Here is a 107,723-nt window from a genome sequence, read left to right on the forward strand (position 1 = left end):
AATCCCAAGGTATTTGAGATTCCTGACGGACTCAATGTGTTCTGAGCCCACCAGTATCGATGCCTTCTGCACTTCCTTATGGCTGCTGATGAGTATGAACTCTGTTTTCGCGTGCGCAATTTCTAAGCAGGCTGCTTTCATCCATTCATCGATTCTACCGACAGCATCCGTGGCTAACATCTCAACCTCCTCGATGGATTCGCCGGTGACTGTTAACGCAATGTCGTCTGCAAAGCCGGTGAGCTCAGTTTTTGGAGGAAGAGCGAGGGTTAGTACTCCGTTATACATGACGTTCCACAGGGTGGGACCAAGAACTGATCCCTGTGGAACTCCGGCTGTAATGGTGGACGTTTTAACCCCCTCGCCTGTTTCGTACTGCAAAACGCGGCCGTGGAGGTAGCTCCTCAGCACCCTGCACAAATACGGGGGAACCCTCATGTTCTCCAACGCAACTGCTATCGCCTCCCAACTAGCGCTGTTGAATGCGTTTTTGACGTCTATAGTGACGACTGCACAGTAGCGAGCACCACACCTGTTCCGACGAAACGCTGCGTTGCCTTTCTCGAGCACCGCCAGTACTGCGTCAACCGTTGAGCGCTTCTTCCGAAAACCGAACTGGCGCTCAGAAAGTCCGTGTTCGCCTTCCGTGTATTGAACCAAACGATCCAGAAGCGTCATCTCCTGAACCTTAGCCATGGTGTCGATGAGACCCAACGGCCTGAAGGCTGACGGGTCACCCGGTGGCTTGCCCGGCTTTGGTATTAGAACCAGCTTTTGCTTCTTCCACAACGACGGGAACTGCCCAGACAGGAGAGTGGTCTGCAGCACGGTTTGGAACACTGCCGGATACGCTTTCATGGCCACCATGACTGCCTCGTTGGGAAGTCCATCCGGCCCGGGTGCTTTCCCTGGTTTGAGGCGGTCAGCGATCCTGAGGATCTCGTCGACTGTAATCGGCTCAGGTTCGGACTCCGGGACTGTGAACGCTGGGTTTAGTACCGGAGGGTTGTGCGTCGGGAACAATCTTTCGATGATGCTTTTAAGCACAACAGGGCAACGCTCGACGGGTTCATGTGTTCTGCCTTTCCCCATCAGCTCCTTGAAAGCAGAACCCCATGGCTTCCGAGCGACTGCTGCGCATAGTTGAAGAAAGTAACGCCGTTTGCTCGACTTAATCTCTCTCTTTAAGACCGACCTAGCCGTAACGTAGGCGTCTCTCAGCTGCAGTTTTCGTTTCGGACACCTCTCACGTTGCATTTTTCTGCGGGCTGCCAAGCAATCAGACCGGAACTTCGCGATGGTAGAGTCCCACCAGTAGGCAGGAGTACGGGAATGACGGGGTGGCTTTCTACGGGGCATCGTGGCATCACACGCCGTGGACAGAGCAGCTACAAGATCTGGAGCATTTCGAACTATTCCAAAATCGCCGAAGTTAAGCGCTTCCAAGAAAAGTTCTTTGTTGAACATCCGGGTTTTCCAGCCTCGCATTTCGTTTGACGGAACCTGCAGTGTTATGCGCTTTTTCCCGATGCTATACCGGACAATTCGATGATCGCTCAGGGTGTACGCATCGCTCACTCGCCAGTTTAGGTGTTGCGCCAGGACGGGACTACAGAACGTAATGTCGATAATCGACGTCCTGTCGTTCCTGCTGAATGTAGGAGTGGAGCCAACGTTTCCCAGGACAACGTTCAGCCGGGCGAAACTCTCCAGTATCGCTTCTCCCCTGTTGTTCGTGCGAATGCTCCCCCATTCAACGGCCCATGCGTTAAAGTCGCCGGCGATGTCTTGGCTAATGTGTCTCGGTTAATGTGTCTTGGCTAATGTGTCTTGGCTAAAGTGTCTTGGCTAATGTGTATCGGCTAATGTGTCTTGGCTAATGCGTCTTGGCTAATGTGTCTTGTCTAATGTGTCTTGGCTAATGTGTCTTGGCTGATGTGTCGTGGCTTAAGTGTCTCGGCTAATGTGTCTTGGCTAAGGTGTCTTGGCTAAAGTGTCTTGGCTAATGTAACTTGGCTGATGTGTCTTGGCTAATGTGTCTTGGCTGATGTGTCGTGGCTAAAGTGTCTCGGCTAATGTGTCTTGGCTAATGTGTCTTGGCTAAAGTGTATTGGCTAATGTGTCTTGGCTAATGTGTCTTGGCTAATGTGTCTCGGCTAAAATGTCTTGGCTAATGTGTCTTGGCTAATGTGTCTTGGCTAAAGTGTCTTGGCTAATGTGTCTTGGCTAATGTGTCTCGGCTATTTTGTCTTGGCTAATGTGTCTTGGTTAATGTGTTTTGGTTAATGTGTCTTGGCTAATGTGTCTTGGCTAATGTGTCTTGGCTAATGTGTCTTGGCTAATGTGTCTCGGCTAATGTGTCTTAGCTAAGGTGTCTTGGCTAAGGTGTCTTGGCTAATGTGTCTTGGCAAAGGTGTCTTGGCTAATGTGTCTCGGCTAAGGTGTCTTGGCTAAGGTGTATTGGCTAAGGTGTCTTGGCTAATGTGTCTCGGCTAATGTGTCTTGGCTAATGTGTCTTGGCTAAGGTGTCTTGGCTAAGGTGTCTTGGCTAAGGTGTCTTGGCTAATGTGTCTTGGCTGAGGTGTCTTGGCTAATGTGTCTCGGCTAATGTGTCTTGGCTAATGTGTCTTGGCTAAGGTGTCTTGGCTAATGTGTCTTGGCTAAGGTGTCTTGGCTAAGGTGTCTTGGCTAATGTGTCTCGGCTAAGGTGTCTTGGCTAATGTGTCTTGGCTAATGTGTCTTGGCTAATGTGTCTTGGCTAAGGTGTCTTGGCTAATGTGTCTCGGCTAATGTGTCTTTGCTAATGTGTCTTGGCTAATGTGTCTTGGCTAATGTGTCTTGGCTAAGGTGTCTTGGCTAAGGTGTCTTGGGTAATGTGTCTCGGCGAAAGTGTCTTGGCTAATGTGTCTTGGCTAAGGTGTCTTGGCTAATGTGTCTTGGCTAAGGTGTCTTGGCTAATGTGTCTCGGCTAATGTGTCTTGGCTAAGGTGTCTTGGCTAAGGTGTCTTGGCTAATGTGTCTTGGCTAAGGTGTCTTGGCTAATGTGTCTTGGCTAAGGTGTCTTGGGTAATGTGTCTCGGCTAAGGTGTCTTGGCTAATGTGTCTTAGCTAATGTGTCTTGGCTAATGTGTCTTGGCTAAGGTGTCTTGGCTAATGTGTCTCGGCTAATGTGTCTTTGCTAATGTGTCTTGGCTAATGTGTCTTGGCTAATGTGTCTTGGCTAAGGTGTCTTGGCTAAGGTGTCTTGGCTAATGTGTCTCGGCTAATGTGTCTTGGCTAATGTGTCTTGGCTAAGGTGTCTTGGCTAAGGTGTCTTGGCTAAGGTGTCTTGGCTAATGTGTCTTGGCTAAGGTGTCTTGGCTAAGGTGTCTTGGCTAATGTGTCTTGGCTAAGGTGTCTTGGCTAAGGTGTCTTGGCTAATGTGTCTTGGCTAAGGTGTCTTGGCTAAGGTGTCTTGGCTAATGTGTCTCGGCTAAGGTGTCTTGGCTAATGTGTCTTGGCTAAGGTGTCTTGGGTAATGTGTCTCGGCTAAGGTGTCTTGGCTAATGTGTCTTAGCTAATGTGTCTTGGCTTAAGTGTCTTTTTTAAAATGATGATGATAAGTCCCACCTCATACCCCAACATAGGTTTGAGAAAGACGAAATTATCTTTAAGATATTTAAACTCTAATACATGTTTTTAATATCCATGTTCAAAAACAAAAGTGGTCGATAAGTGATGGCATCAAGGAACACTTTCAGGTACCCTACGAATCACCCACACTTCCAGCAGTGAAACTTCTCCGGCCCAGTTCCCTAGTATCCGTTAAATTGGTCTCCCAGCTACCATTGTTAGGGTAACGGTTTACCAGCTTTCGGGACGCACTGTTCCTTGCATATGGCCAGTACTTCAGACACCGACATGGTGTAAGGTACTACCTTCCGGAACAGGAGAAGCTGATTGGGAGAGAAGATTGGCCGCTTACAACATCCATGAATGAATATCGTAGTGACCTTGCTAAAATGCAAGGAAATCTATAGACTCCTTAGGTATCCCTAGATTGTCCACTTCTACGCGCGCGTGTCTCAAACTATGTAGTCTCAGACTTTTATTTTTTTTAAATATTGCTTATAGAAAAATTATATACTTATCATCATCAACGAGATCGTGATGACAACTGCAGTTACACATAATTCAGTCACATGGGACAACTAAATACATAAATTACATTGAGCTCACATTACACAGTTTGCTTGACATAATCGGCACAACTACGTTTGAATTGGTATAAGCTGCTCGCATCTTTGATTTCTCTTGGCATCCTGTTGTACATCTGGATTCCCTTAAAGAATAGAGAGTTTCTAGCTCTCTGGGAAATCAAGTGCGGAATTCTTGGTGCATCTGCCCTACGTGTGCAGTACCGATGAACGTCAGAACCACGCACTATTCTCTCCCGCAAATACCCTGGCAACATTCCTTTTAATAGCTTGTGTATAAAGGTCATAGTTTGGTACACTATCCTTTGTTCAACCGACATCCACTGAAGGATATCTAGCATCACATTAGACGATGTACGTCGACCACAACCTAGCACAAGCCTCATTATACGATTTTGTAATCTTTGTAGCCTTTTCATTTGTCCTATATTGCCAAGAAACAAGATTGTCGAGCAGAAATCAAAGTGTGGTGATATTATTGATTTGTAGAGCTGAACTTTCCCAACCAAGTTGAGATCATTCGCTAGTCTACTCATCACTCCACACTTTTTTCAATTTTGGCGATGACCCAATCTATATGAGCGTCGAATTTCAATTTATCGTCAAGTAAGACCCCCAGGTATTTCACCTGGTGGACTCTATCGATTCGTTCCGTGTTAATGGTGATAGAAGGAAGGCTGTACAATCCACTCACAGACATTACCATGTAGCAGGTTTTTCTAATGTTCAATGCAAGCTTTTTGTATTTCAACCATCCATCTAACGCTTCCAGATCGATATTTAATAGAGACTCAGCTTGTTTGATATCTTTATGCGAGATAAACATTACAGTATCATCGGCAAATAGATTGATCTCACAAGACTTCAAAACCTGTTTCATGTCATTTATATACATTATAAACAAAATTGGTCCAAGAACACTTCCTTGCGGAACTCCAAGGGTGTTTTCTAAAGGCTCTGATACAGATGTTCCAAATAACGTTATCTGAGTTCTGTCTTTTAAATAATTTTCGAACCAATTGAGCTCCTTCCCCACAATACCAAACCGCTTAAGAGTTTTCAACATTAAGGGTCTGGAAATTGTCTCAAATGCTCTTTTCAAATCCAAAAAAACAGCAATTATAGAACTTTTCTGCTCCATTAGCACTTTCCACTTCGCTAGTACAAGATTCAGGGCTGTTTCACACGAGTGACCCTCCCTGTATCCCGACTGTTCTCGAATCAGCAGCTCATTGTTGTTAAGGAACTGTACTAGTTGTTCCTTTACAACAATCTCTAACACTTTTTCGAGGACGTGAAGCATGTTAATGGGTCGAAAGTCTTCCGCATTGATAGCTCCAGCCACCTTAGGAATAGGTATAATCAATGATTCCTTCCATGTTTTCGGAAAAATACCTGTTTCTAATGATTCATTTATCACTGAAAGAAGGTTCTTCCCTATTACATGAAAACAATCCTGAATTGTTTTAGCATTTACATTTCCTAGGCCTGCCTTTTTGGTCAGGTTAAAACAAATTGTTTTTAGTTGTTCAATAGTAATCCTTCGAAATTTGAAACTATATCTTGGAGTCTGAGTATCGATCAACTCTTCGGACGCACATACAGTTGATATATTTTCATGGATTTCTTTGACACTGTTCACAAAAAATGAATTAAATTTGCTTGCTATTGATGATTATTCTGTTTCCACCGTACCCCCAAATTTCACTACTGAAACATTCTTATCATCCGGCTTCAACATATTTTTGAGAATTTTCCATAACTCTTTGCTGTTCCCTTTGTGTTTTGTAATCTCGTTACAAAAATAGTTTTTACGAGTTACTTTCAGAGCTCTACAATACTCATTCCTAAGTGTTGTATACTCAGACCAATAGATACTAGAATTTGTTCTGATAAATTTGTTGTATACTCTATCTCTTCTCCGTTTTAAACGTGCCAAATCAAGGGTATACCATTTATTAGAGTTTCTAGTATCTACCGTCTTTTCGAAAACCAATTTTTCCATTGCACTTTTTAATGTTCTCCATAATGCATCAGCAGCTTCATCAAAGCTTGACACATCATTTGGCAATTCTTGGGCAACATAATAGCAAAGAGCTTCTTTAGAATACCTATTCCAGCATTTAAATTTTCGTTGAATCGTTTCATAACGTTCATCGTTAATATGTAAAACAAGTGTTTCATGATCAGATATTTTCAATAACGGATCTGTAGCGGCTTTGACTAAGTCCGTGCTACTGTAAACATGGTCAATCAATGTTCTGCTTTGCCTTGAGATTCGTGTAACTTCATCAACTTTTTGTCTCATATTTACCGAATCCATCAAACGTTTCAGTTTGGCGGACTTTTCAATATTCAACCAGTCGATATTGAAATCACCGACGATGATGTTGTTTTTTTTTTTTAAATCTAGGAACCTATCCAACCATTCTTCCAAGATATCAATAAATCTTGAATCACTTGTGCTCGGAGAATGGTACAGCACACCGTAATTTCCCAACGCCATCCCTCGAGAAACTACTATCCCAAGAAACCAGTTACCTTCCAATGAATCATTCAAGATCACGCGAAGAGCAACTTCGCTCCTGGCATACACGGCAACTCCTCCTGTATGACGTGAATGGGACAAACACGACACAACCCTGTAGCCTTTTATATAAAACTGTTCAAAAGCTTCAACTTCCGTTACATGAGTTTCAGAGATAAAGACCAACATTGGTTGAACTCTATCTACTGTCTCCCGTAACATAGCATAGCTAGAAGATAGGCCGGCAACATTGAAATACAGGATTTCTTTGAACCGCCCTAGTTCTGTCCCCCCTGCTATTGGGAAAATTGTGCTCTTTTCTCTATTTGTTTTCTAAACAGTGGACAATTATTACTATTGGCCGCGTGTTTTACATCAAGCTTAAGGCCTCTTGTCGTATTTGCCAAATCACAGTTCACACACTTGAGTGTAGCTGATGTGCATTCAGTTGTTCTGTGTTCTGCACTGCACTTCGAGCAAGCTTCTTTATTCTTGCAGTCGGTGCTCTTGTGTCCAAATTGTCCACAACGATAACACCTTAAAACATGAATGGCCCTAGATATTCTACATCTGTCAAAGCCCACATTAATTTTGTCTACTTTTTCCAGAAATTTGTAACACTCATTTTCAATCTCCAAAACAGCGTTATATTTATGGTATTTTAAAACCTTATTTTCGAATATTCCAAGGACCTTAACCTGTTTCCAGGGAATTCCCTCGTTCTGGGTTTTCAAAAAATCGATGAGTTGGCTGTCCGTGTATTTTTCACTCATTCCCATAATTTTTATTCTTCCTAAAGGTAAAGAAGTGGAATAGTTTTCTCCCAACATACATTCCACCTCTTTCCTTATTTCATCTAAATTTCCAGAAGCAGGACATTGAACGTACACTTGACCGGCTCTACCATTGTGGAAGTCCGAGATTTGCTGTTTCCTTGGATCTAATTTCGCTCGTAAATCAGATCTTGTCATTTCACAAGATTGATCTACCTTTGGAACAATAACCAGTGTTTTAGTGCTTTTAATTTTTTCCGATATATTTTTATTGGCCTCAATAATTTTGAGGCCATGGTTGCCTCACGCATGGTTGCCTCAGCCACATGAGGGGCTTTTTTTGCTCTCACTGTCTCACGCAAAGTTGTCTCTAATTTGCGATCAACTAGTGTGCAAAGCTCCGTTTTGAGAGTCTCTATTCCCTTTTCCAAAGCATTTGAAATCCATACGTTCACATTCTCTTCTAATTCCTTAAGTGATTGTGAGAACAAATCATTCGACTTACTCTCTTCAACGTCTAAGTCTCCCAAGCCCGTTTTTTTCTCCAAACAAAGATCACACATGTAAAGCACATTCTTACTTTCGCTAATTAGCTTTGCCATGGGCTTTGAGAGTGTAGGAGTAATGCACCGGCGGTGAAAATTACTACCACAGTTCCCAGCACAAACGATCGGATCATCGCCGATTAACACAACGGCGGAGCATTTTATACACTCCATGCCGTAAAAAACAATTCCGAGCGAGCTTTCACAAAATTTGTAAGTTTTGTATTTTTAATCTTATACACAATTCACGAAGAAGCCGAGCTGCCAAACAAACACAAACACACTGTTCGATTTAATACACCATTGATGACGCGATCACACATTCATGGATTATTCATAACAGGAACCGCACGAACACTTATGAATGTAAAAAGGATTATATGCGATCATTAGCGTCCTATGACGCTAACGACTTCACTAAATTCTCTCTTTATATCCACAATGCAATGCTATCCTTTAAGTAAACCCCAAATATGCTTGACCACACGTTCAACAGTGTTTCTAAACAAAATTGTTTACAAACAACACAGGTTTACACAGATAAATCACAGCACAAACGGGAGCTAAACAATTACACAACTGCACTTGTCAACACTCACAAGTGTGGTCTTGGCTAAGGTGTCTTGGCTAATGTGTCTCGGCTAAGGTGTCTTGACTAATGTGTCTCGGCTAATGTGTCTTGGGTAATGTGTCTTGGCTAATGTGTCTCGGCTAAGGTGTCTTGGCTAATGTGTCTTGGCTAATGTGTCTTGGCTAAGGTGTCTTGGCTTATGTGTCTCGGCTAATGTGTCTTGGCTAAGGTGTCTTGGCTAATGTGTCCTGGCTAAGGTGTCTTGGCTAATGTGTCTTGGCTAAGGTGTCTTGGCTAATGTGTCTTGGCTAAGGTGTCTTGGCTAATGTGTCTTGGCTAAGGTGTCTCGGCTAATGTGTCTCGGCTAATGTGTCTTGGCTAAGGTGTCTTGGCTAAGGTGTCTTGGCTAATGTGTCTTGGCTAAGGTGTCTTGGCTAAGGTGTCTCGGCTAATGTGTCTTGGCTAAGGTGTCTTGGGTAAGGTGTCTTGGCTAATGTGTCTCGGCTAATGTGTCTTGGCTAATGTGTCTTTGCTAATGTGTCTTGGCTAAGGTGTCTTGGCAAAGGTGTCTAGGCTAATGTGTCTTGGCTAAGGTGTCTTGGCTAATGTGTCGTGGCTAAGGTGTCTTGGCTAATGTGTCTTGGCTAATGTGTCTTGGCTAAGGTGTCTTGGCTAATGTGTCTCGGCTTATGTGTCTTGGCTAATGTGTCTTGGCTAAGGTGTCTTGGCTAATGTGTCTTGGCTAAGGTGTCTTGGCTAATGTGTCTCGGCTAATGTGTCTTGGCTAAGGTGTCTTGGCTAATGTGTCTTGGCTAAGGTGTCTTGGCTAATGTGTCTCGGCTAATGTGTCTTGGCTAAGGTGTCTTGGCTAATGTGTCTTGGCTAATGTGTCTTGGCTAAGGTGTCTTGGCTAATGTGTCTTGGCTAATGTGTCTTGGCTAAGGTGTCTTGGCTAAGGTGTCTTGGCTAATGTGTCTTGGCTAAGGTGTCTTGGCTAATGTGTCTTGGCTAAGGTGTCTTGGCTAATGTGTCTCGGCTAATGTGTCTTGGCTAAGGTGTCTTGGCTAAGGTGTCTTGGCTAATGTGGCTCGGCTAATGTGTCTTGGCCAAGGTGTCTTGGGTAAGGTGTCTTGGCTAATGTGTCTCGGCTAATGTGTCTTGGCTAATGTGTCTTTGCTAATGTGTCTTGGCTAAGGTGTCTTGGCTAAGGTGTCTAGGCTAATGTGTCTTGGCTAAGGTGTCTTGGCTAATGTGTCTTGGCTAAGGTGTCTTGGCTAATGTGTCTTGGCTAATGTGTCTTGGCTAAGGTGTCTTGGCTAATGTGTCTCGGCTCATGTGTCTTGGCTAATGTGTCTTGGCTAAGGTGTCTTGGCTAATGTGTCTTGGCTAAGGTGTCTTGGCTAATGTGTCTTGGCTAATGTGTCTTGGCTAAGGTGTCTTGGCTAAGGTGTCTTGGCTAAGGTGTCTTGGCTAATGTGTCTTGGCTAAGGTGTCTTGGCTAAGGTGTCTCGGCTAATGTGTCTTGGCTAAGGTGTCTTGGGTAAGGTGTCTTGGCTAATGTGTCTCGGCTAATGTGTCTTGGCTAATGTGTCTTTGCTAATGTGTCTTGGCTAAGGTGTCTTGGCTAAGGTGTCTAGGCTAATGTGTCTTGGCTAAGGTGTCTTGGCTAATGTGTCTTGGCTAAGGTGTCTTGGCTAATGTGTCTTGGCTAATGTGTCTTGGCTAAGGTGTCTTGGCTAATGTGTCTCGGCTTATGTGTCTTGGCTAATGTGTCTTGGCTAAGGTGTCTTGGCTAATGTGTCTTGGCTAAGGTGTCTTGGCTAATGTGTCTCGGCTAATGTGTCTTGGCTAAGGTGTCTTGGCTAATGTGTCTTGGCTAAGGTGTCTTGGCTAATGTGTCTCGGCTAATGTGTCTTGGCTAAGGTGTCTTGGCTAATGTGTCTTGGCTAATGTGTCTTGGCTAAGGTGTCTTGGCTAATGTGTCTTGGCTAATGTGTCTTGGCTAAGGTGTCTTGGCTAATGTGTCTTGGCTAAGGTGTCTTGGCTAATGTGTCTTGGCTAAGGTGTCTTGGCTAATGTGTCTCGGCTAATGTGTCTTGGCTAAGGTGTCTTGGCCAAGGTGTCTTGGCTAATGTGGCTCGGCTAATGTGTCTTGGCCAAGGTGTCTTGGCTAAGGTGTCTTGGCTAATGTGTCTTGGCTAATGTGTCTTGGCTAAGGTGTCTCGGCTAATGTGTCTTGGCGAATGTGTCTTGGCTAATGTGTCTTGGCTAAGGTGTCTTGGCTAATGTGTCTTGGCTAAGGTGTCTTGGCTAAGGTGTCTTGGCTAATGTGTCTTGGCTAAGGTGTCTTGGCTAAAGTGTCTCGGCTAATATGTCTTGGCTAAGGTGTCTTGGCTAAAGTGTCTTGGCTAATGTGTCTTGGCTAAGGTGTCTTGGCTAATGTGTCTTGGCTAAGGTGTCTTGGCTAATGTGTCTTGGCTAAGGTGTCTTGGCTAATGTGTCTCGGCTAAGGTGTCTCGGCTAAGGTGTCTTGGCTAAGGTGTCTCGGCTAATGTGTCTTGGCTAATGTGTCTTGGCTAATGTGTCTTGGCTAAGGTGTCTTGTCTAATGTGGCTCGGCTGATGTGTCTTGGCTAAGGTGTCTAGGCTAATGTGTCTTGGCTAAGGTGTCTTGGCTAATGTGTCTCGGCTAATGTGTCTTGGCTAATGTGTCTTGGCTAAGGTGTCTTGGCTAATGTGTCTTGGCTAAGGTGTCTTGGCTAATGTGTCTCGGCTAATGTGTCTTGGCTAAGGTGTCTTGGCTTAGGTGTCTTGGCTAATGTGGCTCGGCTAATGTGTCTTGGCCAAGGTGTCTTGGCTAATGTGTCTCGGCTAATGTGTCTTGGCTAATGTGTCTTGGCTAAGGTGTCTCGGCTAATGTGTCTTGGCGAATGTGTCTTGGCTAATGTGTCTTGGCTAAGGTGTCTTGGCTAATGTGTCTTGGCTAAGGTGTCTTGGCCAAGGTGTCTTGGCTAATGTGTCTTGGCTAAGGTGTCTTGGCTAAGGTGTCTCGGCTAATATGTCTTGGCTAAGGTGTCTTGGCTAAAGTGTCTTGGCTAATGTGTCTTGGCTAAGGTGTCTTGGCTAATGTGTCTTGGCTAAGGTGTCTTGGCTAATGTGTCTTGGCTAAGGTGTCTTGGCTAATGTGTCTCGGCTAAGGTGTCTCGGCTAAGGTGTCTTGGCTAAGGTGTCTCGGCTAATGTGTCTTGGCTAATGTGTCTTGGCTAATGTGTCTTGGCTAAGGTGTCTTGTCTAATGTGGCTCGGCTGATGTGTCTTGGCTAAGGTGTCTAGGCTAATGTGTCTTGGCTAAGGTGTCTTGGCTAATGTGTCTTGGCTAATGTGTCTTGGGTAATGTGTCTTGGCTAAGGGGTCTCGGCTAATGTGTCTTGGCTAAGGTGTCTTGGCTAATGTGTCTTGGCTAAGGTGTCTTGGCTAAGGTGTCTTGGGTAATGTGTCTTGGCTAAGGTGTCTTGGCTAATGTGTCTCGGCTAATGTGTCTTGGCTAATGTGTCTTGGCTAAGGTGTCTTGGCTAATGTGTCTCGTATAAGGTGTCTTGGCTAAGGTGTCTTGGCTAAGGTGTCTTGGCTAATGTGTCTTGGCTAAGGTGTCTTGGCTAATGTGTCTTGGCTAAGGTGTCTTGGCTAATGTGTCTTGGCTAAGGTGTCTTGGCTAATGTGTCTTGGCTAATGTGTCTTGGCTAAGGTGTCTTGGCTAAAGTGTCTCGGCTAGTGTGTCTTGGCTAAGGTGTCTTGGCTAATGTGTCTTGGCTAAGGTGTCTTGGCTAATGTGTCTCGGCTAATGTGTCTTGGCTAAGGTGTCTTGGCTAATGTTTTTTTTTTCTTGGTTTTTTTTTTGACAAGGAGTTTAAAATCTTCTTAGACACCCAGCGGGCGACATGGGATTTTTACCCATGTAAAAAAATCTCCTTGGCCACGCAGGGTTGTTGCCACCACCCACGGGATCACCTCGCGGTATTACTTCATGAGTGGGGCTCTGCAATGGTCTTAGTCAACACACACGCACACGAGACAATTACGCATTACAAAGTTAACATGCAACACATTACACGAACACGGCACTATTCACGAAGCACATATACACTTATGAGGGACCAACACGTTGGTCTTCCTTCCACCGTCGTTGGAGTCTCGTCCCGATCTGCCGCATCATGGTTGCCGCAGCTTCCCACAGGTCAGCGCTTTGCAGCATCGTCTCCACCAGATTTGCACTGGAAACTTCTCTGCCACACTTGCTGTTCAGCTGCTGTCGCTCTACCAGGAACCTCGGACACTTCAACAGCACATGTCCAGCTGTCTCATCCTCGTCAACACACCACGGGCAACAAGGCGATGAAGCGTGTCGAAACCGGTGGAGGTAGGCTCGAAAGCAGCCGTGGCCGGAGAGAAACTGCGTTACATAGAAGTCAACCTCTCCGTGCTTCCTCCCTACCCAGGCTGCCACGCTAGGGATCAGGCGGTGCGTCCACCGTCCCTTCTCGGAGCTGTCCCACTCAGCTTGCCACTTCCTCATAGAGTTCCTTTTCGCGGCGTTCCTTGCGTTACTGGCGTTAGGTTCCCCCGTTCGTGCAATCCAGAAGCTCTCCAGATCTTCTGCCAATGTGATGCAGATAGGCACCATGCCGGCGATCACACACACTGCTTCATAGGAGATCGTCCTATATGCGCTGGTGACGCGCTTTGCCAATATCCTATGTACTGTGTTGGCAGCAGCTTGGTGCTGTTTCTGCACCAGGATGTGTGCCCACGCTGGGGCTCCGTATCTCAGCACAGAGGTGGCTACGCTGGCGTGTAGTCGTTTTGCGCTACTACTAGGTCCACCGATGTTGGGCATAAATGAAGCGAGCGTGTTTGCCGTCCTTGACGCCTTAACGCAGACCTGCTTCAGATGCTCGTCGAACTTCAAGCGATCGTCAATGGTGACCCCTAAGTACTTGAGGTGTCTTACGGACTCAATGCACTCGGTGCCAACCATGATCGATGCATTCTGGATCCGTTTATGGCTGCTGATGACAATAAACTCAGTCTTCGCATGCGCTATCTGCAGTTTCACCGTCCTCATCCAATCGTCGATACGCCCAACGGCGTCGGTCGCTAACATCTCGATCTCCGCGACGGATTCGCCGGTGATTGTGAGGGCGATGTCATCCGCGAAGCCGATTACTTCCGCTCCTGGAGGTAACGCAAGGGTTAAGACGTCGTCATACATTGCGTTCCACAGGGTGGGACCAAGTACTGATCCCTGCGGTACGCCAGCCGTGATGCTAGCGGTCTTGACTCCCTCCGCTGTGTCGTATTGCAGCATGCGTCCATCGAGATAGCTCCTCAGCAGCCTGCACAGGTACGGGGGAACCTTCATTCGCTCCACTGCTGCCGCAATTGCCTCCCAGCTGGCACTGTTGAAGGCGTTTTTCACGTCTATCGTGATGACTGCGCAAAAGCGCGCTCCGCTCCTTTTCCGCTGAAAAGCAGCATTTCCCTTTTCAAGCACTGCCAGTATCGCGTCGACTGTTGATCGCCTCCTCCGGAACCCGAACTGTCGTGCTGAGAGGCCGTATTGCCCTTCAGCATGGACAGTCAGGCGATCCAAGATTGGTATTTCCTGAACTTTGGCCAGGCCGTCTATAAGACCCAAGGGTCTTAGGGCCGACGGGTCACCCGGAGGTTTACCTGGCTTGGGTATCAGTACCAGCTTCTGTATCTTCCATATCGACGGGAACTGGCTAGAAGCCAGAGTGCTCTGCAGTATGGCCTGGAACACTTGCGGGTACGCCTTCATCGCTGCCTTGACTGCCTCGTTGGAGATCCCATCTGGTCCGGGGGCTTTCCCTGATTTGAGACGCTCGGCTATTTTCAGGACCTCTTCTATGGTTACCGGTTCCGGTACGGTCTCAGGGGTACTGAAAGCAGAGCTCAGCTGCGGCGGCTCGTGATCCGGGAATAATTGCGCGATGATTCCCTTCAGCTTCTCGGGGCATCGCTCAACGGGCTCCTTGCGAGTTTTGGCTTTTCGCATCACCGTCTTGTATGCGAATCCCCAGGGCTTCCGAGCGATTTCAGCGCAAAGCTCGAGGAAGCATCGTCTCTTGCTGGCCTTAATTTGTCTCTTTAATTCTGACCACGCCGCAATGTAGGTTGCCTTCAGCTGTTCTCTGCTCGCCAAGCACCTGCCCCGCTGTAGTCGCCTTCGAGCTGCCATGCACTCGGTCCGGAGCCTCGCAATAGCAGCGGTCCACCAGTATACAGGTGGCCGCATGTTTTTGGGGGACTTCCTCCTGGGCATCGTAGCATCGCATGCTCTGGAGAGTGCATCCCTCAACTCTAACGCACTCACAACGTTCTGGAACCCACCAGTGCGTAACGCGTTCACGAACATCTCCTCGTCGAAGCATTGCGTTCTCCAGCCGCGAACTGATGCCCGAAGTGTCTGCAGTGGAGTATGATCTCTGCCGATGGTGTACCGTAGCATGCGATGGTCGCTGAGAGTGTAAGCCTCGCTCACTCGCCAATTCAGGTGTCGTGACAGGACTGGGCTACAGAACGTGATGTCTATGACGGATGTCCTGTCATTTCTGCTGAACGTGGGAGTGTTACCAACGTTGCCCAGCACCACATTGAGTTGGGAGAGACTATCGAGTACCGCCTCTCCTCGGCTGTTGGTTCTCCGGCTACCCCACTCAACCGCCCAAGCGTTGAAGTCCCCGGCAACGACGACTGGGTTGCAACCTGCAAGAGCATCAACTAGGTTATCCAGCATTGTGCCGAATCTCTCCAGTTCCCAGCTGGGTGGGGCGTAACAGCTGCAGAAATAGACACCGTTCACAATGGCGATGGTGAAACCCTCCAAGTCCTGCGAGATTACTTTCTGTATGGGGAATCTGCCCACCGTCCAGATAGCAGCCAGGCCCGTCCGATCTGTTACGCAGCAGCTGTTATCTCTCGGGGTACGATACGGCTCGGAGATTAACGCAACGTCTTCCTGCTCTTCTGCTATCGCCTGCCACAGTAGGTCCTGCGCTGGCTCGCAGTGATTTATGTTGGCCTGCACTATCTCCATGGTTTCGCTTTCGTCACCGCCGGGCAAAGGGGGCCACTGGTTTGGTGTGCATTGACGCCAGGGGCACAAAGTACGCACTTCGGAGCCTTGTGACAGCTGCGCGCCTGATGCCCTTTCTCTCCACAACGGAGACAGAGATCGGTTCGATCAGGTCCCTCGCAATCGCGGGAAATGTGGTCTGTTGCCCAACAGCGGAAACATCTCCTATTAGGCGGTAGGATCCGTACCGGGCAGCTGGACCACTCTACCTTCACCGTACCAGTACGAACCACCTTCGCTGCTAAATCCACGGGCATTTTTATATATGCCGTCTGCGTGCCGTTGTATGATGGCCTTAGCTTCGCCTCCAGGAGGGTGCTCCCACAGTCGAATTGTTGCCTGAAGGCCGTCACCACCTGCTCTGCCTTGGTCTCCAGGTCAATATCGCGGCACTCTACCGTTTCCGACCGGTTCAGCAGCCTCACTTGTCCGGTTGCGCCAACAGACTCCACTATAAGGCTCTGAAAGTCGGAAGCCTTCACTCCATCCTTTAGCTCGAAGATCAGATCATCTAGCCGAGTACGACGGATTCTTGCCACCTTCTCTCCAAAAGCCTTGAGCTTCGGGTCTTGTTTCATTCTTCGTAGCGTCTCCTCTTTTTCATCCTTAGACGAAACGACGATGGCTTCGGGCAACTCCCGTCTCATGGGTGGTTTCGGCTGCTTTTGGCGCTCGACAGTTTCGTTCCCCGCTATTTGGGGTCGTTTCGGGCTCGTCTGTCTCTTCCTGCTTGCCACTACTCTCCACTCATCTTGGCTAAGGTGTCTTGGCTAATGTGTCTTGGCTAAGGTGTCTTGGCTAATGTGTCTCGGCTAAGGTGTCTTGGCTAATGTGTCTTGGCTAAGGTGTCTTGGCTAATGTGTCTCGGCTTATGTGTCTTGGCTAAGGTGTCTTTGGTAATGTGTCTTGGCTAAGGTGTCTTGGCTAAGGTGTCTTGGCTAAGGTGTCTTGGCTAATGTGTCTTGGCTAAGGTATCTTTGCTAAGGTGTCTTGCCTAATGTGTCTCGGCTAAGGTGTCTTGGGTAAGGTGTCTTGGCTAATGTGTCTCGGCTAATGTGTCTTGGCTAATGTGTCTTTGCTAATGTGTCTTGGCTAAGGTGTCTTGGCTAATGTGTCTTGGCTAATGTGTCTTGGCTAAGGTGTCTTGGCTAAGGTGTCTTGGATAATGTGTCTTGGCTTAGGTGTCTTGGCTAATGTGTCTTGGCTAAGGTGTCTTGGCTAATGTGTCTCGGCTAAGGTGTCTTGGCTAATGTGTCTCGGCTAAGGTGTCTTGGCTAATGTGTCTCGGCTAATGTGTCTTGGCTAATGTGTCTTGGCTAAGGTGTCTTGGGTAATGTGTCTTGGCTAAGGTGTCTTGGCTAAAGTTTCTCGGCTAATGTGTCTTGGCTAATGTGTCTTGGCTAAGGTGTCTTGGCTAATGTGTCTTGGCTAAGGTGTCTTGGCTAATGTGTCTTGGCTAAGGTGTCTTGGCTAATGTGTCTCGGCTAATGTGTCTTGGCTTAGGTGTCTTGGCTAATGTGTCTAGGCTAATGTGTCTTGGCTAAGGTGTCTTGGCTAATGTGTCTCGGCTAATGTGTCTTGGCTAATGTGTCTTGGCTAAGGTGTCTTGGCTAAGGTGTTTTGGCTAAGGTGTCTTGGCTAAGGTGTCTTGGCTAATATGTCTCGGCTAATGTGTCTTGGCTAATGTGTCTTTGCTAATGTGTCTTGGCTAAGGTGTCTTGGCTAAGGTGTCTTGGCTAATGTGTCTTGGCTAATGTGTCTTGGCTAAGGTGTCTTGGCTAAGGTGTCTTGGCTAATGTGTCTTGGCTAAGGTGTCTTGGCTAATGTGTCTTGGCTAATGTGTCTTGGCTAAGGTGTCTTGGCTAATGTGTCTTGGCAAAGGTGTCTTGGCTAATGTGTCTCGGCTAATGTGTCTTAGCTAAGGTGTCTTGGCTAAGGTGTCTTGGCTAATGTGTCTCGGCTAATGTGTCTTGGCTAATGTGTCTTGGCTAATGTGTCTTGGCTAAGGTGTCTTGGCTAATGTGTCTTGGCTAAGGTGTCTTGGCTAATGTGTCTCGGCTAATGTGTCTTGGCTAATGTGTCTTGGCTAAGGTGTCTCGGCTAATGTGTCTTGGCTAAGGTGTCTTGGCTAATGTGTCTTGGCTAATGTGTCTTGGCTAATGTGTCTCGGCTAATGTGTCTTGGCTAAGGTGTCTTGGCTAAGGTGTCTTGGCTAATGTGTCTTGGCTAAGGTGTCTTGGCTAATGTGTCTTGGCTAAGGTGTCTCGGCTAATGTGTCTCGGCTAATGTGTCTTGGCTAAGGTGTCTTGGCTAATGTGTCTTGGCTAATGTGTCTTGGCTAAGGTGTCTTGGCCTAGGTGTCTCGGCTAATGTGTCTTGGCTAAGGTGTCTTGGGTAAGGTGTCTTGGCTAATGTGTCTCGGCTTATGTGTCTTGGCTAATGTGTCTTTGCTAATGTGTCTTGGCTAAGGTGTCTTGGCTAAGGTGTCTAGGCTTATGTGTCTTGGCTAAGGTGTCTTGGCTAATGTGTCTTGGCTAAGGTGTCTTGGCTAATGTGTCTTGGCTAATGTGTCTTGGCTAATGTGTCTTGGCTAATGTGTCTTGGCTAAGGTGTCTTGGCTAATGTGTCTTGGCTAATGTGTCTTGGCTAAGGTGTCTTGGCTAATGTGTCTTGGCTAATGTGTCTCGGCTAATGCGTCTCGGCTAATGTGTCTTAGCTAAGGTGTCTTGGCTAAGGTGTCTTGGCTAATGTGTCTTGGCTAAGGTGTCTTGGCTAATGTGTCTCGGCTAATGTGTCTTGGCTAATGTGTGTTGGCTAGGGTGTCTTGGCTAATGTGTCTTGGCTAAGGTGTCTTGGCTAATGTGTCTCGGCTTATGTGTCTTGGCTAAGGTGTCTTTGGTAATGTGTTTTGGCTAAGGTGTCTTGGCTAAGGTGTCTTGGCTAAGGTGTCTTGGCTAATGTGTCTTGGCTAATGTGGCTTGGCTAAGGTATCTTGGCTAAGGTGTCTTGCCTAATGTGTCTCGGCTAAGGTGTCTTGGGTAAGGTGTCTTGGCTAATGTGTCTCGGCTAATGTGTCTTGGCTAATGTCTCTTGGCTAAGGTGTCTTGGCTAAGGTTTCTTGGGTTATGTGTCTTGGCTAATGTGTCTTGGCTAAGGTGTCTTGGCTAATGTGTCTCTGCTAATGTGTCTTGGCTAAGGTGTCTTGGCTGATGTGTCTTGGCTAATGTGTCTTGGCTAATGTGTCTCGGCTAAGGTGTCTCGGCTAAGGTGTCTTGGCTAAGGTTGCTTGGCTAAGGTGTCTTGGCTAATGTGTCTTGGCTAAGGTGTCTTGGGTAATGTGTCTTGGCTAAGGTGTCTTGGCTAATGTGTCTTGGCTAAGGTGTCTCGGCTAATGTGTCTCGGCTAATGTGTCTTGGCTAAGGTGTCTTGGCTAATGTGTCTTGGCTAATGTGTCTTGGCTAAGGTGTCTTGGCTAATGTGTCTCGGCTAATGTGTCTTGGCTAAGGTGTCTTGGCTAATGTGTCCTGGCTAAGGTGTCTTGGCTAATGTGTCTTGGCTAAGGTGTCTTGGCTAATGTGTCTCGGCTAAGGTGTCTTGGCTAATGTGTCTTGGCTAAGGTGTCTCGGCTAATGTGTCTCGGCTAATGTGTCTTGGCTAAGGTGTCTTGGCTAATGTGTCTTGGCTAATGTGTCTTGGCTAAGGTGTCTTGGCTAAGGTGTCTCGGCTAATGTGTCTTGGCTGAGGTGTCTTGGGTAAGGTGTCTTGGCTAATGTGTCTCGGCTAATGTGTCTTGGCTAATGTGTCTTTGCTAATGTGTCTTGGCTAAGGTGTCTTGGCTAAGGTGTCTAGGCTAATGTGTCTTGGCTAAGGTGTCTTGGCTAATGTGTCTTGGCTAAGGTGTCTTGGCTAATGTGTCTTGGCTAATGTGTCTTGGCTAAGGTGTCTTGGCTAATGTGTCTCGGCTTATGTGTCTTGGCTAATGTGTCCCGGCTAAGGTGTCTTGGCTAAGGTGTCTTGGCTAAGGTGTCTTGGCTAATGTGTCTCGGCTAATGTGTCTTGGCTAAGGTGTCTTGGCTAATGTGTCTTGGCTAAGGTGTCTTGGCTAATGTGTCTCGGCTAATGTGTCTTGGCTAAGGTGTCTTGGCTAATGTGTCTTGGCTAATGTGTCTTGGCTAATGTGTCTTGGCTAATGTGTCTTGGCTAATGTGTCTTGGCTAAGGTGTCTTGGCCAAGGTGTCTTGGCTAATGTGTCTTGGCTAAGGTGTCTTGGCTAAGGTGTCTTGGCTAATGTGTCTCGGCTAATGTGTCTTGGCTAAGGTGTCTTGGCTAAGGTGTCTTGGCTAATGTGGCTCGGCTAATGTGTCTTGGCTAAGGTGTCTTGGCTAATGTGTCTTGGCTAAGGTGTCTTGGCTAATGTGTCTCGGCTAATGTGTCTTGGCTAATGTGTCTTGGCTAAGGTGTCTCGGCTAATGTGTCTTGGCGAATGTGTCTTGGCTAATGTGTCTTGGCTAAGGTGTCTTGGCTAATGTGTCTCGGCTAATGTGTCTTGGCTAAGGTGTCTTGGCTAATGTGTCTTGGCTAAGGTGTCTTGGCTAAAGTGTCTCGGCTAATATGTCTTGGCTAAGGTGTCTTGGCTAAAGTGTCTTGGCTAATGTGTCTTGGCTAAGGTGTCTTGGCTAAGGTGTCTTGGCTAAGGTGTCTTGGCTAATGTGTCTTGGCTAAGGTGTCTTGGCTAATGTGTCTCGGCTAAGGTGTCTCGGCTAAGGTGTCTTGGCTAAGGTGTCTCGGCTAATGTGTCTTGGCTAATGTGTCTTGGCTAATGTGTCTTGGCTAAGGTGTCTTGTCTAATGTGGCTCGGCTGATGTGTCTTGGCTAAGGTGTCTAGGCTAATGTGTCTTGGCTAATGTGTCTTGGCTAAGGTGTCTTGGCTAATGTGTCTTGGCTAATGTGTCTTGGCTAAGGTGTCTTGGCTAATGTGTCTTGGCTAATGTGTCTCGGCTAATGCGTCTCGGCTAATGTGTCTTAGCTAAGGTGTCTTGGCTAAGGTGTCTTGGCTAATGTGTCTTGGCTAAGGTGTCTTGGCTAATGTGTCTCGGCTAATGTGTCTTGGCTAATGTGTCTTGGCTAAGGTGTCTTGGCTAATGTGTCTTGGCTAAGGTGTCTTGGCTAATGTGTCTCGGCTTATGTGTCTTGGCTAAGGTGTCTTTGGTAATGTGTCTTGGCTAAGGTGTCTTGGCTAAGGTGTCTTGGCTAAGGTGTCTTGGCTAATGTGTCTCGGCTAAGGTGTCTTGGCTAAGGTGTCTTGGCTAATGTGTCCTGCCTAAGGTGTCTTGGCTAATGTGTCTTGGCTAAGGTGTCTTGGGTAATGTGTCTTGGCTAAGGTGTCTTGGCTAATGTGTCTTGGCTAAGGTGTCTCGGCTAATGTGTCTCGGCTAATGTGTCTTGGCTAAGGTGTCTTGGCTAATGTGTCTTGGCTAAGGTGTCTTGGCTAATGTGTCTCGGCTAATGTGTCTTGGCTAAGGTGTCTTGGCTAATGTGTCCTGGCTAAGGTGTCTTGGCTAATGTGTCTTGGCTAAGGTGTCTTGGCTAATGTGTCTCGGCTAAGGTGTCTTGGCTAATGTGTCTTGGCTAAGGTGTCTCGGCTAATGTGTCTCGGCTAATGTGTCTTGGCTAAGGTGTCTTGGCTAATGTGTCTTGGCTAATGTGTCTTGGCTAAGGTGTCTTGGCTAAGGTGTCTCGGCTAATGTGTCTTGGCTGAGGTGTCTTGGGTAAGGTGTCTTGGCTAATGTGTCTCGGCTAATGTGTCTTGGCTAAGGTGTCTTTGGTAATGTGTCTTGGCTAAGGTGTCTTGGCTAAGGTGTCTTGGCTAATGTGTCTTGGCTAAGGTGTCTTGGCTAATGTGTCTTGGCTAATGTGTCTTGGCTAAGGTGTCTTGGCTAATGTGTCTCGGCTTATGTGTCTTGGCTAATGTGTCTTGGCTAAGGTGTCTTGGCTAAGGTGTCTTGGCTAAGGTGTCTTGGCTAATGTGTCTCGGCTAATGTGTCTTGGCTAAGGTGTCTTGGCTAATGTGTCTTGGCTAAGGTGTCTTGGCTAATGTGTCTTGGCTAAGGTGTCTTGGCTAAGGTGTCTTGGCTAAGGTGTCTTGGCTAATGTGTCTCGGCTAATGTGTCTTGGCTAAGGTGTCTTGGCTAATGTGTCTTGGCTAAGGTGTCTTGGCTAATGTGTCTCGGCTAATGTGTCTTGGCTAAGGTGTCTTGGCTAATGTGTCTTGGCTAATGTGTCTTGGCTAAGGTGTCTTGGCTAAGGTGTCTTGGCTAATGTGTCTTGGCTAAGGTGTCTTGGCTAATGTGTCTTGGCTAAGGTGTCTCGGCTAAGGTGTCTTGGCTAATGTGTCTTGGCAAAGGTGTCTTGGCTAATGTGTCTCGGCTAATGTGTCTTAGCTAAGGTGTCTTGGCTAAGGTGTCTTGGCTAATGTGTCTCGGCTAATGTGTCTTGGCTAATGTGTCTTGGCTAATGTGTCTTGGCTAAGGTGTCTTGGCTAATGTGTCTTGGCTAAAGTGTCTTGGCTAATGTGTCTCGGCTTATGTGTCTTGGCTAATGTGTCTTGGCTAAGGTGTCTCGGCTAATGTGTCTTGGCTAAGGTGTCTTGGCTAATGTGTCTTGGCTAAGGTGTCTTGGCTAATGTGTCTCGGCTAATGTGTCTTGGCTAAGGTGTCTTGGCTAATGTGTCTTGGCTAATGTGTCTTGGCTAAGGTGTCTTGGCTTAGGTGTCTCGGCTAATGTGTCTTGGCTAAGGTGTCTTGGGTAAGGTGTCTTGGCTAATGTGTCTCGGCTTATGTGTCTTGGCTAATGTGTCTTTGCTAATGTGTCTTGGCTAAGGTGTCTTGGCTAAGGTGTCTAGGCTTATGTGTCTTGGCTAAGGTGTCTTGGCTAATGTGTCTTGGCTAAGGTGTCTTGGCTAATGTGTCTTGGCTAAGGTGTCTTGGCTAAGGTGTCTTGGCTAATGTGTCTTGGCTAATGTGTCTTGGCTAAGGTGTCTTGGCTAATGTGTCTTGGCTAAGGTGTCTTGGCTAATGTGTCTCGGCTTATGTGTCTTGGCTAAGGTGTCTTTGCTAATGTGTCTTGGCTAAGGTGTCTTGGCTAAGGTGTCTAGGCTAATGTGTCTTGGCTAAGGTGTCTTGGCTAATGTGTCTCGGCTTATGTGTCTTGGCTAAGGTGTCTTTGCTAATGTGTCTTGGCTAAGGTGTCTTGGCTAATGTGTCTTGGCTAAGGTGTCTCGGCTAATGTGTCTCGGCTAATGTGTCTTGGCTAAGGTGTCTTGGCTAATGTGTCTTGGCTAATGTGTCTTGGCTAAGGTGTCTTGGCTTAGGTGTCTCGGCTAATGTGTCTTGGCTAAGGTGTCTTGGGTAAGGTGTCTTGGCTAATGTGTCTCGGCTTATGTGTCTTGGCTAATGTGTCTTTGCTAATGTGTCTTGGCTAAGGTGTCTTGGCTAAGGTGTCTAGGCTTATGTGTCTTGGCTAAGGTGTCTTGGCTAATGTGTCTTGGCTAAGGTGTCTTGGCTAATGTGTCTTGGCTAAGGTGTCTTGGCTAAGGTGTCTTGGCTAATGTGTCTTGGCTAATGTGTCTTGGCTAAGGTGTCTTGGCTAATGTGTCTCGGCTTATGTGTCTTGGCTAAGGTGTCTAGGCTTATGTGTCTTGGCTAAGGTGTCTTGGCTAATGTGTCTTGGCTAAGGTGTCTTGGCTAATGTGTCTTGGCTAAGGTGTCTTTGCTAATGTGTCTTGGCTAAGGTGTCTTGGCTAAGGTGTCTTGGCTAATGTGTCTTGGCTAATGTGTCTTGGCTAAGGTGTCTTGGCTAATGTGTCTTGGCTAATGTGTCTCGGCTAATGCGTCTCGGCTAATGTGTCTTAGCTAAGGTAAAATTTCCGCAACGAATCTAAATCCGTTGGGAAGAGCTAAGACAGGAGGATTAACCGTCCGACTTGGCTGGTGAACAAAACAAACACTGTTCTTTAGTGAGTTCTCGTTTGAAATGTTACTTTATTCTTAACTTAACATAACTTATATACTAATTTTCTGCTGATCGATCGCGATCAGCAGTTTTACAATTTGTTGCTTTTTCACTTACTTACTAGGCCATGTTGCTTTTTCACCTACTTACTAGGCCATGTTGCTTTTTCACCTACTTACTAGGCCATGTTGCTATTTCTGCTGATCGATCGCGATCAGCAGTTTTACAATATTTTGGTCAGTTACTGGCCTGATTATACACTGCTGTCGTCAACATCCTGACCCCCGTAATTCCTCGTAGAGGGGTTACTATTTTCGGACGATTTAAACGGTGGAGGGCGTAAAGTGTACATCTTAGCTCGTACTTGTTTGATGATTAATGCTATGATTAATCTTAATATTAAGGTGACGACGCAGGCTATTGTGCTTGAAGTTATTATGGTGTAAAACTGGTCCGCGTCTGTTTCTTTATTTTGCTCTGCGCTTGAATTCAATATTGTGGCCAGCGGTTTGAAGTACATCTTCGTTTGTGCTGTTTCTATTTTCATAGTTGGCTGAATTTCTATATTCTTGGTCTGTATCTTACAGTCTTGGCTAAGTGTTATTACCCCTGCCTGATACGCGGGGTGTGTCAGCGTTTTGTTACATTTGAGGTATATTTCGTTAGGCTGAGACGAGTAGTACAGAATTTTGTTCGGCTGAGAGAGTTTTACAAATTTAGTTATTGGAGTTTTTATAGGTTTTATACCGCACGAATGTTCAGTTTTTGTATGTCTAAACGATGACGATATACAATCCATATCTCTCCTAACGGTTACATCGGAGGATATGTGGTGTGTACTATTGTATCGCGTAATCTCTGTTGGATACATGTAGTGTAAGTCGTTTATAGCTATTACTTTCTTGTCCAAATCCAGAGTTGTAAGGTTCTCTAGATTTGGTATTACGCTGATACGGAAAATTTCGAATTTCTCTTGCGAAACGATGACGTTTGTAATATGTACTATTATTTCCCCGTCAACTAAGTCTTTGTTCGTAATTTGCGGGTGGTCTAAAATTAAATTTCCATCAGGTAGTCTTGACTGAATACTCTCGGTTATTTTAGTTGTTTCGAATATGCTAAGAGGTTGAGTTACTAGTTCTAGATACCTTGTGGTAATGCAATGCACTATGTTTTCGGCTAACATGATTGTTTCTGTGACATGCTTAACGAGTACGTTTTTTTTATTTTCGTTGAAGCTGTTATTTAGACTCCTAATGCCTTCATGCATGTGATCGAATTTCATGTATAACTCGCTTCTAAGCCTGTCACCTCTTTTAATTTTATTTGCCATTTCTTCTGATACATGTCTTAGTTTCTGGTCTTCGGAGGCTCTAAAGAGGGCCAACTGTTCGTCAATGTCGTCCTCTCCAAAAAGAATGCTCTTTAAAAATCCAAATATACCGCTAGATCGTTTGGTTCGTCGTTTTACTGCAGTCTGTGATAGTTGCAGTGCGTGTCGAATATTTTGTTGTAATGTTAATTTCATATTTAGAAGATTAGTGTCCATGTCGTTCAGAGCCTTGAAAGCTGTGGTCACCTTTTTGTCCATCGTCAGTAAAGTCTCTGTGTCATTGTCGGGGTGTATTTTGGTGTGGAAGGCTGTTTCCCACACACCCCTTTTTAGGAGAAGCGTCCCTTCGTGGTCGAAAAATATCCCAGGTTCTTCAACTTGGCGAACCGATAAATTACTTATCGGGTTTATTAACGCGATTAGAATAAACAGATAGAGAACCATTGTACGGTTTTATTAAATGCTTCCTCCTTTTTGCAGGAAGCGTTTTTAGTTGTTCGGCTATTTGTTTAACGTAGGCGATGTTGATCGGCCTTTTTACTCCCCACGAAGGTACGTCTGTAATTTTTTCGTTCCCTTTTACTTTTAGTACTGCTAAATTGATAACAGGGCGTTTGTATTCGCCTTTTTCAACTTTGATTCTTGCGGACCTGACTTGCCCGTCTTTAGCAGGATAGACTTCTACTACCCGTCCCTTTAACCACCTGCCCACGCGTTGTTCGTCAGGAAAGACCACTATGTCATCAGGCTGTATTGGGTCTGAGCGTTCTATCCACTTTTCCCGTTTTGCTAGTGTTGGGAGGTATTCTTTTAACCAACGTTCCCAATGTTGTCGAGTAATAACTTGTGCCTTCTTCCAGTTGTTTCTGCTAGCTTCAGCTGCGGATATCCCCGCTGGTGTGGGTTCGGCCTCTCCGGAACACCCTATCAAGAAGTGAAACGGTGTAAGAGGTTCAATCGTCTTCAGTTTCGAGAGGGATGTGCGTTACAGGTCTGTTATTGAGGATAAACTCAATCTCGATGAAGGTCGATCTTAGTACTTCTTCTGGAATACTATCATTGTTTGGCAGCAGGCTCTTGACTTCTCTGACCATTCTCTCCCATACACCTCCAAAGTGAGGTGCGGCTGGGGGATTAAAATGCCATTGGATACCGTCGGTTGCACATCTTTCGATCAGTTCCGTTATTTGCCTGTTCGCTCCAACAAAGTTTGTACCATTGTCACTGTATATGTGACAAACCTTTCCTCTTCTATGCTGCATATTTTTTAGGCACATTATGAATGAATTTGCGCTCAAATCTTTGGCGATTTCTAAATGTATGGCACGTGTTGTCATACATGTGAATATTGCTCCCTATCTTTTTTCTACCCTTCTTCCGATTGTTACTGTCATGGGTCCAAAGTAATCTACACCCGTATGGGTGAAAGGTTTTTTGTGCACGGCGGCTCGGCTTTCTGGAAGCGGAGCCATCATTGGGGCAATGGGGCGCGCGCGCTCATTCTTGCAATGTTGGCACTTGCTGATTACCTTTCTTACCGCGGCCCGGAGGTCTATTATCCAGTACTTCTGTCGAATCGCCGCAATAACTGCCTCCGTTTTCTTGTGCTTATAGCGTTCATGATATTGACCTATGATTAATTCTGTCACATGATGCTTCTTGGGCAAAATGATGGTTTGTTTCACTTCGTCGTGAAGGTAACTAATATTAGCTAATCGTCCATTCGCTCGTATCAGTCCTTCAATTATTTGTGGGTTCAATGTTTTTATAGGACTATTTTTTGATATTTGTCCGTTTAACGATAGTTGTAAGAGATCATCTCCGTATACCTCCCACTGAGTCTTTTGTAGTAAGATCTTCTCTGCTTCGTCAAGATCGGTCTTTTGAATAATAGGTACAAATTTGGTTCTTCGAACCTTGCTTTTTAGCAAGTCAATAAATTTCAGACTGATTGCGAGTGCTCTCCTCAATCTATTCCAATTAGAGCACCATTCGGTTCTTATAAACTCGAATGATTGCCTTTCGACAGTTTTAATGGTGTAGTTAGGACGTATTTCTTCTTGTGTGACAATTACCGTTGGGTCTTGACTCTGAATTTGTTCATGTTTTAAAAACTCTGGGCCATTCAGCCAAATAGATTTCCTCGTTGTAACCTTAGTAGCTTCATCTGCAGGGTTATTACCCGAAGGGACCCATTTCCATTGATGAGCGTTGGTACAATCTAAAATTTCTCCAATGCGTACCGCCACAAATTGTTTATATTTTCGTGGGTCGGCGTTAATCCATCCTAAGACGGTTTTGGAGTCTGTCCAAAAATAATCGTTTTCTGTTTTAATTCGCATCTGTTCTTTCACAGCTTCGGCGAGCCTAGCTCCGAGAATCGCGGCCTGAAGTTCTAATTTTGGAATTGAGAGTGGCTTTATTGGTGCCACTCTTGATTTCGCCGCCACTATATTTACGTCTATACCTGTCTTGCTCAGGGTTCGTAAATACACCACCGCTGCGAACGCTTTCTCCGAGGCGTCAACGAAAGTGTGCAATTCAGATTTTTTGGTGTCGGCAGCTTTCGAATAGCACCTTGGGATTTCTATGCGCTCCAGTTCCTTTAATCTTTCCAACCACTGGAGCCATTGAATCATTACGTGTTCTGGTACCGGGCTGTCCCAATCCAGTTCTGTCTTCCAGATTTCTTGAATGATTACTTTAGCCTGCGTAGTAAAATTTGCAGCTAGGCCTAAGGGATCGTATATCCTCATCACAAAGGCTAGCATCTCCCTTTTAGACAAGTGGGTGCAAGCGATGTCTTTGATTTTATAACGCAACGAATCGCTCGTTTTATCCCAGTATTGTCCCAGGATTTTCTCGAAATTCATCTCTTTAGTTGAGATGTGGAGCAACTCTTGTTGTGAAGACCTGTTTTCCGGAATATTTTGTATTACCTCTTGACAATTGGAAACGAAATTTCTTATAAAGAAATGTGCCTTGTCGTGTATGAGGCATACTTCGTTGATGGTTTTGATTGCATCATTGATAGTCCGAAAACTATCAAGGTAATCGTCAACGTAGTGATTTTTTAATATTGCTTCCACTGCCTTTGGGTACTCTTCTTTATATTTTAAGGCGTTCTGATTTTTAACAAATTGCGCACATGCTGGAGAGCATGTTGCTCCAAAGGTCATTACATTCATTGTATAAACTTGAGGTTCATCACTCGGGTTGTCTCTAAACAAGAATCTTTGAGCAACCTGGTCTTCCTCGCGGATCCGTATCTGATGAAACATTTCCTTAATGTCTCCAGAACATGCGATAGGGAATTCACGAAATCGTATTAAAACTCCGAAGATAGATGTAGTGGCATCTGGTCCGGAGAGAAGAGTGGAGTTTAATGAAACTCCTTCATTTTTAGCGGCTGCATCAAAAACCAGCCTAGGTTTTGGAATTGGTTTGTTAAGGTTGACTACTACAAAGTGAGGAATGTAGTTTATCTTGGAACTTGTTTCCAGAAGTTCAAACGGTGTTAATTTGCGGGCGTAATCCTTCTGAATGTAATCAGCTATTTGTTTTCTATACCATGCTTTCAATTCATCATTATTTTTCATTTTGCGTTCTTGGCTTTGGAGCCTTCTTAACGCTTGTGCGTAGCTATTTGGGAGAGATACTTCTGGATCTTTCCATAAAAGACCAATTTCGTATTGTCCTTTTTCATATTTTAAAGTACTGCTCATTATGGCGAGAGCCTTTTCATCATCCTTTGATTTCGGTAAAAATTTAGTTTTCCTAACACCAAATTCCTCCGTTGAGAAAAATCCTTTCATAAGTTCTCTCATCGTTTTCTCATCTTCTTCTTTCTTTTCTTGCACGGTAAACAAATGATGTCGCCCTGTCGTATTTCCTTGATTGCATTTTCCAAAGATGACCCATCCAATGCGTGTTTTATGCGCCACGGGTTCGTCGGGTGTTCCTGCCTTTGACTCAACAGCTTGAGTATAATATGCATGTGGGAGGCCTAACAAGACGGTGGGTTTAGCGTTCTCATATCCAGCTATGTTCAGTGCCTTTAAATGAGAAAATCTTCTCTTAAGGGCGCTAACGTTCATGGTTTGCGTTGGGAGGTCAAGCTCCTTCACAGTTCTAATGTTTTTGATGCAGAGCATCCTACCGTTAGGTCCTCTTATTTTAAGCGCCACTGACATGCTTTCATCTTCTACTTGGTTGCAGCCATTCGTCCATGAGAGCGTTAGAGGTTTTCTTGGCCCGCAGACATTTAGTTTACGTCTCAAATCCTCTGTCATGAGACTAGTGGATGATCCGGGATCAATAAGCGCGAATGTCTTTATAGAAGTATCTCCACTATAGACGGTTATCGGGAGTACTAGGAACAGATACTGTTCCGAATTCCGATGGAAATTTAAATGTCCCCTTGACGACACGCCAATGTTGTTGGTTCTTTCCTCATGTAATATTACGTGGTGCCGTCGACCACAACCGTCAACTGTACATTGTGGATTTGATCGGCAGTTGATGGCTGTATGGTTCGTAAACTTGCAGCAGTTAGTACACACGTTCTTTTCCTTCAACATTTTCCATCGCTCATTTACGAGAGCGTTTTTTAATTTATAGCAGGCCGTCGTTTCGTGCGGACGACTGCAAATTAGGCAACCCTTAGAATTTTGGCGCCTAGTTGAAAAATGCGCATTCAGTCTTGTCGATCTTTCCCTTTGACCCCCTTCCATGGCGACGAGTGTAATTGCTACGTCTTCCGTTGGTTTTAGCCATTTGGCGAAATCTGCCAAATTTTTAACCTTGCCTTCTTCCTCGTTGAGGGAGTCTCTAAGCCACCGAGCTTTAAGTTCTGGTGAAAGCTTCGAGACTAAGTCCGTCAGAAGCCTCTGATCCATCAGGTACTCCTTTTGGTCCAACATCGTCATATTCTCTACCATATTGTTCAGAGCATTACAAAGCTCTATCACTGAGGTAGGGTTTTCTAGCGATGCCCCTTTGACGGCCATGAGGTCCTTCAAAAGAGCATTAAAAATACTAATGGGATTGCCATATAGTCTCCCCAATCTTTCAATTATTGCATCAACATTATTTGGGTTTAGCATAAGTCCGCTAACGGACTTCAATGCTTCGCCCTTGAGGTGTGTCTGAAGCCTGGTAAGATTTTCCAAATTTGTCAGTTTTTCTGTTCGAGTAGTTTCCTCGAACAGTAGTTTAAAACCGGGCCATGAACGATAGTTTCCATGAAACTCCGGTAGCTTTAAAATTTTTCGTTTGCCTAGAGATTCTACCTTCCCTGTTAATGTCTGTATGTCGTTACGTATGTGAGTAGAGTCAGTTTGATTATTAATTTCTTCGTTTCTTAATATGTCTTCAAGTCTTTCAATTTCCCTCTCATATCTCTCATTTTCTGCTGCCTTTCTTTTCTCTGCCTCAATTTTTTCCTTTAGGAGCCTTTCTGCTTGCATTAAGGCTTCCCTACTGCCCTTGCGTTCCTCAGCTATCGTTGAGCATTTTGGACACACATACTTCTTAACGGGGCTTTCTAATTTCAAACATTTGAGATGCAACCATCGGTCGCACTCAATACAATTAACCTGAGTGTCCCACTCGTCGGGGTTCTTGCACAGTTTGCAATTCCCCTTTGGATTATTTTTGAATGCAATTTCCATTCTACTCACTTTAATACCTGTGGATAGGGTGATTTACGCGGTCGTTGGCGGTCTGGATGTCGTCGTCGCTGCCCCTGCTGATGTTACTCTTGCGCGAGGTCGTCTTCGGCCTTCCCTCCGAGGTCGTCAGATTCTCTGCCTTCTGGTCGCGGTCAGTTCCCCTGCTTCGGTAATACTGACGCTGCACTTCTTTCGCTGGCTGGACTTGCCTTTTCGGGGCCGGTGACTGTCAGTCAATGGAGTTGTCCGAATCGCTCAAGAACTCGCGGTCTGTTGTCAGAACTTTAGTTCTTTTTCTTCACACCTTTTTCATTCACAAACAACACCTTTACGTTAGTGGTTTACCGGAAATGCTAAGGCCGGAGACGGCTTAGCTTGGGGATTCTTTTCCGTATGCACCTCGTGTAATGTCGCACTCTACAATTGTTACGCACTTGCTCGCTGTTGCAATTTGAGAACACTGTTGGTTCTTGCGATAACACAACGGTAACGTTCGTAAACAGTTTGTTCTTTTTTCACTATGCTTTTGCTGCGGACGTATGTCACACGCATAAATTGTTGACACTGCACTTTATTACGGGTGCGCTGCCAAATAATTGTCGATCGTGTTTCGATCGTAGTGTTCTAAGGTCTTTGTCTTAAAACACCCACTCTGCACTTGCGTTGCACTTCACGCACTCGTTTGTTTACGAAACTGTGGTATGGCCGTAACGGTATCACGAGCGTCGGCTTTGCCGGTGTTTTTATTAGTCACGGGCACTATGGTGATCGTACGTCACCTTTCTTAAACTGCCGCCTCTGCACTTTGCACTGCTTGGTACAAGCACTTCGACAGTTTTCTGCACTTTTAGGCGTTTCACACTCGCTCTCTTTACGGTGTGACGTTTGCCTTTGCCGGCCTTTTTGGGTCAATCGCGTTATTTTCCTGTTTTTACAGGGCGTCGAGCCTTCCTTCGTTGGAGCGCCGGTGGTGTGCTTTTCTTAGGTAAGCGTTAGGTATCAACACTTCCTCTCTGGCGCCACCATAAAATTTCCGCAACGAATCTAAATCCGTTGGGAAGAGCTAAGACAGGAGGATTAACCGTCCGACTTGGCTGGTGAACAAAACAAACACTGTTCTTTAGTGAGTTCTCGTTTGAAATGTTACTTTATTCTTAACTTAACATAACTTATATACTAATTTTCTGCTGATCGATCGCGATCAGCAGTTTTACAATTTGTTGCTTTTTCACTTACTTACTAGGCCATGTTGCTTTTTCACCTACTTACTAGGCCATGTTGCTTTTTCACCTACTTACTAGGCCATGTTGCTATTTCTGCTGATCGATCGCGATCAGCAGTTTTACAATATTTTGGTCAGTTACTGGCCTGATTATACACTGCTGTCGTCAACATAAGGTGTCTTGGCTAAGGTGTCTTGGCTAATGTGTCTTGGCTAAGGTGTCTTGGCTAATGTGTCTCGGCTAATGTGTCTTGGCTAATGTGTCTTGGCTAAGGTGTCTTGGCTAATGTGTCTTGGCTAAGGTGTCTTGGCTAATGTGTCTCGGCTTATGTGTCTTGGCTAAGGTGTCTTTGGTAATGTGTCTTGGCTAAGGTGTCTTGGCTAAGGTGTCTTGGCTAAGGTGTCTTGGCTAATGTGTCTCGGCTAAGGTGTCTTGGCTAAGGTGTCTTGGCTAATGTGTCCTGGCTAAGGTGTCTTGGCTAATGTGTCTTGGCTAAGGTGTCTTGGGTAATGTGTCTTGGCTAAGGTGTCTTGGCTAATGTGTCTTGGCTAAGGTGTCTCGGCTAATGTGTCTCGGCTAATGTGTCTTGGCTAAGGTGTCTTGGCTAATGTGTCTTGGCTAATGTGTCTTGGCTAAGGTGTCTTGGCTAATGTGTCTCGGCTAATGTGTCTTGGCTAAGGTGTCTTGGCTAATGTGTCCTGGCTAAGGTGTCTTGGCTAATGTGTCTTGGCTAAGGTGTCTTGGCTAATGTGTCTCGGCTAAGGTGTCTTGGCTAATGTGTCTTGGCTAAGGTGTCTCGGCTAATGTGTCTCGGCTAATGTGTCTTGGCTAAGGTGTCTTGGCTAATGTGTCTTGGCTAAGGTGTCTTGGCTAAGGTGTCTTGGCTAAGGTGTCTCGGCTAATGTGTCTTGGCTGAGGTGTCTTGGGTAAGGTGTCTTGGCTAATGTGTCTCGGCTAATGTGTCTTGGCTAAGGTGTCTTGACTAAGGTGTCTTGGCTAATGTGTCTCGGCTAATGTGTCTTGGCTAAGGTGTCTTGGCTAATGTGTCTTGGCTAAGGTGTCTTGGCTAATGTGTCTTGGCTAAGGTGTCTTGGCTAAGGTGTCTTGGCTAATGTGTCTTGGCTAAGGTGTCTTGGCTAATGTGTCTTGGCTAATGTGTCTTGGCTAAGGTGTCTTGGCTAATGTGTCTCGGCTTATGTGTCTTGGCTAATGTGTCTTGGCTAAGGTGTCTTGGCTAAGGTGTCTTGGCTAAGGTGTCTTGGCTAATGTGTCTCGGCTAATGTGTCTTGGCTAAGGTGTCTTGGCTAATGTGTCTTGGCTAAGGTGTCTTGGCTAATGTGTCTCGGCTAATGTGTCTTGGCTAAGGTGTCTTGGCTAATGTGTCTTGGCTAATGTGTCTTGGCTAAGGTGTCTTGGCTAATGTGTCTTGGCTAATGTGTCTTGGCTAAGGTGTCTTGGCCAAGGTGTCTTGGCTAATGTGTCTTGGCTAAGGTGTCTTGGCTAATGTGTCTTGGCTAAGGTGTCTTGGCTAATGTGTCTCGGCTAATGTGTCTTGGCTAAGGTGTCTTGGCTAAGGTGTCTTGGCTAATGTGGCTTGGCTAATGTGTCTTGGCTAAGGTGTCTTGGCTAATGTGTCTTGGCTGAGGTGTCTTGGCTAATGTGTCTCGGCTAATGTGTCTTGGCTAATGTGTCTTGGCTAAGGTGTCTCGGCTAATGTGTCTTGGCGAATGTGTCTTGGCTAATGTGTCTTGGCTAAGGTGTCTTGGCTAATGTGTCTCGGCTAATGTGTCTTGGCTAAGGTGTCTTGGCTAATGTGTCTTGGCTAAGGTGTCTTGGCTAAAGTGTCTCGGCTAATATGTCTTGGCTAAGGTGTCTTGGCTAAAGTGTCTTGGCTAATGTGTCTTGGCTAAGGTGTCTTGGCTAAGGTGTCTTGGCTAAGGTGTCTTGGCTAATGTGTCTTGGCTAAGGTGTCTTGGCTAATGTGTCTCGGCTAAGGTGTCTCGGCTAAGGTGTCTTGGCTAAGGTGTCTCGGCTAATGTGTCTTGGCTAATGTGTCTTGGCTAATGTGTCTTGGCTAAGGTGTCTTGTCTAATGTGGCTCGGCTGATGTGTCTTGGCTAAGGTGTCTAGGCTAATGTGTCTTGGCTAATGTGTCTTGGCTAAGGTGTCTTGGCTAATGTGTCTTGGCTAATGTGTCTTGGCTAAGGTGTCTTGGCTAATGTGTCTTGGCTAATGTGTCTCGGCTAATGCGTCTCGGCTAATGTGTCTTAGCTAAGGTGTCTTGGCTAAGGTGTCTTGGCTAAGGTGTCTTGGCTAAGGTGTCTTGGCTAATGTGTCTCGGCTAATGTGTCTTGGCTAATGTGTCTTGGCTAAGGTGTCTTGGCTAATGTGTCTTGGCTAAGGTGTCTTGGCTAATGTGTCTCGGCTTATGTGTCTTGGCTAAGGTGTCTTTGGTAATGTGTCTTGGCTAAGGTGTCTTGGCTAAGGTGTCTTGGCTAAGGTGTCTTGGCTAATGTGTCTTGGCTAATGTGGCTTGGCTAAGGTATCTTAGCTAAGGTGTCTTGCCTAATGTGTCTCGGCTAAGGTGTCTTGGGTAAGGTGTCTTGGCTAATGTGTCTTGGCTAATGTGTCTTGGCTAATGTGTCTTGGCTAATGTGTCTTGGCTAAGGTTTCTTAGGTTATGTGTCTTGGCTAAGGTGTCTTGGCTAATGTGTCTCTGCTAATGTGTCTTGGCTAAGGTGTCTTGGCTGATGTGTCTTGGCTAATGTGTCTTGGCTAATGTGTCTCGGCTAAGGTGTCTTGGCTAAGGTTGCTTGGCTAAGGTGTCTTGGCTAATGTGTCTTGGCTAAGGTGTCTTGGCTAATGTGTCTTGGCTAAGGTGTCTTGGCTAAGGTGTCTTGGCTAATGTGTCTTGGCTAAGGTGTCTCGGCTAATGTGTCTCGGCTAATGTGTCTTGGCTAAGGTGTCTTGGCTAATGTGTCTTGGCTAATGTGTCTTGGCTAAGGTGTCTTGGCTAATGTGTCTCGGCTAATGTGTCTTGGCTAAGGTGTCTTGGCTAATGTGTCTTGGCTAAGGTGTCTCGGCTAATGTGTCTCGGCTAATGTGTCTTGGCTAAGGTGTCTTGGCTAATGTGTCTTGGCTAATGTGTCTTGGCTAAGGTGTCTTGGCTAAGGTGTCTCGGCTAATGTGTCTTGGCTGAGGTGTTTTGGGTAAGGTGTCTTGGCTAATGTGTCTCGGCTAATGTGTCTTGGCTAATGTGTCTTTGCTAATGTGTCTTGGCTAAGGTGTCTTGGCTAAAGTGTCTTGGCTAATGTGTCTTGGCTAAGGTGTCTTGGCTAATGTGTCTTGGCTAAGGTGTCTTGGCTAATGTGTCTTGGCTAATGTGTCTTGGCTAAGGTGTCTTGGCTAATGTGTCTTGGCTTATGTGTCTTGGCTAATGTGTCTTGGCTAAGGTGTCTTGGCTAATGTGTCTTGGCTAAGGTGTCTTGGCTAATGTGTCTCGGCTAATGTGTCTTGGCTAAGGTGTCTTGGCTAATGTGTCTTGGCTAAGGTGTCTTGGCTAATGTGTCTCGGCTAATGTGTCTTGGCTAAGGTGTCTTGGCTAAGGTGTCTTGGCTAATGTGTCTTGGCTAAGGTGTCTTGGCTAATGTGTCTTGGCTAATGTGTCTTGGCTAAGGTGTCTTGGCTAAGGTGTCTTGGCTAATGTGTCTTGGCTAAGGTGTCTTGGCTAATGTGTCTTGGCTAAGGTGTCTTGGCTAATGTGTCGCGGCTAATGTGTCTTGGCTAAGGTGTCTTGGCTAAGGTGTCTTGGCTAATGTGGCTCGGCTAATGTGTCTTGGCTAAGGTGTCTTGGCTAATGTGTCTTGGCTAAGGTGTCTTGGCTAAGGTGTCTTGGGTAATGTGTCTTGGCTAATGTGTCTTGGCTAAGGTGTCCCGGCTAATGTGTCTTGGCGAATGTGTCTTGGCTAATGTGTCTTGGCTAAGGTGTCTTGGCTAATGTGTCTCGGCTAATGTGTCTTGGCTAAGGTGTCTTGGCTAATGTGTCTTGGCTAAGGTGTCTTGGCTAAAGTGTCTCGGCTAATATGTCTTGGCTAAGGTGTCTTGGCTAAAGTGTCTTGGCTAATGTGTCTTGGCTAAGGTGTCTTGGCTAATGTGTCTTGGCTAAGGTGTCTTGGCTAATGTGTCTTGGCTAAGGTGTCTTGGCTAATGTGTCTCGGCTAAGGTGTCTCGGCTAAGGTGTCTTGGCAAAGGTGTCTCGGCTAATGTGTCTTGGCTAATGTGTCTTTGCTAATGTGTCTTGGCTAAGGTGTCTTGGCTAAGGTGTCTTGGCTAATGTGTCTTGGCTAATGTGTCTTGGCTAAGGTGTCTTGGCTAAGGTGTCTTGGCTAAGGTGTCTTGGCTAATGTGTCTTGGCTAAGGTGTCTTGGCTAAGGTGTCTTGGCTAATGTGTCTTGGCTAAGGTGTCTTCGCTAAGGTGTCTTAGCTAATGTGTCTCGGCTAAGGTGTCTTGGCTAATGTGTCTTGGCTAAGGTGTCTTGGCTAATGTGTCTTGGCTAATGTGTCTTGGCTAAGGTGTCTTGGCTAAGGTGTCTTGGCTACGGTGTCTTGTCTAATGTGGCTCGGCTGATGTGTCTTGGCTAAGGTGTCTAGGCTAATGTGTCTTGGCTAAGGTGTCTTGGCTAATGTGTCTCGGCTAATGTGTCTTGGCTAATGTGTCTTTGCTAATGTGTCTTGGCTAAGGTGTCTTGGCTAAGGTGTCTTGGCTAATGTGTCTTGGCTAATGTGTCTTGGCTAATGTGTCTTGGCTAAGGTGTCTTGGCTAAGGTGTCTTGGCTAATGTGTCTTGGCTAAGGTGTCTTGGCTAATGTGTCGCGGCTAATGTGTCTTGGCTAAGGTGTCTTGGCTAAGGTGTCTTGGCTAATGTGGCTCGGCTAATGTGTCTTGGCTAAGGTGTCTTGGCTAATGTGTCTTGGCTAAGGTGTCTTGGCTAAGGTGTCTTGGGTAATGTGTCTTGGCTAATGTGTCTTGGCTAAGGTGTCCCGGCTAATGTGTCTTGGCGAATGTGTCTTGGCTAATGTGTCTTGGCTAAGGTGTCTTGGCTAATGTGTCTCGGCTAATGTGTCTTGGCTAAGGTGTCTTGGCTAATGTGTCTTGGCTAAGGTGTCTTGGCTAAAGTGTCTCGGCTAATATGTCTTGGCTAAGGTGTCTTGGCTAAAGTGTCTTGGCTAATGTGTCTTGGCTAAGGTGTCTTGGCTAATGTGTCTTGGCTAAGGTGTCTTGGCTAATGTGTCTTGGCTAATGTGTCTTGGCTAAGGTGTCTTGGCTAAGGTGTCTTGGCTAATGTGTCTTGGCTAATGTGTCTTGGCTAAGGTGTCTCGGCTAATGTGTCTTGGCTAAGGTGTCTTGGCTAATGTGTCTTAGCTAAGGTGTCTTGGCTAAGGTGTCTTGGCTAAGGTGTCTCGGCTAATGTGTCTTGGCTAAGGTGTCTTGGCTAAGGTGTCTTGGCTAAGGTGTCTTGGCTAATGTGTCTCGGCTAATGTGTCTTGGCTAATGTGTCTTGGCTAAGGTGTCTTGGCGAATGTGTCTCGGCTAATGTGTCTTGGCTAATGTGTCTTGGCTAATGTGTCTCGGCTAAGGTGTCTTGGCTAATGTGTCTTGGCTAAGGTGTCTCGGCTAATGTGTCTTGGCTAATGTGTCTTGGCTAAGGTGTCTTGGCTAATGTATCTCGGCTAATGTGTCTTGGCTAATGTGTCTTGTTTAAGGTGTCTTGGCTAAGGTGTCTTGGCTAAGGTGTCTTGGCTAATGTGTCTTGGCTACTGTGTCTCGGCTAAGGTGTCTTGGCTAATGTGTCTCGGCTAATGTGTCTTGGCTAATGTGTCTTGGCTAATGTGTCTTGGCTAATGTGTCTTGGCTAATGTGTCTTGGCTAAGGTGTCTTGGCTAATGTGTCTTGGCTGATGTGTCTTGGCTTATGTGTCTCGCCTAATGTGTCTTGGCTAATGTGTCTTGGCTAAGGTGTCTTGGCTAAGGTGTCTTGGCTAATGTGTCTCGGCTAATGTGTCTTGGCTAATGTGTCTTGGCTAAGGTGTCTTGGCTAATGTGTCTCGGCTTATGTGTCTTGGCTAATGTGTCTTGGCTAAGGTGTCTTGGCTAAGGTGTCTTGGCTAAGGTGTCTTGGCTAATGTGTCTTGGCTAAGGTGTCTTGGCTAAGGTGTCTTGGCTAATGTGTCTTGGCTAAGGTGTCTTCGCTAAGGTGTCTTAGCTAATGTGTCTCGGCTAAGGTGTCTTGGCTAATGTGTCTTGGCTAAGGTGTCTTGGCTAATGTGTCTCGACTAATGTGTCTTGGCTAAGGTGTCTTGGCTAAGGTGTCTTGGGTAATGTGTCTAATGTGCCTTAGCTAAGGTGTCTTGGCTAAGGTGTCTTGGCTAAGGTGTCTTGGCTAATGTGTCTTGGCTAATGTGTCTTGGCTAAGGTGTCTTGGCTAATGTGTCTTGGCTAAGGTGTCTTGGCTAATGTGTCTTGGCTAAGGTGTCTTGGCTAATGTGTCTTGGCTAAGGTGTCTTGGCTAATGTGTCTTGGCTAAAGTGTCTTTACTTATTTGTCTCGGCTAATGTGTCTTAGCTAAGGTGTCTTGGCTAAGGTGTCTTGGCTAATGTGTCTTGGCTAATGTGTCTTGGCTAAGGTGTCTTGGCTAAGGTGTCTTGGCTAATGTGTCTTGGCTAATGTGTCTCGGCTAATGTGTCTTGGCTAATGTGTCTTGGCTAATGTGTCTTGGCGAATGTGTCTTGGCTAATGTGTCTTGGCTAATGTGTCTCGGCTAAGGTGTCTTGGCTAATGTGTCTTGGCTAAGGTGTCTCGGCTAATGTGTCTTGGCTAATGTGTCTTGGCTAAGGTGTCTTGGCTTATGTGTCTCGGCAAATGTGTCTTGGCTAATGTGTCTTGTTTAAGGTGTCTTGGCTAAGGTGTCTTGGCTAAGGTGTCTTGGCTAATGTGTCTTGGCTAAGGTGTCTTGGCTAATGTGTCTTGGCTAAGGTGTCTTGGCTAATGTGTCTTGGCTAAGGTGTCTTGGCTAATGTGTCTCGGCTAATGTGTCTTGGCTAATGTGTCTTGGCTAATGTGTCTTGGCTAATGTGTCTTGGCTAATGTGTCTTGGCTAAGGTGTCTTGGCTAATGTGTCTTGGCTGATGTGTCTTGGCTAATGTGTCTCGCCTAATGTGTCTTGGCTAATGTGTCTTGGCGAATGTGTCTTGGCTAAGGTGTCTTGGCTAATGTGTCTTGGCTAAGGTGTCTTGGCTAAGGTGTCTTGGCTAAGGTGTCTTGGCTAAGGTGTCTTGGCTAATGTGTCTCGGCTAATGTGTCTTGGCTAAGGTGTCTTGGCTAATGTGTCTCGGCTTATATGTCTTGGCTAAGGTGTCTTGGCTAAGGTGTCTTGGCTAAAGTGTCTCGACTAATGTGTCTCGGCTAAGGTGTCTTGGCTAATGTGTCTTGGCTAAGGTGTCTTGGCTAAGGTGTCTTGGCTAAGGTGTCTTGGCTAAGGTGTCTTGGCTAAGGTGTCTTGGCTAATGTGTCTTGGCTAAGGTGTCTTGGCTAAGGTGTCTTGGCTAAGGTGTCTTGGTTAATGTGTCTTGGCTAAGCTGTCTTGGCTAATGTGTCTTGGCTAAGGTGTCTTGGCTAATGTGTCTCGGCTAATGTGTCTCGGCTAAGGTGTCTTGGCTAAGGTGTCTTGGCTAAGGTGTCTTAGCTAAGGTGTCTCGGCTAATGTGTCTTGGCTAATGTGTCTTGGCTAATGTGTCTTGGCGAATGTGTCTTGGCTAATGTGTCTTGGCTAATGTGTCTCGGCTAAGGTGTCTTGGCTAATGTGTCTTGGCTAAGGTGTCTCGGCTAATGTGTCTTGGCTAATGTGTCTTGGCTAAGGTGTCTTGGCTTATGTGTCTCGGCTAATGTGTCTTGGATAATGTGTCTTGTTTAAGGTGTCTTGGCTAAGGTGTCTTGGCTAAGGTGTCTTGGCTAATGTGTCTTGGCTAAGGTGTCTTGGCTAATGTGTCTTGGCTAAGGTGTCTTGGCTAAGGTGTCTTGGCTAATGTGTCTTGGCTAAGGTGTCTTGGCTAATGTGTCTCGGCTAATGTGTCTTGGCTAATGTGTCTTGGCTAAGGTGTCTTGGCTAATGTGTCTTGGCTAATGTGTCTTGGCTAAGGTGTCTTGGCTAATGTGTCTTGGCTGATGTGTCTTGGCTAATGTGTCTCGCCTAATGTGTCTTGGCTAATGTGTCTTGGCTAATGTGTCTTGGCTAAGGTGTCTTGGCTAAGGTGTCTTGGCTAAGGTGTCTTGGCTAAGGTGTCTTGGCTAAGGTGTCTTGGCTAATGTGTCTCGGCTAATGTGTCTTGGCTAAGGTGTCTTGGCTAATGTGTCTCGGCTTATATGTCTTGGCTAAGGTGTCTTGGCTAAGGTGTCTTGGCTAATGTGTCTCGGCTAATGTGTCTCGGCTAAGGTGTCTTGGCTAATGTGTCTTGGCTAAGGTGTCTTGGCTAAGGTGTCTTGGCTAAGGTGTCTTGGCTAAGGTGTCTTGGCTAAGGTGTCTTGGCTAATGTGTCTTGGCTAAGGTGTCTTGGCTAAGGTGTCTTGGCTAAGGTGTCTTGGTTAATGTGTCTTGGCTAAGCTGTCTTGGCTAATGTGTCTTGGCTAAGGTGTCTTGGCTAATGTGTCTCGGCTATTGTGTCTCGGCTAAGGTGTCTTGGCTAAGGTGTCTTGGCTAAGGTGTCTTAGCTAAGGTGTCTCGGCTAATGTGTCTTGGCTAATGTGTCTTGGCTAATGTGTCTTGGCGAATGTGTCTTGGCTAATGTGTCTTGGCTAATGTGTCTCGGCTAAGGTGTCTTGGCTAATGTGTCTTGGCTAAGGTGTCTCGGCTAATGTGTCTTGGCTAATGTGTCTTGGCTAAGGTGTCTTGGCTTATGTGTCTCGGCTAATGTGTCTTGGCTAATGTGTCTTGTTTAAGGTGTCTTGGCTAAGGTGTCTTGGCTAAGGTGTCTTGGCTAATGTGTCTTGGCTAAGGTGTCTTGGCTAATGTGTCTTGGCTAAGGTGTCTTGGCTAATGTGTCTTGGCTAAGGTGTCTTGGCTAATGTGTCTCGGCTAATGTGTCTTGGCTAATGTGTCTTGGCTAATGTGTCTTGGCTAATGTGTCTTGGCTAATGTGTCTTGGCTAAGGTGTCTTGGCTAATGTGTCTTGGCTAAGGTGTCTTGGCTAATGTGTCTCGCCTAATGTGTCTTGGCTAATGTGTCTTGGCTAATGTGTCTTGGCTAAGGTGTCTTGGCTAAGGTGTCTTGGCTAAGGTGTCTTGGCTAAGGTGTCTTGGCTAAGGTGTCTTGGCTAATGTGTCTCGGCTAATGTGTCTTGGCTAAGGTGTCTTGGCTAATGTGTCTCGGCTTATATGTCTTGGCTAAGGTGTCTTGGCTAAGGTGTCTTGGCTAATGTGTCTCGGCTAATGTGTCTCGGCTAAGGTGTCTTGGCTAATGTGTCTTGGCTAAGGTGTCTTGGCTAAGGTGTCTTGGCTAAGGTGTCTTGGCTAAGGTGTCTTGGCTAAGGTGTCTTGGCTAATGTGTCTTGGCTAATGTGTCTTGGCTAAGGTGTCTTGGCTAATGTGTCTTGGTTAATGTGTCTTGGCTAAGGTGTCTTGGCTAATGTGTCTTGGCTAAGGTGTCTTGGCTAATGTGTCTCGGCTAATGTGTCTCGGCTAAGGTGTCTTGGCTAAGGTGTCTTGGCTAAGGTGTCTTGGCTAAGGTGTCTTGGGTAATGTGTCTTGGCTAATGTGTCTTGGCTAATGTGTCTTGGCTAAGGTGTCTTGGCTAAGGTGTCTTGGCTAAGGTGTCTTGGCTAAGGTGTCTTGGCTAATGTGTCTTGGCTAAGGTGATTTGGCTAAGGTGTCTTGGCTAAGGTGTCTTGGCTAATGTGTCTTGGCTAATGTGTCTCGGCTAAGGTGTCTTGGCTAAGGTGTCTTGGCTAAGGTGTCTTGGCTAAGGTGTCTTGGCTAATGTGTCTTGGCTAAGGTGTCTTGGCTAATGTGTCTTGGCTAATGTGTCTTGGCTAAGGTGTCTTGGCTAAGGTGTCTTGGCTAAGGTGTCTTGGGTAATGTGTCTCGGCTAAGGTGTCTTGGCTAAGGTGTCTCGGCTAATGTGTCTTGGCTAATGTGTCTTGGCTAATGTGTCTTGGCAAAGGTGTCTTGGCTAATGTGTCTCGGCTAATGGGTCTTGGCTAAGGTGTCTTGGCTAATGTGTCTTGGCTAAGGTGTCTTGGCTAATGTGTCTCGGCTAAGGTGTCTTGGCTAAGGTGTCTTGGCTAAGGTGTCTTGGCTAATCCCAGTCATGCAAAAGCGAGTTCATGCGGTCGAGTTTCTTTTGTTCTCATGGTCCCTAACGGGTCTGTTCGGAATCCACCGCGGAGTCCCGGAGGAAGACATTTAGCGACCACACGCACACACTCAAACCGGGTTGGTATATAAAGCCCCGCGTAGCCACGCCCGCTTCAGTCGCCCGCGAGCGTTCGTAGCGTGTGGATCTACGCCGGATTTTAGCAAAAAAATAAATGAATTTCAGAAAATAAAAACGCCAGGGGGGTTCCTCAAATTCACTCTCTCGTGAGAGCGTGAGAGAATCTTTTTTCCCCATACAACTTCCTTGGAGCTTTTGCTGAAATGATAGAGAACATTGGATTAGAAATTGGTGTAGAAGAAAGTCATGCTTACATTTGCGCCATCCGACCAGTCGTCGAGGGGGTACGTTGTGTACCGTATATAAATGAAGCTGAATGGGAATGGATTTCACTGCACGTATGATGCAAAAAATAATTCTTTCGTGCTTTTAGATATTTTTGGGGAAAAATATTGCATGACAGGTTTGTTTCCTACCATACGGCCGTTCCGATAAAAAATATTAGGCGCTGTTTGGACCTTTTTAACTACTCTCAAGGTGTGGTTTTTTGGAAAATTTCTTTAAACACACATAAATACGAGGTAGTTGCTACACGTGCTAATTTTTTCCCATGAGCATTCACACAGACGACAGGTAACTAGCACTGTTCGTTGTCGCTACGCGCCTATACATGCGGAAGGTGTTACTGGTTGTTGTAGCCAGGTAATGAACACAGGATGCTATGTAGGTGCGACTAGGGGAAACCGAATACCTCTGGTGAGAATTGAGTCATACCACAAACCATTGCTTGGCCAAGAAATGCTTACCGGCTAAACATAGGTAAAGAATATGAATGTAAAAGGATGCTTCGATTAGGTGTCGCACGATGGGACTACAGGCAGTGAACGATCAATTTAAAAGCTGTTCAAAAGCCCTAAATTTTTTCAAAACAATTCTTTATAATTAGGCCAACACTGTCCTTTACACTTTTATCTAAATCGTTTGTTTGAAAGAATTTAAAAATTAAATTTGTGACGCTAAAGCAATCCCCGATATATTTAATCAAAATAACATGGTTAATCAATTGTATAAAAATCTGCAAAAATCTTTAAAAGATACGAAATGTTATTCTTTACAACTTTGTAGAACATCATTTTTGTCTAGCTCTTCAACTTTTTTAGTTATTCGCTAAAAACCAAAGCCGTTACGGACGGCCGCGAGGAAATAGCTAAAGCAAGGCATAGAATTGTAGCGAAAAATACCTCGTTTTTGTAATTGAAATATAATACTATTTTATTTAAATATCTCACGGGAAAATCTTGCAACTATTAGCCCAAAGTGTGGCCAACATATTGTAATCGGTGGTTTGTAAATAAATAATAATTTTAATACAAATAAATGAAGAAAAGTGAACGCGCTTTTGCACGCTACGCTACGATCATCGCGACCAAAACACCGTCCACTGCGAGCGATCTTGCAGCTTTCCACATTGACCCATAAGGATTCATCATTCACCCGTACGATGCGGACGCGTTGCTTTCCACATGGACTCATTCACCGGCATTAAACATTCACCCGCAAGGATCGTGCAAGCGCTCGTACACTGCGAGGGCTAGCGTTGCTTTCCACATGGACGCCGTGATGGATTCCGACAGGATTCCACATGGACTCGAAAGCTTCCATATTCATCCGCCAGGATCGTGCATGCGCCCGTACGCTGCGAGCAATCCCGATGCGTTCCACATGGATTCCACATCGACCCGCGTCACGCCCCTAGGATCGTGCAGGCGCTCGTACGCTGTGTGCACACATGGTGTCTTTGAATGTGTTAGTGCGTATCGACGCGCGATCCCAACACGCATTCTCGCTTTAGCAGGATGATCGTTAGTTAGGTAGAGGGAGAAAGGACTAATTGGGATCGACAGCGTACCGTGTATATGCGTATGTGCACGTTTTTTATCTCACTTCGCCTGTAGGCCAGAACATAGCGGCAATAGTATTAATTAGCAGGCGTGGTTGAATTGCACATTGGGATGTGTCTTGGCTAATGTGTCTTGGCTAAGGTGTCTTGGCTAAGGTGTCTTGGCGAATGTGTCTCGGCTAATGTGTCTTGGCTAAGGTGTCTTGGCTAATGTGTCTCGGCTAATGTGTCTTAGCTAAGGTGTCTTGGCTAAGGTGTCTTGGCTAAGGTGTCTTGGCTAATGTGTCTTGGCTAAGGTGTCTTGGCTAATGTGTCTTGGCTAATGTGTCTTGGCTTATGTGTCTTGGCTAAGGTGTCTTGGCTAATGTGTCTTGGCTAAGGTGTCTTGGCTTATGTGTCTCGGCTAATGTGCCTTGGCTAAGGTGTCTTGGCTAAGGTGTCTTGGGTAATGTGTCTCGGCTAATGTGTCTTTGCTAAGGTGTCTTGGCTAAGGTGCCTTGGCTAATGTGTCTTGGCTAAGGTGTCTTGGCTAAGGTGTCTCGGCAAGTGTGTCTTGGCTAATGTGTCTTGCCTAATGTGTCTTGGCTAATGTGTCTTGGCTAAGGTGTCTTGGCTAAGGTGTCTCGGCTAATGTGTCTTGGCTAATGTGTCTTGGCTAAGGTGTCTTAGCGAATGTGTCTCGGCTAATGTGTCTTGGCTAATGTGTCTTGGCTAATGTGTCTTGGCTAATGTGTCTTGGCTAATGTGTCTCGGCTAAGGTGTCTTGGCTAATGTGTCTTGGCTAAAGTGTATCGGCTAATGTGTCTTGGCTAATGTGTCTTGGCTAAGGTGTCTTGGCTAATGTGTCTCGGCTAATGTGTTTTGGCTAATGTGTCTTGGCTAAGGTGTCTTGGCTAATGTGTCTTGGCTAATGTGTCTTGGCTAAGGTGTCTTGGCTAATGTGTCTTGGCTGATGTGTCTTGGCTAATGTGTCTTGGCTAAGGTGTCTTGGCTAATGTGTCTCGGCTAATGTGCCTTTGCTAATGTGTCTTGGCTAATGTGTCTTGGCTAAGGTGTCTTGGCTAATGTGTCTTGGCTAAGGTGTCTTGGCTAATGTGCCTTAGCTTATGTGTCTTGGCTAAGGTGTCTTGGCTAAGGTGTCTTGGCTAATGTGTCTTGGCTAATGTGTCTTGGCTAAGGTGTCTTGGGTAAGGTATCTTGGCTAAGGTGTCTTGGCAAAGGTGTCTTGGCTAATGTGTCTTGGCTAAAGTGTCTTTACTTATTTGTCTCGGCTAATGTGTCTTGGCTAAGGTGTCTTGGCTAATGTGTCTTGGCTAGTGTGTCTTGGCTTAGGTGTCTTGGCTAATGTGTCTTGGCTAATGTGTCTTGGCTAATGTGTCTTGGCTAATGTGTCTTGGCTAATGTGTCTTGGCTAAGGTGTCTTGGCTAATGTGTCTTGGCTAATGTGTCTTGGCTAAGGTGTCTTTGCTAAGGTGTCTTGGCTAATGTGTCTTGGCTAATGTGTCTTGGCTAAGGTGTCTTGGCTAAGGTGTCTTGGCTAAGGTGTCTTGGCTAATGTGTCTCGGCTAATGTGTCTTGGCTAATGTGTCTTGGCTAATGTGTCTTGGCTAATGTGTCTTGGCTAAGGTGTCTTGGCTAATGTGTCTTGGCTAATGTGTTTTGGCTAAGGTGTCTTGGCTAATGTGTCTCGGCTAAGGTGTCTTGGCTAAGGTGTCTTGGCTAATGTGTCTTGGCTAATGTGTCTTGGCTAATGTGTCTTGGCTAATGTGTCTTGGCTTAGCTGTCTCGGATAAAGTGTCTTGGCTAAGGTGTCTTGGCTAAGGTGTCTCGGCTAATGTGTCTCGGCTAAGGTGTCTTGGCTAATGTGTCTTGGCTAATGTGTCTTGGCTAATGTGTCTTGGCTAAGGTGTCTTGGCTAATGTGTCTCGGCTAATGTGTCTTGGCTAATGTGTCTTGGCTAAGGTGTCTTGGCTAATGTGTCTTGGCTAAGGTGTCTTGGCTAATGTGTCTAGGCTAATGTGTCTTGGCTAAGGTGTCTTGGCTAAGGTGTCTTGGCTAAGGTGTCTTGGCTAAGGTGTCTTGGCTAATGTGTCTTGGCTAAGGTGTCTTGGCTAAGGTGTTTTGGCTAAGGTGTCTTGGCTAAGGTGTCTTGGCTAATGTGTCTCGGCTAATGTGTCTTGGCTAATATGTCTTTGCTAATGTGTCTTGGCTAAGGTGTCTTGGCTAATGTGTCTCGGCTAATGTGTCTTGGCTAATGTGTCTTGGCTTAGGTGTCTTGGCTAATGTGTCTTGGCTAAGGTGTCTTGGCTAATGTGTCTCGGCTAATGTGTCTTGGGTAATGTGTCTTGGCTAATGTTTCTCGGCTAATGTGTCTTGGCTAATGTGTCTTGGCTAAGGTGTCTTGGCTAATGTGTCTTGACTAAGGTGTCTTGGCTAATGTGTCTTGGCTAAGGTGTCTTGGCTAATGTGTCTTGGCTAAGGTGTCTTGGCTAATGTGTCTTGGCCAATGTGTCTTGGCTAAGGTGTCTTGGCTAAGGTGTCTTGGCTAAGGTGTCTTGGCTAAGGTGTCTTGGCTAATGTGTCTTGGCTAAAGTGTCTTGGCTAAGGTGTCTTGGCTAATGTGTCTTGGCTAAGGTGTCTCTGCTAATGTGTCTCGGCTAATGTGTCTTGGCTAAGGTGTCTTGGCTAATGTGTCTTGGCTAAGGTGTCTTGGCTAAGGTGTCTTGGCTAAGGTGTCTTGGCTAATGTGTCTTGGCTAAGGTGTCTTGGCTAAGGTGTCTCGGCTAAGGTGTCTTGGCTAATGTGTCTTGGCTAAGGTGTCTCGGCTAATGTGTCTTGGCTAATGTGTCTTGGCTAAGGTGTCTTGGCTAATGTATCTCGGCTAATGTGTCTTGGCTAATGTGTCTTGTTTAAGGTGTCTTGGCTAAGGTGTCTTGGCTAAGGTGTCTTGGCTAATGTGTCTTGGCTAATGTGTCTCGGCTAAGGTGTCTTGGCTAATGTGTCTCGGCTAATGTGTCTTGGCTAATGTGTCTTGGCTAATGTGTCTTGGCTAATGTGTCTTAGCTAATGTGTCTTGGCTAAGGTGTCTTGGCTAATGTGTCTTGGCTGATGTGTCTTGGCTTATGTGTCTCGCCTAATGTGTCTTGGCTAATGTGTCTTGGCTAAGGTGTCTTGGCTAAGGTGTCTTGGCTAATGTGTCTCGGCTAATGTGTCTTGGCTAATGTGTCTTGGCTAAGGTGTCTTGGCTAATGTGTCTCGGCTTATGTGTCTTGGCTAATGTGTCTTGGCTAAGGTGTCTTGGCTAAGGTGTCTTGGCTAAGGTGTCTTGGCTAATGTGTCTTGGCTAAGGTGTCTTGGCTAAGGTGTCTTGGCTAATGTGTCTTGGCTAAGGTGTCTTCGCTAAGGTGTCTTAGCTAATGTGTCTCGGCTAAGGTGTCTTGGCTAAGGTGTCTTGGCTAAGGTGTCTTGGCTAATGTGTCTCGACTAATGTGTCTTGGCTAAGGTGTCTTGGCTAAGGTGTCTTGGGTAATGTGTCTAATGTGCCTTAGCTAAGGTGTCTTGGCTAAGGTGTCTTGGCTAAGGTGTCTTGGCTAATGTGTCTTGGCTAATGTGTCTTGGCTAAGGTGTCTTTCCTAAGTTGTCTTGGCTAATGTGTCTTGGCTAATGTGTCTTGGCTAAGGTGTCTTGGCTAATGTGTCTTGGCTAAGGTGTCTTGGCTAATGTGTCTTGGCTAAAGTGTCTTTACTTATTTGTCTCGGCTAATGTGTCTTAGCTAAGGTGTCTTGGCTAAGGTGTCTTGGCTAATGTGTCTTGGCTAATGTGTCTTGGCTAAGGTGTCTTGGCTAAGGTGTCTTGGCTAATGTGTCTTGGCTAATGTGTCTCGGCTAATGTGTCTTGGCTAATGTGTCTTGGCTAATGTGTCTTGGCGAATGTGTCTTGGCTAATGTGTCTTGGCTAATGTGTCTCGGCTAAGGTGTCTTGGCTAATGTGTCTTGGCTAAGGTGTCTCGGCTAATGTGTCTTGGCTAATGTGTCTTGGCTAAGGTGTCTTGGCTTATGTGTCTCGGCAAATGTGTCTTGGCTAATGTGTCTTGTTTAAGGTGTCTTGGCTAAGGTGTCTTGGCTAATGTGTCTTGGCTAAGGTGTCTTGGCTAATGTGTCTTGGCTAAGGTGTCTTGGCTAATGTGTCTTGGCTAAGGTGTCTTGGCTAATGTGTCTCGGCTAATGTGTCTTGGCTAATGTGTCTTGGCTAATGTGTCTTGGCTAATGTGTCTTGGCTAAGGTGTCTTGGCTAATGTGTCTTGGCTGATGTGTCTTGGCTAATGTGTCTCGCCTAATGTGTCTTGGCTAATGTGTCTTGGCTAATGTGTCTTGGCTAAGGTGTCTTGGCTAATGTGTCTTGGCTAAGGTGTCTTGGCTAAGGTGTCTTGGCTAAGGTGTCTTGGCTAAGGTGTCTTGGCTAATGTGTCTCGGCTAATGTGTCTTGGCTAAGGTGTCTTGGCTAATTTGTCTCGGCTTATATGTCTTGGCTAAGGTGTCTTGGCTAAGGTGTCTTGGCTAAAGTGTCTCGGCTAATGTGTCTCGGCTAAGGTGTCTTGGCTAATGTGTCTTGGCTAAGGTGTCTTGGCTAAGGTGTCTTGGCTAAGGTGTCTTGGCTAATGTGTCTTGGCTAAGGTGTCTTGGCTAATGTGTCTTGGCTAAGATGTCTTGGCTAAGGTGTCTTGGCTAAGGTGTCTTGGTTAATGTGTCTTGGCTAAGCTGTCTTGGCTAATGTGTCTTGGCTAAGGTGTCTTGGCTAATGTGTCTCGGCTAATGTGTCTCGGCTAAGGTGTCTTGGCTAAGGTGTCTTGGCTAAGGTGTCTTAGCTAAGGTGTCTCGGCTAATGTGTCTTGGCTAATGTGTCTTGGCTAATGTGTCTTGGCGAATGTGTCTTGGCTAATGTGTCTTGGCTAATGTGTCTCGGCTAAGGTGTCTTGGCTAATGTGTCTTGGCTAAGGTGTCTCGGCTAATGTGTCTTGGCTAATGTGTCTTGGCTAAGGTGTCTTGGCTTATGTGTCTCGGCTAATGTGTCTTGGCTAATGTGTCTTGTTTAAGGTGTCTTGGCTAAGGTGTCTTGGCTAAGGTGTCTTGGCTAATGTGTCTTGGCTAAGGTGTCTTGGCTAATGTGTCTTGGCTAAGGTGTCTTGGCTAATGTGTCTTGGCTAAGGTGTCTTGGCTAATGTGTCTCGGCTAATGTGTCTTGGCTAATGTGTCTTGGCTAATGTGTCTTGGCTAATGTGTCTTGGCTAATGTGTCTTGGCTAAGGTGTCTTGGCTAATGTGTCTTGGCTGATGTGTCTTGGCTAATGTGTCTCGCCTAATGTGTCTTGGCTAATGTGTCTTGGCTAATGTGTCTTGGCTAAGGTGTCTTGGCTAAGGTGTCTTGGCTAAGGTGTCTTGGCTAAGGTGTCTTGGCTAATGTGTCTCGGCTAATGTGTCTTGGCTAAGGTGTCTTGGCTAATGTGTCTCGGCTTATATGTCTTGGCTAAGGTGTCTTGGCTAAGGTGTCTTGGCTAATGTGTCTCAGCTAATGTGTCTCGGCTAAGGTGTCTTGGCTAATGTGTCTTGGCTAAGGTGTCTTGGCTAAGGTGTCTTGGCTAAGGTGTCTTGGCTAAGGTGTCTTGGCTAAGGTGTCTTGGCTAATGTGTCTTGGCTAAGGTGTCTTGGCTAAGGTGTCTTGGCTAAGGTGTCTTGGTTAATGTGTCTTGGCTAAGCTGTCTTGGCTAATGTGTCTTGGCTAAGGTGTCTTGGCTAATGTGTCTCGGCTAATGTGTCTCGGCTAAGGTGTCTTGGCTAAGGTGTCTTGGCTAAGGTGTCTTAGCTAAGGTGTCTCGGCTAATGTGTCTTGGCTAATGTGTCTTGGCTAATGTGTCTTGGCGAATGTGTCTTGGCTAATGTGTCTTGGCTAATGTGTCTTGGCTAATGTGTCTCGGCTAAGGTGTCTTGGCTAATGTGTCTTGGCTAAGGTGTCTCGGCTAATGTGTCTCGGCTAATGTGTCTTGGCTAAGGTGTCTTGGCTTATGTGTCTCGGCTAATGTGTCTTGGCTAATGTGTCTTGTTTAAGGTGTCTTGGCTAAGGTGTCTTGGCTAAGGTGTCTTGGCTAATGTGTCTTGGCTAAGGTGTCTTTGCTAATGTGTCTTGGCTAAGGTGTCTTGGCTAATGTGTCTTGGCTAAGGTGTCTTGGCTAATGTGTCTCGGCTAATGTGTCTTGGCTAATGTGTCTTGGCTAATGTGTCTTGGCTAATGTGTCTTGGCTAATGTGTCTTGGCTAAGGTGTCTTGGCTAATGTGTCTTGGCTGATGTGTCTTGGCTAATGTGTCTCGCCTAATGTGTCTTGGCTAATGTGTCTTGGCTAATGTGTCTTGGCTAAGGTGTCTTGGCTAAGGTGTCTTGGCTAAGGTGTCTTGGCTAAGGTGTCTTGGCTAATGTGTCTCGGCTAATGTGTCTTGGCTAAGGTGTCTTGGCTAATGTGTCTCGGCTTATATGTCTTGGCTAAGGTGTCTTGGCTAAGGTGTCTTGGCTAATGTGTCTCGGCTAATGTGTCTCGGCTAAGGTGTCTTGGCTAATGTGTCTTGGCTAAGGTGTCTTGGCTAAGGTGTCTTGGCTAAGGTGTCTTGGCTAAGGTGTCTTGGCTAAGGTGTCTTGGCTAATGTGTCTTGGCTAAGGTGTCTTGGCTAAGGTGTCTTGGCTAAGGTGTCTTGGTTAATGTGTCTTGGCTAAGGTGTCTTGGCTAATGTGTCTTGGCTAAGGTGTCTTGGCTAATGTGTCTCGGCTAATGTGTCTCGGCTAAGGTGTCTTGGCTAAGGTGTCTTGGCTAAGGTGTCTTGGCTAAGGTGTCTTGGGTAATGTGTCTTGGCTAATGTGTCTTGGCTAATGTGTCTTGGCTAAGGTGTCTTGGCTAAGGTGTCTTGGCTAAGGTGTCTTGGCTAAGGTGTCTTGGCTAAGGTGTCTTGGCTAATGTGTCTTGGCTAAGGTGATTTGGCTAAGGTGTCTTGGCTAAGGTGTCTTGGCTAATGTGTCTTGGCTAATGTGTCTCGGCTAAGGTGTCTTGGCTAAGGTGTCTTGGCTAAGGTGTCTTGGCTAAGGTGTCTTGGCTAATGTGTCTTGGCTAAGGTGTCTTGGCTAATGTGTCTTGGCTAATGTGTCTTGGCTAAGGTGTCTTGGCTAAGGTGTCTTGGCTAAGGTGTCTTGGGTAATGTGTCTCGGCTAAGGTGTCTTGGCTAAGGTGTCTCGGCTAATGTGTCTTGGCTAATGTGTCTTGGCTAATGTGTCTTGGCAAAGGTGTCTTGGCTAATGTGTCTCGGCTAATGGGTCTTGGCTAAGGTGTCTTGGCTAATGTGTCTTGGCTAAGGTGTCTTGGCTAATGTGTCGCGGCTAAGGTGTCTTGGCTAAGGTGTCTTGGCTAAGGTGTCTTGGCTAATGTGTCTTGGCTAATGTGTCTTGGCTAAGGTGTCTTGGCTAAGGTGTCTTGGCGAATGTGTCTCGGCTAATGTGTCTTGGCTAAGGTGTCTTGGCTAATGTGTCTCGGCTAATGTGTCTTAGCTAAGGTGTCTTGGCTAAGGTGTCTTGGCTAAGGTGTCTTGGCTAATGTGTCTTGGCTAAGGTGTCTTGGCTAATGTGTCTTGGCTAATGTGTCTTGGCTTATGTGTCTTGGCTAAGGTGTCTTGGCTAAAGTGTCTTGGCTAAGGTGTCTTGGCTTATGTGTCTCGGCTAATGTGCCTTGGCTAAGGTGTCTTGGCTAAGGTGTCTTGGCTAAGGTGTCTTGGGTAATGTGTCTCGGCTAATGTGTCTTTGCTAAGGTGTCTTGGCTAAGGTGCCTTGGCTAATGTGTCTTGGCTAAGGTGTCTTGGCTAAGGTGTCTCGGCAAATGTGTCTTGGCTAATGTGTCTTGCCTAATGTGTCTTGGCTAATGTGTCTTGGCTAAGGTGTCTTGGCTAAGGTGTCTCGGCTAATGTGTCTTGGCTAATGTGTCTTGGCTAAGGTGTCTTAGCGAATGTGTCTCGGCTAATGTGTCTTGGCTAATGTGTCTTGGCTAATGTGTCTTGGCTAATGTGTCTTGGCTAATGTGTCTCGGCTAAGGTGTCTTGGCTAATGTGTCTTGGCTAAAGTGTATCGGCTAATGTGTCTTGGCTAATGTGTCTTGGCTAAGGTGTCTTGGCTAATGTGTCTCGGCTAATGTGTTTTGGCTAATGTGTCTTGGCTAAGGTGTCTTGGCTAATGTGTCTTGGCTAATGTGTCTTGGCTAAGGTGTCTTGGCTAATGTGTCTTGGCTGATGTGTCTTGGCTAATGTGTCTTGGCTAAGGTGTCTTGGCTAATGTGTCTCGGCTAATGTGCCTTTGCTAATGTGTCTTGGCTAATGTGTCTTGGCTAAGGTGTCTTGGCTAATGTGTCTTGGCTAAGGTGTCTTGGCTAATGTGCCTTAGCTTATGTGTCTTGGCTAAGGTGTCTTGGCTAAGGTGTCTTGGCTAATGTGTCTTGGCTAATGTGTCTTGGCTAAGGTGTCTTGGGTAAGGTATCTTGGCTAAGGTGTCTTGGCAAAGGTGTCTTGGCTAATGTGTCTTGGCTAAAGTGTCTTTACTTATTTGTCTCGGCTAATGTGTCTTGGCTAAGGTGTCTTGGCTAATGTGTCTTGGCTAGTGTGTCTTGGCTTAGGTGTCTTGGCTAATGTGTCTTGGCTAATGTGTCTTGGCTAATGTGTCTTGGCTAATGTGTCTTGGCTAATGTGTCTTGGCTAAGGTGTCTTGGCTAATGTGTCTTGGCTAATGTGTCTTGGCTAAGGTGTCTTGGCTAAGGTGTCTTGGCTAATGTGTCTTGGCTAATGTGTCTTGGCTAAGGTGTCTTGGCTAATGTGTCTTGGCTAAGGTGTCTTGGCTAATGTGTCTTGGCTAAGGTGTCTTGGCTAATGTGTCTCGGCTAATGTGTCTTGGCTAATGTGTCTTGGCTAATGTGTCTTGGCTAATGTGTCTTGGCTAAGGTGTCTTGGCTAATGTGTCTTGGCTAATGTGTTTTGGCTAAGGTGTCTTGGCTAATGTGTCTCGGCTAAGGTGTCTTGGCTAAGGTGTCTTGGCTAATGTGTCTTGGCTAATGTGTCTTGGCTTAGCTGTCTCGGATAAAGTGTCTTGGCTAAGGTGTCTTGGCTAAGGTGTCTCGACTAAAGTGTCTCGGCTAAGGTGTCTTGGCTAATGTGTCTTGGCTAATGTGTCTTGGCTAATGTGTCTTGGCTAAGGTGTCTTGGCTAATGTGTCTCGGCTAATGTGTCTTGGCTAATGTGTCTTGGCTAAGGTGTCTTGGCTAATGTGTCTTGGCTAAGGTGTCTTGGCTAATGTGTTTAGGCTAATGTGTCTTGGCTAATGTGTCTTGGCTAAGGTGTCTTGGCTAAGGTGTCTTGGCTAAGGTGTCTTGGCTAATGTGTCTTGGCTAAGGTGTCTTGGCTAAGGTGTTTTGGCTAAGGTGTCTTGGCTAAGGTGTCTTGGCTAATGTGTCTCGGCTAATGTGTCTTGGCTAATATGTCTTTGCTAATGTGTCTTGGCTAAGGTGTCTTGGCTAATGTGTCTCGGCTAATGTGTCTTGGCTAAGGTGTCTTGGCTAATGTTTTTTGGCTAAGGTGTCTTGGCTAATGTGTCTTGGCTAAGGTGTCTTGGCTAATGTGTCTCGGCTAATGTGTCTTGGGTAATGTGTCTTGGCTAATGTTTCTCGGCTAATGTGTCTTGGCTAATGTGTCTTGGCTAAGGTGTCTTGGCTAATGTGTCTTGACTAAGGTGTCTTGGCTAATGTGTTTCGGCTAATGTGTCTTGGCTAAGGTGTCTTGGCTAATGTGTCTTGGCTAAGGTGTCTAGGCTAATGTGTCTTGGCTAAGGAGTCTTGGCTAATGTGTCGTGGCTAATGTGTCTTGGCTAAGGTGTCTTGGCTAAGGTGTCTTGGCTAATGTGTCTTGGCTAAAGTGTCTTGGCTAAGGTGTCTTGGCTAATGTGTCTTGGCTAAGGTGTCTTGGCTTATGTGTCTTGGCTAAGGTGTCTCTGCTAATGTGTCTCGGCTAATGTGTCTTGGCTAAGGTGTCTTGGCTAATGTGTCTTGGCTAAGGTGTCTTGGCTAAGGTGTCTTGGCTAAGGTGTCTTGGCTAATGTGTCTTGGCTAAGGTGTCTTGGCTAAGGTGTCTTGGCTAATGTGTCTTGGCTAAGGTGTCTTGGCTAATGTGTCTCGGCTAATGTTTCTTGGCTAATGTGTCTTGGCTAAGGTGCCTTGGCTAATGTGTCTTGGCTAAGGTGTCTTGGCTAATGTGTCTTGGCTAAGGTGTCTCGGCTAATGTGTCTTGGCTAAGGTGTCTTGGCTAAGGTGTCTTGGCTAAGGTGTCTTGGCTAAGGTGTCTTGGCTAAGGTGTCTTGGCTAAGGTATCTTGGCTAAGGTGTCTTGGCTAATGTGTCTTGGCTAAGGTGTCCTGGCTAATGTGTCTTGGCTTATGTGTCTTGGCTAAGGTGTCTTGGCTAATGTGTCTTGGCTAAGGTGTCTTGGCTAATGTGTCTCGGCTAATGTGTCTTGGCTTAGGTGTCTTGGCTAAGGTGTCTTGGCTAATGTGTCTCGGCTAATGTGTCTTGGATAATGTGTCTTGGCTAATGTGTCTCGGCTAATGTGTCTGGGCTAAGGTGTCTTGGCTAATGTATCTTGGCTTATGTGTCTTGGCTAAGGTGTCTCGGCTAATGTGTCTTGGCTAAGGTGTCTTGGCTAAGGTGTCTTGGCTAAGGTGTCTTGGCTAATGTGTCTTGGCTAAGGTGTCTCAGCTAATGTGTCTTGGCTACTGTGTCTTGGCTAAGGTGTCTCGGCTAATGTGTCTTGGCTAAGGTGTCTTGGCTAATGTGTCTTGGCTAATGTGTCTTGGCTAAGGTGTCTTGGCTAAGGTGTCTTGGCTAATGTGTCTTGGCTAATGTGTCTTGGCTAAGGTGTCTTGGCTAATGTGTCTTGGCTAAGGTGTCTTGGCTAATGTGTCTTGGCTAAGGTGTCTCTGCTAATGTGTCTCGGCTAATGTGTCTTGGCTAAGGTGTCTTGGCTAATGTGTCTTGGCTAAGGTGTCTTGGCTAATGTGTCTCGGCTAATGTGTCTTGGCTAAGGTGTCTTGGCTAAGGTGTCTTGGCTAAGGTGTCTTGGCTAATGTGTCTTGGCTAAGGTGTCTTGGGTAAGGTGTCTTGGCTAATGTGTCTTGGCTAAGGTGTCTCGGCTAATGTGTCTCGGCTAATGTGTCTTGGCTAATGTGTCTTGGCTAAGGTGTCTTGGCTAATGTGTCTTGGCTAAGGTGTCTTGGCTAATGTGTCTTGGCTAAGGTGTCTTGGCTAAGGTGTCTTGGCTAAGGTGTCTTGGCTAAGGTATCTTGGCTAAGGTGTCTTGGCTAAGGTGTCTTGGCTAAGGTGTCTTGGCTAAGGTGTCTTGGCTAATGTGTCTCGGCTAAGGTGTCTTGGCTAAGGTGTCTTGGCTAAGGTGTCTTGGCTAATGTGTCTTGGCTAATGTGTCTTGGCTAATGTGTCTTGGCTAAGGTGTCTCGGGTATCGTGTCTTGGCTAAGGTGTCTTGGCTAATGTGTCTCGGCTAATGTGTCTTGGATAATGTGTCTTGGCTAATGTGTCTCGGCTAATGTGTCTGGGCTAAGGTGTCTTGGCTAATGTGTCTTGGCTAATGTGTCTTGGCTAAGGTGTCTTGGCTAAGGTGTGTTGGCTAAGGTGTCTTGGCTAAGGTGTCTTGGCTAAGGTGTCTTGGCTAATGTGTCTTGGCTAAGGTGTCTCAGCTAATGTGTCTTGGCTAAGGTGTCTTGGCTAATGTGTCTTGGCTAAGGTGTCTTGGCTTATGTGTCGTGGCTAAGGTGTCTTTGCTAATGTGTCTTGGCTAAGGTGTCTTGGCTAATGTGTCTCGGCTAATGTGTCTTGGCGTATGTGTCTTGAATAATGTGTCTCGGCAAATGTGTCTTGGCTAAGGTGTCTTGGCTAATGTGTCTTGGCTAAGGTGTCTTGGCTAAGGTGTCTTGGCTAATGTGTCTTGGCTAAGGTGTCTTGGCTAAGGTGTCTTGGCTAATGTGTCTTGGCTAAGGTGTCTTGGCTAAGGTGTCTTGGCTAAGGTGTCTTGGCTAATGTGTCTTGGCTAATGTGTCTCGGCTAAGGTGTCTCGGCTAATGTGTCTTGGCTAAGGTGTCTTGGCTAAGGTGTCTTGGCTAAGGTGTCTTGGCTAATGTGTCTCGGCTAAGGTGTCTTGGCTAAGGTGTCTTGGCTAATGTGTCTTGGCTAAGGTGTCTTGGCTAATGTGTCTTGGCTAAGGTGTCTTGGCTAATGTGTCTGGGCTAATGTGTCTTGGCTAAGGTGTCTTGGCTAATGTGTCTTGGCTAATGTGTCTTGGCTATTGTGTCTTGGCTAAGGTGTCTTGGCTAATGTGTCTTGGCTAAGGTGTCTTGGCTAATGTGTCTCGGCTAATGTGTCTTGGCTAAGGTGTCTTGGCTAATGTGTCTTGGCTAAGGTGTCTCGGCTAATGTGTCTTGGCTAAGGTGTCTTGGCTAAGGTGTCTTGGCTAATGTGTCTCGGCTAACGTGTCTTGGCTAATGTGTCTTGGCTAAGGTGTCTTGGCTAAGGTGTCTTGGCTAAGGTGTCTTGGCTAATGTGTCTTGGCTAAGGTGTCTTGGCTAATGTGTCTTGGCTAAGGTGTCTCGGCTAATGCGTCTTGGCTAAGGTGTCTTGGCTAAGGTGTCTTGGCTAAGGTGTCTTGGCTACGGTGTCTTGGCTAAGGTGTCTTGGCTAATGTGTCTCGGCTAAGGTGTCTTGGCTAAGGTGTCTTGGCTAAGGTGTCTTGGCTAATGTGTCTTGGCTAAGGTGTCTTGGCTAAGGTGTCTTTGCTAAGGTGTCTTGGCTAAGGTGTCTTGGCTAATGTGTCTCGGCTTATGTGTCTTGGCTAAGGTGTCTTGGCTAATGTGTCTCGGCTAATGTGTCTTGGCTAATGTGTCTTGGCTAATGTGTCTTGGCTAAGGTGTCTTGGCTAATGTGTCTTGGCTAAGGTGTCTTGGCTAATGTGTCTCGGATAAGGTGTCTTGGCTAAGGTGTCTTGGCTAAGGTGTCTTGGCTAATGTGTCTTGGCTAAGGTGTCTTGGCTAATGTGTCTTGGCTAAGGTGTCTTGGCTAATGTGTCTTGGCTAAGGTGTCTTGGCTAATGTGTCTCGGCTAATGTGTCTTGGCTAAGGTGTCTTGGCTAATGTGTCTTGGCTAAGGTGTCTTGGCTAATGTGTCTCGGCTAATGTGTCTTGGCTAAGGTGTCTTGTCTAATGTGTCTTGGCTAAGGTGTCTTGGCTAATGTGTCTCTGCTAATGCGTCTTGGCTAATGTGTCTAGGCTAATGTGTCTTGGCTAAGGTGTCTTGGCTAATGTGTCTTGGCTAAGGTGTCTTGGCTAATGTGTCTCGGCTAAGGTGTCTTGGCTAAGGTGTCTTGGGTAATGTGTCTTGGCTAAGGTGTCTTGGCTGAGGTGTCTTGGCTAATATGTCTCGGCTAATATGTCTCGGCTAATGTGTCTTGGCTAATGTGTCTTTGCTGATGTGTCTTGGCTAAGGTGTCTTGGCTAAGGTGTCTTGGCTAATGTGTCTTGGCTAATGTGTCTTGGCTAATGTGTCTTGGCAAAGGTGTCTTGGCAAAGGTGTCTTGGCTAAGGTGTCTTGGCTAATGTGTCTTGGCTTAGGTGTCTTGGCTAATGTGTCTTGGCTAAGGTGTCTCAGCTAATGTGTCTTGGCTAAGGTGTCTTGGCTAATGTGTCTTGGCTAAGGTGTCTTGGCTAATGTGTCTCGGCTAAGGTGTCTTGGCTAATGTGTCTTGGCTAATGTGTCTTGGCTGAGGTGTCTTGGCTAAGGTGTCTTTGCTAAGGTGTCTTGGCTAAGGTGTCTTGGCTAATGTGTCTCGGCTTATGTGTCTTGGCTAAGGTGTCTTGGCTAAGGTGTCTTTGCTAAGGTGTCTTGGCTAAGGTGTCTTGGCTAAGGTGTCTTGGCTAATGTGTCTTGGCTTAGGTGTCTTGGCTAATGTGTCTTGGCTAAGGTGTCTTGGCTAATGTGTCTTGGCTAAGGTGTCTTGGCTAATGTGTCTTGGCTAAGGTGTCTTGGCTAATGTGTCTCGGCTAAGGTGTCTTGGCTAATGTGTCTTGGCTAATGTGTCTTGGCTGAGGTGTCTTGGCTAAGGTGTCTTTGCTAATGTGTCTCGGCTAAGGTGTCTTGGCTAATGTGTCTTGGCTAATGTGTCTCGGCTAAGGTGTCTTGGCTAATGTGTCTTGGCTAATGTGTCTTGGCTGAGGTGTCTTGGCTAAGGTGTCTTTGCTAAGGTGTCTTGGCTAAGGTGTCTTGGCTAATGTGTCTCGGCTTATGTGTCTTGGCTAATGTGTCTTGGCTAAGGTGTCTTTGCTAAGGTGTCTTGGCTAAGGTGTCTTTGCTAAGGTGTCTTGGCAAAGGTGTCTTGGCTAAGGTGTCTTGGCTAATGTGTCTTGGCTTAGGTGTCTTGGCTAATGTGTCTTGGCTAAGGTGTCTTGGCTAATGTGTCTTGGCTAAGGTGTCTCGGCTAATGTGTCTTGGCTAAGGTGTCTTGGCTAATGTGTCTCGGCTAAGGTGTCTTGGCTAATGTGTCTTGGCTAATGTGTCTTGGCTGAGGTGTCTTGGCTAAGGTGTCTTTGCTAATGTGTCTCGGCTAAGGTGTCTTGGCTAATGTGTCTTGGCTAATGTGTCTTGGCTAAGGTGTCTTGGCTAAGGTGTCTTTGCTAAGGTGTCTTGGCTAAGGTGTCTTGGCTAATGTGTCTCGGCTTATGTGTCTTGGCTAAGGTGTCTTGGCTAATGTGTCTCGGCTAATGTGTCTTGGCTAATGTGTCTTGGCTAATGTGTCTTGGCTAAGGTGTCTTGGCTAATGTGTCTTGGCTAAGGTGTCTTGGCTAATGTGTCTCGGATAAGGTGTCTTGGCTAAGGTGTCTTGGCTAAGGTGTCTTGGCTAATGTGTCTTGGCTAAGGTGTCTTGGCTAATGTGTCTTGGCTAATGTGTCTTGGCTAATGTGTCTTGGCTAAGGTGTCTTGGCTAATGTGTCTCGGCTAATGTGTCTTGGCTAAGGTGTCTTGGCTAATGTGTCTTGGCTAAGGTGTCTTGGCTAATGTGTCTCGGCTAATGTGTCTTGGCTAAGGTGTCTTGTCTAATGTGTCTTGGCTAAGGTGTCTTGGCTAATGTGTCTCTGCTAATGCGTCTTGGCTAATGCGTCTTGGCTAATGTGTCTTGGCTAATGTGTCTTGGCTAAGGTGTCTTGGCTAATGTGTCTTGGCTAAGGTGTCTTGGCTAATGTGTCTCGGCTAAGGTGTCTTGGCTAAGGTGTCTTGGGTAATGTGTCTTGGCTAAGGTGTTTTGGCTAAGGTGTCTTGGCTAAGGTGTCTTGGCTAATATGTCTCGGCTAATGTGTCTTGGCTAATGTGTCTTTGCTAAGGTGTCTTGGCTAAGGTGTCTTGGCTAAGGTGTCTTGGCTAATGTGTCTTGGCTAATGTGTCTCGGCTAATGTGTCTTGGCTAAGGTGTCTTGGCTAAGGTGTCTTGGCTAAGGTGTCTTGGCTAATGTGTCTCGGCTAATGTGTCTTGGCTAAGGTGTCTTGGCTAATGTGTCTCAGCTCATGTGTCTTGGCTAAGGTGTCTTGGCTAAGGTGTGTTGACTAATGTGTCTCGGCTAATGTGTCTTGGCTAAGGTGTCTTGGCTAATGTGTCTTGGCTGAGGTGTCTTGGCTAATGTGTCTTGGCTAAGGTGTCTTGGCTAATGTGTCTTGGCTAATGTGTCTTGGCTAAGGTGTCTTGGCTAATGTGTCTTGGCTAAGGTGTCTTGGCTAAGGTGTCTTGGCTAATGTGTCTTGGCTAAGGTGTCTTGGCTAATGTGTCTCGGCTAATGTGTCTTGGCTAATGTGTCTCGGCTAATGTAACTTGGGTAATGTAACTTGGCTAATGTGTCTCGGCTAATGTGTCTTGGCTAATGTGTCTCGGCTAATGTGTCTTGGCTAAGGTGTCTTGGCTTATGTGTCTTGGCTAAGGTGTCTTGGCTAATGTGTCTTGGCTAAGGTGTCTTGGCTAATGTGTCTCGGTTTATGTGTCTTGGCTAAGGTGTCTTGGCTAAGGTGTCTTGGCTAATGTGTTTCGGCTAAGGTGTCTTGGCTAAGGTGTCTTGGCTAAGGTGTCTTGGCTAAGGTGTCTTGGCTAATGTGTCTTGGCTAAGGTGTCTTGGCTAATTTGTCTTGGCTAAGGTGGTTTTGCTAAGGTGTCTTGGCTAAGGTGTCTTGGCTAATGTGTCTGGGCTAATGTGTCTTGGCTAAGGTGTCTTGGCTAATGTGTCTCGGCTAATGTGTCTTGGCTAAGGTGTCTTGGCTAATGTGTCTTGGCTAAGGTGTCTTGGCTAAGGTGTCTTGGCTAAGGTGTCTTGGCTAATGTGTCTCGGCTAATGTGTCTTGGCTAAGGTGTCTTGGCTAATGTGTCTTGGCTAAGGTGTCTTGGCTAATGTGTCTTGGCTAAGGTGTCTTGGCTAATGTGTCTTGGCTAATGTGTCTTGGCTAAGGTGTCTTGGCTAATGTGTCTTGGCTAATGTGTCTTGGCTAATGTGTCTCGGCTAATGTGTCTTGGCTAATGTGTCTTGGCTAAGGTGTCTTGGCTAATGTGTCTTGGCTAATGTGTCTTGGCTAAGGTGTCTTGGCTAATGTGTCTTGGCTAAGGTGTCTTGGCTTATGTGTCTTGGCTAATGTATCTCGGCTAATGTGTCTTGGCTAAGGTGTCTTGGCTAATGTGTCTTGGCTAATGTGTCTTGGCTAAGGTGTCTTGGCTAAGGTGTCTTGGCTAATGTGTCTTGGCTAAGGTGTCTTGGCTAATGTGTCTTGGCTAAGGTGTCTTGGCTTATGTGTCTTGGCTAATGTATCTCGGCTAATGTGTCTTGGCTAAGGTGTCTTGGCTAATGTGTCTTGGCTAATGTGTCTTGGCTAAGGTGTCTTGGCTAATGTGTCCTGGCTAATGTGTCTTGGCTAATGTGTCTCGGCTAATGTGTCTTGGCTAATGTGTCTTGGCTAAGGTGTCTTGGCTAATGTGTCTTGGCTAAGGTGTCTTGGCTAATGTGTCTCGGCTAATGTGTCTTGGCTAAGGTGTCTTGGCTAAGGTGTCTCGGCTAATGTGTCTTGGCTAATGTGTCTCGGCTAATGTGTCTTGGCTAAGGTGTCTTGGCTAAGGTGTCTTGGCTAAGGTGTCTTGGCTAATGTGTCTCGGCTAATGTGTCTTGGCTAAGGTGTCTTGGCTAATGTGTCTCAGCTCATGTGTCTTGGCTAAGGTGTCTTGGCTAAGGTGTGTTGGCTAATGTGTCTCGGCTAATGTGTCTTGGCTAAGGTGTCTTGGCTAATGTGTCTTGGCTAAGGTGTCTTGGCTTATGTGTCTTGGCTAATGTATCTCGGCTAATGTGTCTTGGCTAAGGTGTCTTGGCTAATGTGTCTTGGCTAATGTGTCTTGGCTAAGGTGTCTTGGCTAAGGTGTCTTGGCTAAGGTGTCTTGGCTAAGGTGTCTCGGCTAATGTGTCTTGGCTAATGTGTCTTGGCTAAGGTGTCTTAGCTAATGTGTCTCGGCTAAGGTGTCTTGGCTAAGGTGTCTCGGCTAATGTGTCTTGGCTAAGGTGTCTTGGCTAAGGTGTCTTGGCTAATGTGTCTTGGCTAAGGTGTCTTGGCTAATGTGTCTTGGCTAAGGTGTCTTGGCTTATGTGTCTTGGCTAATGTATCTCGGCTAATGTGTCTTGGCTAAGGTGTCTTGGCTAATGTGTCTTGGCTAATGTGTCTTGGCTAAGGTGTCTTGGCTAAGGTGTCTTGGCTAATGTGTCTTGGCTAATGTGTCTCGGCTAATGTGTCTTGGCTAATGTGTCTTGGCTAAGGTGTCTTGGCTAATGTGTCTTGGCTAAGGTGTCTTGGCTAATGTGTCTCGGCTAATGTGTCTTGGCTAAGGTGTCTTGGCTAAGGTGTCTCGGCTAATGTGTCTTGGCTAATGTGTCTCGGCTAATGTGTCTTGGCTAAGGTGTCTTGGCTAAGGTGTCTTGGCTAAGGTGTCTTGGCTAATGTGTCTCGGCTAATGTGTCTTGGCTTAGGTGTCTTGGCTAATGTGTCTCAGCTCATGTGTCTTGGCTAAGGTGTCTTGGCTAAGGTGTGTTGGCTAATGTGTCTCGGCTAATGTGTCTTGGCTAAGGTGTCTTGGCTAAGGTGTCTTGGCTAAGGTGTCTTGGCTAATGTGTCTTGGCTAAGGTGTATTGGCTAATGTGTCTTGGCTAAGGTGTCTTGGCTAATGTGTCTTGGCTGATGTGTCTTGGCTAAGGTGTCTTGGCTAAGGTGTCTTGGCTAATGTGTCTTGGCTAATGTGTCTCGGCTAATGTGTCTCGGCTAATGTGTCTTTGCTAATGTGTCTTGGCTAATGTGTCTCGGCTAATGTGTCTTGGCTAAGGTGTCTTGGCTAACGTGTCTTGGCTAAGGTGTCTTGGCTAAGGTGTCTTGGCTAATGTGTCTTGGCTAAGGTGTCTTGGCTAAGGTGTCTTGGCTAATGTGTCTCGGCTAAGGTGTCTTGGCTAATGTGTCTTGGCTAAGGTGTCTTGGCTAATGTGTCTTTGCTAAGGTGTCTTGGCTAATGTGTCTTGGCTAAGGTGTCTTGGCCAATGTGTCTCGGCTAATGTGTCTCGGCTAAGGTGTCTTGGCTAAGGTGTCTCGGCTAATGTGTCTTGGCTAAGGTGTCTCGGCTAATGTGTCTTGGCTAATGTGTCTTGGCTAATGTGTCTTGGCTAAGGTGTCTTGGCTAATGTGTCTTGGCTAAGGTGTCTTGGCTAATGTGTCTTGGCTAAGGTGTCTTGGCTAATGTGTCTTGACTTATGTGTCTCGGCTAAGGTGTCTTGGCTAATGTGTCTTGGCTAAGGTGTCTTGGCTAATGTGTCTCGGCTAATGTGTCTTGGGTAATGTGTCTCGGCTAATGTGTCTTGGCTAAGGTGTCTTGGCTAATGTGTCTTGGCTAAGGTGTCTTGGCTAAGGTGTCTTGGCTTAGGTGTCTTGGCTAATGTGTCTTGGCTAAGGTGTCTTAGCTAATGTGTCTTGGCTAATGTGTCTTGGCTAAGGTGTCTTGGCTAATGTGTCTTGGCTAAGGTGTCTTGGCTAATGTGTCTCGGCTAATGTGTCTCGGCTAATGTGTCTTGGCTAAGGTGTCTTGGCTAATGTGTCTCGGCTAAGGTGTCTTGGCTAATGTGTCTTGGCTAAGGTGTCTTGGCTAAGGTGTCTTGGCTGAGGTGTCTTGGCTAAGGTGTCTTGGCTGAGGTGTCTTGGCTAATGTGTCTCGGCTAATGTGTCTTGGCTAATGTGTCTTGGCTAAGGTGTCTTGGCTAATGTGTCTTGGCTAAGGTGTCTTGGCTAATGTGTCTTGGCTAATGTGTCTTGGCTAATGTGTCTCGGCTAATGTGTTTTGGCTAATGTGTCTTGGCTAATGTGTCTTGGCTAAGGTGTCTTGGCTAATGTGTCTTGGCTAATGTGTCTTGGCTAAGGTGTCTTGGCTAATGTGTCTCGGCTAATGTGTCTTGGCTAATGTGTCTCGGCTAAGGTGTCTTGGCTAATGTGTCTTGGCTAAGGTGTCTTGGCTAATGTGTCGTGGCTAAGGTGTCTTGGCTAATGTGTCTTGGCTAAGGTGTCTTGGCTAATGTGTCTTGGCTAATGTGTCTTGGCTAATGTGTCTCGGCTAATGTGTCTTGGCTAAGGTGTCTTGGCTAATGTGTCTCGGCTAATGTGTCTTGACTAATGTGTCTCGGCTAATGTGTCTTGGCTAAGGTGTCTTGGCTAAGGTGTCTTGGCTAATGTGTCTTAGCTAATGTGTCTTGGCTAATGTGTCTCGGCTAATGTGTCTTGGCTAAGGTGTCTTCTGTAATGTGTCTTGGCTAAGGTGTCTTGGCTAAGGTGTCTTGGCTAAGGTGTCTTGGCTAATATGTCTTGGCTAAGGTGTCTTGGCTAATGTGTCTTGGCTAAGGTGTCTTGGCTAATGTGTCTCGGCTAATGTGTCTTGGCTACGGTGTCTTGGCTAAGGTGTCTTGGCTTAAGTGTCTTGGCTAAGGTGTCTTGGCTAATGTGTCTTGGCTAAGGTGTCTTGGCTAAGGTGTCTTGGCTAAGGTGTCTTGGCTAAGGTGTCTTGGCTAAGGTGTCTCGGCTAATGTGTCTTGGCTAAGGTGTCTTGGCTAATGTGTCTTGGCTAAGGTGTCTTGGCTAATGTGTCTCGGATAAGGTGTCTTGGCTAATGTGTCTTGGCTAATGTGTCTTGGCTAAGGTGTCTTGGCTAATGTGTCTTGGCTAATGTGTCTTGGCTAAGGTGTATTGGCTAATGTGTCTTGGCTAAGGTGTCTTGGCTAATGTGTCTTGGCTAATGTGTCTTGGCTAAGGTGTCTTGGCTAAGGTGTCTTGGCTAATGTGTCTTGGCTAATGTGTCTCGGCTAATGTGTCTCGGCTAATGTGTCTTGGCTAAGGTGTCTTGGCTAATGTGTCTCGGATAAGGTGTCTTGGCTAATGTGTCTTGGCTAAGGTGTCTTGGCTAAGGTGTCTTGGCTAAGGTGTCTTGGCTAATGTGTCTTGGCTAATGTGTCTTGGCTAAGGTGTCTTGGCTAATGTGTCTTGGCTAAGGTGTCTTGGCTAATGTGTCTTGGCTAAGGTGTCTCGGCTAATGTGTCTTGGCTAATGTGTCTTGGCTAATGTGTCTTGGCTAATGTGTCTTGGCTAAGGTGTCTTGGCTAATGTGTCTTGGCTAAGGTGAATTTGCTAAGGTGTCTTGGCTAATGTGTCTCGGCTAAGGTGTCATGGCTAATGTGTCTTGGCTAAGGTGAATTTGCTAAGGTGTCTTGGCTAATGTGTCTCGGCTAAGGTGTCATGGCTAATGTGTCTTGGCTAAGGTGTCTTGGCTAATGTGTCTTGGCTAATGTGTCTTGGCTAATGTGTCTTGGCTAAGGTGTCTTGACTAATGTGTCTTGGCTAATGTGTCTTGGCTAAGGTGTCATGGCTAATGTGTCTTGGCTAAGGTGTCTTGGCTAATGTGTCTTGGCTAATGTGTCTTGGCTAATGTGTCTCGGCTAAGGTGTCTTGACTAAGGTGTCTTGGGTAATGTGTCTTGGCTAAGGTGTCTTGGCTAAGGTGTCTTGGCTAAGGTGTCTTGGCTAAGGTGTCTTGGCTAATGTGTCTTGGCTAAGGTGAATTTGCTAAGGTGTCTTGGCTAATGTGTCTCGGCTAATGTGTCTTGGCTAAGGTGTCTTGGCTAAGGTGTCTTGGCTAATGTGTCTTGGCTAATGTGTCTTGGCTAATGTGTCTTGGCTAATGTGTCTTGGCTAAGGTGTCTTGGCTAAGGTGTCTTGGCTAAGGTGTCTTGGCTAATGTGTCTTGGCTAAGGTGTCTTGGCTAATGTGTCTCGGCTAAGGTGTCTTGGCTAAGGTGTCTCGGCTAATGTGTCTTGGCTAAGGTGTCTTGGCTAAGGTGTCTTGGCTAATGTGTCTTGGCTAATGTGTCTTGGCTAAGGTGTCTTGGCTAAGGTGTCTTGGCTAATGTGTTTCGGCTAAGGTGTCTCGGCTAAGGTGTCTTGGCTAATGTGTCTCGGCTAATGTATCTCGGCTAATGTGTTCCGTTTAATGTGTCTTGGCTTAGGTGTCTTGGCTAATGTGTCTTGGCTAAGGTGTCTTGGCTAATGTGTCTTGGCTAATGTATCTCGGCTAATGTGTCTTGGCTAAGGTGTCTTGGCTAATGTGTCTCGGCTAATGTGTCTTGGCTGATGTGTCTTGGCTAATGTGTCTTGGCTAAGGTGTCTTGGCTAATGTGTCTCGGATAAGGTGTCTTGGCTAATGTGTCTTGGCTAATGTGTCTTGGCTAAGGTGTCTTGGCTAATGTGTCTTGGCTAATGTGTCTTGGCTAAGGTGTATTGGCTAATGTGTCTTGGCTAAGGTGTCTTGGCTAATGTGTCTTGGCTAATGTGTCTTGGCTAAGGTGTCTTGGCTAAGGTGTCTTGGCTAATGTGTCTTGGCTAATGTGTCTCGGCTAATGTGTCTCGGCTAATGTGTCTTGGCTAAGGTGTCTTGGCTAATGTGTCTCGGATAAGGTGTCTTGGCTAATGTGTCTTGGCTAAGGTGTCTTGGCTAAGGTGTCTTGGCTAAGGTGTCTTGGCTAATGTGTCTTGGCTAATGTGTCTTGGCTAAGGTGTCTTGGCTAATGTGTCTTGGCTAAGGTGTCTTGGCTAATGTGTCTCGGCCAAGGTGTCTTGGCTAAGGTGTCTTGGCTAAGGTGTCTTGGCTAATGTGTCTTGGCTAAGGTGTCATGGCTAATGTGTCTTGGCTAAGGTGTCTTGGCTAATGTGTCTTGGCTAATGTGTCTTGGCTAATGTGTCTCGGCTAAGGTGTCTTGACTAAGGTGTCTTGGGTAATGTGTCTTGGCTAAGGTGTCTTGGCTAAGGTGTCTTGGCTAAGGTGTCTTGGCTAAGGTGTCTTGGCTAATGTGTCTTGGCTAAGGTGAATTTGCTAAGGTGTCTTGGCTAATGTGTCTCGGCTAATGTGTCTTGGCTAAGGTGTCTTGGCTAAGGTGTCTTGGCTAATGTGTCTTGGCTAATGTGTCTTGGCTAATGTGTCTTGGCTAAGGTGTCTTGGCTAAGGTGTCTTGGCTAAGGTGTCTTGACTAAGGTGTCTTGGCTAATGTGTCTTGGCTAAGGTGTCTTGGCTAATGTGTCTCGGCTAAGGTGTCTTGGCTAAGGTGTTTTGGCTAATGTGTCTTGGCTAAGGTGTCTTGGCTAAGGTGTCTTGGCTAATGTGTCTTGGCTAATGTGTCTTGGCTAAGGTGTCTTGGCTAAGGTGTCTTGGCTAATGTGTTTCGGCTAAGGTGTCTTGGCTTAGGTGTCTCGGCTAAGGTGTCTTGGCTAATGTGTCTCGGCTAATGTATCTCGGCTAATGTGTTCCGTTTAACGTGTCTTGGCTTAGGTGTCTTGGCTAAGGTGTCTTGGCTAAGGTGTCTTGGCTAATGTGTCTTGGCTAATGTATCTCGGCTAATGTGTCTTGGCTAAGGTGTCTTGGCTTATGTGTCTCGGCTAATGTGTCTTGGCTGATGTGTCTTGGCTAATGTGTCTTGGCTAAGGTGTCTTGGCTAATGTGTCTCGGATAAGGTGTCTTGGCTAATGTGTCTTGGCTAATGTGTCTTGGCTAAGGTGTCTTGGCTAATGTGTCTTGGCTAATGTGTCTTGGCTAAGGTGTATTGGCTAATGTGTCTTGGCTAAGGTGTCTTGGCTAATGTGTCTTGGCTAATGTGTCTTGGCTAAGGTGTCTTGGCTAAGGTGTCTTGGCTAATGTGTCTTGGCTAATGTGTCTCGGCTAATGTGTCTCGGCTAATGTGTCTTGGCTAAGGTGTCTTGGCTAATGTGTCTCGGATAAGGTGTCTTGGCTAATGTGTCTTGGCTAAGGTGTCTTGGCTAAGGTGTCTTGGCTAAGGTGTCTTGGCTAATGTGTCTTGGCTGAGGTGTATTGGCTAATGTGTCTTGGCTAAGGTGTCTTGGCTAATGTGTCTTGGCTAATGTGTCTTGGCTAAGGTGTCTTGGCTAATGTGTCTCGGCTAAGATGTCATGGCTAATGTGTCTTGGCTAAGGTGAATTTGCTAAGGTGTCTTGGCTAATGTGTCTCGGCTAAGGTGTCATGGCTAATGTGTCTTGGCTAAGGTGTCTTGGCTAATGTGTCTTGGCTAATGTGTCTTGGCTAAGGTGTCTTGGCTAATGTGTCTTGGCTAATGTGTCTTGGCTAATGTGTCTCGGCTAATGTGTCTTGGCTAATGTGTCTTGGCTAAGGTGTCTTGGCTAATGTGTCTTGGCTAAGGTGTCTTGGCTAATGTGTCTCGGCTAATGTGTCTTGGCTAAGGTGTCTTGGCTAAGGTGTCTCGGCTAATGTGTCTTGGCTAATGTGTCTCGGCTAATGTGTCTTGGCTAAGGTGTCTTGGCTAAGGTGTCTTGGCTAATGTGTCTCGGCTAATGTGTCTTGGCTAAGGTGTCTTGGCTAATGTGTCTCAGCTCATGTGTCTTGGCTAAGGTGTGTTGGCTAATGTGTCTCGGCTAATGTGTCTTGGCTAAGGTGTCTTGGCTAAGGTGTCTTGGCTAAGGTGTCTTGGCTAATGTGTCTTGGCTAAGGTGTATTGGCTAATGTGTCTTGGCTAAGGTGTCTTGGCTAATGTGTCTTGGCTAATGTGTCTTGGCTAAGGTGTCTTGGCTAAGGTGTCTTGGCTAATGTGTCTTGGCTAATGTGTCTCGGCTAATGTGTCTCGGCTAATGTGTCTTGGCTAATGTGTCTTGGCTAATGTGTCTCGGCTAATGTGTCTTGGCTAAGGTGTCTTGGCTAATGTGTCTTGGCTAAGGTGTCTTGGCTAAGGTGTCTTGGCTAAGGTGTCTTGGCTAATGTGTCTTGGCTAATGTGTCTTGGCTAAGGTGTCTTGGCTAATGTGTCTCGGCTAAGGTGTCTTGGCTAATGTGTCTTGGCTAAGGTGTCTTGGCTAATGTGTCTTTGCTAAGGTGTCTTGGCTAATGTGTCTTGGCTAAGGTGTCTTGGCTAATGAGTCTCGGCTAATGTGTCTCGGCTAAGGTGTCTTGGCTAAGGTGTCTCGGCTAATGTGTCTTGGCTAAGGTGTCTCGGCTAATGTGTCTTGGCTAATGTGTCTTGGCTAATGTGTCTTGGCTAAGGTGTCTTGGCTAATGTGTCTTGGCTAAGGTGTCTTGGCTAATGTGTCTTGGCTAAGGTGTCTTGGCTAAGGTGTCTTGACTTATGTGTCTCGGCTAAGGTGTCTTGGCTAATGTGTCTTGGCTAAGGTGTCTTGGCTAATGTGTCTCGGCTAATGTGTCTTGGGTAATGTGTCTCGGCTAATGTGTCTTGGCTAAGGTGTCTTGGCTAATGTGTCTTGGCTAAGGTGTCTCGGCTAAGGTGTCTTGGCTTAGGTGTCTTGGCTAATGTGTCTTGGCTAAGGTGTCTTAGCTAATGTGTCTTGGCTAAGGTGTCTTAGCTAATGTGTCTTGGCTAATGTGTCTTGGCTAAGGTGTCTTGGCTAATGTGTCTTGGCTAAGGTGTCTTGGCTAATGTGTCTCGGCTAATGTGTCTCGGCTAATGTGTCTTGGCTAAGGTGTCTTGGCTAATGTGTCTCGGCTAATGTGTCTTGGCTAATGTGTCTTGGCTAAGGTGTCTTGGCTAAGGTGTCTTGGCTGAGGTGTCTTGGCTAAGGTGTCTTGGCTGAGGTGTCTTGGCTAATGTGTCTCGGCTAATGTGTCTTGGCTAATGTGTCTTGGCTAAGGTGTCTTGGCTAATGTGTCTTGGCTAAGGTGTCTTGGCTAATGTGTCTTGGCTAATGTGTCTTGGCTAATGTGTCTCGGCTAATGTGTTTTGGCTAATGTGTCTTGGCTAATGTGTCTTGGCTAAGGTGTCTTGGCTAATGTGTCTTGGCTAATGTGTCTTGGCTAATGTGTCTTGGCTAAGGTGTCTTGGCTAATGTGTCTCGGCTAATGTGTCTTGGCTAATGTGTCTCGGCTAAGGTGTCTTGGCTAATGTGTCTTGGCTAAGGTGTCTTGGCTAATGTGTCGTGGCTAAGGTGTCTTGGCTAATGTGTCTTGGCTAAGGTGTCTTGGCTAATGTGTCTTGGCTAATGTGTCTTGGCTAATGTGTCTCGGCTAATGTGTCTTGGCTAAGGTGTCTTGGCTAATGTGTCTCGGCTAATGTGTCTTGACTAATGTGTCTCGGCTAATGTGTCTTGGCTAAGGTGTCTTGGCTAATGTGTCTTAGCTAATGTGTCTTGGCTAATGTGTCTCGGCTAATGTGTCTTGGCTAAGGTGTCTTGGGTAATGTGTCTTGGCTAAGGTGTCTTGGCTAAGGTGTCTTGGCTAATGTGTCTTGGCTAAGGTGTCTTGGCTAATGTGTCTCGGCTAATGTGTCTTGGCTAAGGTGTCTTGGCTAAGGTGTCTTGGCTTAAGTGTCTTGGCTAAGGTGTCTTGGCTAATGTGTCTTGGCTAAGGTGTCTTGGCTAAGGTGTCTTGGCTAAGGTGTCTTGGCTAAGGTGTCTCGGCTAATGTGTCTTGGCTAAGGTGTCTTGGCTAATGTGTCTTGGCTAAGGTGTCTTGGCTAATGTGTCTTGGCTAAGGTGTCTTGGCTAATGTGTCTTGGCTAAGGTGTCTCGGCTAATGTGTCTTGGCTAACGTGTCTTGGCTAATGTGTCTTGGCTAATGTGTCTTGGCTAAGGTGTCTTGGCTAATGTGTCTTGGCTAAGGTGAATTTGCTAAGGTGTCTTGGCTAATGTGTCTCGGCTAAGGTGTCATGGCTAATGTGTCTTGGCTAAGGTGAATTTGCTAAGGTGTCTTGGCTAATGTGTCTCGGCTAAGGTGTCATGGCTAATGTGTCTTGGCTAAGGTGTCTTGGCTAATGTGTCTTGGCTAATGTGTCTTGGCTAAGGTGTCTTGGCTAATGTGTCTTGGCTAATGTGTCTTGGCTAAGGTGTCATGGCTAATGTGTCTTGGCTAAGGTGTCTTGGCTAATGTGTCTTGGCTAATGTGTCTTGGCTAATGTGTCTCGGCTAAGGTGTCTTGACTAAGGTGTCTTGGCTAATGTGTCTTGGCTAAGGTGTCTTGGCTAAGGTGTCTTGGCTAAGGTGTCTTGGCTAAGGTGTCTTGGCTAATGTGTCTTGGCTAAGGTGAATTTGCTAAGGTGTCTTGGCTAATGTGTCTCGGCTAATGTGTCTTGGCTAAGGTGTCTTGGCTAAGGTGTCTTGGCTAATGTGTCTTGGCTAATGTGTCTTGGCTAATGTGTCTTGGCTAAGGTGTCTTGGCTAAGGTGTCTTGGCTAAGGTGTCTTGGCTAAGGTGTCTTGGCTAAGGTGTCTTGGCTAAGGTGTCTTGGCTAATGTGTCTTGGCTAAGGTGTCTTGGCTAATGTGTCTCGGCGAAGGTGTCTTGGCTAAGGTGTCTCGGCTAATGTGTCTTGGCTAAGGTGTCTTGGCTAAGGTGTCTTGGCTAATGTGTCTTGGCTAATGTGTCTTGGCTAAGGTGTCTTGGCTAAGGTGTCTTGGCTAATGTGTTTCGGCTAAGGTGTCTTGGCTTAGGTGTCTCGGCTAAGGTGTCTTGGCTAAGGTGTCTCGGCTAATGTATCTCGGCTAATGTGTTCCGTTTAATGTGTCTTGGCTTAGGTGTCTTGGCTAATGTGTCTTGGCTAAGGTGTCTTGGCTAATGTGTCTTGGCTAATGTATCTCGGCTAATGTGTCTTGGCTAAGGTGTCTTGGCTAATGTGTCTCGGCTAATGTGTCTTGGCTGATGTGTCTTGGCTAATGTGTCTTGGCTAAGGTGTCTTGGCTAATGTGTCTCGGATAAGGTGTCTTGGCTAATGTGTCTTGGCTAATGTGTCTTGGCTAAGGTGTCTTGGCTAATGTGTCTTGGCTAATGTGTCTTGGCTAATGTGTCTTGGCTAATGTGTCTTGGCTTATGTGTCTCGGCTAATGTGTCTTGGCTAAGGTGTCTTGGCTAAGGTTTCTTGGCTAAGGTGTCTTGGCTAAAGTGTCTTGGCTAATGTGTCTTGGCTAAGGTGTCTTGGCTAATGTGTCTTGGCTAAGGTGTCTTTGCTAATGTGTCTTGGCTAAGGTGTCTTGGCTAATGTGTCTTGGCTAATGTGTATTGGCTAAGGTGTCTTGGCTAATGTGTCTTGGCTAAGGTGTCTTGGCTAATGTGTCTCGGCTAATGTGTCTTGGCTAATGTGTCTTGGCTAAGGTGTCTTGGCTAATGTGTCTTGGCTAAGGTGTCTTGGCTAATGTGTCTCGGCTAATGTGTCTTGGCTAAGGTGTCTCGGCTAAGGTGTCTCAGCTAATGTGTCTTGGCTAATGTGTCTTGGCTAAGGTGTCTTAGCTAATGTGTCTCGGCTAAGGTGTCTTGGCTAAGGTGTCTCGGCTAATGTGTCTTGGCTAAGGTGTCTTGGCTAAGGTGTCTTGGCTAATGTGTCTTGGCTAAGGTGTCTTGGCTAATGTGTCTTGGCTAAGGTGTCTTGGCTTATGTGTCTTGGCTAATGTATCTCGGCTAATGTGTCTTGGCTAAGGTGTCTTGGCTAATGTGTCTTGGCTAATGTGTCTTGGCTAAGGTGTCTTGGCTAATGTGTCTTGGCTAATGTGTCTCGGCTAATGTGTCTTGGCTAATGTGTCTTGGCTAAGGTGTCTTGGCTAATGTGTCTTGGCTAAGGTGTCTTGGCTAATGTGTCTTGGCTAATGTGTCTTGGCTAAGGTGTCTTGGCTAAGGTGTCTCGGCTAATGTGTCTTGGCTAATGTGTCTCGGCTAATGTGTCTTGGCTAAGGTGTCTTGGCTAAGGTGTCTTGGCTAAGGTGTCTTGGCTAATGTGTCTCGGCTAATGTGTCTTGGCTAAGGTGTCTTGGCTAATGTGTCTCAGCTCATGTGTCTTGGCTAAGGTGTCTTGGCTAAGGTGTGTTGGCTAATGTGTCTCGGCTAATGTGTCTTGGCTAAGGTGTCTTGGCTAAGGTGTCTTGGCTAAGGTGTCTTGGCTAATGTGTCTTGGCTAAGGCGTCTTGGCTAATGTGTCTTGGCTGAGGTGTCTTGGCTAATGTGTCTTGGCTAAGGTGTCTTGGCTAATGTGTCTTGGCTAAGGTGTCTTGGCTAATGTGTCTCGGCTAAGGTGTCTCGGCTAATGTGTCTTGGCTAATGTGTCTTGGCTAATGTGTCTTGGCTAAGGTGTCTTGGCTAATGTGTCTTGGCTAAGGTGTCTTGGCTAATGTGTCTTGGCTAAGGTGTCTTGGCTAAGGTGTCTTGACTTATGTGTCTCGGCTAAGGTGTCTTGGCTAATGTGTCTTGGCTAAGGTGTCTTGGCTAATGTGTCTCGGCTAATGTGTCTTGGGTAATGTGTCTCGGCTAATGTGTCTTGGCTAAGGTGTCTTGGCTAATGTGTCTTGGCTAAGGTGTCTCGGCTAAGGTGTCTTGGCTTAGGTGTCTTGGCTAATGTGTCTTGGCTAAGGTGTCTTAGCTAATGTGTCTTGGCTAATGTGTCTTGGCTAAGGTGTCTTGGCTAATGTGTCTTGGCTAAGGTGTCTTGGCTAATGTGTCTCGGCTAATGTGTCTCGGCTAATGTGTCTTGGCTAAGGTGTCTTGGCTAATGTGTCTCGGCTAAGGTGTCTTGGCTAATGTGTCTTGGCTAAGGTGTCTTGGCTAAGGTGTCTTGGCTGAGGTGTCTTGGCTAAGGTGTCTTGGCTGAGGTGTCTTGGCTAATGTGTCTCGGCTAATGTGTCTTGGCTAATGTGTCTTGGCTAAGGTGTCTTGGCTAATGTGTCTTGGCTAAGGTGTCTTGGCTAATGTGTCTTGGCTAATGTGTCTTGGCTAATGTGTCTCGGCTAATGTGTTTTGGCTAATGTGTCTTGGCTAATGTGTCTTGGCTAAGGTGTCTTGGCTAATGTGTCTTGGCTAATGTGTCTTGGCTAATGTGTCTTGGCTAAGGTGTCTTGGCTAATGTGTCTCGGCTAATGTGTCTTGGCTAATGTGTCTCGGCTAAGGTGTCTTGGCTAATGTGTCTTGGCTAAGGTGTCTTGGCTAATGTGTCGTGGCTAAGGTGTCTTGGCTAATGTGTCTTGGCTAAGGTGTCTTGGCTAATGTGTCTTGGCTAATGTGTCTTGGCTAATGTGTCTCGGCTAATGTGTCTTGGCTAAGGTGTCTTGGCTAATGTGTCTCGGCTAATGTGTCTTGACTAATGTGTCTCGGCTAATGTGTCTTGGCTAAGGTGTCTTGGCTAATGTGTCTTAGCTAATGTGTCTTGGCTAATGTGTCTCGGCTAATGTGTCTTGGCTAAGGTGTCTTGGGTAATGTGTCTTGGCTAAGGTGTCTTGGCTAAGGTGTCTTGGCTAATGTGTCTTGGCTAAGGTGTCTTGGCTAATGTGTCTCGGCTAATGTGTCTTGGCTAAGGTGTTTTGGCTAAGGTGTCTTGGCTTAAGTGTCTTGGCTAAGGTGTCTTGGCTAATGTGTCTTGGCTAAGGTGTCTTGGCTAAGGTGTCTTGGCTAAGGTGTCTTGGCTAAGGTGTCTCGGCTAATGTGTCTTGGCTAAGGTGTCTTGGCTAATGTGTCTTGGCTAAGGTGTCTTGGCTAATGTGTCTTGGCTAAGGTGTCTTGGCTAATGTGTCTTGGCTAAGGTGTCTCGGCTAATGTGTCTTGGCTAACGTGTCTTGGCTAATGTGTCTTGGCTAATGTGTCTTGGCTAAGGTGTCTTGGCTAATGTGTCTTGGCTAAGGTGAATTTGCTAAGGTGTCTTGGCTAATGTGTCTCGGCTAAGGTGTCATGGCTAATGTGTCTTGGCTAAGGTGAATTTGCTAAGGTGTCTTGGCTAATGTGTCTCGGCTAAGGTGTCATGGCTAATGTGTCTTGGCTAAGGTGTCTTGGCTAATGTGTCTTGGCTAATGTGTCTTGGCTAAGGTGTCTTGGCTAATGTGTTTTGGCTAAGGTGTCTCGGCTAATGTGTCTTGGCTAAGGTGTCTTGGCTAAGGTGTCTTGGGTAATGTGTCTTGGCTAAGGTGTCTTGGCTAATGTGTCTTGGCTAATGTGTCTTGGCTAAGGTGTCTTGGCTAATGTGTCTTGGCTAATGTGTCTTGGCTAATGTGTCTCGGCTAAGGTGTCTTGGCTAAGGTGTCTTGGCTAATGTGTCTTGGCTAAGGTGAATTTGCTAAGGTGTCTTGGCTAATGTGTCTCGGCTAATGTGTCTTGGCTAAGGTGTCTTGGCTAAGGTGTCTTGGCTAATGTGTCTTGGCTAATGTGTCTTGGCTAATGTGTCTTGGCTAAGGTGTCTTGGCTAAGGTGTCTTGGCTAAGGTGTCTTGGCTAAGGTGTCTTGGCTAAGGTGTCTTGGCTAAGGTGTCTTGGCTAATGTGTCTTGGCTAAGGTGTCTTGGCTAATGTGTCTCGGCGAAGGTGTCTTGGCTAAGGTGTCTCGGCTAATGTGTCTTGGCTAAGGTGTCTTGGCTAAGGTGTCTTGGCTAATGTGTCTTGGCTAATGTGTCTTGGCTAAGGTGTCTTGGCTAAGGTGTCTTGGCTAATGTGTTTCGGCTAAGGTGTCTTGGCTTAGGTGTCTCGGCTAAGGTGTCTTGGCTAAGGTGTCTCGGCTAATGTATCTCGGCTAATGTGTTCCGTTTAATGTGTCTTGGCTTAGGTGTCTTGGCTAATGTGTCTTGGCTAAGGTGTCTTGGCTAATGTGTCTTGGCTAATGTATCTCGGCTAATGTGTCTTGGCTAAGGTGTCTTGGCTAATGTGTCTCGGCTAATGTGTCTTGGCTGATGTGTCTTGGCTAATGTGTCTTGGCTAAGGTGTCTTGGCTAATGTGTCTCGGATAAGGTGTCTTGGCTAATGTGTCTTGGCTAATGTGTCTTGGCTAAGGTGTCTTGGCTAATGTGTCTTGGCTAATGTGTCTTGGCTAATGTGTCTTGGCTAATGTGTCTTGGCTTATGTGTCTCGGCTAATGTGTCTTGGCTAAGGTGTCTTGGCTAAGGTTTCTTGGCTAAGGTGTCTTGGCTAAAGTGTCTTGGCTAATGTGTCTTGGCTAAGGTGTCTTGGCTAATGTGTCTTGGCTAAGGTGTCTTTGCTAATGTGTCTTGGCTAAGGTGTCTTGGCTAATGTGTCTTGGCTAATGTGTATTGGCTAAGGTGTCTTGGCTAATGTGTCTTGGCTAAGGTGTCTTGGCTAATGTGTCTCGGCTAATGTGTCTTGGCTAATGTGTCTTGGCTAAGGTGTCTTGGCTAATGTGTCTTGGCTAAGGTGTCTTGGCTAATGTGTCTCGGCTAATGTGTCTTGGCTAAGGTGTCTCGGCTAAGGTGTCTCAGCTAATGTGTCTTGGCTAATGTGTCTTGGCTAAGGTGTCTTAGCTAATGTGTCTCGGCTAAGGTGTCTTGGCTAAGGTGTCTCGGCTAATGTGTCTTGGCTAAGGTGTCTTGGCTAAGGTGTCTTGGCTAATGTGTCTTGGCTAAGGTGTCTTGGCTAATGTGTCTTGGCTAAGGTGTCTTGGCTTATGTGTCTTGGCTAATGTATCTCGGCTAATGTGTCTTGGCTAAGGTGTCTTGGCTAATGTGTCTTGGCTAATGTGTCTTGGCTAATGTGTCTTGGCTAAGGTTTCTTGGCTAATGTGTCTTGGCTAAGGTGTCTTGGCTAATGTGTCTTGGCTAAGGTGTCTTGGCTAAGGTGTCTTGGCTAAGGCGTCTTGGCTAATGTGTCTTGGCTAATGTGTCTTGGCTAAGGTGTCTTGGCTAATGTGTCTTGGCTAAGGTGTCTTGGCTAATGTGTCTCGGCTAATGTGTCTTGGCTAAGGTGTCTTGGCTAAGGTGTCTTGGCTAAGGTGTCTTGGCTAATGTGTCTCGGCTAATGTGTCTTGGCTAAGGTGTCTTGGCTAATGTGTCTCAGCTCATGTGTCTTGGCTAAGGTGTCTTGGCTAAGGTGTGTTGGCTAATGTGTCTCGGCTAATGTGTCTTGGCTAAGGTGTCTTGGCTAAGGTGTCTTGGCTAAGGTGTCTTGGCTAATGTGTCTTGGCTAAGGCGTCTTGGCTAATGTGTCTTGGCTGAGGTGTCTTGGCTAATGTGTCTTGGCTAAGGTGTCTTGGCTAATGTGTCTTGGCTAAGGTGTCTTGGCTAATGTGTCTCGGCTAAGGTGTCTTGGCTAAGGTGTCTCGGCTAATGTGTCTTGGCTAAGGTGTCTTGGCTAAGGTGTCTTGGGTAATGTGTCTTGGCTAAGGTGTCTTGGCTAATGTGTCTTGGCTAATGTGTCTTGGCTAAGGTGTCTTGGCTAATGTGTCTTGGCTAATGTGTCTTGGCTAATGTGTCTCGGCTAATGTGTCTTGGCTAAGGTGTCTTGGCTAAGGTGTCTTGGCTAATGTGTCTTGGCTAATGTGTCTTGGCTAAGGTGTCTTGGCTAAGGTGTCTTGGCTAATGTGTTTCGGCTAAGGTGTCTTGGCTTAGGTGTCTCGGCTAAGGTGTCTTGGCTAATGTGTCTCGGCTAATGTGTTCCGTTTAATGTGTCTTGGCTTAGGTGTCTTGGCTAATGTGTCTTGGCTAAGGTGTCTTGGCTAATGTGTCTTGGCTAATGTATCTCGGCTAATGTGTCTCGGCTAAGGTGTCTTGGCTAATGTGTCTCGGCTAATGTGTCTTGGCTGATGTGTCTTGGCTAATGTGTCTTGGCTAAGGTGTCTTGGCTAATGTGTCTCGGATAAGGTGTCTTGGCTAATGTGTCTTGGCTAAGGTGTCTTGGCTAATGTGTCTCGGCTAATGTGTCTTGGCTTATGTGTCTTGGCTAATGTGTCTTGGCTAATGTGTCTTGGCTTATGTGTCTCGGCTAATGTGTCTTGGCTAATGTGTCTTGGCTAATGTGTCTTGGCTAATGTGTCTTGGCTAAGGTTTCTTGGCTAAGGTGTCTTGGCTAAAGTGTCTTGGCTAATGTGTCTTGGCTAAGGTGTCTTGGCTAATGTGTCTTGGCTAAGGTGTCTTGGCTAATGTGTCTTGGCTAAGGTGTCTTGGCTAATGTGTCTTGGCTAATGTGTCTTGGCTAAGGTGTCTTGGCTAATGTGTCTTGGCTAAGGTGTCTTGGCTAATGTGTCTCGGCTAATGTGTCTTGGCTAATGTGTCTTGGCTAAGGTGTCTTGGCTAATGTGTCTTGGCTAAGGTGTCTTGGCTAATGTGTCTCGGCTAATGTGTCTTGGCTAAGGTGTCTTGGCTAAGGTGTCTCAGCTAATGTGTCTTGGCTAATGTGTCTTGGCTAAGGTGTCTTAGCTAATGTGTCTCGGCCAAGGTGTCTTGGCTAAGGTGTCTCGGCTAATGTGTCTTGGCTAAGGTGTCTTGGCTAAGGTGTCTTGGCTAATGTGTCTTGGCTAAGGTGTCTTGGCTAATGTGTCTTGGCTAAGGTGTCTTGGCTTATGTGTCTTGGCTAATGTATCTCGGCTAATGTGTTTTGGCTAAGGTGTCTTGGCTAATGTGTCTTGGCTAATGTGTCTTGGCTAAGGTGTCTTGGCTAATGTGTCTTGGCTAATGTGTCTTGGCTAATGTGTCTCGGCTAAGGTGTCTTGGCTAATGTGTCTTGGCTAAGGTGTCTTGGCTAATGTGTCTTGGCTAAGGTGTCTTGGCTAATGTGTCTTGGCTAATGTGTCTTGGCTAAGGTGTCTTGGCTAAGGTGTCTCGGCTAATGTGTCTTGGCTAATGTGTCTCGGCTAATGTGTCTTGGCTAAGGTGTCTTGGCTAAGGTGTCTTGGCTAAGGTGTCTTGGCTAATGTGTCTCGGCTAATGTGTCTTGGCTAAGGTGTCTTGGCTAATGTGTCTCAGCTCATGTGTCTTGGCTAAGGTGTCTTGGCTAAGGTGTCTTGGCTAAGGTGTGTTGGCTAATGTGTCTCGGCTAATGTGTCTTGGCTAAGGTGTCTTGGCTAAGGTGTCTTGGCTAATGTGTCTTGGCTAATGTGTCTTGGCTAAGGTGTCTTGGCTAATGTGTCTCGGCTAAGGTGTCTTGGCTAAGGTGTCTCGGCTAAGGTGTCTTGGCTAAGGTGTCTTGGCTAAGGTGTCTTGGCTAATGTGTCTTGGCTAAGGTGTCATGGCTAATGTGTCTTGGCTAAGGTGTCTTGGCTAATGTGTCTCGGCTAAGGTGTCTTGGCTAAGGTGTCTTGGCTAAGGTGTCTTGGCTAATGTGTCTCGGCTAATGTGTCTCGGCTAATGTGTCTTGGCTAATGTGTCTTGGCTAAGGTGTCTTGGCTAAGGTGTCTTGGCTAAGGTGTCTTGGCTAAGGTGTCTTGGCTAAGGTGTCTTGGCTAAGGTGTCTTGGCTAATGTGTCTTGGCTAATGTGTCTTGGCTGATGTGTCTTGGCTAATATGTCTTGGCTAAGGTGTCTTGGCTTATGTGTCTCGGCTAAGGTGTCTTGGCTAATGTGTCTTGGCTAATGTGTCTTGGCTAATGTGTCTTGGCTAATGTGTCTTGGCTATGGTGTCTTGGCTAATGTGTCTTGGCTAAGGTGTCTTGGCTAAGGTGTCTTGGCTAAGGTGTCTTGGCTAATGTGTCTTGGCTAAGGTGTCTTGGCTAAGGTGTCTCGGCCAATGTGTCTTGGCTAATGTGTCTTGGCTAAGGTGTCTTGGCTAAGGTGTCTTGGCTAAAGTGTCTTGGCTAATGTGTCTTGGCTAAGGTGTCTTGGCTAATGTGTCTTGGCTAATGTGTCTTGGCTAATGTGTCTTGGCTAAGGTGTCTTGGCTAATGTGTCTTGACTAATGTGTCTTGGCTAAGGTGTCTTGGCTAATGTGTCTTGGCTAATGTGTCTCGGCTAATGTGTCTCGGCTAATGTGTCTTGGCTGATGTGTCTTGGCTAATGTGTCTTGACTAAGGTGTCTTGGCTAAGGTGTCTTGGCTAAGGTGTCTTGGATAATGTGTCTTGGCTAATGTGTCTTGGCTAAAGTGTCTTGGCTAATGTGTCTTGGCTAATGTGTCTTGGCTAATGTGTCTTGGCTAATGTGTCTCGGCTAATGTGTCTTGGCTAAGGTGTCTTGGTTAAGGTGTCTTGGCTAATGTGTCTCGGCTAAGGTGTCTTGGCTAAGGTGTCTTGGCTAATGTGTCTCGGCTAATGTGTCTTGGCTAAGGTGTCTTGGCGAAGGTGTCTTGGCTAATGTGTCTTGGCTAATGTGTCTTGGCTAAGGTGTCTTGGCTAATGTGCTTTGGCTAATGAGTCTTGGCTAATGTGTCTTGGCTAAGGTGTCTTGGCTAAGGTGTCTTGGCTAAGGTGTCTTTGCTAAGGCGTCTTGGCTAATGTGTCTTGGCTAATGTGTCTTGGCTAATGTGTCTTGGCTAAGGTGTCTTGGCTAATGGGTCTCGGCTAATGTGTCTAGGCTATGGTGTCTTGGCTAATGTGTCTTGGCTAAGGTGTATTGGCTAAGGTGTCTTGGGTAATGTGTCTTGGCTAATGTGTCTTGGCTAAGGTGCCTTGGCTAATGTGTCTTGGCTAAGGTGTCTTGGCTAAGGTGTCTTGGGTAATGCGTCTCGGCTAATGTGTCTTGGCTAAGGTGTCTTGGCTAAGGTGTCTTGGCTAATGTGTCTTGTCTAAGGCGTCTTGGCTAATGTGTCTTGGCTAATGTGTCTTGGCTAAGGTTTCTTGGCTAATGTGTCTTGGCTAAGGTGTCTTGGCTAATGTGTCTTGGCTAAGGTGTCTTGGCTAAGGTGTCTTGGCTAAGGCGTCTTGGCTAATGTGTCTTGGCTAATGTGTCTTGGCTAAGGTGTCTTGGCTAATGTGTCTTGGCTAAGGTGTCTTGGCTAAGGTGTCTTGGCTAAAGTGGCTTGGCTAATGTGTCTTGGCTAATGTGTCTTGGCTAATGTGTCTCGGCTAATGTGTCTTGGCTAATGTGTCTTGGCTAATAAGTCTCGGCTAATGTGTCTTGGCTAAGGTGTCTTGGCTAATGTGTCTTGGCTAAGGTGTCTTGGCTAATGTGTCTCGGCTAATGTGTCTTGGCTAATGTGTCTCTGCTAATTTGTCTTGGCTAATGTGTCTTGGCTAAGGTGTCTTGGCTAAGGTGTCTTGGCTAAGGTGTCTTGGCTAATGTGTCGTGGCTAAGGTGTCTTGGCTAATGTGTCTTGGATAAGGTGTCTTGGCTAATGTGTCTTGGCTAATGTGTCTCGGCTAATGTGTCTTGGCTAAGGTGTCTTGGCTAATGTGTCTCGGCTAATGTGTCTTGACTAATGTGTCTCGGCTAATGTGTCTTGGCTAAGGTGTCTTGGCTAATGTGTCTTAGCTAATGTGTCTTGGCTAAGGTTTCTTGGCTAAGGTGTCTTGGCTAAAGTGTCTTGGCTAATGTGTCTCGGCTAATGTGTCTTGGCTAAGGTGTCTTGGCTTATGTGTCTCGGCTAATGTGTCTTGGCTAAGGTGTCTTGGCTAATGTGTCTTGGCTAATGTGTCTTGGCTAATGTGTCTTGGCTAAGGTGTCTTGGCTAAAGTGTCTTGGCTAATGTGTCTTGGCTAAGGTGTCTTGGCTAATGTGTCTTGGCTAAGGTGTCTTGGCTAATGTGTCTTGGCTAAGGTGTCTTGGCTAATGTGTCTTGGCTAATGTGTCTTGGCTAAGGTGTCTTGGCTAATGTGTCTTGGCTAATGTGTCTTGGCTAAGGTGTCATGGCTAATGTGTCTTGGCTAAGGTGTCTTGGCTAATGTGTCTTGGCTAATGTGTCTTGGCTAATGTGTCTCGGCTAAGGTGTCTTGACTAAGGTGTCTTGGGTAATGTGTCTTGGCTAAGGTGTCTTGGCTAAGGTGTCTTGGCTAATGTGTCTTGGCTAAGGTGTCTTGGCTAATGTGTCTTGGCTAAGGTGAATTTGCTAAGGTGTCTTGGCTAATGTGTCTCGGCTAATGTGTCTTGGCTAAGGTGTCTTGGCTAAGGTGTCTTGGCTAATGTGTCTTGGCTAATGTGTCTTGGCTAATGTGTCTTGGCTAAGGTGTCTTGGCTAAGGTGTCTTGGCTAAGGTGTCTTGGCTAAGGTGTCTTGGCTAATGTGTCTTGGCTAAGGTGTCTTGGCTAATGTGTCTCGGCGAAGGTGTCTTGGCTAAGGTGTCTCGGCTAATGTGTCTTGGCTAAGGTGTCTTGGCTAAGGTGTCTTGGCTAATGTGTCTTGGCTAATGTGTCTTGGCTAAGGTGTCTTGGCTAAGGTGTCTTGGCTAATGTGTTTCGGCTAAGGTGTCTTGGCTTAGGTGTCTCGGCTAAGGTGTCTTGGCTAAGGTGTCTCGGCTAATGTATCTCGGCTAATGTGTTCCGTTTAATGTGTCTTGGCTTAGGTGTCTTGGCTAATGTGTCTTGGCTAAGGTGTCTTGGCTAATGTGTCTTGGCTAATGTATCTCGGCTAATGTGTCTTGGCTAAGGTGTCTTGGCTAATGTGTCTCGGCTAATGTGTCTTGGCTGATGTGTCTTGGCTAATGTGTCTTGGCTAAGGTGTCTTGGCTAATGTGTCTCGGATAAGGTGTCTTGGCTAATGTGTCTTGGCTAATGTGTCTTGGCTAAGGTGTCTTGGCTAATGTGTCTTGGCTAATGTGTCTTGGCTAATGTGTCTTGGCTAATGTGTCTTGGCTTATGTGTCTCGGCTAATGTGTCTTGGCTAAGGTGTCTTGGCTAAGGTGTCTTGGCTAATGTGTCTTGGCTAAGGTTTCTTGGCTAAGGTGTCTTGGCTAAAGTGTCTTGGCTAATGTGTCTTGGCTAAGGTGTCTTGGCTAATGTGTCTTGGCTAAGGTGTCTTTGCTAATGTGTCTTGGCTAAGGTGTCTTGGCTAATGTGTCTTGGCTAATGTGTCTTGGCTAAGGTGTCTTGGCTAATGTGTCTTGGCTAAGGTGTCTTGGCTAATGTGTCTCGGCTAATGTGTCTTGGCTAATGTGTCTTGGCTAAGGTGTCTTGGCTAATGTGTCTTGGCTAAGGTGTCTTGGCTAATGTGTCTCGGCTAATGTGTCTTGGCTAAGGTGTCTTGGCTAAGGTGTCTCAGCTAATGTGTCTTGGCTAATGTGTCTTGGCTAAGGTGTCTTAGCTAATGTGTCTCGGCTAAGGTGTCTTGGCTAAGGTGTCTCGGCTAATGTGTCTTGGCTAAGGTGTCTTGGCTAAGGTGTCTTGGCTAATGTGTCTTGGCTAAGGTGTCTTGGCTAATGTGTCTTGGCTAAGGTGTCTTGGCTTATGTGTCTTGGCTAATGTATCTCGGCTAATGTGTCTTGGCTAAGGTGTCTTGGCTAATGTGTCTTGGCTAATGTGTCTTGGCTAAGGTGTCTTGGCTAATGTGTCTTGGCTAATGTGTCTTGGCTAATGTGTCTCGGCTAATGTGTCTTGGCTAATGTGTCTTGGCTAAGGTGTCTTGGCTAATGTGTCTTGGCTAAGGTGTCTTGGCTAATGTGTCTTGGCTAATGTGTCTTGGCTAAGGTGTCTTGGCTAAGGTGTCTCGGCTAATGTGTCTTGGCTAATGTGTCTCGGCTAATGTGTCTTGGCTAAGGTGTCTTGGCTAAGGTGTCTTGGCTAATGTGTCTCGGCTAATGTGTCTCGGCTAATGTGTCTTGGCTAAGGTGTCTTGGCTAATGTGTCTCAGCTCATGTGTCTTGGCTAAGGTGTCTTGGCTAAGGTGTGTTGGCTAATGTGTCTCGGCTAATGTGTCTTGGCTAAGGTGTCTTGGCTAAGGTGTCTTGGCTAAGGTGTCTTGGCTAATGTGTCTTGGCTAAGGCGTCTTGGCTAATGTGTCTTGGCTGAGGTGTCTTGGCTAATGTGTCTTGGCTAAGGTGTCTTGGCTAATGTGTCTTGGCTAAGGTGTCTTGGCTAATGTGTCTCGGCTAAGGTGTCTTGGCTAAGGTGTCTCGGCTAATGTGTCTTGGCTAAGGTGTCTTGGCTAAGGTGTCTTGGGTAATGTGTCTTGGCTAAGGTGTCTTGGCTAATGTGTCTTGGCTAATGTGTCTTGGCTAAGGTGTCTTGGCTAATGTGTCTTGGCTAATGTGTCTTGGCTAATGTGTCTCGGCTGATGTGTCTTGGCTAAGGTGTCTTGGCTAAGGTGTCTTGGCTAATGTGTCTTGGCTAATGTGTCTTGGCTAAGGTGTCTTGGCTAATGTGTCTTGGCTAATGTGTTTCGGCTAAGGTGTCTTGGCTTAGGTGTCTCGGCTAAGGTGTCTTGGCTAATGTGTCTCGGCTAATGTGTTCCGTTTAATGTGTCTTGGCTTAGGTGTCTTGGCTAATGTGTCTTGGCTAAGGTGTCTTGGCTAATGTGTCTTGGCTAATGTATCTCGGCTAATGTGTCTTGGCTAAGGTGTCTTGGCTAATGTGTCTCGGCTAATGTGTCTCGGCTAATGTGTCTTGGCTAATGTGTCTTGGCTAATGTGTCTTGGCTAATGTGTCTTGGCTAATGTGTCTTGGCTTATGTGTCTCGGCTAATGTGTCTTGGCTAAGGTGTCTTGGCTAAGGTGTCTTGGCTAATGTGTCTTGGCTAAGGTTTCTTGGCTAAGGTGTCTTGGCTAAAGTGTCTTGGCTAATGTGTCTTGGCTAAGGTGTCTTGGCTAATGTGTCTTGGCTAAGGTGTCTTTGCTAATGTGTCTTGGCTAAGGTGTCTTGGCTAATGTGTCTTGGCTAATGTGTCTTGGCTAAGGTGTCGTGGCTAATGTGTCTTGGCTAATGTGTCTTGGCTAATGTGTCTCGGCTAATGTGTCTTGGCTAAGGTGTCTTGGCTAAGGTGTCTTGGCTAATGTGTCTTGGCTAATGTGTCTTGGCTAAGGTGTCTTGGCTAAGGTGTCTTGGCTAATGTGTTTCGGCTAAGGTGTCTTGGCTTAGGTGTCTCGGCTAAGGTGTCTTGGCTAATGTGTCTCGGCTAATGTGTTCCGTTTAATGTGTCTTGGCTTAGGTGTCTTGGCTAATGTGTCTTGGCTAAGGTGTCTTGGCTAATGTGTCTTGGCTAATGTATCTCGGCTAATGTGTCTTGGCTAAGGTGTCTTGGCTAATGTGTCTCGGCTAATGTGTCTCGGCTAATGTGTCTTGGCTAATGTGTCTTGGCTAATGTGTCTTGGCTAATGTGTCTTGGCTAATGTGTCTCGGCTAATGTGTCTTGGCTAAGGTGTCTTGGCTAAGGTGTCTTGGCTAATGTGTCTTGGCTAAGGTTTCTTGGCTAAGGTGTCTTGGCTAAAGTGTCTTGGCTAATGTGTCTTGGCTAAGGTGTCTTGGCTAATGTGTCTTGGCTAAGGTGTCTTTGCTAATGTGTCTTGGCTAAGGTGTCTTGGCTAATGTGTCTTGGCTAATGTGTCTTGGCTAAGGTGTCTTGGCTAATGTGTCTTGGCTAATGTGTCTTGGCTAATGTGTCTCGGCTAATGTGTCTTGGCTAATGTGTCTTGGCTAAGGTGTCTTGGCTAATGTGTCTTGGCTAAGGTGTCTTGGCTAATGTGTCTCGGCTAATGTGTCTTGGCTAAGGTGTCTTGGCTAAGGTGTCTCAGCTAATGTGTCTTGGCTAATGTGTCTTGGCTAAGGTGTCTTAGCTAATGTGTCTCGGCTAAGGTGTCTTGGCTAAGGTGTCTCGGCTAATGTGTCTTGGCTAAGGTGTCTTGGCTAAGGTGTCTTGGCTAATGTGTCTTGGCTAATGTGTCTTGGCTAATGTGTCTTGGCTAATGTGTCTCGGCTAAGGTGTCTTGACTAAGGTGTCTTGGGTAATGTGTCTTGGCTAAGGTGTCTTGGCTAAGGTGTCTTGGCTAATGTGTCTTGGCTAAGGTGTCTTGGCTAATGTGTCTTGGCTAATGTGTCTTGGCTAATGTGTCTCGGCTAATGTGTCTTGGCTAATGTGTCTTGGCTAAGGTGTCTTGGCTAATGTGTCTTGGCTAAGGTGTCTTGGCTAATGTGTCTTGGCTAATGTGTCTTGGCTAAGGTGTCTTGGCTAAGGTGTCTCGGCTAATGTGTCTTGGCTAATGTGTCTCGGCTAATGTGTCTTGGCTAAGGTGTCTTGGCTAAGGTGTCTTGGCTAAGGTGTCTTGGCTAATGTGTCTCGGCTAATGTGTCTTGGCTAAGGTGTCTTGGCTAATGTGTCTCAGCTCATGTGTCTTGGCTAAGGTGTCTTGGCTAAGGTGTGTTGGCTAATGTGTCTCGGCTAATGTGTCTTGGCTAAGGTGTCTTGGCTAAGGTGTCTTGGCTAAGGTGTCTTGGCTAAGGTGTCTTGGCTAATGTGTCTTGGCTAAGGCGTCTTGGCTAATGTGTCTTGGCTGAGGTGTCTTGGCTAATGTGTCTTGGCTAAGGTGTCTTGGCTAATGTGTCTTGGCTAAGGTGTCTTGGCTAATGTGTCTCGGCTAAGGTGTCTTGGCTAAGGTGTCTCGGCTAATGTGTCTTGGCTAAGGTGTCTTGGCTAAGGTGTCTTGGGTAATGTGTCTTGGCTAAGGTGTCTTGGCTAATGTGTCTTGGCTAATGTGTCTTGGCTAAGGTGTCTTGGCTAATGTGTCTTGGCTAATGTGTCTTGGCTAATGTGTCTCGGCTAATGTGTCTTGGCTAAGGTGTCTTGGCTAAGGTGTCTTGGCTAATGTGTCTTGGCTAATGTGTCTTGGCTAAGGTGTCTTGGCTAAGGTGTCTTGGCTAATGTGTTTCGGCTAAGGTGTCTTGGCTTAGGTGTCTCGGCTAAGGTGTCTTGGCTAATGTGTCTCGGCTAATGTGTTCCGTTTAATGTGTCTTGGCTTAGGTGTCTTGGCTAATGTGTCTTGGCTAAGGTGTCTTGGCTAATGTGTCTTGGCTAATGTATCTCGGCTAATGTGTCTTGGCTAAGGTGTCTTGGCTAATGTGTCTCGGCTAATGTGTCTTGGCTGATGTGTCTTGGCTAATGTGTCTTGGCTAAGGTGTCTTGGCTAATGTGTCTCGGATAAGGTGTCTTGGCTAATGTGTCTTGGCTAAGGTGTCTTGGCTAATGTGTCTCGGCTAATGTGTCTTGGCTTATGTGTCTTGGCTAATGTGTCTTGGCTAATGTGTCTTGGCTTATGTGTCTCGGCTAATGTGTCTTGGCTAAGGTGTCTTGGCTAATGTGTCTTGGCTAATGTGTCTTGGCTAAGGTTTCTTGGCTAAGGTGTCTTGGCTAAAGTGTCTTGGCTAATGTGTCTTGGCTAAGGTGTCTTGGCTAATGTGTCTTGGCTAAGGTGTCTTGGCTAATGTGTCTTGGCTAAGGTGTCTTGGCTAATGTGTCTTGGCTAATGTGTCTTGGCTAAGGTGTCTTGGCTAATGTGTCTTGGCTAAGGTGTCTTGGCTAATGTGTCTCGGCTAATGTGTCTTGGCTAAGGTGTCTCAGCTAATGTGTCTTGGCTAATGTGTCTTGGCTAAGGTGTCTTAGCTAATGTGTCTCGGCTAAGGTGTCTTGGCTAAGGTGTCTCGGCTAATGTGTCTTGGCTAAGGTGTCTTGGCTAAGGTGTCTTGGCTAATGTGTCTTGGCTAAGGTGTCTTGGCTAATGTGTCTTGGCTAAGGTGTCTTGGCTTATGTGTCTTGGCTTATGTATCTCGGCTAATGTGTCTTGGCTAAGGTGTCTTGGCTAATGTGTCTTGGCTAATGTGTCTTGGCTAAGGTGTCTTGGCTAATGTGTCTTGGCTTATGTGTCTTGGCTAATGTGTCTCGGCTAATGTGTCTTGGCTAATGTGTCTTGGCTAAGGTGTCTTGGCTAATGTGTCTTGGCTAAGGTGTCTTGGCTAATGTGTCTTGGCTAATGTGTCTTGGCTAAGGTGTCTTGGCTAAGGTGTCTCGGCTAATGTGTCTTGGCTAATGTGTCTCGGCTAATGTGTCTTGGCTAAGGTGTCTTGGCTAAGGTGTCTTGGCTAAGGTGTCTTGGCTAATGTGTCTCGGCTAATGTGTCTTGGCTAAGGTGTCTTGGCTAATGTGTCTCAGCTCATGTGTCTTGGCTAAGGTGTCTTGGCTAAAGTGTGTTGGCTAATGTGTCTCGGCTAATGTGTCTTGGCTAAGGTGTCTTGGCTAAGGTGTCTTGGCTAAGGTGTCTTGGCTAATGTGTCTTGGCTAAGGTGTCTTGGCTAATGTGTCTTGGCTGAGGTGTCTTGGCTAATGTGTCTTGGCTAAGGTGTCTTGGCTAATGTGTCTTGGCTTAGGTGTCTTGGCTAATGTGTCTCGGCTAAGGTGTCTTGGCTAAGGTGTCTCGGCTAATGTGTCTTGGCTAAGGTGTCTTGGCTAAGGTGTCTTGGCTAAGGTGTCTTGGGTAATGTGTCTTGGCTAAGGTGTCTTGGCTAAGGTGTCTTGGCTAATGTGTCTTGGCTAAGGTGTCTTGGCTAATGTGTCTTGGCTAATGTGTCTTGGCTAATGTGTCTCGGCTAATGTGTCTTGGCTAATGTGTCTTGGCTAAGGTGTCTCGGCTAATGTGTCTTGGCTAAGGTGTCTTGGCTAATGTGTCTCGGCTAATGTGTCTTGGCTAAGGTGTCTTGGCTAAGGTGTCTCGGCTAATGTGTCTTGGCTAATGTGTCTCGGCTAATGTGTCTTGGCTAAGGTGTCTTGGCTAATGTGTCTTGGCTAAGGTGTCTTGGCTAATGTGTCTCGGTCAATGTGTCTTGGCTAAGGTGTCTTGGCTAAGGTGTCTTGGCTAAGGTGTCTTGGCTAATGTGTCTTGGCTAATGTGTCTCGGCTAATGTGTTTTGGCTAAGGTGTCTTGGCTAAGGTGTCTTGGCTAATGTGTCTCGGCTAATGTGTCTTGGCTAAGGTGTCTTGGCTAAGGTGTCTTGGCTAAGGTGTCTTGGCTAAGGTGTCTTGGCTAATGTGTCTTGGCTAAGGTGTCTTGGCTAATGTGTCTTGGCTAAGGTGTCTTGGCTAATGTGTCTCGGCTAAGGTGTCTTGGCTAAGGTGTCTCGGCTAATGTGTCTTGGCTAAGGTGTCTTGGCTAAGGTGTCTTGGCTAATGTGTCTTGGCTAAGGTGTCTTGGCTAAGGTGTCTTGGCTATTGTGTCTTGGCTAATGTGTCTTGGTTAAGGTCTCTTGGCTAAGGTGTTTTGGTTAAAGTGTCTTGGCTAATGTGTCTTGGCTAAGGTGTCTTGGCTAATGTGTCTTGGCTAAGGTGTCTTGGCTAATGTGTCTTAGCTAAGGTGTCTTGGCTAATGTGTCTTGGCTAATGTGTCTCGGCTAATGTGTCTTGGCTAAGGTGTCTTGGCTAATGTGTCTTGGCTAAGGTGTCTTGGCTAATGTGTCTCGGTCAATGTGTCTTGGCTAAGGTGTCTTGGCTAAGGTGTCTTGGCTAATGTGTCTTGGCTAATGTGTCTCGGCTAATGTGTTTTGGCTAAGGTGTCTTGGCTAAGGTGTCTTGGCTAATGTGTCTCGGCTAATGTGTCTTGGCTAAGGTGTCTTGGCTAAGGTGTCTTGGCTAAGGTGTCTTGGCTAAGGTGTCTTGGCTAATGTGTCTTGGCTAAGGTGTCTTGGCTAATGTGTCTCGGCTAAGGTGTCTTGGCTAATGTGTCTCGGCTAATGTGTCTTGGCTAAGGTGTCTTGGCTAAGGTGTCTTGGCTAATGTGTCTTGGCTAATGTGTCTTGGCTAAGGTGTCTTGGCTAATGTGTCTCGGCTAAGGTGTCTTGGCTAAGGTGTCTCGGCTAAGGTGTCTTGGCTAAGGTTTCTTGGCTAAGGTGTATTGACTAAAGTGTCTTGGCTAAAGTGTCTTGGCTAATGTGTCTTGGCTAAGGTGTCTTGGCTAATGTGTCTTGGCTAAGGTGTCTTGGCTAATGTGTCTTGGCTAAGGTGTCTTGGCTAATGTGTCTTGGCTAATGTGTCTTGGCTAAGGTGTCTTGGCTAATGTGTCTTGGCTAATGTGTCTCGGCTAATGTGTCTTGGCTAATGTGTCTTGGCTAAGGTGTCTTGGCTAATGTGTCTTGGCAAATGTGTCTTGGCTAAGGTGTCTTGGCTAAGGTGTCTCGGCTAATGTGTCTTGGCTAATGTGTCTCGGCTAATGTGTCTTGGCTAATGTGTCTTGGCTAAGGTGTCTTGGCTAAGGTGTCTTGGCTAATGTGTCTTGGCTAATGTGTCTTGGCTAATGTGTCTTGGCTGAGGTGTCTTGGCTAATGTGTCTTGGCTAAGGTGTCTTGGCTAATGTGTCTTGGCTAAGGTGTCTTGGCTAAGGTGTCTCGGCTAATGTGTCTTGGCCAAGGTGTCTCGGCTAATGTGTCTTGGCTAAGGTGTCTTGGCTAAGGTGTCTTGGCTAATGTGTCTTGGCTAAGGTGTCTTGGCTAATGTGTCTTGGCTAAGGTGTCTTGGCTAATGTGTTTCGGCTAAGGTGTCTTGGCTTAGGTGTCTTGGCTAATGTGTCTTGGCTAATGTGTCTTGGCTAATGTGTCTCGGCTAATGTGTCTCGGCTAATGTGTCTTGGCTAATGTGTCTTAGCTAATGTGTCTTGGCTAAGGTGTCTTGGCTAATGTGTCTTGGCTAATGTGTCTTGGCTAAGGTGTCTTGGCTAATGTGCTTTGGCTAAGGTGTCTTGGCTAATGTGCTTTGGCTAATGTGTCTTGGCTAAGGTGTCTTGGCTAAGGTGTCTTGGATAATGTGTCTCGGCTAATGTGTCTTGGCTAAGGTGTCTTGGCTAAGGTGTCTTGGCTAAGGTGTCTTGGGTAATGTGTCTTGGCTAAGGTGTCTTGGCTAATGTGTCTTGGCTAAGGTGTCTTGGCTAATGTGCTTTGGCTAAGGTGTCTTGGCTAATGTGCTTTGGCTAATGTGTCTTGGCTAATGTGTCTCGGCTAATGTGTCTTGACTAATGTGTCTCGGCTAATGTGTCTTGGCTAAGGTGTCTTGGCTAATGTGTCTTAGCTAATGTGTCTTGGCTAATGTGTCTCGGCTAATGTGTCTCGGCTAAGGTGTCTTGGCTAAGGTGTCTTGGGTAATGTGTCTTGGCTAAGGTGTCTTGGCTAATGTGTCTTGGCTAAGGTGTCTTGGCTTATGTGTCTCGGCTAATGTGTCTTGGCTAAGGTGTCTTGGCTAAGGTGTCTTGGCTTAAGTGTCTCGGCTAAGGTGTCTTGGCTAATGTGTCTTGGCTAATGTGTCTTGGCTAAGGTGTCTTGGCTAAGGTGTCTTGGCTAAGGTGTCTTGGCTAATGTGTCTTGGCTAAGGTGTCTTGGCTAATGTGTCTTGGCTAATGTGTCTTGGCTAAGGTGTCTTGGCTAATGTGTCTTGGCTAAGGTGTCTTGGCTAATGTGTCTTGGCTAAGGTGTCTCGGCTAATGTGTCTTGGCTAATGTGTCTTGGCTAATGTGTCTTGGCTAATGTGTCTTGGCTAATGTGTCTTGGCTAAGGTGTCTTGGCTAATGTGTCTCGGCTAAGGTGTCTTGGCTAATGTGTCTTGGCTAAGGTGTCTTGGCTAATGTGTCTTGGCTAATGTGTCTTGGCTAATGTGTCTTGGCTAAGGTGTCTTGGCTAATGTGTCTCGGCTAATGTGTCTTGGCTAATGTGTCTTGGCTAAGGTGTCTTGGCTTATGTGTCTTGGCTAAGGTGTCTTGGCTAATGTGTCTTGGCTAATGTGTTTTGGCTAAGGGTTCTTGGCTAAGGTGTCTTGGCTAAGGTGTCTTGGCTAAGGTGTCTTGGCTAAGGTGTCTTGGCTAATGTGTCTCGGCTAAGGTGTCTTGGCTAAGGTGTCTCGGATAATGTGTCTTGGCTAATGTGTCTTGGCTAATGTGTCTTGGCTAAGGTGTCTTGGCTAATGTGTCTCGGCTAATGTGTCTCAGCTAAGGTGTCTTGGCTAAGGTGTCTTGGCTAAGGTGTCTTGGCTAATGTGTCTTGGCTAAGGTGTCTTGGCTAAAGTGTCTTGGCTAAGGTGTCTTGGCTAATGTGTCTCGGCTAATGTGTCTTGGCTAATGTGTCTTGGCTAAGGTGTCTTGGCTAAGGTGTCTTGGCTAATGTGTCTTGGCTAAGGTGTCTTGGCTAAGGTGTCTTTGCTAAGGTATCTTGGCGAAGGTGTCTTGGCTTATGTGTCTCGGCTAATGTGTCTTGGCTAAGGTGTCTTGGCTAAGGTGTCTTGGCTAATGTGTCTCGGCTAATGTGTCTTGGCTAAGGTGTCTTGGCTAAGGTGTCTTAGCTAAGGTGTCTTGGCTAATGTGTCTCGGCTATTGTGTCTTGGCTAATGTGTCTTGCCTAATGTGTCTTGGCTAAGGTGTCTTGGCTAATGTGGCTCGGCTAATGTGTCTTGGCTAAGGTGTCTTGGCTAATGTGTCTCGGCTAATGTGTCTTGGCTAAGGTGTCATGGCTAATGTGTCTTGGCTAAGGTGTCTTGGCTAATGTGTCTTTGCTAATGTGTCTTGGCTAAGGTGTCTTGGCTAATGTGTCTCGGCTAATGTGTCTTGGCTAAGGTGTCTTGGCTAATGTGTCTTGGCTAATGTGTCTTGGCTAAGGTGTCTTGGCTAATGTGTCTTGGCTAATGTGTCTTGGGTAATGTGTCTTGGCTAATGTGTCTTGGCTAAGGTGTCTTGGCTAAGGTGTCTTGGCTAAGGTGTCTTGGCTAATGTGTCTCGGCTAATGTGTCTTGGCTAAGGTGTCTTGGCTAATGTGTCTTGGCTAAGGTGTCTTGGCTAAGGTGTCTTGGCTAATGTGTCTTGGCTAATGTGTCTTGGCTAAGGTGTCTTGGCTAATGTGTCTCGGCTAAGGTGTCTTGGCTAAGGTGTCTCGGCTAAGGTGTCTTGGCTAAGGTGTCTTGGCTAAGGTGTCTTGGCTAATGTGTCTTGGCTAAGGTGTCATGGCTAATGTGTCTTGGCTAAGGTGTCTTGGCTAATGTGTCTCGGCTAAGGTGTCTTGGCTAAGGTGTCTTGGCTAAGGTGTCTTGGCTAATGTGTCTCGGCTAATGTGTCTCGGCTAATGTGTCTTGGCTAATGTGTCTTGGCTAAGGTGTCTTGGCTAAGGTGTCTTGGCTAAGGTGTCTTGGCTAAGGTGTCTTGGCTAAGGTGTCTTGGCTAATGTGTCTCGGCTAATGTGTCTTGGCTGATGTGTCTTGGCTAATGTGTCTTGGCTAAGGTGTCTTGGCTTATGTGTCTCGGCTAAGGTGTCTTGGCTAATGTGTCTTGGCTAATGTGTCTTGGCTAATGTGTCTTGGCTAATGTGTCTTGGCTATGGTGTCTTGGCTAATGTGTCTTGGCTAAGGTGTCTTGGCTAAGGTGTCTTGGCTAAGGTGTCTTGGCTAATGTGTCTTGGCTAAGGTGTCTTGGCTAAGGTGTCTCGGCCAATGTGTCTTGGCTAATGTGTCTTGGCTAAGGTGTCTTGGCTAAGGTGTCTTGGCTAAAGTGTCTTGGCTAATGTGTCTTGGCTAAGGTGTCTTGGCTAATGTGTCTTGGCTAATGTGTCTTGGCTAATGTGTCTTGGCTAAGGTGTCTTGGCTAATGTGTCTTGGCTAATGTGTCTTGGCTAAGGTGTCTTGGCTAATGTGTCTTGGCTAATGTGTCTCGGCTAATGTGTCTCGGCTAATGTGTCTTGGCTGATGTGTCTTGGCTAATGTGTCTTGACTAAGGTGTCTTGGCTAAGGTGTCTTGGCTAAGGTGTCTTGGATAATGTGTCTTGGCTAATGTGTCTTGGCTAAAGTGTCTTGGCTAATGTGTCTTGGCTAATGTGTCTTGGCTAATGTGTCTCGGCTAATGTGTCTTGGCTAAGGTGTCTTGGCTAAGGTGTCTTGGCTAATGTGTCTCGGCTAAGGTGTCTTGGCTAAGGTGTCTTGGCTAATGTGTCTCGGCTAATGTGTCTTGGCTAAGGTGTCTTGGCTAAGGTGTCTTGGCTAATGTGTCTTGGCTAATGTGTCTTGGCTAAGGTGTCTTGGCTAATGTGTCTCGGCTAATGAGTCTTGGCTAATGTGTCTTGGCTAAGGTGTCTTGGCTAAGGTGTCTTGGCTAAGGTGTCTTTGCTAAGGCGTCTTGGCTAATGTGTCTTGGCTAATGTGTCTTGGCTAAGGTGTCTTGGCTAAGGTGTCTTGGCTAATGGGTCTCGGCTAATGTGTCTAGGCTATGGTGTCTTGGCTAATGTGTCTTGGCTAAGGTGTATTGGCTAAGGTGTCTTGGCTAATGTGTCTTGGCTAATGTGTCTTGGCTAAGGTGTCTTGGCTAATGTGTCTTGGCTAAGGTGTCTTGGCTAAGGTGTCTTGGGTAATGCGTCTTGGCTAATGTGTCTTGGCTAAGGTGTCTTGGCTAAGGTGTCTTGGCTAATGTGTCTTGTCTAAGGCGTCTTGGCTAATGTGTCTTGGCTAATGTGTCTTGGCTAAGGTGTCTTGGCTAATGTGTCTTGGCTAAGGTGTCTTGGCTAATGTGTCTTGGCTAAGGTGTCTTGGCTAAGGTGTCTTGGCTAAGGCGTCTTGGCTAATGTGTCTTGGCTAATGTGTCTTGGCTAAGGTGTCTTGGCTAATGTGTCTTGGCTAAGGTGTCTTGGCTAAGGTGTCTTGGCTAAAGTGGCTTGGCTAATGTGTCTTGGCTAATGTGTCTTGGCTAATGTGTCTCGGCTAATGTGTCTTGGCTAATGTGTCTTGGCTAATAAGTCTCGGCTAATGTGTCTTGGCTAAGGTGTCTTGGCTAAGGTGTCTTGGCTAAGGTGTCTTGGCTAATGTGTCTCGGCTAATGTGTCTTGGCTAATGTGTCTCGGCTAATTTGTCTTGGCTAATGTGTCTTGGCTAAGGTGTCTTGGCTAAGGTGTCTTGGCTAAGGTGTCTTGGCTAATGTGTCGTGGCTAAGGTGTCTTGGCTAATGTGTCTTGGATAAGGTGTCTTGGCTAATGTGTCTTGGCTAATGTGTCTCGGCTAATGTGTCTTGGCTAAGGTGTCTTGGCTAATGTGTCTCGGCTAATGTGTCTTGACTAATGTGTCTCGGCTAATGTGTCTTGGCTAAGGTGTCTTGGCTAATGTGTCTTAGCTAATGTGTCTTGGCTAATGTGTCTCGGCTAATGTGTCTCGGCTAAGGTGTCTTGGCTAAGGTGTCTTGGCTAATGTGTCTTGGCTAAGGTGTCTTGGCTAATGTGTCTTGGCTAAGGTGTCTTGGCTAATGTGTCTTGGCTAAGGTGTCTTGGCTAATGTGTCTCGGCTAATGTGTCTTGGCTAAGGTGTCTTTTCTAAGGTGTCTTGGCTTAGGTGTCTCGGCTAAGGTGTCTTGGCTAATGTGTCTCGGCTAATGTGTCTTGGCTAAGGTGTCTTGGCTAAGGTGTCTTGGCTAAGGTGTCTTGGCTAATGTGTCTTGGCTAAGGTGTCTTGGCTAAGGTGTCTTGGCTAATGTGTCTTGGCTAAGGTGTCTTGGCTAATGTGTCTTGGCTAAGGTGTCTCGGCTAATGTGTCTTGGCTAATGTGTCTTGGCTAATGTGTCTTGGCTAATGTGTCTTGGCTAAGGTGTCTTGGCTAATGTGTCTCGGCTAAGGTGTCTTGGCTAAGGTGTCTTGGCTAAGGTGTCTTGGCTAATGTGTCTTGGCTAAGGTGTCTTGGCTAATGTGTCTTGGCTAATGTGTCTTGGCTAATGTGTCTTGGCTAAGGTGTCTTGGCTAATGTGTCTCGGCTAATGTGTCTTGGCTAATGTGTCTTGGCTAAGGTGTCTTGGCTTATGTGTCTTGGCTAAGGTGTCTTGGCTAATGTGTCTCGGCTAATGTGTTTTGGCTAAGGTGTCTTGGCTAAGGTGTCTTGGCTAATGTGTCTTGGCTAAGGTGTCTTGGCTAAGGTGTCTTGGCTAATGTGTCTCGGCTAAGGTGTCTTGGCTAAGGTGTCTTGGATAATGTGTCTTGGCTAATGTGTCTTGGCTAATGTGTCTTGGCTAAGGTGTCTTGGCTAATGTGTCTCGGCTAATGTGTCTTGGCTAAGGTGTCTTGGCTAAGGTGTCTCGGCTAAGGTGTCTTGGGTAATGTGTCTTGGCTAATGTCGGCGCCTACCGTTAGGCAATTAGATTTCAGTAATAATTTGTGCGTATGTGTGTAATTTAAGCAATTTAAATATGTAAATGTGAATAGGGAACTAGGATAGATGTAAGTGAATTATGTATAATATAGAAATTAGTCTAAGTTGAGTCAGCACCGTGTTCACATCATCCCTGGATCTTCATCCGAACGAGCTATCGAACATTTGGTCCTTCGAACCGGATAGGAGGAGCCAAACAGTAAGAAACCCAACGTTCTGAATGCTGAATAACGATCTCAGGAGGACAACTGTACGAAACGTTGCTTATGAAGTGTCGAACTGGGTAGAGCGCTGCATACGTATACGAGGTCATCGATCGATCACGCTGATCGAAAGAACAGTGCGTGCGTGTTAGGTTGCTCACAGAATACGAGAAGCTTCAAAATTGGATTGTTTCAAGGAGATCATCGAGTTGGGACAGTGTCATCATCCGTAGCCTGAAGTACAAGCGCTGCGCGTGCATATCGTGATTGTAAAATTTGTCCATGTCAAGCATAACGTAACATAAGTATTTGTGTGTAACCAAGTGTGTAAGAAGCGTCGCACAAACTAACACCGTGAACAAGCATAGGATTAGTCGGAGAAGTGTGCGTGTTACTACGTTTGCGCGCGAATTGAGGACTTCGGCCATCGCCTTTCACGCAATTGCGTCGTTTCGAGTAGTGGTGTAGGATCACAGACGGGAGACGCTACAGTGTGGCACATAGTTTCCGCACAAGAGTGAATATCTGCAAGTAAGAAAATGAGTAAACAAATACAGACGGTGAAGCGGAAATATCTCGATACGTTAAGGTGCGTTGATTTCTTCGTTGAATTCATAAATGAGTATAATGCAGAGGAACATGCGTCTCAGCTGGAAGGTCAGTTAGGAGCGTTGGAAGAAGCAAGAAAGACATTTGAGAGTGTACGCGAAAAATTACTGGGTGAAGACGAGTGCGATATTGAGGCCCTATGTACGGAAAAACGAGAATATTATAAAAAATACCAACAGGTTAAAGGATTCATTGTGGCTCGTCAAAAGAGCGAAGAAGTAGGCTCGTTACCAGCAGCAAATAGCACAAGCGTAAATCAATCGATGTTGTGCCATCCCAAATTGCGTTTACCGACCATTGACCTTCCGTCGTTCGATGGCGACATCACAAAATGGTTAACGTTTAAGGACAGATTTACGTCAATGGTTCATGAGGCGGTTGAAGTTCCTGAAGTTACGAAGTTGCAATATTTACTATCTGCATTAAAGGGAAATGTAGCAACCCAATTCGATCACACGCAGTTAATAGCCGACAATTACGAACCTACTTGGCAGAGTTTGCATACGCGATACGATGACACAAAGACGATTAAAAGAGAATACTTCAAAGCGTTGTATCATCTAGAAGCAATGAATGATTCCTCGGGAGAAGAGTTAGCGCGGATTGTAAATGAAGTGAAACGATTGGTTCGGGGAATGGAAAGACTCAAGGAGCCAATAGACAAATGGGACACCCCCTTAACAAGCTTGATTATGTTCAAAATGGAGGCTACTAGTTTATTGGCATGGGAACTAGCTTCAGCAGATACAAAATACGATACATATCAGGGACTAATCGAATTTTGCGAAAAACGAATCAAAGTGTTAACCAATTCCAAAATATACAATGTGCGGACTATCGATACGAGACCAGCCAAGATGATGAGTAACACGCGAACGCCTGTTATACGTAAAGAAGCAAGGTTTAATATAAGGGGAACTCCTACGATGGCACATGTAGAACAAACGGATGAAAGGTTTAAGACAGAATGCCCGGTGTGTAAAGAAGATCATACTTTGTTCAAGTGTTCGAAATTTGAGAGCATGGGTCTCGAGCAACGGCTCAATATAGTAAAAGAACAGAATTTGTGCTATAATTGTCTTAAGCGAGGACACGGAGTGCGTCAGTGTAGATCGTCTTATCGTTGCGTTCAATGTAAAAAGCGCCACCACACCATGCTATGCAGCCGACCAAAGGAAGCATCAGTAGCAGTACCACCAGTCGTAAATGCCACTATGCACAACAGGAATTTAGAGAAGCGAAAGACTATTTGGCTTTCTACAGCCCAAGTGCTTCTGTTAGATTCATGCGGTAAAGAAATTCCTGCCAGGGCATTATTGGACATGGGAGCCCAGTCCAATTTCATGACGGAAAGATTGGCTCAACAATTGGGACTGAGTAGACAGCGGATGCTAAGCTCGTTATCTGGAGTAGGTGCAATGGCATTAACAGCAAATAGTATGGTAACGGCAACAGTAAGATCAAGAGTGTCAAGGTTTTCTGCAGTACTAGACTTTGTTGTGTTACAACGGGTAACGGCAGATGTTCCGGCTCAGACAGTGAATGTTGATTGATGGAATATTCCAAGTGGTGTGAGATTAGCAGATCCTACATTCTTTAAGTCGGAAAGGGTAGATCTATTAATTGGAGCTGAGTTGTTTGCGGATCTATTAGAAAAGGGCCATATTAAGGTTGCACCTCATTTGCCAAGCCTGTTAAAGACCAAATTTGGGTGGATTGTGAGCGGACCAATGCGAGACAGCATCGAGTACAGTAACAACAGTGTTTTGTGTCATTGTGTCCAAGAAGAGAATCTGATCGAGTTAATGAGACATTTTGCCGCCCTTGAAGACATTCCTCAAGAAAAGGAAACATCAGAAGAAGGCTTGAGTTGTGAAAGGTTCTACTGCGATACTACGATCCAAAACGAAGAAGGTAGATACGTGGTACAGTTGCCAAAGGTGAGAGAATACGAAAAACAATTGGGAGACTCAAAGGAAACCGCGTTGAGGCGATTATTATCGATTGAACGGCGACTGAAGAAAGATGAAGCCATGAAAAAGGAATACGTAGAGTTTATGGAAGAATACGAACAGTTAGGTCACATGACGAAGGTGGCGAGCTACAATAATGTTGAATTGGAAGTTGGAAAGGACTATTATTTGCCCCATCACGCAGTCTGGAAAAGGGAAAGTACCACTACTAAGTGTAGAGTGGTGTTCGACGCTTCGTGTAAGTCTAGTTCTGGGCGATCACTGAACGACATTTTACTGACTGGTCCAACAATTCAAGAAAACATTATTCCAATTCTGTTGCGTTTTCGAATGAAGAAAGTGGCATTAGTCGCAGACGTAGCCAAAATGTATCGTCAGGTTTTAGTAGCGAAAGAAGACAGAAAGCTGCAACGTATTCTATGGAGGAAAGAAAGCGAAGAACCTATTTCCGTGTATGAGCTGAATACTGTGACTTATGGCACAGCGTGTGCACCATTTCTCGCCATAAGAACTTTGCTACGAGTGTTTGAAGACTATGGTCGTCACTATCCAGAGGCTTTGAAGAGTAAGGATGATTTTTATGTTGATGATCTTGTATCAGGTGCAGACTCTATCGAAGAAGCAAAACCAATAGCAAAGCAGTTAGATGAGCTTATGAACAAAGCAGGATTCAGCCTTAGAAAATGGGCTTCAAACTACTCAGAAACGCTAGAAGATATTCCACAACAAAGGCAATGTGAATCAGTTGCAGTTGAGCAAGCCAGCAAATCATCAATATCCCTTTTGGGGCTATTATGGACTCCAAGATCTGATAGGATGCAACTGAACATAAAGGGGATAGAACAACAAACTAGCTACTCCGGGAAGCAAATCCTATCGTGTATTGCTCGTATGTACGATCCTCTGGGAATCATAGATCCTGTAAAGATGAAAGCAAAGATGTTCATGCAGCGTGTGTGGTCGTATAAAGAGTCACGAGGCTCTGGTTGGAACTGGGATAATCCCCTCCCTGATGAGCTGCAAGTAGAATGGAAGAACTTTTACGCTGAGTTGAAGTATTTAAGTGATGTTAGTGTTCCGAGAACAGTGATCGATAGAGCAGAGGACAATTATCAGATACACATATTTTGTGACGCCTCAGAGAAAGGCTACGGCGCTTGTTGCTATATCCGTAGTCGGAATAGTCATTCAGGAGAAATAGTGGTCAGATTATTCATATCAAAGTCAAAGGTAGCGCCTCTTTCAAAAAAACTCACCATTGCAAGGCTTGAGCTGTGTGGGGCATTACTAGCAAGCAATCTGTACCAGTTAGTGCAACGAGCGGTTGCCAAAGAAGTCACATGCTACATGTGGACAGACTCGATGACGGCATGGTATTGGATAAACTCTCCTAGTGACAGGTGGAAACCCTTTGTGGCGAATAGAACAAGAAGGATTCAAGCGAAAACTCAGAACTGTATATGGAAACACATTCCTGGTGTTGACAATCCTGCAGACTTGGTATCAAGAGGAACTGATGCCAAAGCTCTAATTGATGCAAGGCAATGGTGGGCGGGGCCCTCATGGCTCCCCTTAGACGAGGATATGTGGCCAGTTTCACCGAATCAAAAACCGATAACCACAGAAGAGGAACGAACATCAGTGTTACTAGTCTCTTCACCGGTTGAAGAGTCTTTTAGTGATAGGTTGTTCGAGCGCTGCTCAACATACACGGCTCTACGCAAAGGTGTTGGTTATTGGTTACGTTATTTAAACCTCTTGCGTGCTAGAAGAAAAGGTGCCAAAACTCCAGGGCATACCAGCAGTGGTCTAAGTACGGAAGAATTGGTAGAAACTGACAAGTTCTTATACCGGCTTGCACAGAGGGATCAGTTTTCTGAAGAGTTTAAGGCAATGTTAGCAAAGAAATGTGTACCAAGAACTTCTCCATTACGGTTCTTGAATCCGTTTATAGATGATCAAGGCCTAATGCGTGTTAACGGACGTTTAGCGAACTCACAGCTTGATAGTGACATGAAACAACCGATACTTATCCCGAAAAACCACCGTTTAACGAACTTGTTAGTACAGCATTATCATCTAAAGCTATTACATGCGGGTCCACAATTGATGATTTCCACCATAAGGCAAAGTTTGTGGATCATAGGAGTGAGATCGGTAGCTAGAAGTGTTTACCACAAGTGCATGCGTTGCTTTAAGGTAAATCCAAAACACATCAATCAACCCATGGGAAATTTACCTCCGAGCAGAGTAACCGAGGCCAGGGCATTTGCAGTGTCCGGTGTCGACTATGCTGGTCCGGTTTACGTCAAAGAAAGGCATCGCAGAGCAGCACCAACGAAAGCATTTGTGGCAGTGTTCGTGTGCTTCGTGACACACGCAGTGCACTTGGAGCTTGTATCGGATCTGAGTACGGCTGCATTTATCTCCGCGCTAAGAAGGTTTGTCGCTCGGAGAGGTCTGGTATCAGAACTATACTCAGACAACGGAACCAACTTTAAAGGCGCCTCGAATGAACTGCACCAGTTGTACCAGCTCCTTCAATCAACCCACCATCGAGAAGCCGTAACTACCTGGAGTGCTGACAAGGGATTCAAATGGAAGTTCATACCGCCCCGTGCACCACATTTCGGAGGTCTATGGGAGTCAGCTGTGCGGTCCATGAAACACCATCTCCAGCGAGTTCTTGGAACAGCATCTACATCGTTTGAAGATTTGGTGACGTTGTTGGCAGAAATCGAGTTATGCCTGAACTCTCGGCCAATAACACCGTTATCACATGATCCATCTGATTTGCAAGCACTAACCCCAGGTCACTTTCTTACTGGTTACCATTTGCAGGTTATTCCTGATATCGCATTGAAGGACATTCCGGAGAACCGTTTAAACCACTGGCGCGTGGTACAAAAACGTTTGCAACACTTCTGGGCGAGGTGGAGTACCGAGTATTTACAACAGCTCCATGCCAGAAGCAAGTGGAATTGCGAAGCAATCGAGATCAAACCTGGAATGTTAGTGATAATACGCGAAGATAATGTACCCCCTTTGAAATGGCCTTTAGCACGAATAACAAATATTCATCCCGGTACGGATGGTGTGGTTAGGGTAGTCACAATGAAAACGGCACAATCAAAAGAAGTAAAGCGTCCTGTAACAAGAATATGCATCCTTCCCATTGACAGTAATAGCAAACATGAAGAAGAAAACACAATAGATGAAAATAAGCGCAGCGAAACTTAAAAAAAAAAAAACGTTTTTTTGGTGGGCGGGAATGTCGGCGCCTACCGTTAGGCAATTAGATTTCAGTAATAATTTGTGCGTATGTGTGTAATTTAAGCAATGTAAATATGTAAATGTGAATAGGGAACTAGGATAGATGTAAGTGAATTATGTATAATATAGAAATTAGTCTAAGTTGAGTCAGCACCGTGTTCACATCATCCCTGGATCTTCATCCGAACGAGCTATCGAACAGCTAAGGTGTCTTGGCTACAGTGTCTTGGCTAAGGTGTCTTGGCTAATGTGTCTCGGCTAATGTGTCTTGGCTAATGTGTCTTGGCTAAGGTGTCTTGGCTAAGGTGTCTTGGCTAAGGTGTCTTGGCTAAGGTGTCTTGGCTAAGGTGTCTTGGCTAAGGTGTCTTGGCTAAGGTATCTTGGCGAAGGTGTCTTGGCTTATGTGTCTCGGCTAATGTGTCTTGGCTAATGTGTCTTGGCTAAGGTGTCTTGGCTAATGTGTCTCGGCTAATGTGTCTTGGCTAAGGTGTCTTGGCTAAGGTGTCTTAGCTAAGGTGTCTTGGCTAATGTGTCTCGGCTATTGTGTCTTGGCTAATGTGTCTTGCCTAATGTGTCTTGGCTAAGGTGTCTTGGCTAATGTGGCTCGGCTAATGTGTCTTGGCTAAGGTGTCTTGGCTAATGTGTCTCGGCTAATGTGTCTTGGCTAAGGTGTCATGGCTAATGTGTCTTGGCTAATGTGTCTTGGCTAATGTGTCTTGGCTAATGTGTCTTGGCTAAGGTGTCTTGGCTAATGTGTCTCGGCTAATGTGTCTTGGCTAAGGTGTCTTGGCTAATGTGTCTTGGCTAATGTGTCTTGGCTAAGGTGTCTTGGCTAAGGTGTCTTGGCTAATGTGTCTTGGCTAAGGTGTCTTGGCTAATGTGTCTCGGCTAATGTGTCTTGGCTAAGGTGTCTTGGCTAATGTGTCTTGGCTAAGGTGTCTTGGCTAAGGTGTCTTGGCTAAGGTGTCTTGGCTAATGTGTCTTGGCTAAGGTGTCTTGGCTAATGTGTCTTGGCTAATGTGTCTTGGCTAATGTGTCTTGGCTAAGGTGTCTTGGCTAATGTGTCTCGGCTAATGTGTCTTGGCTAATGTGTCTTGGCTAAGGTGTCTTGGCTTATGTGTCTTGGCTAAGGTGTCTTGGCTAATGTGTCTCGGCTAATGTATTTTGGCTAAGGTGTCTTGGCTAAGGTGTCTTGGCTAAGGTGTCTTGGCTAAGGTGTCTTGGCTAAGGTGTCTTGGCTAAGGTGTCTTGGCTAATGTGTCTCGGCTAAGGTGTCTTGGCTAAGGTGTCTCGGATAATGTGTCTTGGCTAATGTGTCTTGGCTAATGTGTCTTGGCTAAGGTGTCTTGGCTAATGTGTCTTGGCTAAGGTGTCTTGGCTAAGGTGTCTCGGCTAAGGTGTCTTGGGTAATGTGTCTTGGCTAAGGTGTCTTGGCTAAAGTGTCTTGGCTAAGGTGTCTTGGCTAATGTGTCTCGGCTAATGTTTCTTGGCTAATGTGTCTTGGCTAAGGTGTCTTGGCTAAGGTGTCTTGGCTAAGGTGTCTTGGCTAAGGTGTCTTGGCTAAGGTGTCTTGGCTAAGGTGTCTTGGCTAAGGTATCTTGGCGAAGGTGTCTTGGCTTATGTGTCTCGGCTAATGTGTCTTGGCTAAGGTGTCTTGGCTAAGGTGTCTTGGCTAATGTGTCTCGGCTAATGTGTCTTGGCTAAGGTGTCTTGGCTAAGGTGTCTTAGCTAAGGTGTCTTGGCTAATGTGTCTCGGCTATTGTGTCTTGGCTAATGTGTCTTGCCTAATGTGTCTTGGCTAAGGTGTCTTGGCTAATGTGGCTCGGCTAATGTGTCTTGGCTAAGGTGTCTTGGCTAAGGTGTCTCGGCTAATGTGTCTTGGCTGAGGTGTCATGGCTAATGTGTCTTGGCTAAGGTGTCTTGGCTAATGTGTCTCGGCTAATGTGTCTTGGCTAAGGTGTCTTGGCTAAGGTGTCTCGGCTAAGGTGTCTTGGGTAATGTTTCTTGGCTAATGTGTCTTGGCTGAAGTGTCTTGGCTAAGGTGTCTTGGCTAATGTGTCTCGGCTAAGGTGTCTTGGCTAAGGTGTCTTGGCTAATGTGTCTTGGCTAATGTGTCTTGGCTAAGGTGTCTTGGCTAAGGTGTCTTGGCTAATGTGTCTTGGCTAAGGTGTCTTGGCTAATGTGTCTCGGCTAATGTGTCTTGGCTAAGGTGTCTTGGCTAATGTGTCTTGGCTAAGGTGTCTTGGCTAAGGTGTCTTGGCTAAGGTGTCTTGGCTAATGTGTCTCGGCTAAGGTGTCTTGGCTAAGGTGTCTCGGCTAAGGAGTCTTGGCTAAGGTGTCTTGGCTAAGGTGTCTTGGCTAATGTGTCTTGGCTAAGGTGTCATGGCTAATGTGTCTTGGCTAAGGTGTCTTGGCTAATGTGTCTCGGCTAAGGTGTCTTGGCTAAGGTGTCTTGGCTAAGGTGTCTTGGCTAATGTGTCTCGGCTAATGTGTCTCGGCTAATGTGTCTCGGCTAATGTGTCTTGGCTAAGGTGTCTTGGCTAAGGTGTCTTGGCTAAGGTGTCTTGGCTAATGTGTCTTGGCTAATGTGTCTCGGATAATGTGTCTTGGCTAAGGTGTCTTGGCTAATGTGTCTCGGCTAATGTGTCTTGGCTGATGTGTCTTGGCTAATGTGTCTTGGCTAAGGTGTCTTGGCTTATGTGTCTCGGCTAAGGTGTCTTGGCTAATGTGTCTTGGCTAATGTGTCTTGGCTAAGGTGTCTTGGCTAATGTGTCTTGGCTAAGGTGTCTTGGCTAAGGTGTCTTGGCTAAGGTGTCTTGGCTAATGTGTCTTGGCTAAGGTGTCTTGGCTAAGGTGTCTCGGCCAATGTGTCTTGGCTAATGTGTCTTGGCTAAGGTGTCTTGGCTAAGGTGTCTTAGCTAATGTGTCTTGGCTAATGTGTCTTGGCTAAGGTGTCTTGGCTAATGTGTCTTGGCTAATGTGTCTTGGCTAATGTGTCTTGGCTAATGTGTCTTGGCTAATGTGTCTTGGCTAATGTGTCTTGGCTAAGGTGTCTTGGCTAATGTGTCTTGGTTAATGTGTCTCGGCTAATGTGTCTCGGCTAATGTGTCTTGGCTGATGTGTCTTGGCTTATGTGTCTTGACTAAGGTGTCTTGGCTAAGGTGTCTTGGCTAAGGTGTCTTGGCTAATGTGTCTTGGCTAAGGTGTCTTGGCTAAGGTGTCTCGGCCAATGTGTCTTGGCTAATGTGTCTTGGCTAAGGTGTCTTGGCTAAGGTGTCTTAGCTAAAGTGTCTTGGCTAATGTGTCTTGGCTAAGGTGTCTTGGCTAAAGTGTCTTGGCTAATGTGTCTTGGCTAATGTGTCTTGGCTAATGTGTCTTGGCTAAGGTGTTTTGGCTAATGTGTCTTGGCTAATGTGTCTTGGCTAAGGTGCCTTGGCTAATGTGTCTTGGCTGAGGTGTCTTGGCTAATGTGTCTTGGCTAAGGTGTCTTGGCTAATGTGTCTCGGCTTATGTGTCTCGGCTAATGTGTCTTGGCTAAGGTGTCTTGGCTAATGTGTCTTGGCTAAGGTGTTTTGGCTAATGTGTCTTGGCTAATGTGTCTTGGCTAAGGTGTCTTGGCTAAGGTGTCTTGGCTAATGTGTCGTGGCTAAGGTGTCTTGGCTAATGTGTCTTGGCTAAGGTGTCTTGGCTAAGGTGTCTTGGCTAAGGTGTCTTGGCTAAGGTGTCTTGGCTAATGTGTCTCGGCTAATGTGTATTGGCTAATGTGTCTTGGCTAATGTGTCTCGGCTAATGTGTCTTGGCTAAGGTGTCTTGGCTAATGTGTCTTGGCTAAGGTGTCTTGGCTAATGTGTCTTGGCTAAGGTGTCTTAGCCAATGTGCTTTAGCTAATGTGTCTTGGCTAAGGTGTCTTGGCTAAGGTGTCTTGGCTAATGTGTCTCGGCTAATGTGTCTTGGCTAAGGTGTCTTGGCTAAGGTGTCTTGGCTAAGGTGTCTTGGGTAATGTGTCTTGGCTAATGTGTCTTGGCTAATGTGTCTTGGCTAAGGTGTCTTGACTAAGGTGTCTTGGCTAATGTGTCTTGGCTAAGGTGTCTTGGCTAATGTGTCTTGGCTAATGTGTCTTGATTAAGGTGTCTTGGCTAATGTGTCTTGGCTAAGGTGAATTGGCTAAGGTGTCTTGGCTAATGTGTCTCGGCTAAGGTGTCATGGCTAAGGTGTCTTGGCTAATGTGTCTTGGCTAATGTGTCTTGGCCAATGTGTCTTGGCTAATGTGTCTTGGCTAAGGTGTCTCGGCTAAGGTGTCTTGGCTAAGGTGTCTTGGCTAAGGTGTCTTGGCTAATGTGTCTTGGCTAAAGTGTCTTGGCTAATGTGTCTTGGCTAATGTGTCTTGGCTAATGTGTCTTGGCTAAGGTGTTTTGGCTAATGTGTCTTGGCAAATGTGTCTTGGCTTATGTGTCTTGGCTAAGGTGTCTTGGGTAAGGTGTCTTGGCTAAGGTGTCTTGGCTAATGTGTCTCGGCTAAGGTGTCTTGGCTAAGGTGTCTTGGCTAATGTGCCTCGGCTAATGTGTCTTGGCTAATGTGTCTTGGCTAAGGTGTCTTGGCTAAGGTGTCTTGGCTAAGGTGTCTTGGCCTAGGTGTCTTGGCTAAGGTGTCTTGGCTAATGTGTCTTGGCTAATGTGTCTCGGATAATGTGTCTTGGCTAAGGTGTCTTGGCTAATGTGTCTCGGCTAATGTGTCTTGGCTGATGTGTCTTGGCTAATGTGTCTTGGCTAAGGTGTCTTGGCTTATGTGTCTCGGCTAAGGTGTCTTGGCTAATGTGTCTTGGTTAATGTGTCTTGGCTAAGGTGTCTTGGCTAATGTGTCTTGGCTAAGGTGTCTTGGCTAAGGTGTCTTGGCTAATGTGTCTTGGCTAAGGTGTCTTGGCTAATGTGTCTTGGCTAAGGTGTCTTGGCTAATGTGTCTCGGCTAATGTGTCTTGGTTAAGGTGTCTTGGCTAATGTGTCTCGGCTAATGTGTCTCGGCTAATGTGAATCGGCTAATGTGTCTTGGCTAATGTGTCTTGGCTAATGTGTCTTGGCTAAGGTGTCTTGGCTAATGTGTCTTGGCTAATGTATCTCGGCTAATGTGTCTTGGCTGAGGTGTCTTGGCTAATGTGTCTTGGCTAATGTGTCTCGGCTAATGTGTCTTGGCTAAGGTGTCTTGGCTAATGTGTCTCGGCTAATGAGTCTTGGCTAAGGTGTCTTGGCTAATGTGTCTTGGCTAAGGTGTCTTGGCTAAGGTGTCTTGACTAAGGCGTCTTGGCTTATGTGTCTTGGCTAATGTGTCTTGGCTAAGGTGTCTTGGCTAATGTGTCTTGGCTAATGTGTCTCGGCTAATGTGTCTTGGCTAAGGTGTCTTGGCTAATGTGTCTTGGCTAAGGTGTCTTGGCTAAGGTGTCTTGGGTAATGTGTCTTGGCTAATGTGTCTTGGCTAAGGTGTCTTGGCTAATGTGTCTTGGCTAAGGTGTCTTGGCTAATGTGTCTTGGCTAATGTGTCTTGGCTAATGTGTCTTGGCTAATGTGTCTTGGCTAAGGTGTCTTGGCTAAGGTGTCTTGGCTAATGTGTCTTGGTTAAGGCGTCTTGGCTAATGTGTCTTGGCTAATGTGTCTTGGCTAAGGTGTCTTGGCTAATGTGTCTTGGCTAATGTGTCTTGGCTAAGGTGTCTTGGCTAAGGTGTCTTGGCTAGGGTGTCTTGGCTAAGGCGTCTTGGCTAATGTGTCTCGGCTAAGGTGTCTTGGCTAATGTGTCTTGGCTAAGGTGTCTTGGCTAAGGTGTATTGGCTAATGTGTCTTGGCTAATGTGTCTTGGCTAAGGTGTCTTGGCTAATGTGTCTCGGCTAATGTGTCTTGGCTAAGGTGTCTTAGCTAAAGTGTCTTGGCTAATGTGTCTTGGCTAATGTGTCTTGGCTAATGTGTCTC

The 107,723-nt window shown here is 46.2% G+C and overlaps 1 protein-coding gene across 2 annotated transcripts; it reads left to right on the top strand.

Moving 5' to 3' along the window:
* The first annotated feature begins 10,761 nt into the window (after nucleotides 1-10,761).
* Nucleotides 10,762-101,915, top strand: LOC125762956 (uncharacterized). 2 transcript variants are annotated; one of them, XM_049425618.1, is made up of 11 exons: nucleotides 10,762-11,487; nucleotides 16,976-17,171; nucleotides 17,858-18,963; nucleotides 19,272-23,107; nucleotides 32,866-32,935; nucleotides 35,218-39,188; nucleotides 41,233-41,694; nucleotides 52,023-52,540; nucleotides 76,005-77,768; nucleotides 90,509-91,544; nucleotides 95,619-101,915. In XM_049425618.1, the coding sequence occupies exon 11, from the start codon at nucleotides 96,454-96,456 to the stop codon at nucleotides 98,074-98,076; it is 1,623 nt and encodes a 540-aa protein (XP_049281575.1). In that variant the 5' UTR covers nucleotides 10,762-11,487; nucleotides 16,976-17,171; nucleotides 17,858-18,963; nucleotides 19,272-23,107; nucleotides 32,866-32,935; nucleotides 35,218-39,188; nucleotides 41,233-41,694; nucleotides 52,023-52,540; nucleotides 76,005-77,768; nucleotides 90,509-91,544; nucleotides 95,619-96,453; the 3' UTR covers nucleotides 98,077-101,915. The 2 variants fall into 2 exon arrangements, with proteins under 2 accessions (XP_049281575.1, XP_049281574.1); XM_049425617.1 differs by lacking the exons at nucleotides 10,762-11,487; nucleotides 16,976-17,171; nucleotides 17,858-18,963; ... (4 more) ...; nucleotides 52,023-52,540; nucleotides 76,005-77,768 and adding an exon at nucleotides 70,264-70,334 and having other exon boundaries at nucleotides 90,789-91,544.
* Nucleotides 101,916-107,723: the final 5,808 nt, after the last annotated feature.

Source organism: Anopheles funestus, chromosome 2RL, assembly GCF_943734845.2.
Source record: "Anopheles funestus chromosome 2RL, idAnoFuneDA-416_04, whole genome shotgun sequence".
In the NCBI taxonomy this organism is placed as follows: Eukaryota; Metazoa; Arthropoda; class Insecta; order Diptera; family Culicidae; genus Anopheles; species Anopheles funestus.

Coding starts and splice junctions, on each gene's coding strand:
- LOC125762956 (XM_049425617.1), top strand. CDS start 98,254: ATGCGAGACAGCATCGAGTACAGTAACAACAGTGTTTTGTGTCATTGT.